This window comes from Amblyomma maculatum, chromosome 10 (genome assembly GCF_055883805.1).
Source record: "Amblyomma maculatum isolate TAMU_Amacu chromosome 10, ASM5588380v1, whole genome shotgun sequence".
Lineage (NCBI taxonomy): Eukaryota > Metazoa > Arthropoda > Arachnida > Ixodida > Ixodidae > Amblyomma > Amblyomma maculatum.
This window is the reverse complement of record NC_139353.1, coordinates 155,259,381-155,403,559: the sequence shown is the minus strand read 5'-3', so window position 1 is coordinate 155,403,559 and position 144,179 is coordinate 155,259,381. Positions and strand designations below refer to the sequence as shown.

At 48.8% G+C, this 144,179-nt stretch overlaps 3 protein-coding genes across 3 annotated transcripts in view; all 3 read right to left on the bottom strand.

Annotated features, from left to right (window-relative positions):
• Positions 1-57, bottom strand: part of LOC146177753 (uncharacterized) — a 1,011-nt gene extending 954 nt beyond the window's left edge. The window contains exon 1 of the mRNA XM_084581176.1: positions 1-57. This exon is cut by the window's left edge and continues 954 nt beyond it. Within this exon, the coding sequence (XP_084437302.1) occupies positions 1-51 (51 nt within the window). The 5' untranslated portion in view covers positions 52-57.
• A 32,859-nt stretch (positions 58-32,916) lies between these two features.
• On the bottom strand, positions 32,917-64,869 carry LOC146177752 (kelch domain-containing protein 3-like). The gene is made up of 4 exons (XM_084581175.1): positions 64,440-64,869; positions 49,823-49,908; positions 36,665-36,743; positions 32,917-33,127 (listed from the first exon to the last, which is right to left on the bottom strand). The coding sequence occupies exons 1-4, from the start codon at positions 64,490-64,492 to the stop codon at positions 33,067-33,069; spliced, it is 279 nt and encodes a 92-aa protein (XP_084437301.1). The 5' UTR covers positions 64,493-64,869; the 3' UTR covers positions 32,917-33,066.
• A 37-nt stretch (positions 64,870-64,906) lies between these two features.
• LOC146177751 (kelch domain-containing protein 3-like) lies at positions 64,907-131,803 on the bottom strand. The gene is made up of 7 exons (XM_084581631.1): positions 131,656-131,803; positions 123,098-123,256; positions 121,253-121,440; positions 97,173-97,392; positions 67,484-67,570; positions 65,691-65,799; positions 64,907-64,928 (listed from the first exon to the last, which is right to left on the bottom strand). Exons 1-7 carry the CDS (start codon positions 131,801-131,803, stop codon positions 64,907-64,909), a joined length of 933 nt encoding a protein of 310 aa, XP_084437757.1.
• Between the last annotated feature and the right edge of the window lie 12,376 nt (positions 131,804-144,179).

The following is a 144,179-nucleotide window of genomic DNA, read 5'->3' as shown; positions in this document are numbered from 1 at the left end:
AATATTGCTCGTTTTTCTAGAGAAAAGGGCATACTTGTTACTAACCTGCATTGCGAAGGTAAGCGAGTTAGCGACGTGTGCAGTGGCACAGCCGCAGAGCCCACAGTGCACGGGGGGTGGATGTCGCTGTTTTATAGGCGATAATTTCCACGTTGTCGGTGACGATTGGGTTGCTGATGTTGGTCCTACGGTCCGGTTGTCGACAGGGGGCGTTTCGAGGTCCAGCCAGATGTCGGGGTGCAGGGGACAGGAAGCCATGTTGCCATTTTCACGTGATGACATGGCAGCAAGTGTGATGACCGGCGTGCCAACCATGAAGGTCGGCAAGAGAGCACAGGTGAAGATTCGGACGAGAGCCTGCATTGCGAAGGTAAGCGAGTTAGCGACGTGTGCAGTGGCACAGCCGCAGAGCCCACCGCAGAGCCCACCGCATTGCAGGGACAGTATGTCATTGCTCCGCAGAAAAGAGTATGTTGCTGAGTTAAGCAAATTACACAGTAGCAGCCAGTCATCAGTGTACCTTCTGTTGTGCTCCGTCGTGAACTTAGCTGCAGCAATGTACTCTTTTGCAAGCAGCAGCTGCGGTGCTGGTAAATGAGCACTTTCCAGCCTTTCTGCTATTCCTTCCTCTTTCAGATGTGCAATGTCTTGTTGGCTGGATTTTATTTGCTCCATATGCAATTTGTTCCACGTCAAAAAGCACGCTCGAGACCACAGTAGAGCGGCTTTTGCTCCGCGCAAATAACTAATTCTTTCTAGTTGGGCCGGCGGAACGCCTTTTTGCAAAACAGGCCGCCTTACTCTCTGAAGCGGTCTATATCTTTCGCCCTTGCCTTTTGCCGGTGTGAGGTTCTTTTCTTTGAATCTTCTGGCCACTTTGTTCTGTGGCTTATTCAGAGACAGCAATCTAAATAGACGACCAGACTGACCAAGCTAACAACGAATACTTTTATGTACAGACATGGACGGGACGAGAGATGAACGAGCAAGTGGGACGATGACAAAACACAAATTGTCAAAAAGTCACCAAGTTGTTGGATGGAGAAGCCGGTGCAGACGCTCCAGGTAGTCAGAGCTTTGAAGGGCCGGTGCAGTAGGGCCTCGGTAAGCCCAGCGGAAGGCTAGGCCACCGGACGGGGCCCAGTAGAGGCAAGAGGCCTCGGGTTGCCTTTCCACGGCCGATGCGTCAAGCCTCCCCGACGTGCCTGGGCTCAGCACGGCGCCGAACGCTCGTGCCAGTGAAGAGCTGGCGCTGTGGCACTCCCGGGTCCGACCACCGTTCCGAGTTTCGTGGACGACAGGAGAATAGGACAGGATACGGCCGGCAGGCCCCAGGTCTGGATCCCCGGGTCAGGCCTGGCAGAAGACGCACCGCTCCGAGCTCCTTGGACAGCCGATCGGCTCCGCTGCTCGCCTGTTCTCCCCTGCTCGTGCCTCGCGCTCCTCGAGCCAACCTTCACGTTTTTCTCTTCTTTCTCCAAACGTGGTTTTCTTCTTCGTCTTTGATCAAATTATCACATGTTCTTCACAAATATGCCCACACTTTGAGAAGCTTTTTTTTCGGGAAAAAATATCTTGGAGCCATGACACTGATGCACTCTTTCGGAGGACGACCGCACACCACAATACTGCTGCACCCATCACTGCACACCCCACAGAGTGGCAACACCATTGCTATTGTCTGCTGAGAGTCTGAGTCACTGGCGCACACAAAATAAAAAAACATTCGTACTAATACAAGTAACATTAACACTCAACACTTGTCAGAACAAAATAAACTCTTAGAAACATACTATGAACAGAACGACGACACCTCCAGAAGCTTTGTAAGAAATGTGCTCTAAGACGATATATCTCCAACGGCGTTGGAAGACAGCACAGAGATTAACATTGTCTCCCGTATCATTCTCGATTCGACAGTTCACTATTCTGTATCGAGTCTCGGTTCCCCAGTCCACTCTGGGACCAAGGTTCTACACTGAACGTTGACAACGGAGTTTTCGACTCGACGTTATCAAGAACTACGAAGGATGAAGTTTGTAGGGCATTCACTGGCTGTCACTCTTCGTAGCTTTTTGTGTTAATGGACATGCGTCCTAATGGAGCGTTCCTCAGGTTTCCTTTCGGGACAGTCCTCTGACACGCATCGCACGACCTTACAAACCGCTTAATGTCAGCTTGCACCCCTGGCCAGTAAAAGACATCAAGCACTCTTGCGGTAGTTTTTCTGACACCCTGGTGGCCGACAAGTGCACTCCCATGTGCCTGCACGAGGACCTGACGGCGCCAAACCTTCGGAACGACCGCTTGCTCAATTGTTTTTCCTGGACAAAGTTGATAGGTCCGGTACAAAATGCTGTCACTTAGATGGAAGGTGTAGGCCGTCTGCCCTTTTCCGTGGTAGGTTTTCTTAAGCTTGCGACGACACACGTCTAAGCTGGCGTCCTCTTCTTGTTTCTTGCAAAAAACAGACCGAGATAAGTGGAGTACGGTTTGAGTGGCAACCAAATCAGTCCCTGAAACATTCGCCGCCAGAACCTGGAAAGAAGCACTGGACCCATCATAACTGGCAGGTATGCTTCTCTGGCCCGTCAAGACTGTTGGAGCGTCGGCGATTGGGACGCTTGCACCCGAAACGTTGCCGATAATTACGTCATATAATGGCGTCGGCAGGCACCTAGCAATAGCTTTGCCTGTGAAGTACGGCGACTTGATAATAACCTCCGCCTCAGGCGCTTCGATGTCAGAACCATCCGCTAAACGTAAAGATGCTCGCTCACCGGTATATGCAGCCTCGGGCACCAAAGCCTGACGCACCACGATGCTATTAGAACCAGTGTCGCGCAGCACCGGCACTGCTTGTCCGAACACTTCTCCATGCTCCACTGGCATGTTGTTAATACTCTGAGATGGACTAAGAGCCGAATCGTCCCTTCGATCTTCTAGGCATGTTGTTCCCAGCTGACGACCAGGGCGGGAATCTCGAGGGGACGCGCAGCAAGCAGACGTCTCCCGGTCATTTGAATTTCCGTATCGACACAACTGGGTTTCATGCCCAGATTTGCGACATAATGTGCAATATGGGGGCTTCGGTTTTGTACGGAAATCCGCCGACCTATGTCCGGTGTCTTCACAGATGAAGCATCGAATTCTAGTCTTTGGGTTTGGAGCTGCGTCCTGCGGTTTCGCAGAATTCTGCTCAGCTGTATTTTTAAAAACCGCGAGGTTATTTTGTCGCTGAGCCTCAAGAAAGTGATCGGCAGCCTCAGCAATCTCGTCCACCGTTTTACAATCACGCTCTCGCAAGAAGAGAACTAAACGATTGTGACAGCTGTTTAAAAACTGCTCAGCCACTATCATGTCCCGAACCACTTCAAACGTGCGACCTTGTCCTCGCATCTCAACCCAGCGGTCAAAAAAACTCAACAGCCTTGTGGTGTACTGGGAAGCTGTCTCACCATCTTGCGGCTTGCTTCCACGAAACTTCTCTCTGTAGCCCTCAGCCGTGAACCGAAACCTCCGAAGTAAGGCAAGTTTCGCTACATCGTAATTGACTGAGTCCTCAGGAGAGAACCGTCCAAAGACTCTGAGAGCTTCTCCGCCGAGGCACAGACTCAAAGTCATGGCCCACTTCTCTTTCGGCCAGCCATGGCCAATGGCGACATGTTCAAAACGCTTCAAATACGCGTCCAAATCGTCCCTTTCCTCATTAAACAGTGGAATCAATCCATGAGGACTAATGGGGAAAGACGGAGCTGGTACGGTACCGTGCTCAGCGCTTCCAGCACTAGGGGCGCTTTCTCCCAATTCCGCAAGTCGTACTCGTAGCTGCAAATTCTGGTTTTCTTGCTCCAAGCGCTGCTTCGCTCTTTCATGTTCTGCAGCTTTCGCTTCGCGTTCGCCAGCTTTGTCTTCCCTTGCCTTTTGTAATTCTTTCTCAACCCATTCTCGCAACTCGATTCTGCAAACCTATACGTTCCCCTACCGCGAACAACTCTGGTGCACTGATTTTTCTCCAATCTCTAGCCGCGGGAAAATGCTGCTTTGCCGGTCTGGTCCTGCCGTGGACGCCAAAATTGTTAGGTTCTTTTCTTTGAATCTTCTGGCCACCTTGTTCTGTGGCATATTCAGAGACAGCAATCTAAATAGACGACCAGACTGACCAAGCTAACAACGAATACTTTTATGTACAGACATGGACGGGACGAGAGTAGAACGAGCAAGTGGGACGATGACAAAACACAAATTGTCAAAAAGTCACCAAGTTGTTGGATGGAGAAGCCAGTGCAGACGCTCCGGGTAGTAAGAGCTTTGAAGGGCCGGTGCAGTAGGGCCTCGGTAAGCCCAGCGGAAGGCTAGGCCACCGGACGGGGCCCAGTAGAGGCAAGAGGCCTCGGGTTGCCTTTCCACGGCCGATGCGTCAAGCCTCCCCGACGTGCCTGGGCTCAGCACGGCGCCGAACGCTCGGCCAGTGAAGAGCTGGCGGTGTGGCACTCCCGGGTCCGACTACCGTTCCGAGTTTTCGTGGATGACAGGAGAACAGGACAGGATACAGCCGGCAGGCCCCAGGTCTGGATCCCCGGGTAAGGCCTGGCAGAAGACGCACCGCTCCGAGCTCCTTGGACAGCCGATCGGCTCCGCTGCTCGCCTGTTCTCCCCTGCTCGTTCCTCGCGCTCCTCGAGCCAACCTTCACGTTTTTCTCTTCTTCTTTCTCCAAACTTGGTTTTCTTCGTCGTCTTTGATCAAATTATCACATGCTCTTCACAGCCGGTCAGCATATAGTTTCAAAGTATTGCTGAGACCGCTACATGAACGACGTACGCCGCCTGCTGGCAATATTAGCGGGCATTGTTATGGCTCAATTTTTTTCTGATTGTCTACATAGGCACATTCTGGCAGCACAGATGTAAAGCTCTAGATCTGGCCCGCAGCAGCAAACGTTCAAATTATCAGGTCTTACCGCGCTTTCCACTTCAGCGGTAGTCGAGGCAGACAGAATTGAACGGCGGCGCAACACGGAAACGGACACAGACAAGAAGGGGACACCACACCCTTCTTGTCTGTGTCCGTTTCCGTGTTGCGCCGCCGTTCAATTCCATCATGCACCAACTCGCCCCCCAGGCAGTTATTCCGAGGCAGACAGGTTCATACCAATTAATTTGCAGTCAACTGGCCTGTTCAAAATGTAGGCTTGAAGCGTCATGTCACATTTGACGTGCACAGACCTCTTGTTGAAAATGAGCAACTTCCGTTAATATCGGAAATGTACGCGTCACTGTTCAGAATGTTTTTAATGGCTGCAGCGTCGATTCGATGCACTACCCACGATGGTCTTGGTAGGCACATGTTTGATGTAGATCCGAAGAATTGATCAAATGCAGAACGATTCGGAGCTGCAATGTCACTACTAGAATATAAGAGAAATGCTCAACAACTCAAACAGGACACAGGAAGAAACACACACAACAGTTCACGAGCGCAAATTTTGCTCTCGTGAACTGTGTGTTCCTTCCTGTGTCCTGTTTAAGTTGTTGCGCATTTCTCTTATATACTATGCAGAACCAACTACCCCGACAACACGCTCTTCTGAATGTCACTACTGTTTTCATCTGCAAAACTCCAACTTTTGCACCCTATGCGATGAACTGTCGGCCCCAGAATTGCTGATGAAGTCCGGAGAACGCTTCGACTTTGCCACGGGTGCATCTATACGCTCGACCTTTTTTTCGGGGACGCTTGATTTTCTTCGTAAGGTGAGTCGGCGCTCCATCAAAAATTAAAAACACGGCATCTTTCGGCAGGTCGCCTCTCCTCTTTTCTGACATCTATTTCGGAGGGCGATTTCCTGAGAATGAAATGTAGAGCAAAATTCTTTTCACACGCATGGTCTGTCGGCTGCAGCACGCAGTTTTTTTGCGGTATGGCTTTTCGCCTTGTTTCCTGCCTGGCGTCGTCACTTGCATTGAAAAGCAATAACTTCTCAGCGCAGGACTTGTAGCCCGTCTCACAATACGGCACAAAGCACTTCCCCTGTCACCACTGCATCAGGGCAGGGTGAAAGCAAAGCATGAAACACCAGAACCAAATTAAGAAACGCGATTCACACAATAACCAGACGTAGAGGCAACCATGTGGATTGTTTCAAACGTGCTCGTACCGCATTGATGTACCTTTGGCGCCTCCTACTTATTGGTGGTGACGTTGAACCCAACCCTGGGCCCATGAATAAAGCACAAGAGGAAAAGTTGGACAGCGTTGCTCTTGCGGTCCAACGTATGGAAGCTAGCCATACTACCATCTTGGAATCGTTGAATAAGGTCCTTAACATTCACATCAGCCTTAAGAATGACTTGGATGCATTAACAAAGCGTGTGGTTGAATTGGAATCCAAAATCGAATTGGCACCATCTGCACAGTCCTCATCAGCCCCTAACCTAGAATTATCTGAATGCAAGACAAAATTGATGACAGAAAACCGATATAGGCGGTCAAATGTTCTTTTTCACGGAATCAAAGATACAGACGATGAAACGTGGGCTACTTCGGAGCAAATTATAGTTGAATTTTGTTCGGTTAAGCTTGGTGTGGTGCCAACTTCGATAGTGAGAGCACATGTAGTCTGTGTAGGCCACTCAGGCTGCCCGCGTAGTCTGCGTTTTAGAGCGCAGCTCTTTGGCGCTCGTTCCTAGGTTTCGCGTCGGCGTCGGCGTCGTCGTCGGCCTCGTAACCAGCGCCTCCCCACTTTCATCCCCCCAGTTCGAGCCGGCGCTTGGCAACCGAAGCCTCGCAGGAAGCGCGGAGCAGCCGGAGAACACAAGGAAAGGAGGGGGGGGGGGGGGGGGAGGGGTCGCCGGAGGAAGCGCTAGCAGCGACTGTCTGATGCCGCTGCCGCCGCTAGCGAGTCAAGAGAACGTGACCGCGTAGATAATAATAATAATTGGTTCACAGGAAGGGAAAGGCGCAGTATCTGTCACAAGAGTTTGTGGACACCTGAACCGCGCCGTAAGGGAAGGGAGGAAGGTGGGAGTTAAAGTGTAACGGGAGGAAGAGGAGCCGTAGTGGAGGGCTACGGAGTAATTTCGACCCATTGGGGATCTTTAACGTGCGCTGACATCGCGCAGCACACGGACGCCTCTTCGTTTTGCCTCCATCGAAAGGAGGAGGCCTCGCGTTCCTAGCGAGCGGACGCGTTTCACCTGGGCTCCGTGTTTTTTTCATTGAACTGCCAGATTTTTTGAGTCGCACCTTAATGAAAGTGCGTCGACCGGATGCATGAAGTTGTGTGGACCACCGGGAACTCGAATTCCGAGGTAGGGGACCGCTTTTGCCAAATTTAAAGGACTTTTGTGTGCCGAGAGGAGCGCCCGCAGCTGGGCCTAACGTCGACTCCGGCCTTGGCCGGAGGAGCGGTAGGCACAGCCCGAGCCTCGGTGAGGCCGCCAGCGGAACATCGATTCATCGGTGATTACGCAAGTGAGCATTGACCTAAGATAACTACAGCTATGCGAGTAGAGGTGGACGGCGTCGAAATTCCGCCGGACCAGTGCACAAGATCGCAAGGCTGGAAAACTGCCGGCGAGAGGGTCAGGCACAAAGGCATGGGCAAGTTAGGCCTAAATGCCGTACTTCAAACGAACCAAGATGGCGCCAAGGCCATGGCTGCCACTGGCAGCGATACACGTCACTCAAGGGCGAAACGTATAAACAAGGGCAAATTGTTGAAGGGCGCGCGCATGCCAGACTTGCCGCGCGGCGACATAAAGATCGTATTACGACCACGAGGCGGGCTCCACGTGAGCGACGTGACCCGCGTTGAACTAAGTCGTGCAATTGTGGCGGCGGCACAGATCCCCGGCAATGAAGCAAGTGAAGATGTCGTGTGCCCCAACCTCCAGCAGAATATCATTGTGGTGAGCACCTCCAAGAGAGAGAACGCCGACCTATACACTGCAGTCGGAAGGATCGACATACGCGGCACGGCACACGAAGTAAGTACCTACGAAACGGCCCCCCACGGCACGGTGAAGGGCGTCATAAGGGGCATCCCGCTCGAGGATACGGCCCAGGATATTCAGGACAATGTTGTGCACAAGCATAACCCAACGGCGCTACAGGCAAACCGGATCGGTAAGACCCGATCAGTCGTCATTGCTTTCGAAGGGCATAAAGTACCCAAATACGTGAGATACGGCAACCTGCTCATGGAGTGCACGTTACATAGAAAACAAATCGACGTATGCTATGCGTGCGGAAGAGTGGGCCACAGAATGGACGTGTGCCCGGATCCTTCGAACACGATCTGTCGAGGGTGCGGAATCTCCAACCCCGCCGAAGATCACGAATGTGTCCCGAACTGTGGCCTGTGCGGAGGCAAACACCTGACAGCGGACAAGGCCTGCAAAGCCCGCTTCAAGACACCCTACGTCGTCCGCCGGCGGCGCTGGGAACGGCGCCGAGCAGAGGAAGAAGACATCGAGAGAAGGAACCACGACAAGAGAGGTCCTGCAGGCGGACCCCACCGCAGCGCCTCCAAACAACGGGGCCGGTCACACACGCCGGGCCGCAACAGCAACAACAGTGGCTGTCAACAACAGTCGCCAGAGTCAACCGGACACCGAGGGATCGCCGAGAAAAAGGTGGGCCGGACCAACAGGTCTCCCGTCGCTCTAACCAGCGACACCGAATTCCCACCCCTCACCCCCTCCCAACCCCTTAACTCACAAGCGAATCCGCAAAAGGACAGTAGCGAAGTGATAGAGCTTAAGAGGATCATAGAGCGCCAAAACGCTCAGATCCAGGAACAGAACGCCCAAATACAGGCGCTTATGAATAAGATCGAAACGCTAGCGAGTAACGGCAGCTTGGCAAATTCAGGACCCCAAGACAACACGGCGACAAGCAACGCCGCAGGCTTGCGCAAGGTGCCGCGGAGGGCCCCCCCCTCGCCCCGCCAAGGGCGGACAGCTGGAGAGGCTGAGGCCATGCAACGTGCAGCAAATAACCTAGAGGCGATGGACGCCGAAGAGAGCCCCGCGAGCGGAGAGGAAACTGCGAACGCAGAGACCGCGACCACGGTAACGACACAGATCCCGCGAGAAGGAGAGCTTATGGCCATTTTGGCCGCAATTTCCCAAATTAACGAAAGGCTCAGCAAAATAGACGACCGACTTAAAGCTGTCGAGAGTCAGCCTCAGACGCCATCGGCGAAGCACAAACGTCAAGCGCTAAAAGTAGCCTCAACATCGGTGAGGAACCACTTCGCGTCCCTGAAAAAGGAGCGGGCCGAAAAAATAAAAACGCGATCGCGAAAAGGCGCAATCGACTCGAGACAGCCGGAAAGGATGATGCAGAAGCCAAGTAAGAAGCACAAGAAGACCGGGGGGGAAACCACCGTGATTTACCAATGGAACTGCCGTGGGATTCGCAACAAAGAAGCGGAACTAATGTTATACATTGACGGGCAAGACAACAAGCCTGATGTAATTGCTCTACAGGAGACGAACGGGAAACCAAGACTTCCGGGGTACGTCACTTACACGGACCCCACGGAGAACGGAACGGCGGTGCTCGTTCGCAGCAACGTGGCGGCAACTCAACATGTTACGGCGCAGGGCGGGTGCGAGCACACGCTGGTCGAAATTCATGCAAGAGAAATTGGCAGCGCGGGCAATTTATTTGTAATGAGCGCGTACTGTCGGCCGTCACAACGGCAGTACGAATTTGACCGCATCGTGAGTCAGGCGAAAGGGTTGGCGGGGACCAGGCCGCTCCTGATCCTCGGCGACTTTAACGCCCCTCACACAACATGGGGCTATAAGTTCCAGTCAAAAAGAGGAAAAGCATTGGCCAAAGCAATGGAGGATCACGAGATTGCCCTCCTGAACGAGCCTGACGTAACTACCAGAAGAGGCAACAGTGCCGCGAGGGACACTACGCCAGACCTTTCGTGGTTATCGGGAACGCTAGACGTCTCCTGGAGAAGCGAAGAAGTGGACCTGGGTTCTGACCACAGCGTGATCGGCATCACGATCCGAGGTTCCCGATATCGGGCTGTGTTGGGGACAGCGCGGATCACGGATTGGGACAAGATGAGAAAGTTCACCCAGGAACAAGAAGAGGCGTCTGAGGAAGAATCGGGACGAGCTGAAACACAACAGACCTACACCGAATGGTCGAGGGACCAGAAGAAGACCCTCCAAAAATTTACCCAAGAAATCGCAACGACTTCGCAGACACCGTACGTGGACGCCAGACTGACGCACATGTGGGCGGCCCGGCACTCGTTAACGCGGCGATGGAAACGTCAGCGGCACAACAGAAAACTGGCCAAGCGCATAGCAGCCTTGAACAAGCAGATCGTCGAGCACGCGGCCAAACTATGCAGGGAGAATTGGCTGAAGACCTGCGACGGCTTGCAGGGCAAGCTCTCGACGTGGAAGACGTGGTGCCTCTTGAGGCATCTGATCGACCCGCTGAGTAGCAAAACTGCGACCAATCGCAACCTTACCAAAGTATTGAACATGTACAAGGGAGACGGCCGCAGGCTCCTGGAAGACCTGAAGGCGAAGTACCTAAAGACAGAGAAGGGACAGTACCCGGAGCCAGAGAGATACGAAGGACCCGACAACGAAGACCTGGACCGGCCGTTTTCCATGACGGAATTGTGGACAGCGATAGATCAAAGTAACAAGAAAAGTGCACCTGGCAGGGATGCCATAACATACAAACTACTCAGTAACATGAGCAGTAAAGCGGCCCGCGGCCTCCTAGGGCACATCAACGAAGCCTGGGAGAGCTCGCGGTTGCCGAAGGAATGGAAGGACGCCGAGGTCTGCTTCATTCCAAAGCCCGGCAAAGCCCTCACGATAGACAACATGCGGCCCATCTCCCTCACGTCCTGCGCGGGGAAGGTGATGGAGCGTATGGTCCTTCGCCGGCTGCAGAAGCACCTCGAAGAAACAGATCAGATGCCGGAGACGATGTACGGCTTCAGGCAACATCTCAGCACCCAAGACGTGATGATCCAACTTCACGAACTGGCCGTCAAGCCGGCAACGAGGCACACGCCGCGCGGGATACTCGCCCTCGACCTGAAGGGAGCGTTTGATAACGTGTCCCACGCGAGCGTGTTGCGGAATCTGAATATGACCAGGTGTGGCCGAAAGACATTCGACTACATCAAAGAATTTCTGTCAAACCGAACAGCGACCATCAGAATAGGGGAGGAGAAGTCAGACCCTGTCGAGCTGGGTGATAGGGGCACCCCACAGGGATCGGTCTTGTCGCCCCTGCTCTTCAATCTGGCCCTCCTGCCCCTGCCCGGTCTACTCAAGCAAATCGAAGGCGTGGACCATGCGTTCTACGCCGACGATATTACGGTGTGGACAGCTCGAGCCGGTTCTGATGCCTGGATGGAGGAAGCCTTGCAGAAGGCGGCAACAACCGTGCACGAGTACGCAAAGTCATGCGGACTGAGCTGCGCTCCCCAGAAATCAGAGTTGCTTATTATCCAACCGGGAAAATCCAAGAAAGAGCTGCCGCCGAACGTGATCGTCACCATCGACGGAACGGCTATCAAGCCAACACAGCAGATTAGGATCCTCGGCCTACTACTTCAGGCCGACGGGAAGGCACACGCCGCCGTCACAAAGATCAAAACTACAACCGAACAGATACTCAGTATGATCAGAAGGGTATCTAATAGAAACCGAGGCCTCAAAGAGGACGATGTCATGCGCCTGATACGCGCATTCGTCGTGTCACGGGTTACCTACTCCGCCCCCTATCTCCAGCTGACGAAGGCGAATAGGGACACCCTAAACACGATGCTTCGTAAGGCAACGAAGCAAGCACTGGGCATTCCCATATACTAGTCCACACAAAGACTGCTGGACATGGGCGCCCACAACACGGTGGAGGAGCTCATTGAAGCCCACCTCTCTAATCAGAGAATCCGGCTCAGTCATACGAAACACGGACGAGCCGTCTTACGCAAGATAGGATGGCAGATTGAGCCAGTACCCCTCAAGGAAGCCCTTCCGGAAGACTGGAAGACGGCCATTCAGACCAAACCCCTTCCCCGGAACATGACGCCGGGCAAGGACGACGAGAGGCGCACCGCGCGGGCCAAAGCCATAGCCCGAAAGCTGGAAGAGAACCCCAGGGTCCTCTACGCGGACGCCTCGCTCCGAAAACACAGTGACCGTGCAGCAGTGGTGGTTACGTCAAAAGACAGGCTGATCGTCAGCGCGTCCATAAAGACAACAGACGCCGCAGTTGCAGAAGAAGCGGCCATGGCCCTCGCACTCGCACAGCCGAGCGTGGACACCGTGGTTACTGACTCAAAGACAGCCTACAGAAGCTTCCGCAGAGGGGTAATATCCTCCGCGGCCCGAGCCATTCTATCCAAGTGCAAGCCTCCGGGAAGAGCTATAGAGCTCGTGTGGGTCCCGGCTCACTCGCAGGTAGCAGGCAACATCATCGCAGACTACCATGCCCGAGAAATGTCAATCCGGGGCGAGAACGAGCCGGAAGAGCTACCGCATCCGGTTACCAGCTTTCGGGAAATTACAAGTATGTACCGAGAGGAAAGGTGCAGACTGCCAGAACCGCACCCCAAGCTCACCAGGCAACAACAGACGATCCTGCGCCGAGCGCAGGCGGGATCGCTTGCGCATCCCGTATTGATGAGCCGCATGTACCCTGCGGAACACGACATGCTCTGTCCTTTTTGTAAAAAAGAAAAGGGCACCCTGCCGCACGTTTTGGCAGAATGCAAACAACTCAAAACCCCCCCTCCTCCCCTTCCCGCCAACACCCCCAATCCCCAACCCCTTGAGCGATGGGAGACCTTGTTGTCCAGCCCCGCCCTATCGATCCAGCTCGCACTGACAGACAGGGGCCAGGAGCTGCTGGAAACATATGGGTCCCGCAACTAGGGAACCACCCCGTCTGGTGCAAGCATGCACCACCGAATTATTTCGGGCTTAATAAATGTTGATTCCTCCTCCTCCATCGAAACGCAGCCGCCGAGGTCGGGTTCGAACCCGGGTATTCCGGACAGTATTCGGGCGTCTTACCACTGTACCACCCCGGCGGGGCATGACCGCGTAGAAAAACTGATTTATTTTTTATAGGAAGGGAAAGGCGCGGTAACTGTCTCACTTGTTTTCTGTGGACACCGCAACCAAGCCGTAAGGGAAGGGAGGAAGGCGAGAGTGAAAGTGGAAAGAGAGAAAGAGGAGTCGTAGTGGAGGGCTACGGAGTAATTTCGACCACCTGGGGATCTTTAACGTGCGCTGACATCGCACAGCACACGGACGCCACTTCGTATCCCGTTCCTCTGCCCCGCCGGGGTGGTGCAGTGGTAAGACGCCCCACTACTGTGCCGGAGTTCCCGGGATCGAATCCCGGCCTCGGCGGCTGCGTTTCGATGGAGGCGAAACGAAGTGGCGTCCGTGTGCTGTGCGATGTCAGCGCACGTTAAAGATCCCCAGGTGGTCGAAATTACTCCGTAGCCCTCCACTACGGCCCCCCTTTCTCTCTATCCACTTTCACTCCCACCTTCATCCCTTCCCTTACGGCGCGGTTCAGGTGTCCACAGAGCAAGTGTGACAGATACTGCGCCTTTTCCTTCCTATGAACCAACCAACCATCCCGTTCCTCTCGCTCGTAACGCGTCCCACGGCTGTGACAACCTCGCGAGGCACTTGTATAGATCTCGTCTTTGAGAATCAAGCATTGGTGTATCAAGTCGAACATATATCAGTCTATTTCTCCGACCACAAAGCTTCCTTCCTGACTGTCAAGAACTGTTAGTGGAGTCTTTGTTAAAGGAATACGTGTGAAAAATAAAAAAAAAATTCTGTGATAGCGCATACATGTGTTGCTCGATTTCTTTGCCTCAATCTATCGAAAAGGTGAAACAGCTTATTTGCTGCGCTCAAATTTCGCATTAGGAAGTAACGTAATCGTCGGTAATTTTTTCGCCAATCCACAGAAGAGTGACGTTTTTGTTTTATCCCAGATAAAGCACCAGCTTCCCATTCTTCAGAAAGATCATCATGCAATACCAATAAAACCATTGCTTTTCTTTACACTAACATCAGAAGTGTTGTATCAAGGGTTTTTGAAATATCTTCGCTGATCGACTCATGCTCCGCATCACTAATAGTACTAACTGGAACATGGCTCACTGACTTAGTTCCCGATAACACCATTTTTGTCACCGAAACACGTTTTAGTATTTTTCGAAATGACAGACAAAATCATAGAGGAGGTGGTGTACTCTTGACGGTAAAAGACGATTTGTTGGCTGTACCTGTGATGATTAGCTCTTTTCTTGAATGTGTATGGGTTTCTTTAAAGTGCTTTTCAATTGATGTAATCATTGGTGCTAGCTACCGTCCCCTTAATATGACTGTTTGCTTTTCTGCTGAATTTAATCGAATCCTGTGTGAAATTTGTACGCGTTTCACTAACTCTACACTGCTCATATTTGGAGACTTCAACTTCCCTAGCATAAACTGGTTTACACAATCCGTCACAGCGAGTGAAACCGAAGCTCATATGTTTCTCCAATCATGTCTTGATTTTTCGCTGTCGCAACTTATCACCAATCCCACACGTCGCACATCGAGCACCGCAAACATTCTTGATTTATTACTAACAAATTAGCTCTGTTGTAACATCTGATTTGTTTAACAGTAGTTTTCTTTTCGTTAAAGGAACCGGTAATGCATCCTGTTATTACGTCGTGATCAGAAATGCCGTCTAAATGAATTATGTCTGAACAAATATCAGGATTATATGTTGAGACATAATTCATTTAGACGGCATTTCTGATCACGACGTAATAACAGGACGCATTACCGGTTCCTTTAACGAAAAGAAAACTACTGTTAAACAAATCAGATGCTACAACAGAGCTAATTATGAAAGAAATAACACTAAATTAGATTATTTCGCTGTCCAGTTCAAATACCAATATTTATTGCGCACTGTTGAGCAAAATTGGGATTTTTTCAAAACTACCCTTACTAACCTTATCGACAACTTTGTGCCTCTTACGTCAATTAGATGTAGCAGCAATACACCATGGTTTAATCACAAGCTGCGGCGTATGAATAACAAAAAAATTACCGACGATTACGTTACTTCCTAATGCGAAATTTGAGTTCAGCAAATAAGCTGTTTCACCTTTTCGATAGATTGAGGCAAAAAAGTCGAACAACACATGTATGCGCTAACACAGAATTTTTTTTTTTATTTTTCACACGTATTCCTTTAACAAAGACTCCAGACATCGCTAATCCGCCTTGAGAGCGAGCTGACGCGGTTCACCTCGGCTCCGTGTTTTTCGAATTGTGTATGTGGATTTTAGACCCGATATGGCCTGAACCCACTCGAAACGGTCAGTGAAGGTGTTCGGCACCTGTTTGCAACAATTTTATTTTCGGCTCGCTATTCAATTCGAAGCTTTCAAGGACTAGCGTTTCTGACGGGCTAAGCCTAATTGACGCCCTCAGGGCCCACCACGACCACGGCTGCTCCCGGGCCACAGCCGGGCGGCGCTGCCGCCACAGCGCATCCGGAAGATGTGACCTTCAAAATTTTACGCCCGGCGACCTTCACTCCGTGCCAACCACCGACTACGACCCCACAGTCAAGCCAAGTTACAAGGCGTTCCGATTATCCGCCATTACCGGCGGGTCACGAGCAGATGGATGCTGCGCCATACTACGTATCCAGCCAAACCCTGACTCCGACACCACAAACGCCACAGGTTACACCGACTACAACCCCACAGTCAAGCCAAGTTACGAGAAGTTGTGATTACCCGCTCTTACCGGCGGGGCATGAAAAGATGGACGCGGCGCCGTACTTCGCATCCAGCCGAACGGTGCCTCCGACGCCACAAACGCCACAAGCTACAGGGAGCGTTGATTACCCGCTATTGCCGACAGTGCACGAGGAAATGGATGCCGCAGCTGTGACTGTCTCTGCAATCCCTCCTGCTCAGGTTAAGACAACTACAGGATGCAGCATGACTTCAACCTATCGCAAGCGTCAAGTGTCCCCGCAACGTCTGCACACAGAACGGGTGAGTCGTCCTCATTTCACTGTTCTGATCAGGCCACTTAACAAAGTGCATGTCACAAACATCCCGAAACAGGCTATTACCAACGCAATAGAGCAAAGCGCTCCGTCTCAGTATTTTTCGGATATGGCCATTCTCCGCTTTGATTCTGCTGCTAACTGCATCCGCATAACTGTCAGGGACGCTGAGCATTTCAAGAAGCTGTGTACATTGACCCGTTTAATCGCGCGAACGCGGGATTCTGTCCAAGCGTTCGATGTGGACACGTCCCCACTGAAGCAGCCTGCGGTTGGCAGCACGCGAGGTGTGATCAGAATTAGAGAAGGCCTCACGATGGACTATATCATGGCACATCTGCGCTGCGAGACAGCTGAAATCACAGACATACGCATGCTCGGCAAGACAAATTTGCTACTTCTGACCTTCGCATCAGACGCATTACCTTCTCGGCTAGTATTCGACTACGAGATTACACGAATCCGTGAATACCGCCCGCGCCCAGTCGCATGTTATAACTGTCACCGCATCGGCCATGTAGCCAAATACTGCTCGTTTCCCGCCGTTTGTCGGGATTGCGGTAAGAACCCTCACCCTGAGGACCCCGGCTGCAAGCAGTTTCCTCATTGCGTAGCCTGCGGCGCTTCCACGCATATCGCCCTGAGTGCCCAGTGCCCGGCTCGAGCTTATGCAAAGCCTGTCGACAAATCGGCACCTAAGGAGTCGGATGATCCGAATACGCATCAGGTGACATCCTCACATACTGTCTCCAAACATGTATCATATGCTGAAAAGACCTCTTCTCCAGGTTTAGCCGAGGTCATTGAGAGCCTCAGAGCAGAAATATCTGAACTACGCCAGGAAAATCAGCGTCTCCGGGAGATGATAACTAAGGACAAGATAACAATGGACACCCGAACTCGTTCCCAGACTCCGCAACGCAGCCGCTCACAGAAGGGCCGCAAAAGCCGTTCGCCTACCCGCCGGCCGCAACCGGTCACAGCGTCTGATTCCGCCTATACCCACATGCTCGGGCTAATCCGACAGGAACGCGCCCAAGAGACACAGAAGCTGGAAGAAACTCTGCGAAAGGAAGTTAATGCAACTCTTACTGCTGCCCTCACTTCCATGCAGAGCCATCTGCAGACTATGTTTGAGGAGTTCCAACGTACCACACTCACAGACGATAGTAAGCGCCGTAAATCTGTGCCCCTTTCATGAGCAATATGGCTCATGGGATTCAATGGAACTGCAGAAGCTTCAATCAGAACGGTCCTACCCTTCGTACATTTGTGCCTCAGCGCCGTCCTCTTTTCATACTTCTTCAAGAAACGCGCGGTCCTTGTAAAATTCCTGGTTACTGCACTTACCAGACACCTACTATCCAACATAAAAACGGCCGTTCAGAGGGACAGGCGGCCGTCTTAATCCGAAACGATTGTCCTTCCACTCAGCTCTCGCTTCAATCCCTTTGCTCTTCCACTCGTGAGATTGTTGCAGTAAAAATCTTCCCCCCTGGCCAAAAACCTTTCGTCGTAGCATCGGCCTATTTCCGGCCAGGTAACGTCATGGCAGAACCCTGTTCCTGGCTCCCTGACCTTGAAAACGCAGCACACCCTTATCCTATTCTTATTGGCGGAGATTTCAACGCACATCACGCAGCCTGGAGCTCATCTCAGCCTAACCAACGTGGTAAACACCTATATGACGCCCTTGATCAAACTCTTCTTACCCTGTGCAACGAACCTAACGTGCCGACCCGTATCGGTCTCCATCCCTCTCAAGCAGACACTACACTGGACCTTACATTCTCATCACCGCGTCTTCTTCGGCGCTGGGAAGTCCTTTCTAATTCTTGGGGTAGTGATCACTTGCCCATCTTGCTCACTCTCAATCGTAAATGTCTTCGCGTTCGGACAACACGTTCGTTTTTCAACTGGGACAAGTTTCGTGCTAATACTACGACCCCCTTCTCGGATATTGACTCCTTTCTGTCTGTACTCCGAGATGCCCGCACTCAAGCTCTCGAATATATCCCCTGTGACGATTCCACAGTTGGCATGGATGCTCACCTGGCTAACCTTTGGCGTCGCGCAGATCACCTCACGCAACGTTTTCGGACACGCGGAAAACGTCACAAAGATCTCGTGCTTCTTCGACGACAATTCAAGCTTATCCGGGCATACCAGCTTCACCTGCAAAGTGAGGCTTGGCACTCTACATGCGACCGTCTTGGACAAGTACCGGGCCTATCACAACTTTGGCGCATCTTTCGTGGCCTAAATGGCAAGGCACGCGGGGCACCACCTCTCGCCGATCTCCTTCTCAATGGCAACCCGGCTGATGTTGAAGATGAAGTTATACGCACCTTTTTCCCACACGCCAGCCTAATGCCTACACCAGCAGTTTCCATTTTCCCAGCCGGAAACCCTGATCCAGACCTGGATCGCCCATTTTCAAAGGGAGAACTGCAAGCAGCCCTCGGAAGAGGCCGAGCTCGCGCCACACCCGGGCACGACCGAGTTAGTTGGCAGGAGCTTAGCAATCTCGACTCGGCAGCCCAGGATGCCCTTCTCGACATCATTAATTCTTACTGGGAGACCGGAACGGTACCGGATAACCTCAAGCTTTCTCTTATTCTTCCTATCCCTAAACCTGGCAAAAACCCTCGACTTCCTAGTAATTTGCGTCCAATTGCACTGACTTCACATCTCTGTAAACTCATCGAGCGCCTGCTGCATACCTGGATTAGTCACTACATTGAATACGTCAGTCCTGGATTTCATCCAGCTCAAGCCGGCTTCCGCCCTAACCTTGGAACGCATGACTGCCTTTGGCTTTTGCGAAGAGTTCTGAATAGAGCTCATCGTAAAACGCTACCTGACTATCTCCTGGCTGTCGATATACACAAAGCTTTTGACAATGTTCGCCATGAGGTTATCCTGGAGGAACTCGCCAAACGCTTTCCTAGTAATCGTGCCCAAATCTGGATCCGCAATTTTTTGACATCTAGACCCATTCAGCTACATGGCAAAGCTCCGGGATGGGTGCCCAAAACCTATTACTTGGATAGGGGTGTACCTCAGGGCTCCATTCTCGGACCCATATTGTTCAACTTGGCCATGACACGCGTCGCCGAGAATCTGGAAATCAGCACAAGCGCAAGATTCGCTATATATGCCGATGATATTACCGTCTGGACTGAGGCAGCGGATTACGTAGACAAATATTCTATTGAGACTGAACTTCAGGCGGCCCTTCTTTGTCTTGAAGATACACTAACCAAAATTGGCCTCGAACTCGCACCACATAAAACAGAATTGATTAGTATCGACGGAAAACATAAAACCAACCCCAGTATGCAGATCCATCTTCACATCGGAGGCAACACCATCACCTCCTCAAATGGGCAAATCCGCATTCTTGGCCTGCCCATATCAAGCTGCAACAGCCCCCAGAAATGGGTTCGTCAGTTACAACGCCTTTGGCCAGCACTGCTACATACTATTCGTCGCCTGTCCAACCGGCACGGCGGTGCGCGGCAGCATGCCTGCCGTGCGATGGCCAGAGCAGCGGCCGTCGGAAAAATCCTCTATGGTACACCGGTCCTCCAACTGTCGAAGGCTGACTTCGCTAAGGTCGAACGCCTTCATCGCGCTACACTACGCACTATTACCGGTCTACCTAAGCACACTCCTATAGCCGAACTTGAGCGTTTGGCCGCTCTTCCACCGCTCACTACCATCGTTACCGAGTCACAGACGCGTCATCGAATACGTCTAGAGAACACTGTCCAGGGGCGTCGCCTGCTGGCCTGGGATGAACAGCGTAACGACAAAACACCAGCCCTATATGCATCACTTCCCCCTTGGGAGATGCCAGTAGTCACACGCGTCCATCGCCGACCTATAAACCGCGATTTTGTCATTCCCCGGGAGCTCCTAGCTGCCCATCACCGACAAGAGCGAATCCCCGATACGACTGACATATACACCGACGCATCCATTACAAGCGAATTCGCATCTATGGCCTGGGTATGCGATGACAACCCTTCCCTTTCAGGCGCTTATGCCTGCCATCTACCTCAGGGTACCCCTCTTCACGCTGAACTCCTCGCGATTTGGGGAGCCTTGTCAGGAGTGCCTTGCACCGGAACTGGGTCACTACGTATTCTTACTGATTCCTTTGAAGCTTACAAGGAAATCGCTACTCCGGGTTCACAAGATGCAACAGCTACGGCTATACAGCGCCTCCTTAAACGCCACCAACTCGCGACCAGAACTGTCGCTATTCACTGGACCCCAGGTCACTCGGACGAATCAGGGGGCAATGCGGCGGCACACGCCGCGGCTGCCTTGGCAGGTGGGATGTCCACATTTACTTCCCCACCCCCCTTGCTTCATCCTTATTCGACCTTGGGCGGGCAACTCACCCCTTCTCTTGCCCTTATGCACTATACTCGGACCAGTCTTCGTAGCCTCAGTCAGCATCGCATGCAGGTGGCTACACCAGACCCACCTTTTACGAGAAGAACCCACCTCACCCGAAGTCAAGAAGTCTTTTTGAATAAGCTCATCGCCCATGCGGCTTACACGCCACGTATTATGGCCCGCTGGCGTCAGTATAAAGAGAAAATGATTACGTGCCCCCACTGTACGACTCTAACCTGCGGCGGCATATCTCATTTACTTTGGGAATGCCCTGCTTTTTCTACTGGACGCCCCGAGATCGAACCCTACCGCCTGAACTACCGTTCCCTTCTAGAAACTGATGCAAACACACAGATGATATTTGCCAAGTATGGCTCGCTTAGTGGCCTGGTTAGAGCAATGTGATTCGAGTGACGACCTAAATAAACAATGAAAATTATGTCTACTCCCCTTTATCCCCATCCATGGCCATGAGCCTTCCCATTCAATAAAGGACATTCAATCAATCAATCAAAGACTCCACTAACAGTTCTTGACAGTCAGGAAGGAAGCTTTGTGGTCGGAGAAATAGACTGATATATGTTCGACTTGGTACAACAATGCTTGATTCTCAAAGACGAGATCTATACAAGTGCCTCGCGAGGTTGTCACAGCCGTGGGACGCGTTACGAGCGAGAGGAACGGGATACGAAGAGGCGTCCGTGTGCTGTGCGATGTCAGCGCACGTTAAAGATCCCCAGGTGGTCGAAATTACTCCGTAGCCCTCCACTACGACTCCTCTTTCTCTCTTTCCACTTTCACTCTCGCCTTCCTCCCTTCCCTTACGGCCTGGTTGCGGTGTCCACAGAAAACAAGTGAGACAGTTACCGCGCCTTTCCCTTCCTATAAAAAATAAATCAGTTTTTCTACGCGGTCATGCCCCGCCGGGGTGGTACAGTGGTAAGACGCCCGACTACTGTCCGGAATACCCGGGTTTGAACCCGACCTCGGCGGCTACGTTTCGATGGAGGCGAAACGAAGAGGCGTCCGTGTGCTGTGCGATGTCAGCGCACGTTAAAGATCCCCAAGTGGTCGAAATTACTCCGTAGCCCTCCACTACGGCTCCTCTTTCTCTCTTTACACTTTAACTCCCACCTTCCTCCCTTCCCTTACGGCGCGGTTCAGGTGTCTACAAACTCGTGTGACAGATACTGCGCCTTTCCCTTCCTGTGAACCAATTATTATTATTATCTACGCGGTCACGTTGTCTTGACTCGCTAGCGGCGGCAGCGGCATCAGACAGTCGCTGCTAGCGCTTCCTCCGGCTACCCCTCCCCCCCCCCCCTTCCTTTCCTTGTGTTCTCCGGCTGCTCCGCGCTTCCTGCGAGGCTTCGGTTGCCAAGCGCCGGCTCGAACTGGGGGGATGAAAGTGGGGAGGCGCTGGTTACAAGGCCGACGACGACGCCGACGCCGACGCCGACGCCGATGCGAAACCCAGGAACGAGCGCCAAAGAGCTGCGCTCTAAAAAAGCGACTTTATCGGCAGGCCAAAAAAGATGGTAGTTTAGGCACGTGGGAAAGGTATAAGAAATGCGACAGAGGATACCAGTTAATATTAAAATCCACTCGACGTCAGTTTTTCAATCATGACTTGTCCTCTCTGGTAACCAACAACCCTCGTAAATTTTGGCGCATCATAAATCCTAGCTTTCACCCTGACATTTTGCTTTCCGACAGTAACGGCGTCATAATCAATGAATCCTATTGTGCTCAGGTTCTTAACGTTACCTTCTCATCAGTTTTTACCAACGAAGACATTAGCTCATCTCCTATCTTAACTACATTTCATGACATCTGCATGCCTGACATAGTTATTAACGAAGCAGGTATTTCAGTTTTATTAAACAATCTCAAAATTACAAGTAGCTCGGATCACCTTGGCTTTAACAATAAGATACTAAAAAATACATCCAGAAGCATCTCCGCTATCTTGTCCTGTTTATTCTCGCAGTCGTTATCGAACGGACTAATTCCTAATGACTGGCGTGTAGCAAAGGTAATACCTATATTCAAATAAGGTGATCGTTCCTCCCCACTTAACTATCGACCCATCTCGTTAACCAGCAATTTTTGCAAACCTCTAGAGCATATCATTCATAGCCAAGTCATTAACTACCTCGAAGATCATAACATTATTTTCAAATATCAGCACGGTTTTTGCACGGGTTTTTCATGTGACACTCAACTAGCTGGCTTTTTTAATGACTTACAATCATCACTTAACGCAGGCTTTCAGGTAGACGCAGTTTTTCTGGATCTTTCAAAAGCATTCAATCGGGTCCCTCATCACAGACTTTTACTAAACCTAGCACAGCTTAACATCCACCCTAATGTGCTCGCCTGGATTAAGGACTTTCTTTCTTCTAAATCACAGTATACCTCAGCTAATAATTCTAACTCTTCTTCGACTTATGTGACATCTGGTGTACCCCAAGGAAGCGTGCTTGGTCCTTTGCTTTTTCTAATCTGTATTAATGATTTACCTGCCTGTGTAACATCTAAAGTTCGTCTTTTCGCAGATGACTGCGTAATTTACCTTAACATTATTAATGACAGTGACCGCCAATTCCTACAATCGGACCTGAACGCAGTAAGATCATGGTGCTCATCCTGGTTAATGACTTTAAACGTTTCTGAAACTAAACTTATATCTTTCACCCGTCGTACCGCTCGCATTTCAACCACTTACATGCTCAATGACAATGCTGTTGAACTAACAAACACTTACAAATACCTTGGCGTGCACCTTCAGTTTGATCTAACATGGCATCACCATATCGACTTCACCCTAGCTGCTGCTAACCGTTCACTTGGTCTTCTTAAGCGTACTCTCAAACACGCTCCTATCCATGTTAAAAAACTTGCTTATATCACTCTAATACGCCCTAAAATTCAATATGCTGCGGCTTTTTGGGACCCTGATCAAACCTATGTTATCACCAACATCGAATCCTTGCAGAACCGTGCTGTGCGTTTTATTTTTTCAGACTACTCACCTTTCACTCACCCGACTTGTTATCCATAGTTGAGATAGGACAGCGGGGTATACGATGGTGTTGCAAACATGGGCTCTCGATAAAAGGCTATTAGTCGTGCCCTCTACGTCTGAAGTCTTCTCTCCGCCGCTTCTGTTTTTGGCATCCACCAGTGCTCAGTCCAAGGTTAAGAAGGAGGAGGAAAAAACTTTATTTAAATAAAAAATGTAAACACTTCCAGGAGGACCTCTTGGTCCAGGAGCCCTCTGGTTGTTCTTTCTAGCTTAGCCCGCTCGACCAGCTGCAACTGATCTGTAGGTTGCGTAGCTAGAAGGGCAGCCTCCCAGGAGGAGGGGGTGGGGTGTTTGACGGGAGGAACGCGGATGGGATGTGGGCATTCCCATAAGTAATGGTAGAGGGTGGGTGGGGTGGCGTTGCATTTGGTGCAGTATGGTGGGAAATTCATGGGGTAAAAGATGTGAGCGAACTGAGGAGATGGGAACTAATGTGTCTGGAGTTGTCGCCTGTATACGTGCTGTCGATGTGAGAAAGCGTGTGATGTGGTGGCGGGTACGTGGCACGGCAACGACGATAGTAGTGAAGAATTGTAGTGTAGTCAAGACGTTCGATGGTGGTGTATATTGAAGGTTTGGGGGGGGGGAGGGGATATCGGGAGGGGTAGGTAGAGAAGATAATATTTTAGCAGGAGATATTTGTATGCTGTTTGATAATCTGAGCATATCGTGGTGTGCTAAGTCTGCAACTGACTGATGTGTGCAATAGCGAGTGTAATGGCCAAGCATTCGGCCCTGGCGATGCTAGTGCATTGGATGGAGGCGGCATTGAACGTTGAGCGGCGAATTTTCGTGAACACAATAGTGCAGATGTGAGGAATGTCCGGATTGTGTGAATCATCCGTGTAGATGATGTCCTGGTGTGTAGAGTACTGCTTTGAAAAATATGAGGCACGGGGGCCAAGATTAACCCCAATGTACCGATCAACTGTGTGGTTCCAATGAATCTCGAAGAAGTGGACAGGATTCCTGGGCCAGTCCCCTAGCCAAACTCCTTTAGCTTTTTAAGGTTTAATTTAGCCCCAGAAAAGCGACAGAAACAGCGGGCGAGGCGCATCACTTCTCCAACGTGGTATGCGGCGGTGCAGATAAAAGCGACGTACACGAAGTTCTTCCGCGCCTAGCGTTCTGCCTCAAACAAATGTGAAAGCGAGGATCAAACAGCATAGTGGCTCTAGATATAGTGCAAAAAGGAAGGGTGACATGGGGCAGCCCTGCCGAACTAATCTCTCTGTGTTAATGGGCAAGCCGGGCTCTTCGTTGAGGAGGATGAATGTTTTGGTCTCAGTATAGCAAATGTCTAGCCACTGCAGCAAGTTGTCACCAATCTCACAGTAACGAAGGAAGTCTAGGAGAAAATCTCGGTTCACCTGATCGAAAGCTCTCCTGAAATTGAGCAAGTGGACCATTTGCGAGGTTCGCCGCCTCTGTTAATAGAGCGGCCCATGAAACCGCAGGTTTGATGACCCCCCCCCCCCCCCCCCCCACCTATATCTTTGAGCGCCACCTCAAGACGGGGTCGAGGATTCCGGCATGTATCTTCTAATCGGCGGACATCAGGTTAATAGGTCGGAAATCCGCAAACATCAAGTATGGATTCAAAATCGAACTTCTTGGGTATAAAAATACGACTGTTCCCGCGCATTGAGGCGCGAGGAGCTTTCGATTGCAGATGTCGTCGAAGAATGCCGCCAGGATGGGACTTAGTTCGCCGCTGAAGGCTTGATAAATTCTGAGCTGGTGCCGTTAGGTCCAGGAGATTGAAATTTTTGTCGTGCATCACCACTCATCCGGGCTAATCAGGGCGTTAATTACGTCCCGTACGTCCGGAAGAACTTTCGGGAGGTGGTCTGTAATTTCTGTCGGCATGGTGTCTTGTTTGCCTTGACATTTGAAAACGTCCAAGTAGTAATTATAAAAGGCTCCAGAAAGCTCTTCGTGCCCATTAGCGATGCTACCATAACCTTCCATTCGCTTATCCTCACCAATGGATCTCCGTGCAGTTTTTAAGTCCTGCGCTACATTTACACCGATTCCGCCTTTACTTTTTTTCTCCCCTTTTCCGACCTCTCCCTGAAAAATTGTACCTTTGTTGAACTGCGTCTTATCTCGGGGTCCCTTATTTCCAATCCCAATCACCCCTTTAACCTGCCGGTATTATCTTTTTTCCACCCTTATGGCCAATATTCTCCTGCACTTTGCAGGATAGGACCCAGTTCACCGCTACGATACTCCCCAGCACTTCCATCATTTCGCCTCCAAACGCTGATCTTTTCTTAATATTTCCGACCCCTTTTCCTACATTCACATTGTCTACTCTTGAGGGTATTTTATTCTCTGGTTCTGCCGGATTTATCTACACAAACCAATAAGCACTAACACGAATTTGAGATCCTTTGGATGACATTCTATCTATTAACCACCTGCAGTTTATTTTTTTAAAAAAATGTGGTTTGTTTTGAAAAAAAAAAAAAAGATGGGCTATTCAGTCCCAGGCGTGGCTTAGTTGGTTACACCGCTCGGCAGGCGATTCATGGATCCGAGGGATGGAGACTCGATTCCAGTAGAGACATTTTTATTTTATGAGGAGACCGTAGCTACGCCTCTTCACGTGCACGACGTATCTACGGCCACCCGAGGGCTCGCTTTGGCTGTCGGATTGTTGCTTTCGAAACAAAACAAGGCAAAACATCTGGCGGGAGAGAGCGGCAGCGGCGCGGAACCGACTGCGGCGCCGTTCAGCGGAGCTCGGCTGAAACGGTTGCTAGGTGGCGGCTGTTCAAGGCCATTCGTGCCCACCGGCCACCGACTGCGCGACGAGGCGAAACCTGGCATAACGATGCTTTCGTAACAAAAATATATTCCTAATGATTATGCTCTAATGGCGAACCTAATGGTGAATTCCAATCGCAGGGCTTGAGCCCTTCCAGAGCATTGTTTTCTACTCCGTTCGGAGCAATTGTTTTCCAAACGCAGATGGGGAGCAATCGTCGAGCCAAGCTCACTCCGTGGAGCAGTCAAAAGTGTTCCGCCGAAATCGGCGCTACCAGCCGCAAGTTTGCGTGACGTAGTACTTCAGCGGCGCTCTCCATTTCCGCTCGCTTGTCGCTTCGGCCGCGCAGGCTCCGCCCTCTGTGCTTTTTAGCAGACGATCGGTACTTGCCACCGCTTTCGATGCAAATTCCCGCCGCGAACTAATGCTTTCTCTTGGGGACAGCGGTTTGGAGAGCAGCCTCATTTAAAAGGGCGACAGCGAAACCGTCTTTACGCGCTTCGGTTTCGTAAATTCCAAGCCATTCAATTACTGCTATGTTTGGGTGGTTGAAAACGGCGCACAGCGACTGTTTTAGTCGAAAAACTGCCGAGGAACTCATACCGCTGCGCCCACGTTTGACTGTGTGACCATGAATGAAATTATCGTGTAGATTGTTGAAGTCAACATCTCAAAAACCAGTGGGAGCATAGATACGTTACAGGTTTGAAAATAGATGGTACGGCCCATAGTACACGAAGCGCAGACAAGGGCAAGAAATGCCGGGTTTTTCCTCTGTCAGTTCACGACCGCCACCTACTTGCTCCGGCCGAAGCACGAGTGTTCGAAAAGCAGATTCGAAACGCATGCTCAGCTGGATTTCGGCGCTGTGTCACTAAGTGCGCTGGCCGCCCTGGTTCTGTGATTGGAATACGCCATAAAGCTTCCAAATTCCGGATCTTCAATTCATGGAAGCGCTGCCGCAACTAACTATTACCTGAGCTTCGAGTCAGCCCATGGCGTTGTTGCAGCCTTTTCTCGACCGCGACTCGAGCAGCGCTAGTCGCAGCGCAGCTGGCTATTTGAAATATCGTTAATTTGCTGCGGAGTTTTTTTTCTGCTGTGGCACGCGGAGACAGCCGGCCGAATCTGTCATGCTCACGTATTCTAATTTGAATGCGGCATGCGAGGAAAGTATGCTAGCGGAGGCGGTTGCCTTCTTTGTGTGCCGCAAACGCGGCGGCGTTTGGCACGGCTGGGCGACATGTGGGTAGCACTGCCTATTAAATGAAGTGATACCCACAGCTTTTCTGACTGACCCAGATGTGAAGTAGGATAATGCAGCTAACTCGGTACAGCTTGTGCTCACTTGCTGTAATTGCTGGGTAATTTTAAAAATTTAAGGATGGGTGAAATTCATTGCATTTTGAAGTCTGCATTCGATATTATAAACTTCTGCATAACATGTTTATTTGAGATCAATCTGGAATTGTTTTTGTTTTTGAGGTTACTTAGGCGACCAGTGCTGACATAAGTTGAAGTTACACTCGCGCCAATGCGTTTCTGTCTCACACTGAGTGCAGCAAGTGTGCCTGAGAACCATGAACAATAAAAATATTCAAGACTGCACATTTTGTTTCACATTTCAAATTGCAAATGTCTGTTTTACTTCATTGTAATTTACAATAAAAACTGTTATGCGATGGGCATTTGAGGCGCACAATCAATACGGCGTTCATGATCAAAGCGATTTTCGCTGTTTCAGCCCCTAGGCAGGTGTAATGCGGTACTTTTAGATCAGCCCTGGACTGATACTCGGGTCGTAGAAGATTTTTCTTGTGAGCTTAGAGCAAGAAACGACGAGGAAGACATCGATTATGTCTAAATTATTACTAATATCTGCTTTGGAGGCAGTGGTCCAGGTCGCAAGATTTTATTCTCGCTAAATAAAGATCTACTGAAAAACTTAAAAATTTGCTCAACTGCGCATGCTTCTAGAACGCTGGCAATTTATGCTGCAAGAGGGAATGCTACATCCTCCTGGCTTTCTGTGTCATCGAAAATGAACCACACAGTTCTGCCCTATTACTAAGCCTGATACCCTACCAGCGCGCTGCACTCTAGGTAGCGATGCCTCTCCTTCCTGTAAACATCACTCTTCGAAATTATTGCCTGCTTGTCTGCCTATCGGCGTTATCCTTCGTACATATCTATTCTTCTATTCCTCACATTAACACTCTCGCATACGCCTGCAGAAGCGGCACTGATTACAGGATTCCACGGAATTAGAGCTTGAGCTTAAATCTTCTTCCACGAAGCCACATGCCTGTCGGAATTCGGAACGAGTGAAGTTATTGCGAAGTATATTTCAGAGAGCAAATCATCAACAAAATTTAGCCAGCGTAGACACAAACAACGGACGCATCGCCTGCACTATTTGAAACAGGAGCTGCGAACGAAATTGGCGTTGTTCCTACACGAACTGACCATAGAAATGCAGTCGGTCTTATTTGTAGTTCAGAAGTAAAACAAAAGGCTTCAAACAAACTTTCACTTATCTTACTAAGCGTTTTGCACTGTCACACTCGACAGCTGATTTAGGACGCAACTGTTGCTGATGAAATTAACGTGTCGTGCTAAGATGTTATCTAGAAAAGTGGTTGTCTTTTTGGTTTCTAGAAGGAAGAGCCGTAACACCGCACTGTGCTCCAGCCATCCACATACTGCCCGAAGCAGCTCATACGAAGCGTGCACTTAATGCGCACACTACCTGGCAAGGAGCACCCGAGATATACATATAGACATCAAGCATGCCTGCTCGATGAACACACAGAGACTCATTACTGCTGTGTTGTGGTGCGCGCACTGCTGTGCGGCGGCCACAGAAATGGGTCGTAACGGCAAAGGATGATTTCAGAATGTAGCCATTGCACCCCAGTCACGGCACGCCTAGCTTCGCGAACGTCTGTTGTGCACCTGTCTTTTCTTCTCTCAGAAGCAGCCGACGTGCATATGATCCTGCGCGGAAGGCCCTACCACGGCGATGAAGGCGATGAGCAATTTTCCTGCCATACGTGCGTCTCAGTGTTGCTGATGGAGTTAGTCGCTGGTCACCGCCAATGTTAGGCAGTTTAGACGGAGCTTAAATGCCTTATGAAAAAGATAGTGCATTGGGCGCGGAAATAGAGGAAGTGATACGGGGCGACTTGAGCGCAAAAATATGCTCTCGTAGATAAGAAGCTCTCACTATCCGCGATTGTTACCTCAGACAACGCATGACTTTCGGGGACCTGTCGCGCTGAGGGTGGATAATAGCCACGCGACGTGAACCTCGACGAATAGTGTCTCTTGGCGACCTCTTTGTTTAAGTACCTGCTCGGTTTGCCCTGTCTGCATTGTCGCGCCCTTTATGCGTTAAACAACAAAGAGGCAGGGTAGGACAAAACCATGTTCACGAACCTTAAGAGCCTGGAGTCCTGCAAGCAAATTCATTTGGTTCAGTAGATCTATTGCATCTAATATACTTGCCAAACTTTACCAGGATAACCCTGCTCGTGCTGCGGTACATTAAGTCAACATGCTCGCTGATATGAACGTGCCTGCCTGTTGCACTTCCTCGCACTTCCCACGTCGTAAAAAAGCTGAGGAAGGCCAAACGCAAGGACGTCAGAATGCTGTGAACTGTCAGTGAAGGTTAAATACCCCTGTCGAAATTATTCCGGAGACCTGCAATAGCACAGCTCGCTCTGTTCCCTCTACTGCTTGCTTCTTCGCACTAACGCCGTCACCCGCATTCATCTATGCGATCTTGTAGTAATGAGCTTTCGAAAAAAGTGCATTTATTGCCCAGGCATTCTTGCGAAAAGTGCATAGACGTCGCATGTACACTGGCCCCTAAAATATAAAAACTTAAAATGCCCAAGGTGTTAATCAGTTTACTGTTCTTTTTTTTTAAAAAAAAAGGACAAAGCGCTAAAGACACATTCACAAGAAAGAAGACACGTACAAGCGCTCACTGACAACTGATCTTTTATTGAAGGAAAACACAATATATAGGCACACCATGGCGGCGCTAATCAGAGGCAGCAAACGTCAGAAGGTGAAAGGACCATAAGAGCGATAAAAGACAACAGGCATAAAAGTGATAAAAACAGCTATGATGGATGGTTCTGAAACAACAAACTGATCTATGATCTATGGGTAAGTATGGCGTTTCCCGACTACTTTTGCAGTGCTTCGCCAATAACGCTTAATGAGGTTACCACAAGCGGTGCAATTCAGCGGGTAATCAGAAGCAGTTGCTTTCTTTTCCAGAGCGGCTAACGATTCACTGATGACCGACTAGTCGGCTCCAGTGCCTACTAAGCTGTAACCGTGCGACTATCGACTGCAACTTCGAGGTCAGGTGTTCGTGTCCTCGCATTGTATGTTGGCTTTGGCGTTCGATCTCGGCTTCTTCATATACCGAATTTGTGGCTGGGGCACCCCATTGTGATTTCGGTAAGCGGCGGTTACGCTTTAAAGTATGTGCCCACGATCGTCAAGGGACTCCGCATAACGAGAGATGATGTAATAGCAGCATTATCGTCTGTTGTTGACGGTGCCAATGAAGCTTGCTTGTTCGCTTTGAAGTAACCTCCCCTCCGAAGGCTGGTCCCTTTAATTTCCGCGCCAGGGAATAGGCAATCTTCACCTCTCATAGTTCTGGTCTGGAGAAGCAAATCGAGCGTCGTACGGCGATGGGTAGCAAGACAGACGGCATTATTTCTCCGGCAGGAAGTAGTCAATTTCTTGTGTTGTTCGCCAGGACTGGGGTGTGGGGCGTAGATGGAGAAACCGCGCAGGTCACTCCGTCTGTACGGGCAGTGACGAAGTATATGACCAGCTGCACCACCGTGGAAGTACGGTGGGTTGTTATTCGAAGTCATCCAGGCATCGCATTTTTAGGACTTATGGGTCGTTCGTAGGCTTGGTGGGTGGGGACCAAGGTACGGCGTTCGGGAACAGGATGGAGATGACGAGGGCTCTGTCTCATTTTGTGAAGGCGAGCTACGCGGCGCAGTTGTGTTGACCACGGCAGGTGGTTCTTCAGGAGCGACCATCGGTTACGAAGTTGCACGAATAGCCTACTACAATTCTTCAGTGAGCGACAGTGAGCGTTGCTACATGGGGCTGTTGGATGATGGCAGCAGCCAGTGAAGCTCTTCCCGGAAGACTTTGCGCATAATTTTCCGTAAGTCATATGTGGTAGTCGTCGCTTCTAGCGGAGCCATGCTGATTTGTAATAGGTGGTTGTACTGTCGAGTCCAGGCGTCGAGGGTCCGTTGAATAGAAAATGCTTCTTTTGTCAATTATTTTCCGGTTTCGGGGCGTGCGCCTCACGAGAAAAGCAAACAAAAAACTTGATTCCTCAATCAGGAAATTAAATTTCTCATTTTTTAATATTGTAGTCAGCTAGGCAAACTAAGTGCTTTATTTATTCAGCACAATTTAAGATGGACTATTTGGGAGGTATATCTTGGTCTTGGAGAGTATTTTCGCTCTATTTTGTTACAACGCTTGTAAACAGCTTAACAGTTCTTTTTTGAAGCCTTCTCAAATCGTAAAAAGAAGACTCATGATTTTAATACCAAGTACGGGCTACTCACCAGTGCAAAGAAGACGTTCTGCAGCTTCAGTGCATCGTCCCAGTGGTTAAATGCTCTGGATCTTTTAGCGCGATGCTGTTGAAAATTGAGGACTTTCGGGGCTTCCTGAATCACAACGGGAACAAGCACTGCGGACGGAGCTATTATCAATGCAGGCTGCTGCATCTGGTTTCAGGTGGCGTTTGGTAGTAGCCAGTGTTCGGGTTGGAGCACCTGAGTTGGTGGCCGGCCTATAGTGGTCCGTGGAAAGGTCTACCGGGGCGGCACTGCCCGAAACATGGTCTGCCCTTCTACTGGATGTGACGTGATAGTGACAATACCGTAGTGGACAAACAAAGTGACTAACGTTGCAACGAAAAAAACAATATTGGGCTGACTTGCGGCAGCAAACGAACTAAGCCAGCCGGCGGTGGCGATAACAGCAAGCGCGCTCAGCGGTCGTCCACCTGTGAAATCATGTTGCATATGCGGTTGTGCTTAGTTTAAAGTCGGCGCGAGAAACATCTCGGTAAACGTAACGATGGTGGAAAAGTCTGGAATAGCCCAGGATCTGTTGTGATTGCTTGCAATTCTTCCAGACTACTATCTGCGTGTCTCGCTCAACAGAGAAAGTGGTCAAGGGCAGATTCGTGACTCCTTCCTTCCGTTCCTTGAGCTGCAATCACAGGCCACATGCCGGTGGCTGTTGAACAACCAAAAAAAATTGATGTAAGCTTCGTAGCAATATCGCTCCAATTCTCTGCGACGCTGTGAAACACCGCGGTGAAAATTTGCCGCTTTGTAGCTGAGCTTTTGAGATTAAACTTTCGGGATTGCAGATTGTCACCAAACTGTGTGCGCCTCATGCCACCAAGGACAAGAAGCCCATTGATTTGATTTCAAGCAATTTTATTTAGCTGCAGGATATCGCACTTCTCCTCTTATCGGTCAACCCTTGCATTGGGTAGCTACACTGAAATTTCACTTGCTTATTGACCGAAAAACATCTAGCAATAAAATTGCAGGTTGAAGGAATACCACCAAGGTTGCGTTTTAACTTTAATACCGCAATTCAAGATCGGAGCCTCGAGCTTGATGTAGCATTCTTGGCGGTCATGGAGCTTATCTGCCACCTGCGAAAGAACACAGCAGACTGTGTGAGTGACGCTGAACTCGAGGCACAAGAGTGTGCAGAGATTGTGGCTGCTCTGGCGTTTGCATTCTTTTATTAGCACCTTCGAGGCCGTTATTGTGCAACAAATTATATAATTTCATTTTCCAAACATATGGAATGAATAATAGCTAACGTGCAGACAAATCAATTGAAGATAATGGTATTGTACAGGGACATGTATGGATCGCCGCATAGCAAACGATGCCGGCTTTGTCACGTGTGCAGTTGGCAATCGTTCCAGTTGTGTACAATTATGTACATAAACAAACGAGCAACGCATGGGACACACTGAGGTTTCTCCTGGTACTATTGAGTGAGGCAGATACCAGCGGAAATAATATACAGGGAGAAGCTTAGTTTCCAATGCAGAGATGAACAAAACCCGCAGCACTATAGGTGAAGGTGATGGGACCTTCTAAGAATTATTAGGCAATGATAATGCATGTGTGTTATATCATTCTTTTCGTTGTTTCCTTCATAGATCGTATATGTGTTGATAGTTTTTATATGTTTGACAAATAGTACTTGAATATTTAGGTCCTTGGGCAGGGTTAAAATTCATTCAAGAATTACATATTCCATGAACATGCATAATACTAGCAACCAAGAGCCATGCCTAGATGGTCTCTCGTTGTGAAGGCATGGCAAAAAACTAGTAGAAAGACACTTTACACAGAAATGGCGGACAAGCTGCACGCGATGAACAAATTATTTAGAAATACAGCCTTTCCTATCGTTTCAAAGCATATATTACCTTCACGCATTTGCGAGCTCTAGAATGGTCTTCGTACTGTTCTTTCTTTGTTAACGTCAATTAAAAACACAGGATATGCCAGAGGTCTTTTTGTTCCTCTAACTAAAAAAAGTCGACTTTTACATTTTGCAACTATACGCTAGAGCACCTCCTTCGTTTTGGAAAGGTCTAGTGTACTTGCGTACGAGCATCTTTAAATTATTGATCAAAATTGTTTTTAGGTCAAATCGGGTGCAAAAGTAAGACTTTTCAAAAGTGTTCCCTGCAGGAGAAACGCATTTAATTAAAGAGATATTTTTCATTTAGACTACGAACCTACAACCAAAGGCCTTAAGCTATTCGGATTTTATACCCCAAAAGTATTTGGGTGGCTATTTCATAACAGCAAGAGAGGGTAGAAAATGTGCTTATTTTAGTTTTAGTCAACCGCGAAAAAGTCTTGACATATACGTGTTTCTAATCAGAGTAAAAATAAAGAAACGCTACACAAGGTAACCTAGTCCCGAGCTATAGTTGCAGCCTGCGTCTATTCATGAGATTTGTATAAAGTTTCTAAGTGGTGACTCAATTAGCACATCTCTGCAGCTACTCCTTCAAACCCATTTAAAGTCTTTTCACAATATAAACTGTTATGCTGCACATTGCTGGGCCAAATTAATTCACTGTTGAGGTGGAATTCTTCTTCAGTACGATTTTCATTAATTTATTCATTTCAATTTACTTTGTCTTTTCCTGCTATCCCACGTTCCATCTATCCCTCCTTTCTCGTATAAGCGGCGAGGGAGTTCTCCTTTCAGCATTTACACTTTACGGCAGTCGCAGCTTCGCGTTCTGATCACTACGTGGAAGCTGGCTTTTTTACTTCACGAGGAGCTTCTAATGGCAGCCAATCACCTGTCTCTGTATACACAGCATGCAAGCGTGAGGCCTAGGAAGGCTGTGGTGGAGTGAGAGTCTTGAATAACCATGTGAGAGGGAGCAACTTCTACGCAGCACTGGTGGCAGCTTTTAAAAAAGGAATTTTCTATCATAAACTTAGAAGCAGAGAATTTTGAAAATCTATTTAGATGCATTTACTTCGGAATACTTAGGCATATATTTAACGACTGCAACGTATTCGAAGAAAAACAAATATTATGAGTCTTAATAGTTATTTAAAAGCCATTTATGCGCATCATATGCCGATGCTGTAGAAGCTACACCCATCAAGCAGAACAGAAGTGGCGTCCGTGTGCTGTGCGATGTCAGCGCACGTTAAAGATCCCCAGGTGGTCGAAATTACTCCGTAGCCCTCCACTACGGCCCCCCTTTCTCTCTATCCACTTTCACTCCCACCTTCATCCCTTCCCTTACGGCGCGGTTCAGGTGTCCACAGAGCAAGTGTGACAGATACTGCGCCTTTCCCTTCCTATGAACCAACCAACCAACCAACCAACCAACCTCTCTGAGCATGCGTGACTTGTATGAGCGTTTACATGGGCGCACGGTGACGAGGATACCTCTCTGATGACTAGTTTATTCATGCCTCCCATACCTTTAGAAGGTGATTTCACGATGCCTATGAGATCGTACATTTCTCTTAGCACAGACAGAAAGCAGGGACTTTGTTCTGTTAGTTAACCGAAAAAGAAAATGTGCTTTGATACACTTACAGCGTTAAACTTCCCAAAGCGACTCAAACTATGTGACACCGTAGTTAAGGGCATCGGAAATTGCGGCCACCCTGAGTTCTTTAACGTCCACTGACATCGCACGATAGATAGATTCCTTGCTTTTTAACTCCACCAAAAAGCGGCCTCAGCGGCAATAATTTAAACCGACGTACTTTTGCTCAGCTCTCATGCGCCCTATTGATCCAGCTCTGCAGTGTGTCATGAGGTCGCCAGGAAATACCTTTTTCTTAAAGTGGCAATTGAAAACGTGAAGAGAGTTGGACAAGTTCGTTGCTTGTAACTTCCAGAAACAGCGGGAGAACTAGACTGTACCTATATAGGAGCTCAAGAAAACACGCTCGCCGGCATTCCTATTTGAAGTATAGTAAATACAGGCCGCTTACGTCGACTCGCCTTTGGCTATATGCAGTATAAGAAAGCATAGTAAGAACCACATAAACCTGCATTTTTTACAGAGTCCGCGTCTATTCACTGAAGGCCGAACCGGCGTTCTAAGACGCGGCCAGGTGTTCAGAGACACTGCAATGGCTGTCGCTGCATGGCATGAGTTTTCGAGCTCAAGCAAAACAATTATTAAAAATAAAAGAAAATTTGTTATAAACCTCTTGGACAGCCAATTTTGTTTTAACACTGCAGTCACAAAATGACAAAAACAAAATAAAAACATGATTGAATGCGCATAGAATATCCCACTTTACACAACCTAATTACAGGACGCAGCAAAGAAGCAAAGCCCATAATCGAGTTGTGCGCCCTCTGGGTGTGGAATTTCCTCTTGCCTATTTCGCCTTGCGGTTATTTTTGATACAAACTCTCATACTTAACCAACTCGACAAGTGTCCTGCTGTAACAAGAACTGTAAGGTGGCGTGCTACTGTATTCACAAGACTGCGCTTCATTTTTATGGTTCTTGAACTTGCCTTGCGAATCAATCGTGCCAATCATTCGTGAAAGCTCCGGTTCCACTAAGGACTCATGCGCCTTATAGTGGTGCGCCTTCAGCAAAGTTTGAACAACATCCGCCACTGAGTTACTAGGGGTATTTCACTAGTGTGGGAAGATTACTTGCCTGTTTTCCTCCGGGAGACCGCTGACGTCCATTCCGCAGTCTATAATCACCAGCTGACAGAGTGTCTTTAGGGATGGTGCTGAAATATATTCCAACATGCACATTAAGAATTACACCAGCGTCCAGAGGAGAAGTAATGCATCTATGCAGGACATTCTGGGCCGCAGTTTTTGTGACATGAACAATACCTTTGTGACAATCACAATTTTCGAAGAGGAAAGTAAAAAAACGACATTGCGAGAGCAAGTTGATGGGCTGAGCATAAACTTAGGATCAACATGAAAGGGTGCAGTCAGTTCGAGGTCATTATAAGGGTTATTTTAGATTCAGAATGAGCATAAAAATAAATTTTGGTTTGAATTCTTATATTTGTTTTGTTTAATCAACGAAGGCCACCCGCGATTATATTCAGGAAAGTATTATATTGCCATGCTCAAATCAGTGCTGCCTTCTATCCCCTATCTGTTTGAAACATTTTTATAGCAAATATTGGCTATTGAGAAATCCATGTATCATTCACTAAATAATCAAACGTAATTTTCTTTTCTTTTTTGGTTTGCAGACATTTTGTTCCAATACATAGAACACTAGCGAAAGGGTTCGGACGCCCGACATAGCAGATAGTGTGGATATCTAGCCGATTTCTTCCAATGCTTTATTTATTTATTTATTCAGTATACCTGCACCACCTGGGAGGCATTATAGTAGGGGGTATAGATACATGGGGTGGCACGAGGAAACAATAAAAAGCAATAATGCAAAAACAAACCGACACAGCATACAGTATTTTTGAAAATTAACAAAACTAACTGTCCATAATAACACATCTAAAGTGCACAAAATAACGAATTCAGGAATTAATAAAGCAACGTTAAATGAATAAAATTCTGAATAAAATACTCAATGTTGGATGCAGCCATTACATCACTAGGGAGCTGATTCCAATCGTTAATCGTGCAAGGGAAAAATGAATACTTAAACACATTAGTACGAAACTGATAGGCTCTGATTTTATTAATGGGTTCTCTTCTAGATGACAAGTAATGTGGCTGCTTAGCAAACATTGTCTTATCAATACCAGTTTTATTTTGTTGTATATTGTGCAGAACCTTTAGCCTTAGAATTTTTCTGTGTGAAGAGAGAGTTTTCCAGCCCAAGCAATCCCGTAGATCAGACCCTCTGACAGTGTAACAATAATTTCCGGTTACGAAGCGTGCTGCCTGTTTCTGCACCCGTTCTATTTCATCTAATAAGTTTTTTGTGTACGGATCCCATGTTACGTATACATATTCTAAAAGAGGTCTAACAAGTTACCTTACAGTGAAGGAGGAGAATGCTTTGTAACTTTGTGATACATTTAGGTAAGCCGAGAATATAGTTGATTCGGAAAAGCCATGGTGTATGATTGACAGATAATATTTAAGAGCGTGCCTTAGTGAGCTGTTTTGGCACGCATAATTTTCAGTAGCTTGGACAACATAAAAGATGCGAAGAAGCAGAAGTCGACGCGGTTTAGCTAGTCTGCAAAATATTCTATCATCAACACAGGGCGTCCAATCTTTGCACCTAGAATAGCGAAACCTCGGCGTAGTGGCAATAACGTAGCTCACCACATGCTGTATGTCGTCGGAAGCAATATAATCCATTCATCCTTTTATCACAAACCCCCGCCTTCACGGTCAACAGAGGCGCGAGATCCCCTTTAATGGTTACCCGCAGTACCTCTACGAAGTTTGAGGACACAGTTAAATTTAGGCCAGTCAACCCGCGAAGTACGTGTCGGTGTGTGATTGAGGAATAAGTTCAAGAAAGTCATTTGTTTACAGACAATTAGATATTTATAGATAGACGCCCAAATTACACTCATAATATTCGAACACAAAAAACGCCACGGCACAATAGTGATAAATACGACTCAGTAAATGACAAGCGGAAAAAACTATAATAAACAAACACGGCGTAAACGAAGACTATAAAAATAACAAAGCAAGTATTCCAGATACAGTAAGTAGGTGCGAGTGTTACACAGAAAACGCAGTGTAAAATGCTAAGCCAGATGAAAGGTTTAAGCAAATGCGAAACCAATATTCTATTAATCGACATTCTGCGCCAAAAAGGAATTCTCACGGCTTTCTTGTTTGATGAGGCGTCGTAGTCGTAGTGTTTATCGGTAGCAGCCGCCGTACAAGATGATGAGAAAGGATGAGTTGGTCGCGGGCTTGGTGAAAAACAAAAGACACTTTCCCGGAGCGAGCGGCCGCGAGAGTGGCCCGGAAGACGTCATCTCCGCAGAGAACACTGACACGGCCGTGCTGCTGTCTGCCTTTTGTATCCTCTCGGCTCGTTGCACTGTGGCCCACCCTCAAGGACGAGCGCTGGCCGGTCGCTGCCCTGGAGAATCATGTCGAAGCGTGGTCATAGGAGTGGGGAGATCCCGTAACTTCCGCTCTATATGTGAGGCAGCTTGAGACACCACCTCCCCCCCCCCACCCCCCACCCCTGAAGAATATTGTCTCAGAATATTGTAGACATCCGCAAGAGCCGAATCTTGGTTAACGACGTTATTTCGTCCCGCAGAAGACTGCAGTGAATTGGGTCCGTCCGATGCACTGAAGATCGATTTCCCCTCACTACGGTTCATGACGCGCACCATATGCGCACTGATCACAAAAAGCACAGTACCACAACTCTAGTTCGGCAGTCATGTCCTAAGCACATGTCACCAGTCACTGATCATCGATAACAATCAGGCAAGTACAGATATACAGATCATGTACGATTTCATTACGCCAATCAAAACACAATGCAACTAGGCAATAGTGCAAGGTGAACAATTATTCCAGCCGGCTTATGTTATTTGCTCCCAAGTTCTCGATGCATTTAATATATTTGACGCAAAAGTTGTATTTCTGAAGCTTAAAACCCCAGCGGAGGACGCGGCTGTTCGCAAATTTTGTTTCTTTTATACATTTCAAAGGCTGGGCGTTTATTTGAATGATAAGCCTTCTTCCGTGAAGGGAGACTCGAAATTTCTCCATTCTCCAAACGAGTATGAAAGCTTCTTTCTCAATGGTTTAATAGGCTACCTCTAGTGGGAGAAACTTGCGCCTTGCATAGGAAACTGGATGTAGGATTTCGTCATGCGACTGACGCAGAACGGCCCCAATACCCTTAACAGTAGCATTCGTTCGCAGGACGAATTTTCTCTCAAAATTGGGATGTTTCTGAATTGGTGGTGCCTAAGCCAGTTTTTAACGCAAGTTCTTGAAAGCCCGTTCTTGCACGGAGACCCAGCTCACGACAAAAGGCTGACCTTTCCGTGTTAGATCAGACAGACGGCAGGTCATATCAGCATACTTCGGAATAAAATCTGTGTAGTAGCCAGTGAGTTCCAAGAAGGATCGCACCTGCTTCTTTGTCGTCGGACGCGAAGACTCTTGTATCTTCTATAGGGCAGTGTGTGGGGCGACAACTCTCCTGATACACTTTTGTAGCCCAGTAACCCGATGGTTCCCATTCCAATCTCGCATTTAAGTGGTTTGATGGTGAGACAAGCTGCTTCAACTCAGACAAAGACCTCGTACAATGTTTGGCGATGATGTTCCCATGCCGCACTTGCAATGAGTACACCGTCGAAGTAATACGCCACGTCGAGAATATACGCGTAAAAATTGCCGCCGCAGTCTTAATACCGAAGGGCATATATCGGAACTGAAAGCGCCCAGTGCCAATCATGAAAGCAGTCATCGCCATTGAATCGGGTGACAACGGTACCTGCCAATATCCCTTAGATAAATCCAGCTTGGAAAGGAATTTCTTGCGGCCTATCGAGGCGATAAGGTCATCCGCACGTGATAAGGGTTCGACGTCCTGTGCGATAGCTTCGTTTAGCTTCCGCAAGGCAATCAATACACAGCCGATGCGTCCCGTCAGGCTTGCGTACAGTGATCACAGGGGAGTTTTAGGGCGATTCCGAAGGCTGAATATTATCCAGTTGAATCAAGTCGTACACCTCTGATGCAATTACCAGCCTTAAAGCGCACAACAGAGAATATTGCTTTAATTTATCGGCCTGTCGCTCTGTAACTTCAGTTTGCACTCGATGAGTGTGGTCTTTCCCGGAAGGTCCGAAAAAAAAAAAAAAACCTTCGTACTGTTGCAAAAGTTTATTTGCTTCGTTTTGTTCTACGCCGGTCGGTCTCTCAGAAAGGTATATGCTCATAGCAGAGGCGATAAATCGCCATTTATGAACCGGCAACGGCACCAATCTTTTCATTCTTTCTTTCCTTCTTTCCCTCACCCCTCTGGCTATATAATACCCCTTGATCCGAAAATAAACCGGCGTTCTTTGGCCTGGCTACGCTGTCTGATGCATCACCTGGGAGCGGCGTTCCCATTGACCATGCTTTCACGACAGTGGCGTTCCCATTGACCGCGCTTCCACAACAGTATACATCCTCGATAGACTGTGTCTTGAAGGATTTAAGAAGCTCTATCTCTCCAGCGTCTGTGTCTTCTTCTGCCCAATTACTCAACCGACGGGTGCCACGATGGTGTCGTCTTTCCTTTGCTGCTACTTTTTTAGCATGTCAATATGGAATATTTTTGTGGCATTGCCCAAATCGACTAAATATCTGACATCACCCCTGCGGCTCATGACCGAAATGACCCTTTTCATTGCATTAGCAGCTTATTGCGCTCTGTGAAAAGGAGAATAAGAACCTTCTCTCCCGGTTTAGGTCAGCGTTTGCGGCTTTTGATCTCGTAATAGCGGCTGTAACGCTCTCCTGCGCGCTCTAGCTCATCGTGTGCAAGTCTACAGGTATTCTTCACTCTGTCCCGTAGAGTAAGGACATACTCATACTTCGTTCGCAACTCGTCTGGGTCGGTTGCATTAGTCCAAAAATTTCTAAGTGCAGCAAGAGGCCCACGCACATTTCACCCATATAAGAGTTCGAATGGGGAAAAGCCGAGGCTTCCTTGGGGTACTTCCCTGTATGCAAACAGTACTGCAGCCAGGTAGTCACCCCAATCGTCGGTCTCTCCTGGCACATGCGCTTAAGAATTTGTTTAGGAGTGCCGTTACACCGTCCGACTAGGCCGTTCACTCCCGGGTGGTCAGGAGAGGTATGCAGCTGTTTTAGTGATAACAGACGGCTAACCTCTTTCATTACTTCGGACGTAAAATTAGTGCCCCTGTCACTGAGGACCTCTCTGGGCACTCCTACACGAGAAAACATTTCGACAAGAACTTCGGATACTTTTCGGTCTTGATGCAAGGAAGCGCGGCTGCATCAGGGTACCGAGTGGCATAGTCCACCATGGTTAGGATGTAACAATTGCCTTGGGCGGACTTCGGGTTCAGTGGCCCAACAATGTAGATTTCCACCCTCTGAAACGGGTTCTTTATGACGGGAACTCAGATCAAAGGCACTGGAGTGCTGTAAGCCTTCGGAGTTGTGCGCTGGCATAGATCGCAAGAGGCACCGAACCGCTTAGCGTCAGCCTGCATGGCGGGCCAGAAGAATCCTATCTGCAACTTCAGTAGAGTTTTCTTCGTGCCTTCCTGGCCTCCAATCAAACCATCATGTACAGCTTGACAATAGTTGATCTGTCCATTTGGGCCACAACAACTTCAGTCTACACCCCGCCAGACTCGGCGACGTATTTCCTTTGAACGGCGCCGTTAGCGATGAAAAACTGGTGACTACTTTCCCTTGTTTGCTTGTGGCCGGTCCACGCGATAGAAGCGTGAGCGTAAGGTGGCGTCAATCCCTTGCTCTTGAACCAACTCTTCGCGGCAGACTCTAGGAACGCATTGCAGGACTTTAAGCTTTTTTAGCGATTTATCCTTGCATGTTTGCTCTGTAGTCACTACCGGGCAAGCTTCAGTGGTATCCGAAATGGGTGCGGTGCTCTCGGTGTCCGGCGCTAACTCTCCAACTTTTACTTCAGTGGACTTCGTAGTCTCACTTTCTTTTGTCTTGTGCCAGATTGGATCAGGGTCGTCTGCTGGCATAGCACCTTCCACATTTCCCAGTGCCAAATCATATACGGTATTCTGCATGCACGTAGCGAAGCATTAGGACCGAGCGTTCCAGCAAGTAAACTGTGGGCTTCGTGTCGGTGATATTTTCCTTCCGTACCAAGTCCTTCATTACCACCACCGTGTTGCAGCCTATGTCTCTCAGGACTCGAACTGTTCGGCACTCTATCATGCCAGCCACGACAGGTAGGCACTCCCTGACTACGCATTCCATTCTGGTTATACAGGTATTGATGACGGTGATCTTCCCTTGGTCTTTCTGTTCTAGATGTGAGTTCTCAATGCGTATTGCAGCCGACACCCGATTTTTCTCTGATTTGAGGGCCTATTTGCCCGGCATCTCTAGCTCGGATGGCCTGGCTTGCTACAATTTGGGCATTTTTCAGAGAGGGCGACCCGGCAATTGTCCGGGCGGTGTCCTGTGCGCGCCCAAATAAAACAGTTCTTTTCGCGTCCGGTGACTGCGGCACGGTTTCCTTTCTCTTGGGATTCTTGGAGATTGCTTTTCCAGCCTTATCCTCCGGTGTACTTCGCTTTCCGACGTTTGACCAGCCGTAGGCCTCCACATACTTTTCTCCCTTGTTACACTTTCCGCAAAAGAGGAGTCCTTTTCTTTAAAGAACATTTGCAGCAGAGTGGCGCAGTTAGACAGGAACTGTTCCCTTAGAATCAAGTTAAACAGATTTGCGTAATCTTTATTCGTGTCCGACAGCTCTATCCATCTGTCTAAGGCGCGTCACGAACGATGAACACGTTTACTCGTTCCGGGGACTAGCAAACGTGAATTTTTCTCTCAATCCTTCCTCTGTCATACGGAAGCGAGTCATATGTGCTTGCCGGAGCTTATTGTAGTCCAAGCACTGAACGCTCCACTGCCTAAATACCGACTTATTGACAACAACACTCCCACTTCGAGTTTTTGAACAATTCACTCTCGCCCTACCATCTGCTGTGCTGACCATCCTGGTTAGCTCAGTTGGTAGAGCGACTGCCCCGGAACGGAGGTAGTCCCTAATTCAATTCCCGGACCAAGACGAATTTTCCTTCAACTACGAGGTTTCTGAGAAAACTGTATAGCTTTCCTTTGTAGCCATGCAGCGGCGTTTGGGTGGATGTCACTGAGTAATTACTCCCCTATTAAACAGAGACTAAGGACTCTAGCCCACTGGTCGCGAGCCAACCCTGGCTTTCAGTGACGCGCTCGAAATGCATGAGGTAAGCGTCAAGGTAGTCCCTGCCCTCATTAAAAACCAGCATCTGCTTGTGCGGGCTTATGCGTTCGGGCCGAGAAACTTCACCCTCCCCGTTTCTGACCATGCCTCTACTGTGCTGCTAGCGTCAGTTGCTGGACTATTCTATAGGTCTCGTCGGAGCATCAGCAATTCCTTTTCATTCTCCATATCCGCCATCCGTTACACGTTTTCTTTCTCCGTCTCCGCCATCCGGAGCTTAGGCTGTTCGTGTGCCTTCTTAGACTCTAGTTCTGCCTTCTCTTTCCGCCGCGCAAGTTTCTCTTTGCGTTCTTCTCTGCAGCGAGCTCGTTCCTGGTCTACTCATATGAGCTGCTTTTGACCCTCAAACCCAAACGTTCGGCCATACTCAACAAGTCGTTCTATCTCTGCTTCGGTCATCCTAGGTGGGAAGCGCTATTCAGTGTTAGGACACAATACTAAAAAAAAAAATCGCACCTACTCCTATCTCCCTCATCAAGACGTTGTTCACTAATCCTGTTCTCGGACGTCAATTATGTCACAAACGTCCCATTTTAGGGTCAACGGAGGCACGGGACCCTCTTTATGATTACCCGCTGTAGCTCTGTGAAGTTTAAGGACACAGTTAAAGTAAAACCGTCAACCCGTGATATACGGTGTCGGTGTGTGATTGAGGAATACGTTCAAGAAAGTCGCTTTCTTTACAGACATGTGGATATTTGTGAATAGTAGTACAAATTACACTGCAGAATAATCGGTTACAAAAAACTCCATGAAACGATAGTGATAAATACGACTCGGTAAATTACAAGCAAAAAACCCAATAATGAACAAACACGGCGGTAAAAGACTATAAAGATAACAAATAAAGCATTCCAGATACAGTAACTAGGTACGAGCGTTACACAGAAAACACAGCGCAAAATACTAAGCCAGATCAAGGCTTAAACAAAGGAGAAAACAATATTGTTACGCAGTGACAGCAAGACGATGGCACACCTTGGCTAAAGGATGAACGATGATTTTTAATGACTGGCATATAGCGCGAGGGCACCACTCGCGCCACTGCCGATCTTCTTCGCAACACTTTCCGAGGCCACCGAACGATCGTCCCGATCGCTTCGTTGAAGGCGGTGATGACGTGACGGTGAGAATATTCAAGAAACGATAAAAGAGAATGATGTGCTTGCATCATATTGAGGATTACTATGATGATGTTTGGGCGATCCGCTTACCCTGCGCCTCTTCAGCCACCCGCCACCAAAGCATCCATGGGACCGATGGCTCGAGGCTGCATCGGGTGGGTGGGCGCGACGGGGATTGCGTGTTCGTGTATTTCGGTTCTTCGGGTGCATCGGGTGTTTGCTCTCATCTGGCCTCTGGTTAGTTTGGGTGCGCCTTGTCTTCAGATCCGGGCTGGGAGCTGGGCGGCGGTGTTGCGGCTGGTCATGCCTCGATAGGAAGGGCTGGGGCGAAGCTTCGCGGCAATATTTCAGGGTTCTCTGTCGATGGCCCCAGCGTACGGGTGGCGTCAATGCTCCAATGTGAGGATGGGGATGACGTACGGTGCATCTCCACCAAAATGTTGCGTGGTGACAAGCAAGAAGACGGCACATCATGGCGACAGAATGATGATTTTTAATGGCTGGCCTAGCGCGAGGGCTCCTCTCGCGCCACTGCCGATCTTCTTCGCAGCAATATTCAATTTACCAACAGTCTGTGGCAAAAAGGAATTCTTACGGCTTTCTTGTTCGCTGAGGCGTCGTAGCCGCAGAGTTGATCGGCAGCGGCCGCAGTACAAGATGAGAAGAAACGGTGTGTTGATCGCGGGCTCATCAAAAACCAAAAAAACGTCTCAGCGCGAGCGGCCGCAAGAGTGGCCTGGAAGAATGCATCTCCCCAGAGTCTCGCGGACGCAAACCAGACGTTATCGCCCTCGAAGAAACGAACTGCACACCAACACTCACAGGATATTCAACATTCACGCCACAAATATTGGATCCCTACGAAACACCACGCGTAGCCATTTTGGTTAACAATCATATGACCGCGATTGATTACTCAATGACACAACACTCACACATTTCACACGTTTTGCTCGAGCTCCTGCCTAGAGAAAGAGGCCATGGCAGTGTATTTGTGTTGAATGTGTACAGTCCTCCCAAAAAGGGCAAGAGGGACGTATTTGAAGAGCTCTTTCATGACGCCCTCAAGATTGTGAAGCCACGTGAGAACTCTTTACTAATTATGGGTGATTTCAACGCGTCCCATCCTTCGTGGGGCTACAAAACCGAAACTCCCAAGGGCCGTAAGTTGGCCCTAGCTATTGCCCGCACCCAACTGACTCTTGACTGAAACCGACCATCCCACCCGTATGGGCAACAGCGTGAACCGGGACACTAGCCCGGACCTGACACTAGTTCGCACGCAACATCCGTGCACGTGGACCAACCTAGAAGAGTCTCTGGGCAGTCACCATTTTATCCTTGAGACGGCGATGCAAGTGCGAGTGGGCCGCGTGTCTGGTCGTCAGCTGCGCCTCACGGACTAGGACGCCTTCCGAAAACAAAGACTTGCTTTGAAAAAAGGCGAGCGACTCCCTTTGGCTGAATGGGTGAGACAGCTTCAGATGGATTTAAAGAACGCCACCTCCGTAGTGAAGGCCACAGAAAAGGCACCTAAGATCGACCCGCACCTCCTCCATCTGTGGGAAGCTCGAAAAGGACTTGTCCGAAGATGGCGGAAGCAGCGACACAATCGCAAGCTACGGAAACGTATAGCAGAAATTACAATTGCGACAGAGCGCTATGCGGAAGAGCTCACGAGTTCCAACTGGCACAGGCTCTGCACAAGGCTGCAGGGAACACTCGGAACGGCCAAAACGTGGTCACTCCTCCGAGGCCTTGTCGACCCATCGAAAACCAGAGAGGAAACCTCTAAAGCGGTTGCCAAACTCCTCCATAAGGAAGCGAAAGATAGCACTGCACTGCTGCATGGCCTGGAGGCGCGCTATATACTGACGGGTCCCAGACCGCAATATAGAGACTACCCTCATCAAAATGAGTATTCACCCCTGGACGAGAACATCACGGAATTAGAGGTTCGTGCAGTACTCGCGAGCCTGAGAAGGAGCACTGCCCCTGGGGCGGACGGTATTACATATAAGATGCTCCAGAACCTTGACGACGAATCAATAACTGCCTCGACCAGTTATTATATGACGTATGGAAGACCGGTACACTCCTGCAAGAATGGCGTCATACTGAAATAAATTTAATTCCGAAACCAGGCAAGCAGCTCGCCCTTCAGAATCTTCGAACCATATCCTTGATGTCGTGTGTTGGGAAACTGATGGAGCATGTAGTGCTCCGGTGGCTGCACCCACACTTGGAAACCAACATCTTCTTCCTTGAAACAATGTTCGGGTTCCGGCCGCATCTCTCTACTCAGGATGTTCATCTTCAGCTTAAAGAGGAAGTGATCGATCATCCCTTTAGGACCCAGGCCCGTGCTGTCCTGGCGTTAGACCTGAAGGGGGCCTTTGACAACGTGTCTCACGATGCCATCTTGGAGGGACTAGCGAGTTCACATTGTGGTCAACGAACTTATGATTACGTTAGGGCTTTCCTCGTGGATCGAACTGCTACCCTGGGTATCGGAGACGTACGCTCTGAACCGATACGTCTCACTGGTCGAGGCACCCCACAGGGTTCGGTGTTGTCGCCCACATTGTTCAACGTGGCGATGGCAGGACTTCCTCCGCTGCTGTCAAGAATTCCTGATCTGCATCATGCGCTCTATGCTGACGACATCCCGTTATGGATCACCAAAGGCTCTGACGGCCACATCCAAGACAGCCTTCAAGAAGCGGTTGAGATGACACAGCAGTACGTAACTGAGCGCTGGCTTACATGCGCGGCTGGGAAATCAGAACTGCTTGTGATTCGTGCACGAGCGAGGACCCAAGTAGTCGACCGGGAAATTGACTTGCATCTCGAAGGAATTCCCATCCCTAGAGTAGATCGACTAAGGGTACTGGGCCTGTATCTGCAGAGCGATGGCAGAGCGACCTACACTATACAGCTGCTGAAGAAGCAATTCGCGCAGGTGGCGCACTTGATCTGCCGTATTTCCAACAGACGTGGGGGGCTCAAGGAAAGGGATACCATGCGAATCGTCTAGGCGCTATTAATCAGCCGTATGACGTTTCACGCCCCTTATCACAAGTTCAATCGAACTGAACTCAATCATCTGAACATCTTTCTACGATCGGCAGTAAAGACAGCCCTCGGACTTCCCCCGTACACCTCGACGCATCGCCTGCTTCAGCTTGCCTCCACAACACCGCAGAAGAGCTGATAGAAGCCCAAAGGAATGGCCAACTCACGCGCCTTCGAGACACTAGAGTGGGCCGGACTGTTCTCCGTAGACTAAACTACCCGGAGCCGACAACACCGCTGCAACAGAGGTACCATGCCATCTCGCCCAGACTGGCAGCTAAGATCAGGGTCGCGCCAGTCCCAAAGAATATGGACCCCGCACTCCACACTGGTCGTAGGACCGCTAGAGTCACGTCACTCCTGCGCCAGTACAGAGGTGTCCAAACTGTTTTATATGTCGACGCGGCGAGATATCCATCGGGCACAGACGCTATGGCACTAGCTGTTACGGACGCCAAGGCTCAATTAAGATTACGGGCTCCGTTCGTGGCAGGAACTCGAGCACGACGGCTGAGGAGACTGCCATAGCGGTAGCACTCACCTTCATACACCACATGGACACATGTTACAAACATCCCACCAGTCCGACATACACAATAATCACAGATTCACAAGCTGCGTGTCGCACCTTCCCGAAGAATACATTATCTTTCGAGGCTTCACGCGTGCTCTCACCCATGATACCTTTCCCATTGTTAAAACTGTTTGGACTCCTGGTCAATCCTCTCTTCCTGGCAACGAGAGTGCGCACGCGCTCGCCCGAGCAGCAACCTTCCGGGCGCTGTCGACGGAATCGGAGGGGGAAGTAGACACAGAGGGCGCCAGCACAGTTCCACAGTCTCACACCCACATTACACTATATTACCGTACACAAAGAACTCTGCCACCGCCGCACCCAACACTCACCAAGGCCGAAGCTGTCGCATGGCGACAACTGCAGACTCGCACGTATACAAATTTGTACCACAAACATTTGTTCTTCCCCAACCGCTACCCAGATAAATGTCCCACCTGCCAACAACACCGACCTACACTATACCATTCTGTTTGGGCCTGCCCAAAGCCACCCGGCGGCATTCCACCTGTATCTCACCCCACCCTCTCATCTTGGGAAGATGCCTTGTCCCGCACGGAGCTGGCCGAACAACGCCGGCTAATCGAGCGGGCCGAAAGGATTGCCGTGGCCCATGGGCTTATGGACTGATTTGTATTCTTTCTGAGACCGTTTTATTCGCAACAACCCGCAAGACCAGCGACAGCTGTTCTGGCGGGCCTGCAGGATTGAGGCCGCACATGGAGCCCGCGACTGAGGGCTCCACTCAGGAAGAAAAGGAAGGAAGTTTATATAATAAATGTTTTTCCTCCTCCTCCTCCTCCCCAGAGCGCGCTGCAGCGGGCGTGCTGCGGTCTGCCTTTTTATACTCTCGGCTTCCCATCGTCGAGTACGCGCTCTGACCGGTCGCTGCCCCGGAGAGTCATGTAGAAGCTTGCTCGGAGGAGCGAGGAGATCCCGTAACTCCGTAATATGTGAAGATTTTGACACCTTTACAAAGCTTTGAAGTTTGTTAGTTCTCTCTCCACCGAGCACCTCTCGTCTTGTATTTCGGAGCTATTCTCGCAATCTGCCCATAAACATTTGTCACACTAATTTAATAAAATGGTCATCGACCACGAAGCTCACCGAAATCTAGGACATGCAGGTCCGGGTGATCTTCGAGGGAGCCGCTGTCACTGGCATCTTGAACTCCATCCTTGTTAACCTTCTCGCTGCAACAGTAGAGGATCGGTCGGGTTATTAAAGAACATTGCATATACATGACGCAACAGCACCTGTGCAATTACTTAACCGTTTCATTTGCACGAAACCCTACAAAAAGTACATTTTATTGAACAAGCAAATTGTGGAGTATCCAAAAGGTCAGCCTTTAAATGTGTGACGCAATGGCGGCAATGGATCCCCTCTACAACTCTCTTGGCGGTTCAACTCACGTGTACGTGGAGGCTCTTCTCGCTTAATCCCCAATCTCAAATTAGTGCCTCTATATCTCAGGCATTGTTGTTAGGATACTGACCTATAGCTAGCACGTTACCCACATTTCAATTCTAGGCGACCACGCTTAAAGCAAGCATTTTTAGAGTTCCTTCGTAGCATAGATGCATCGCGCCTTACTCGGCATTCGAGAGCCCTTAAAGACAATCCCACCTCAAATAGGCATCTTGCCTTGATAAGGCCTCCCAGCTTTGTGACACCACCTGGTCTCGTTAAACTACACAAGCCATCGAAGAATAAATGCTCGGCCTATACAGACTGGCAACTATTACCGTTCAAGGTGATGCCCTTGATTTATTTTTTATTGCCTTTATTCTAACGTGTTAAAAATTGAGGACCACTTAAGTTATGATTCAAAAGCTCTAAACTCATTGCATCCACCCAAGCGCAGCCATACGGCTACAAAGGAAAGCTATACAGCTTTCTCAGAAACTTCGTAGTTAAAGAAACATTTGTCCTGATCCGGGAATCGAACCCGGCACCACCGCCTTTCCAGGGCAGCGGCTCTACCGACTGAGCTAGCCAGGACGGTCAGCAGATTAGATGGTAGGGCGAGAGCGAATTGATCTATAACTCGAAGTGGGAAAGGTGTTGGTCAAATATTTATGGGAATCCCCCAAAGGGGAGTAGATTTATAAAAAGGGAGTAATTACTCATTGCATCCACCAAAGTGCAGCCATACGGCTACAAAGGAAAGCTATATAGCTTTCTCAGAAACTTCGTCGTAAAGAAAAATTCGTCCTGATCCGGGAATCGAACTCGGTACCACCGCCTGTCTCCCTTATTATCAATCTACTCCACCTTGGGGGATTCCCCCAAATATTTGACCAAAAGCTCTAAACTTTGCCATTTTGTGTCCCCTCGTGACCATCTTTGTTAGGGTCCTTTCACTCTACTGGCTTAATTAGTATTTATTCAATTTCTTCCTACCGTGCACATTTCAGTTAACAAACAGTAATGCGCAAAATTGAAAGTTGGGCTAGTTGAAAGCTGTTCATGATGGATAAGAGGGCGCAGACGGAATGGGGACACAGAGAAGAATGCAACAGGACAAGCGCCAAGACTAAAATTACGCGCCAAAATACTGACAAGGCTTGAAGCAGCCAGTTCCCAGTTGTCTTGTGGTATTCTTCTCTCTGTCCACGTTCCGTCTGCGCCCTCTCATCCATCATGACAAGTATTAGGCAACTGCATTATGCGCCAGAGCAGCCAATTTTAAACGTTCTTTACTCAAGCCGAGTGACAGTGCTTGTATGATCTAGCTATAGCGTCTAGACACAGGATGGAAAGGCGTGTTGTTCAATTTCCCTTTACTATATCAACACTTGCAAACACGGCAGTGTCATTTGCTCAGGTATCGTCACACAATCGGATGACAAATCACTGCCCAATCATGTCTGTTGGCAACTACACCTGCCAGAACCATGCTCATCCATCGGTCCTCGGCTGGTCATCTCAAAAGGTGGTCGCGTATTCCTATATCCACATTTGTTCCGCATCGGCAGGTAGGTAATTTAGCGACCGAAAGCTGCATATTAGTAGTCAGGGAGGTCATAGGTGTGGCAAAGTAGTTACTTTATGATAATATTGTTACGAGGTTTATTTAGCGAGACCTTAGGATGCGCTTGAGATTAGCACACCAGAGCGGGCAAAACCAGCTTCCTCTTCTTCTGCTTACCCCGCCAAGCCTCCTCTTCTTCCAATACAGGACAGCGGGGAGTGCGTGACACTGCCCCCTTCGTAGGCGATGCCCACCGGGCCGATTCAAGGTTCGTCACGTTGATAGAAGGGCTTCATGCGGGCCACGTGAACTACTTGAGTCTTCTGAGAACGACGACCTTGGGTGGACAGGCGAGAGACGACAAAGTTGACTGCGCTGAGGCGTTCCAGTACAACGAAAGGACCAGTATAGTGGTGCAACAGTTTCTGGCACAAGCCGCGCTTACGCAGTGGCATCCAAAGCCACACCAAATCACCTGGGGTATAATTAACATCTTGATGACGCTTGTCGTAGCGTTGCTTGTAGCGTTCCTGGGAGGCAGGTGTGCGAAGTCTAGATAGTCGACGAGCTTCTTCAGCCAAAGAGAGAGTATGCGCGAGTGAACTTTCAGCAGGGAGTGAGAAAGGTAAAAACGTGTCCAGATTAGTTCGTGGAGGTCGCGCGTAAAGAAGGAAAAACGGACTGCAGCCGGTCGTTTCGTGCCTAGCAGTGTTAAAGGCGTAGGTTATAAACGGAAGGACTTCATCCCAGTTTTTGTGGCGGGAGTCGACATACATCGCGAGCATATTGCTAAGCGTACGATTGGTGCATTCGTTCAGACCGTTTGTTTGTGGGTGGTAAGGAGTTGAATGGCGAAAATGGGATGGGCAGAGGCGAAGAAGTTCCTCTACAACTTCTGCCGTAAACTGTCGGCCACGTTCGCTTATTAACACACGAGGAGGCCCATGTCGAAGAAAGATAGACCGAATGAGGAACGCCGAGACATCAGAAGCAGTGGCTGACGGTATGACAGCAGTTTCACAGTATCGTGTAAGGTAATCTACGCAAGCGATGACCCAGCGGTTTCCGTTGGAGGATCGTGGAAATTGTCCTAGAAGGTCAATTCCCGCCTGTTCGAATGGGGTTCGTGGTGGCGTTATAGGCTGAAGATGGCCTGGCGGAGAGCAGGTTGGGTGCTTGAAACGCTGGCACTGGAGGCAGCTAGCCACATAACGTTTAGTAGTTTGACGCATCTACGGCCAATAAAAACGTTCCTTAGTTCTGTGCAATGTCCTGGCGAAACCCAAGTGTCCAGCTGTGGCATCGTCGTGCATTACACGAAGAACCTGACACCTAACACTTGTAGGAACTACCAGAAGAAACCGCGCACCTACTGTCGAATAGTTCTTCCTGTATAGTAGAGCGTCACGAATGCAGAATGAGGGCGGAGGGTTCCGGGAACTTGCTGAATCAAAACGCGGTGCCAACTCCTTGTCGTTCCGCTGTGCAATCTTGAATTCACCAACATCGGAGAAGCTTGGAGAGATGGCAGCTATATATTCGTCTAATATCTCATTGTCGCAATCAGTAGTTACAAGCGGCAACCGTGACAGGCAGTCAGCATCGCCGTGCTTACGACCACTCTTAAAAGACAGTAAAAGTGAATTCTTGCAGGCGCAAAGCCCACCGCACAAGGCATCCATAGGGGTCACGAAGGTTTACAAGCCAACATGAGGAATGATGGTCCGTCACAATTTTAAATGCACATCCATAAAGATATGACCTAAACCATTGCACACCGAAAACAACAGCAAAGCATTCCTGTTCAGTTACTGTGTAATTACGCTCAGCCTTGCTCAAAGAACGGCTTGCATATGCAACGACATGTTCCTTGAAATTGTGGCGCTCTATGAGCACAGCACCAACTCCAACTGCGCTGGCGTCAGTATGAAGTTCTGTTGGAGCTGATGGCCAGAAGTGGCGTAGTACAGGCCCAGATATCAAAATAAATTTTAACTGGCGAAAGGCGGATGCACAATCGGCAGTCCACTTGAAAGGTACATCTTTTTGCAGAAGACAAGTAAGGGGATATGCTAGGTCAGCAAACTTCGGAACAAAACGTCGGAAATAGGAGCAAAGTCCCAAAAAACTCCTCAGCAGTTTTAACGATTTCGGCGGTTTAACACAAGTGACAGCTTCGATCTTATTCGGATCAGGCCTGATTCCATCCTTGTCAAGGATTTGGCCAAGTACCACAGTCTGGTGTTCTCCAAAACGACATTTCTTGGAATTGAGTACCAGACCAGCTTCCTCAATACACTCCAAGATAATCTCTAATCGACTGTTGTGTTCACGAAAAGTAGTCCCGAATATCACTCCGTCATCCAAATAACACATACAAATGTGCCACAAGTCCGCGAAAAACTGTATTCATGAATCTGTCGAACGTGGCTGGAGCGTTACATAATCCAAGCGGCATCACAAAATTCATACAGCCCATCTGGGGTGATGAATGCCGTCTTTTCTTTATCTTCCGGGTGCATGGGGATTTGCCAATAGCCTGATAGCAGGTCAACTGAGGAAAAATAGGAGGCAGAATGTAAACAATCCATGTCGTCATCAACACGTGGCAGTGGATACACGTCCTTCTTGGAAACAGTATTAAGCCGCCGATAATCAACGCAAAAGCGCCATATGTCGTCTTTTTTTTACTAGTATCACAGAGGCAGTCCACGGACGAGACGATTCCTGAATGACGCCCTTATGCAGCATATCACGAACTTGTTCTTCGATTGTTTGTCGCTCTGATCGGGATACACGATAAGGCTTCTGACGGATTGGATCAGCAGTCCCAGTATTGATTCGGTGCTGAGTACGGGAAATAGGAATCCGTGGTGGTGAATCCCGAAAGATATCGAAAGTCGCAGTATGTTTCGACAGAACTTCTAATAGACTGTAACGGTTACTTGTTGGCAGGGACTTGTTAATCATGGCAGGACATTTTTTCTTATTGACTTCTGAGCATGCGGTAGGCTGGGAATTGTCTGTGTGGAGCACTACCACTGATTTTAAAGCATCTTCGTCAAAGTCGGCAAGAACAGCAGCTTGGGCATGTTGGTTATGCATCTTGAGGATAACAGCGCGGAACACAGGACGGGAGCACAAGATTAGACGACACAACGAGCGCTGCGTGCAGCGCTATTTGTGTCGTCCTCTAATCTTGTGCTCCCGTCCTGTGTTCCGCGCTGTTATCCTCAAAAAGTCGGCAAGTTTTGGACCACGTGGCAATACAACAGGTTCGTTAGAGCAGTTAGTCGTCCACAAAGAATGGCCATTCATGACTGAGATGACGCAGCGGGGAATAAGAATACTTTTCTTCGCGCAGTTGAGGGTGAGTAGTTCAACCACAGCATCGAGCTCACCAGTGGCACAGCTTGAACTAACAACTTGTATAAACTCTGCTGGCATTGCTGGAATAACTATGTCGTCCGAAACCGAAAGCGAGCTGCGACTGGTCCGCGAATTTTCGCACAAAGCAGATTCAATTCGATGGCTCACAGAAATGTCTCCGTTGCGAAAGTCGAGAGTGGCCCCACATTGTTCCAGAAAATCGAGTCCAAGAATTACGTCATGCGTTAATCGAGCAAGTACTGCGAATTCAGTTCGAAATGTGTTGCCGGCGATAACAAGATTCACGGAACAGACTCCAGTTGGGTTAAGCGGTTCGCCACCAACACCACTCAATGTCGCCGCAGTATCCCAACCAAACATAATTTTACGGCCAAGGCAGTTTTTAAAAGCGAGGCTTATAATAGAAATTGTTGCACCTGTGTCCAACAACGCCATAGTACGTGCACCATCTACAAACACTTCAATTCGGTTCTTTAACATCGAAACGGGCAGAGGCATAGGTAAGCTAGAGTCATTTGCGACCTCACCTCCATCAGCCAAACTCACTAGTTTCTCGGAGGTAACGACCGTCGTCGGGAAAAAGGGGAGCGTCGTAGGCGCTTAGATGGTGGTGTCAGGTTAGAGTCCGGGGATTCGTTTTGGTTCAGCGCCACTCTGCGTTCTCGTCGGCTAGCTGTTGTTCTGTACTCATTCCTGCCAGGTGTTCTTCTGTATGAATCATCATTGTCTGCAGGAATACTTGCACGGGAGTTCACCCACTGTCGGCGATACTGCTGGTACGGACGGCGATTGGGGCGGAAACGCGAAATGTGGCCGATCATTCCACAGGCATAGCACACTGGCGGCTCACGTTCATTCGATGAATAAGGCTCATCGTCGCTTGGATTAAACGCATTGTGTTCTGGATGTAGTCGACGAGGAGGTCGTGAGTGCTCGCTGTTGTAGGCGTTTATGGGTAGAGGTTGCATGTTTGGGCGATGAGTTACAGAGCATCGGATGTCCGAAGGAGTTGTAACAGAGGGATCATAACCGGTAGAAGATGGGCCGAAGAGGTACCCCTGTAGACGTCTCTGACGTGGCCCCCAACATCTTGATGCCTCCGAAGCTCCTCGCGGACGATCTGTCGAATCGTATCTGCCATGCTCGTCGCTTCAGACACATCCACACTGGCGACAGTTGTGACATTAGGCAACCGCCCAAACTTCGGAACGATACGGCGTCGCTTCAAACCTTCAAACGTGCGGTAGTGTCGTGTTACATCAGCGGTAGTATTCAAATCCTCCTTGCAGATGAGAAAGTTGTACACATCTTGCGCTATTCCTTTGAGGAGGTGGCCCACTTTGTCTTCTTCTGTCATTCGAACATCAACTATTCTGCATAGCTTGAGGACATCTTCTATATAAGTTGTGCAGGTCTCCCCCGGTACTTGCGCTCGCTGAGCCAGAGTATGTTCAGCGCTCTTTTTTCGAGCATCGGCATCGCCGAATCTCGCTCTCATTTCTTCCATGAAGCGATCCTAGGTGATAAGGGATGCTTCATGATTGTCAAACCATGTTATTGCAGTTTATTCAAGAAAGAATACCGCATTCGCCAGCTTGGTATTCGCATCCCAGCGGTTGTATTTGCTCACCCGATTATAGTGGGTGAGCCAATCATCCACGTCTTCCCCAGGCTTGTCATAAAAGTGTCGGGATTCCCGATCAGGCTGTGGGGTAGTTGGTTGTGCTGCTGGCATGGGCGGCGTTGAAACACGTGTTTGCGCCATCTCCGTCCGAAGGGGGGGTAGCCCAGCAATTCTGCTTCGGCGGTGTAGGAGAGGTTTCGTGGTGATCGTTAGCCCTCAAACTCCACCCCACTTGTTACGAGGTTTATTTAGCCAGACCTTAGGATGCGCTAGAGATTAGCACACCAGAGCGGGCAGAACCAGCTTCCTCTTCTTCTTCTGCTTATCCCGCCAAGCCTCCTCTTCTTCCAATACAGGACCGCGGGAAGTGCGTGACAATATGTCGCTTTAAGTATGTTTTCGCAAGGCAAAACATGGTACAATTATTGCGCTGTGCCCTTTTGGCAGGTAGGAGTAAACTTACGCGCCATAATACTGGACAAGACTTGAAGCAGCCAGTTCCCATTTTCGAAGCATTTAATCACACTGGCATGCAATCGATCCCACTTTTTTGGCTATGGCACTGAAACTATATGTTGTGGCGAGACAAGTAAACAAGACAAGTAAAAGAAGTGGCAAGACAAGTAAAAGAAGCGATGCAAAACAAAGCCCTTCGGTTTATTTTTTCGCAGTACTCGCGGCATGTCTCGGCAACCGCGCTGCGCAACAGAGCAGACGTCCAAACTTTGAACAGCCGGCGACGCATTGCTTCTTTAAAATTTTTTTATCTTCTCTATCATGACTGTATTAATATCAACAAACAAGAATACTTAAAACCACCATACAAACATTCAGCTAGAACAAACCATGACAGGACGATTAGGCCATTTATCACCCGCTGTAACACGTTTAAACATTCCTTCTTTCCGTCCATCATAGAAGTCTGGAATAATCTGCCACTCGACATTGTCTCCTCCACATCTGCAAATGAATTCATCACCAAGGTGGAAATATTTATTGCCCAGCAAACTGCAACAATGTGAGCAGAGGCATTTATGCGGATTGCCCTAGCAAATCACGGAGTGCTTTGAGTGTATATCATGTGCATATATTGTCGGTACTAAAATGTTCCTTGTTGTCCAATGTTCCTTGTTATTCCTTTGTTGTTGTTTTTTTTTGTCTTATAGGATATATTGTACACTGTCTGTGAAATTGTGACTTTTTTTTGCCCACTCCTGTATGAGCCTGTCAAAAGGCTTACAGTATAAATAAATAATAAAATAATAATAATAAAAAAATAAAGAATTACGGCCGATTTGCATACTTCATCAAATGCGATGTAGATGAGTAGCACTGCTTAGGCACGGAGGTAAGCACGAGTGTCTTCACGACGCGGCGAGCGGCTCGGAACCGAGGTCCAGGGAGCACCGCGAGTGCACGTCTAGTGTTCGAGACAGCTGAGGAGTGACTAAGGCGAGAGGAGAGATGCCGAAGTTGACAACGCGCGAGCAACACATGACTTCCCAGTGAGGGCCGCCATGTCCGCAACTGGCACGACCCTCTCTCCCTCTCTCACTGGGTGCATCTATGCGACCACTCCGCCTTCTCACGTGATTCGGGCGTTGCCACTTCCCCTTCTTCCTTTTTAAGTTCAAGGAAAGACGGATGGACAGAGAGAGAGAGAGAGCAGGTTGTGTTGCAGCTGTGCGTCCGCTCCGCCTCCGCCATGCTGAGCCGCGCAACGCGCGCGTCACTTTTTTCGAGCGCCGCTCTTCAGCGCCCATTCCTGGGTTTCGCGTCGGCGTCGGTCTCGTGACCAGCTCCGCCCCATTTCAGCCTCCCAGCTTAGCCTCCTTTTCCTGCGTGGCGCCGACCGCGCATGTTATCTGATTGGTGGTGGTGGTGGTGGTGACTATGGTTTATTTTTGGGGAGGGGGTACTGGTCACGTCTTATGTTGGCCATCTTTGTGGCATCACTCTTGGTGACCAGGGGGAAGGGGAAGTTGGGTTTAGGGGAATGTTGGGGAGGGGAAGGTTGCTGACGCCGCCTATGTCGCCGCCATTTCCGCACGAAGCACTATGGGCCCATGCAGGCCTACAGAACAGAGCTGAGGCCAGACTCCTCCAGATAAATCAGGAGGAGCCGGTGAGCAGAAAGTTGGTTCCGAGATGGGAAGAGCAATTGCCCTTCGGTATCAGCAGGGAGACCAAGATTCCGATAGCCATTCAGAAGTTTCTGGCGATGGCCAGCGGAGGCTGGACACACGAGGAGCAAGTGTCCCAGTGTGCCAGTATTGCCGCAAGAGGGACAGGCTGGGCTGGGAGCTCGGCCACAGGCATACATGCGGGACGGAGTCCACGTGCAGCCTATTCGAAGTCGTAGGAGGAGGGATTTGTCCTTCCGTGAAAGTTTGTCAGAGAGCCGTTGGAGATGTTCACCAGCGGCAATACGACGGTCAGGATGGAAAGACCTTATCGACCTTCTCAAGAGGGGTCTTGAAAAGTCAAAAGGTGTGACAGCCTCAGTGACTGGGGCACCGTTGTCATGCGCCGCTTTGGTCACGGCATCCGCCTCTTCATTGCCCTGGACTCCAGTATGTCCTGGAACCCAATGTAGGGCCAGTTGATACCCCGAGTCCTGAAGGGCTAGGAGACGGGCTCGGAGAATGTTCACCGAGAGGTTGGTGCCGTGGTAGATAGTCAGGAGCTGCAGAGCAGATCTGGAGTCGCACAGAACATTCACAGGTCCAGGAGGGACACTGGAAGCGATGAACTGTGCGGCTAGGTGTAGACCGGCCAGCTCAGCAGCTGTTGAACTGGCAGGGAATGACAGGCGGCAGGACCTAGACTGGTCTAGCTGCGGTGCTGTCATAGCAGCAGCTGCTTGGAAGGTAGCGGGTCGAACCGAGCCATCCGTAAAGAGGAGTGTAGATTCTCTACACTCCTCAAGGAGGGCTGCAGTTGTCTGCTGGAAGGCAGCTACAGGGGTGTGACGTTTGGTGTGACCATCCGTATCCAAAAAGACAGGAATTGGGGGTCGATTGGGTGGAGGGGGTAGGACTGAGAAACCTGGGACAGGACCGATGATTTCTCTGTACACTGTATACAGCTTACCCATACAAGAATGGGATTTGCTGTGCAGCCGTGCTAGGAGTGAGGCACCATCTGGAGCATGGCTGAGACGATCAATGTGGGTCAGTCCCCTCTGGGCGAGGAGAAGATCCAGAGGGTAGATACCAGCTTCCGCAAGGGTAGTGGGAATCTGTGAGGATTGAGGGACTCCGAGGAATCTTCTAATCCAATGCCTTCGAATCGTGTCGAGACGAATGACTCGAGTCGACCGAAGGGAAACGAAGGGAAGGGCATATAGGATGACCGAAGTCGCCGCTGCCTCGAAGAGCTTGATTGCCCAAGTGGAGGAGCAACCATTGCCATTAGCAAGGAGACGCTGGACTGCTCTTCCCACACGATCGAGATGGGGAATGAGGGCTTTGTCAGCTGGGATCCAGGTGAGACGGTCGTCAATTGTGAGACCTAGGTATCTCACCTGGCGTTTCCATGGAAGAGGGGTTCCTTCGATATGCAAAGTTGCAAGACGGCGGGAACTCCGTGCTCCTCTGGGATGGTAGACGAGGGCCTCAGACTTAGTAGCCGAGAGGGTCAATCCTTTAGATGATAGGAAGTACTGGACGCCGTCCAGTGCCTGTTGCATAGCCTTCCTAGCGGAGACAATACGTCTCTTTGGAGCTCGGATCCAGAGGGCTATGTCATCTGCATAGATGGAGCAGGAAACTTTGTGGATTCTGATCTGCTGAACGAACTTCGGCAGGCCAGCTAGGACGAGGTTGAACAGCCAAGGACTGAGGACTGATCCTTGGGGAACCCCAGATGTAACAGGACGAGGAGAGCTAAGTGTTTGCCCAACTCGAACTTGGAAGGTGCGATTGGAGAGGAACGCCGAGACAAAGCTACGCAGTTTCCCAGTCACTCCAAGGGCATCCAGAGCCTGCTCAATGATGGTATGGGGCAGGTTGTCAAAAGCGGACTGGACATCCAGAAGAACCAGGAAGACAACGTCGCCCGCATATTTGGCTTCCTCAAGGGTGGAGACAACATCCGCTATAGAGTCTGCAGTACAGCGGTGCTTCCGAAATCCTGTCTGCATCTCTGGAAGGAAGTTGGTTGCTCTGGCGATCCATGTGAGTCGTTCCAGGGCAATGAACTCCATGGTCTTGCAGGCTGCAGATGTAAGAGATACAGGACGGTAGGAGGATAGTTGTTTAGCCGGCTTACGGGGCTTAAGGATGGGAACAACGATGGCATTTCTCCAGTTGTCCGGTAGTATGCTGCTGTCCCATGTGTCGTTGAAGACTGCGAGGAGGCGCTTCTTCTCCGGGGCATCCAGATTACGGAGCATCTGGAGTGTAAGTCCGTCAGCGCCAGGAGCTGATTTCTTCTTCGAGCGATTGAGGGCACGTTGAAGCTCATGAGGGGCAATGGGTTCATTGCAGAGGGCAGAGATGGTCTGTGCCAAAGCTGCTGGTGGTGAAGGGGTAGCCCGAAGGGGCGAAGGGGGATTCGCCACTGGAAGTCCAGCGGATGGGGGGGGCGTGGCTGACTTGGAAAGGAAGTCGGCAAGTTGCTCTGCCAAGTCTTGAAAGGAAATGCCTCTTGCGATGGCTGCTCCCAGGACAGGTTGTCGATTGGAGGCAACCTGCAAAAGGGATTTGAGGATGCGCCAGGCAGCAGAGGACTGTCTGGCTGACTGTATGGACCGGCAAATGCTGGCCCAGCTTTCCCGGGAACGACGATTGGCCTGACGACGGCAGCAAGCATCAATCCTGCGGAAGGCCTTCCAATGTTCGGGATGGTGGGTGCGCTCGGCCACTCGCTCAGCCCTTCGTCTGGAGGCCCTAAGTCCGAGTAGACGTAGGTCCGGGACTGGTGCATGTAGTGGTACTGCGCAGGTGATTGTGGAGTTCTTGGCACAACGTCCAAGAAAATCCAGGAAGTCACCTGCAAGTGGGATGTCTTTCACTCGTTCTCTGAACTCGGCCCATTTGGTAATGGGGTAAAGCTTTTCCCTCCTCCTACCCCTCACAGAGGGGTTAAGGAAGATGGGAAAATGATCCGAGCCCAAAGAGTCAGGTGCTCTGGCCCACGAATAGTGGCAGGCATCAGAGATGAGAGCCAGGTCGATGAAAGAAGATCGTCCTGGCCGAATGAAGGTTGGGGAGGTAGGCTGTAGGAAACGAAGGCCAGCCGCATTGATGGCGTCCAAGAGCTTTTTGCCTCGGGTGGTGCCGGACTGGTTGCCCCATGCCCTGTGGTGGGAGTTGAAATCCCCGCAGATAAGGACATCCTTACCTAGACGGGAATGAAGGGCAATGAGGCAGGAGGGGTCCCAAGGAACTCCTGGAGGGACATATACTGAAGCAACTGTAGTGTCCGTGTCACCCATACGGACGCGCACGGCACAGATCTCCAGTTGTCCTAGGTCAGGTTGGGCAACATCCATCAGTGTGTGGGGTATGTCACTCCTCACATAGATGGCTGTGCGGGGCCTGTGTTGTGGATGCGAAGGATCCAGGCAGGGGGCATCATTGCAGTCCTGGTTGGAGCAGCATGAGCGGCCAGAGTACCCGGTGAATCCTGGTAGTCGGAGGTTCTCCGCTGGGACTCGGGTCTCCTGTAAAGCAAAGACATCAAATTCCAGAGATTTCTGGAGGATTAGATCTTTGAGGTCCGCGTGTCGTACTCGCAGGGAGTTGGTATTCCACTGCAAGACACGCGGTCTCCTGGGAACAGGGTTGCGCCTGTTCCTACGTCTGGCCATGATGGCGAGTGGTAGGGCTCTCAGTAATGAGAGCAGCAGCTTCTCCCAATCGGCGAGCGCCAGAGTTGGGTGGGAGCTGGGTCATGAGCGCTTGGACAGCAAGTCGTAGCGCTTCGGTTACCGAAGTGAGTGTGGCTTGGATATCCACCGCCACAGGTTGCTGAGGGGGCTCCCTAGCTGGTACGCTGGGGTGCTTGGGACTCCGTGACTGGAGGGCCTTTGAGTAGGATTCGAACTGGGTAGACCCAGACCCAGTGGGCTGAAGAGGGCGGAGCTCGTTGAGCACTTGCCGCCGATCTTCAGGTGTTGTTGTCTTGCGGAGAGCCGTGGTTAGCTGCTGTTGGTGTCGCCACTTGGGACACGAGGGATCAGCAGCCCGGTGCCGACCTCCGCAATGAAAACACTTGGGAGTGCTAGAAGTGCACTTCCGAGTGTGGTGTGATCCGCCGCAGATGGAGCAGCGATCAGGCCTGGTGCAAGCGGCGGAGACATGATTAAAGGCTCCGCAGCGGGTGCACTGGAGGGGACGAGCTTTCAGTGGTCGAACAGCAAACTTCATCCCATTGATGTAGACATGGTTAGGTGGAGGGGCAGCGAAGCGGACGGAGACAGGGTGGCCTCGACGACGGACGCCGAGTATCTCAACATCAGCCTCAATGCCCTCGGCAATGTCCTGTTCCCGGACCTCGCGATCGACGCCGAAGATAGTGCCCACATGGAAGTCCATGCGGGAAGCCTCGAACGAGCGAACGGGAATATCGAGGAGGGATTTGAGGGTCAGGAGGTGATCGCGGGCTTCTTGGGATGACACATCAGCAGCCACGATGTTTCGTTTCCGGTTGAGCCGGACCTCAATGACCCCTGGCTGGCCATACAGATAGGCACTCATGTGTTCCTTGATGGTTGCCCTCAAAGAAGTGTTCTTCTCTCGAGGGGTGAACAGCACCGTGGCCACACGAGTCACCTTGGGGCGGTTGATTCGGCGTGTGACCGTAGTCCAACCACCGTTATCCCGATCGCGATCAGGAGCCGGATGGTTGGAGCGGGAAGGCTGTTGTGCCGTGGTGGAGTTAGCCTGGTCCTGAGTTAAATCAGAGGAGGTAAACCAGGGAACCTCAGGAGGCGAACCGGAGGATGGTAGGGCAGCGGTCTTGTCAGAATCTTGATGTTCAAGATCCTCGCCTAAGGCTGCAAAGGAGTTATGCAGAGTTACTTCACCTTGGGAAGTGAGCTCTTGCGAGGGTCCGGAGGAACGAGGCTTGCGGAGGCGGCTCGCAGTTGCGAGTACCTCGTCCAGTGCCTTGAGCTGGGAGGCAAGGTCTTCTTTTCCAGCTGGAAAGGAAGTAGATGAAGTGTTGCTCTCACCAGATATGACAGCCTCGAGTGCCTGGAGAGACGCCTCTGGCTGTCCGGTAGGGAGCAAAACGGAAGGTGGTCGGCACGAGTCGGACGACTCGGCTGTCGCAGCAGCATCGTCGGTGACTTTGCGCTGTTGGCGCTTGGCCTTTCCTTTGCGCTGAGGCTTGGGAGGTGGGTTGTCGGCAGGATCCTTCAGGAATTGCGCCGCTCTCAACCGGGTCAGAGGGGGGGATGGGCTGCGGCTACCGGTCGGAGATGAAGAGACCTGGGGCGGTGGAGGCCCTGAGGTAGGAGGGGGGACAAGGTTGCGACGGGACTCCTCAATGGAGGGGGTTGTCAGCAACCGAAGACTGTCGTAAAAGTCTTCAAGTTGTCCCCGGACATGGCACTCGATGTCGGCACGAAAGGATGCCGGATCTCTGCCGAGGCTGCGAGTACGGCGGCGGACCGGTTGGGGACCGCCGCGGCGAGCGGCATGTTGCTCCATAGCAACAAAAACCTGAAAAAACTACAAGCGAAAAAAGCGGCCGAAACCGCAAATTAGTGCGCTTAAGCTCACCTTGAAAGCGACGGTAGGACGAAGAGTTGGTCCCAGCTGGAAGGCGGGACCATGCAGCCGGAAGCCCGGCACAACCCCGAAGGGGCTGGCGGCAGCGATGCGCTCCCTCAGTGGACCACGGTGAAAATCCGAGTGGTGGAATTCTCGGTAATTAATCCAGGTGAAAATCCACAGAGGGAGCACACAGGGGCCCCGCGGCACTCACACAGCACACGCGCAACGCGCCACAAGCACAGGGGAGGCTTCCGAGGCAGCGCGGCGCTGAGGAGCACGGCCGGGGAGCTAGCGGCGCGATGAGCGCGCGCGTACTCGTCGGAGCGAGCCGCGCACGCGTCCGAACGCGCCGAGAGCTGGAGGCGAAATGCGGCGACCACGGGAGCGCACGAAATCGAAGGGAGCGAGCGACGGAGGTCCGCTCTCGCTGAAGGTTCCGAGGGGACTGCGCGCGCTCCCCCGTTCGCCGCTGCTTATACCCTCTCCCCTCTCATCCTGCGTGGCGGCAAAGGTGCTCTCAGGTTGTCGAGTCGCCGGCTCGCTATCAGCGGATCACGGTGCGCGCATCCCAAGCCCCAACGCAGTCACGTTCTCTTCACTCGCTAGCGGCGTCAGCGGCATCAGTCAGACGCTACTGTCTGTTCGTCGCGCAACTTCCCCGTGGGCCCACGCGCTGCGTCCCGCAACTTCCCGATAACTTAACTGCTTTCTTCATTTCTCCGACCACAAAGCTTCTTTCATGACAGCCAAGAACTTTTAGTGGAGTGTTTCTTAAAGGAATACGTGTGAAAAATTTTAAAAAGTTGTCTGTAAATGTACATACGTGTCTGTATCGAACTCTTTGCCTCAGTCTGTCGAAAAGGTGAAACAGCTAGTGAGCTGCGCCCAAATTTCGCATTAGGAAGTAACATATAATCGTCGGCAATTTATTTCTCCACTTCAAGATCCCGAAGAGAGATAGAGTGAGTGGCTTCAGACAGACATCGGCGAAATCCGTGATTGCGGCTAAGAGTGCTACGCGCTAAAAGACGTAAACCGGGGCACGTGACTTTCATGTGCCTTTGTGGCACTTTTCTTCGGAACAGCATGTGTTCTGAGCTCAGCAACATCATTTTGAGAAACAAATAGCCTTTTCGTATCCTCACGAGGATGGCGATGGTAGAAACCAGCTTGTCGGCTAGGTGAATTGTAGCAGAACATGTGGCACAGATTTTACTCATCCGAAACTGTTTGCACCGGCGTAACCTGACTACGTACCTTGTGCCGCCGAAGAGAAACAATCGATCACCGACCATACAGCAGCACTGGCCGCGGCGAGGGCAGGGTCCCTTGCGTAGCAGCTTCACCTTGCTCCACTGGGAGCGATCTGGAGTATAGTGAGTGTACGCCAGTAATGCACTGACAAGTCTGTGTGCATACATAAGATAATGTATCTAAAGGCACAGGTATGTAAAGAAATATGGTACACTATAGGATGCGTTGAGTCAAGTTTTTAATTTATCAAACCGTAATATATTAGTATCCACTCCCTATTTTCACTAAGCTAAGAATTTGTTAAAACGTTTTTTATGTGCAGCTTTCTAGAGAACCGCTGAGTAAGCGCAGGTTCAGAGCGAAATTTAACGTTATTTCATTGTCAACTTTATGTCGCATCGAATTGTATAGAATTGGGTTCGAAGAAATAATATAAAAGTGGGCGGAAAGGGCAATTACCAGCAAAAGCCAAAACTGATAACTGCTGGTAATAAACTTCCTTATTCAAGGGAATGTTAGGATAGCGCTGTTGGCTCCGTACGCCACAGATTTTGCGGGCCCTCGTTTGCTCATTCTGTCCTCATCGTTATGCACTTTCTACTTCAAAGTCATAACATTCCATAACTATTGTGCCTGTCTAATTACGATATATGCTATTTAGCTTAATGTCGAAAGACAGTACAAAATGCCCATGACGAGACGGCAAAGGTACATACCTTTACCCAGCTTGAAATCGTGCTTCCACTACCGAGGAGGAGCTGCGTAGCTGGCGTGGATTGCAGAAGTCCCGCATTCAAAACATATGCCACACAAACGCTCTTTCCAGCCAGATTCATTTAGTTTATAAATTTATATCCAATAAAGTAGTTTGGGTGGAGTCACGATTTACTAAGCACAGTGTATATCATTCTCTTTTCTTTTTTCACTTCCATGGCTCCAGGACTGGCGCAAGATCTCTTTATCCAATCAGGATGTTCCTATACGCCGACGAACGGGCGCCGCTTAAACTTCTCTTAAACAACAGGCTTAAAGCTGTCGTGTGTTATATAGCACGACTTCGGAAGGCAACCAACGCCTCTGTTGGCGAAGCATTTTCCTCACAACACACAGATCCTAAAATATCGGTAAATGTCTACTATATGCAAATTTGATGAAAACTTGTGCTGATTCATTTTATCCTCTAACTAGCGAAGCAATATGACGACATAATTTTGGAAAAGTAGCCTATATTGTTCTTTAGAAATTATTACACACGGCCTGACATGTGTGTTCGTTCATTCACACAGTCAGCTGTTCGTACAATCGAAAAGTACAACTATTCTGCTTACTTGCTCCCTAAAGAACCATAATTTGATACCAAAGTTCTACCAAGTAATTCTTTGGTATTTTGCCCCGCAGGTTAACGTGTCCTCTTTGGTGAAAATGTCTGCCTATTGTTAGTTTGGAAACGGACAAGCATTAAAATGCAATGCCATACACCTGAGCCCATATTACGGGTTGGCGTCGTTTTCATAAGTGTCGCTTCCGCCATTCTCGCCCTCACCTAATTGGTAGCAACGCCGATGTATTCAAGAATCAGGTGACTCGAAGAGGGGGTGAAAACCACACTTCCCGAAATGACACAAACTCGCTATACTGGCTTTGCTAAAACTCCTTGTCCAAGATATTCTACTGCGTTGTTGCGATAAAAACTGTGGTTATTAAGATTGGAGTTCAAATCTTCGGAATGTTCACCCCAAGCAAACGCGATAATTATAAACTGCCAACATAACAGTGACCGGATAGCAAACACGTACCGGGGTTATACTTGCACACGTCTCCGAAGAAGTTCGCCAGGAGACCATTGTAGCCCCCGAAAACGAACATCTCGCCATTGTGAACAACTGCAATCAAAAGTGCCGTAAATATTGCGACGCATTGGCTGCACGTTTATTATATTAACTGCGATTCAAAATATCCGGCTACTGGAGGCTATGCAATCAGGTCGGTTGAGGCTGTATGCGCACTCTATAGCATGTGCACAAATTCAGTCTGAAGTACCATCGCAGGGTTGTCAATATCACAAGTTATTGACCAACTCCGAGTGCGCTCAACGTATATGTTTGGTTTAAATTTCAGACACTTATTCAGGATAAGGATCGTAATATTCCTTTTTTTAATTATAAACTCCTTTTTGTATATTTTATAGAACAGTTCTTTAATACGGGCAAGAATCCCACACACTATGCTGAACACGTACGTTAGGCCTTCCCTTCTCACTGCACTCAGCAAAGGGGGCTTGTCTCAAAAGCGACAATTTACACAGAGTCTCTAAAACAAGAAATCTTTATGAAATCAAGTGGCTTATTATGGTGCGAATAAATTATATTGGTACTCCCTCCCCTCTCATCAACTGGCCTACTTGGCACGATGCGAAAAAATATACACAAACGCATACCGCCACCGTTCGTTCGGTAAGGTCGCCAGATGACCACTACATTTAAAAAGATTACTTGCCAACACCGTCTGTGATAGGACGTGCTCTATCTTTCATTTCTAATCACACTATTAAGGTGAAAGCCTTCCTTTAATGGCTCATACTGTCGCCCGTTCGTGAGAAGTGTTACAGTTCTTTGTGAGATTCGGCGGGATATCGCGAAGTTGGGACATCATGACCTGGTAACATCATTTGTGTTGTCTATCATGAGCGATAAAGTTAAAAATAAACAAATAAATCCTCCATTTTTGGGATCGCCAGCTTAGCGCTTTAACCGACTATGCCACGCCCCAGATCGCCAAACACGCCACACTAATTCACCTTGTCCACCATGAGGTTGATAGCGGCATTCCACGAGTGACAGATACCGCGTATTTCCTTTCCTGTAAACGAATTATAGAAAGCCTGTGAACTGAATGCACTCAATGCAATCCTTGTTGTGTTCGACAAGGGGTGCATGATGCACCGTTACGACTGGTCATGACGTCACCAGGCGATTCCCTCCTTCTCTACGTACCACCTGCTAGAAATGGGAATGCATAATAATTAACGGAACTTGCTGAAGCTGTGAGAGCCGCCCAACATGAGAGATTAAGTAGAAGTACGGGTCGAACCATCTTAGAATGGGTGGGTCGAAAAATAGATAGAGGCACAGCCTACAAGGTTGCCCTACCACCACAACGTCGCGAGAACATCATCGTCTCTCTTCTCTCCCGCAACATGCACCCAGAATACCCCAAACAGGGAAGGGAAAAAGTGAGCAGAAGCGCTGGTTAAAAAAGCAAAACAAAATCACAGTAAAAGAGGTCCCCTACGTAGCCGCTGCAAGCGGCCAATCGGGGGCGCCGTCGCCGCGGTACTCGATGGTAGTGGCGCACCAGTCGTCTCCGCCATTATCCGGGGCAGAAACATAGACTCGGCTGAAGAGGTCGCAATAGCGCTCGCTTGCATCGGAACGAAGGCTAGATTGATCTTTAGCGACAGTAAAACTGCTATCTTGAATACCGCAAAAGACAAGGTCTCGCAAGACGCTGCCCACATGCTGTCAGCTGCAACTTAAATCGATCGAAACATCCCCCTAATTAGGGCCCCGCACAAGCGGCCGTCTGCGGCAACGAGGCGCCCCATGATTTATACCTAGTTATCTACTTCCGTGTCAATGCGGAGCCGCCTGACTGCCAGGAGATGGACGAACGTTTGCTAACCTATAAAGAAATCGTCGAAGATTATAGATTATGAAGATGTCTAACGCCGCCACCAGATGCTAGCTTAAATAAGAAAGAGGCATATCCTGGCGGCGGTTGGAAGCCGGAAACTTTCTAAACACTGTCTGATGGTTTTACATCCAGAACGATGACAGAAAAATGATACATATAAAGCCTGCGAAGTGAGGGGGATCCTCGGAAAATATACTTTGAGAATTCCCTAAGTCTCCGGGCACTAGGAATAACATTAAAAGTAAAGAAGCCTGGGAGACCCTCCTGCGAAGCGACATCCCCGCTGGATGAATGGATAGAATATAGGAGCGTCCCCTTTGAAACGGGGTGATAGCAGTTACTATCATGCTCATTTTCCCCTATATCTAAATATTGTTTTAGATTGGTTAACTATACCGTCATTCTATTTAATAATTTTTTGTTTCTAAATTACTAGCATCATGTCACTTTTCTTGTTTTAAGCCACCAATCGTCCAATTGTTTTTTCCTAGCTTCCACCGCAGGTTCAATCACCCGGCCAGTAATATCTGTAAGCCCCAGAGCTTCAGGAAGAGTGACTGTACCTTCATCGACTTCCGGAGGGATGCCATTATATTCTAGTAGACTATTGTTACGTATATTATTATTATTATTTAACAATACTGCCGCTCTCAATCGAGAGCCTAGCAGACGGGCAAAACACATGTTATGTTACAAGCATACAATATAAAAGAAATGAAAGAATTCTAAACAGTTCCAATAAATGCGGACAACACAGTATACAATTTTTTGGAAAAACAACCGAACAATACTCGAAATAGTATGGCAGCATTTAATAAAAAACATACAAAAAAAAAAAATAAAAAGATAACAATAGTCGGTGTACCCCATATTAATCCTACGAATTGTTAGTAACGTGTAAAGGCAACCGGAAATAAAAGTAAGAAGCATTAATGGTCTCTTGTAATTAACTCTAGTTGGGTTACGAACTGCGACAATGAATTTGTGTTTTTTTAGAGATGAGCTTAGCTGATTCCATTCTCTTATCGCGCGAGGAAAGAAAGAGTACCTGAATGCGTCGTTAGAAAAAGAGTATCCGTTAGCGCATGCTCGTGGTGGTGCCATGTTATTCTAGACAGTGAATGCGATATGTACGTAGTTGTATCAATTTTGTACTGGCCGTGTAGTAGTTGATAAAGAAATTTTAGTCGGGCTTGTTTTGCTCCAGTCGATAATGTGTTTAAATCTGAACGAGCTAAGAGAAGGGGGGGTGAGTCTGTACGCCTGTATATACCAGTGAAGAGGACGACGATGGACTACAAAGTGGGAGACGACGAAACTGAAGCAACTGTTAGTGCTTGCCTGAACACTTACGTCTCTTATCACCTGCTCTGGTTTCCTGTGCTAGCCTTCTGCCACGTATCATCTTGGTGGAGGTGAATCAAGATTCCCGTACGCACCGATTAACCCATTTACGGTGCGAAAATATGGATTTGCGCAGCGGCTGTCACCTACCTGGGATCACAACGGCATCACAAACAGCCACGAGGGCTTCCGAAGCAACCCCTACCACCGCGGGAACATCGCCTCAGCCAGTTGTACCCACGAAAATCTTTATTGGCGGCGACCACCCAGACGTTGACGACTGGCTAGATGAGTATGACCGCTGCAGCCGGAACAACCACTGAGACGGAAACATCATGCTCGCTAATATCATCTTCTATTTGGCGGAAACAGCTCGAACATGGTTCTAAAACCACGAACACGAGCTCTTTACCTGGGCCATCTGCAAGCAAACGCTTCAGGACTTGTTCGGGAAGCCTATTGGGTGGGCTCTGCCTTCAAAAACGGAACTTTCTTTTCTTGTTTAATCCCTCACGGAGTCCCACCTCGCCTATATTCAGGACGTGCTTGCGTTGTGTCGCAAAGTAGGCAGCTCCATGCCGGAAAGTGACAAGGTGGGGCATATCCTCAAGGGCATCGCGGATGATGCGTTCCACATCCTATTCTGTATGGATTGCTCTACCATCACCTCAGCGCTTCAAATCTGCCGAAATTTTGAGCACGCTAAACAAAGCCGTCTCGTACATCGCTTTGAGCATCTTCCGAACACGGCGGCTACATCATCCTGCGATGACCTGGCCCCTTTGCATCTCACGACCGTGACTCGGATCATCCGGAGAGAATTTGAGGCCCTAACTCCTGCACCACTCCTGTCTCCGCTGCCCGACACTGTGTCTATGACACAGGCCGCTGTCCACCAGTAGCTTGCGAAAGTCGGCCTCTCCTCCAGCCCCGTGCCACCCCCGCCACCATCGCACCCTGTTCCTTTAGTGGCTGCTGCAACCATCAGCCCAGCCTCCCCATGTCGCTACCTTGGTCACAATCCTGCAGAGAGGCGCACCTAAGACGATAGGCTAATCTTTCATTTGCTGTCGAGCCGGTCACACATCGCGGTATTTCCGTAGCCGTACTTTCCCCACCTCTCGTTCTTATTACAACGCTGACCGTCGGTATGAATATGGACCTCGACGTTTTGCTGCCCAACCAGAGGAGCCCCGCCCCGCTTATGATGGACCTAGACGCTTTCGTTCTCAACCAGATGAGCCTCGCACCGAAACCTCCCCAACTGCTCGTCGCTCTAGCTGATCTCCATCTCCCCAGGCTCGTCGATCCCGTTCACCGGTACCTCGTCACAGCTCCTCCCCGCCATACGCCGGCACCTACTCGGGAAACTAGAGAATGCAGCGCCCCGAAGTGACGCTGCATTACCGACCCGGACTGCCACATCGGTACTGACCCCCGCCCCAAGACGTAATCTCATTGATATTCGTGAGGATGGATTGCCAATTACTGCACTTATTGACACTGGCGCCCACATTTCGGTCCTCAGTTCCTCGCTCAGCCGATGCCTCAAGAAAGTCCTCACACTCGCCACCTCAGCTACCGTTCGCATTGCGGATGGCAGTATGTGTACTGCATTGCGGTACGGCATTGCGGTATGTGTACTGCACGCATTAGCATTGCCGGCGTCCCTGTGTTATTTACAGTCCTTACCAGTTGCCCTCAAGACGTCATATTAGGCCTCGACTTTTTAACTGCATACTCCGCTCGCATTGGCTGTTCTTCTGGACTGCTTCATCTAGACCTGCCCTTTCGTCCCGATGAACAAGTTCATGCAACTTCAACGCACCGCCTTCGCTTCGCTGCATTTACTCGTCTGTCGTCTGAAGCCGCTGTGTATGTGGTGCTCAAGTCGCCTTTCCCATCCATTCCTGCTGGCGACTACATTGTTTTCCCCTTAACCGATGTGACACTGCAGCGTAGCATAGCCCTTCCTCACAATATCGTGCACGTAGCGAAAAACCACACATCTTCCAGTCCTGAACTCCGGCTTTTTTGCACAAGTTCTTCCTGAGGGCATTTCTCTCGCCGAACTGACCCCGTTGTCTGACTTTAATGTGTGTGCACTTTTACCTGACTCGAGTATCGACACGGCCTTCACCGTCCCCGCCTACGGGGGCCCGCATATCAGGTATGGTAGCTCCTGATTTGTGTTTTAATCGTGCTCGAGCACTTACGAGCCTTCTGACCTCGTACAGTGGCATTTGCGATTTTGGTAACCGCCCCTTGGGACAAACGGCACTGTTTAGTCATCGTATCGATACCGGAGACGCCAGCCCAATTCACAGAAGACCTTACCGAGTCGCCATTTCATAACATCGCGTCATACAAGATGAAGTGGACAAGATGTTAGCAAGAAGTATTGTAGAGCCCTCGAGCCAACCCTGGGAGCCACCTGCCGTGCTTGTTAAAAGGAGGACAATACCTGGAGGTTCTGCGTTGATTACCGACACCTCAACAAAGCTACAAAGAATAAAGACGTTTACCTACTTCCCAGGATAGATGATGCCCTGGACTGCTTGCACGGTTATTTCTCTTCGATTGATCTTCGTTCGGGTTACTGGCAGATCGCGGTCGACGAACGGGAATGGTTTATTGTTTCTGTGTATTTACCTCACACTGCACATGTGTCATCTCAATTGTTAAATTTCTTTTTGTAGCTGCGTGTTCTAAGGTACCCTGATCTAGCTTCAAAACACAGGGCACTGCCTCTTGAGTTATCAAAGAAAGCTTCTTTCCGATTTGCCTTTTCCACTTTCGGTATAATTCCACACTCCGTTTCTTTTCCATAGAATTTACCCAATTTTACCTTCTGTGTTTTTCACCTGTTGCTTAACGCTGTTTATTTCTTCCTCCTTGTGACCAGTATACTTACCGGTTAGTTTCCTTGTTTTTTTCCTCCATTTTTAGTCAACGCTTTCTAGGTATAGGTATATATTTAAATACTTTAGCTACCCATCTGTTACTGTCCAATTTCCTCATGCGTTCCTCATAATATTGTTACGCCCTTAGCGTCGCGACGGAGACGTTCTAGTCGGTTCAGTACGCTAGGTACACGCGGCTAGCGGGAACGACACAAGTGCCACAAGACAAAGGTCGAACGGGCGCGCACACTTCTTTTTCCTCTTTCTTCTTTCTTCCTCCGTGCTCTGTTTGAGAACAAGTCCGTAACACTTCCCCCGTCGCAGGCGAAGCCCTCCGGGCGAGTCAATCGTCAGCACGAGGATGGCAGGGTTTCAGACGCGCGCCGTTGGCAAGCTCAGTTCGTGAAGAACGTCGGCCACTTTTGGTAAGGCGCGCAATCCGATAGGTGAGGTCACTAATTGCCTCGAGGATAACATAGGGACCGATATAGTGCGCGAGCAGTTTCTGATTTAAGCCACGCTTCCTTAGTGGACGCCAAAGCCAGACCATATCTCCAGGGAGGTAGGTGACGTGGCGATGGTGGTCGTCGTAGCGGGATTTCGAGCGCTTTTGTGAGGCGAGAGTTCTCAAGCGGGCTATCCGGCGGGCTTCTTCAGCCCGGCACAGGATCTCAGCAATCTCAGGTTCGCCGTCTGTGGAGAACGGGAGGATGGTGTCGAGGATGTGTCGAGGAGACCGGGCATAGAGGAGAAAGAATGGACTGTAACTTGTTGTTTCCTGTTGGGCGGTGTTGTATGGGTATGTCATAAATGGTAGCACAGTGTCCCAGTCCTTGTGGTCGGCGGCGACGTACATTGAAAGCATGTTGGTGAGTGTCCGGTTGGTTCGCTCGGTCAGCCCATTTGTTTGCGGATGATACGGGGTAGAATGTCGGAAATGCGTTTGGCACAAACGAAGGAGTTCTTCGACAACATCAGCGGTGAACTGACGCCCTCGGTCGCTGATCAACACTCGGGGAGGCCCATGGCGCAGTATAATAAAGTGCAGCAGGAAGAGGGAGACTTGGTGTGCAGTAGCCGATGGAAGGGCTGCCGTCTCACAGTAACGAGTGTGGTAATCAGTGCAGATGACGATCCAGCGGTTGCAAGAATGCGACTTGGGAAAGGGTTCCAAGAGGTCTACCCCGACTTTCTCAAAAGGGGATCTTGGAGGCGTCACCGGATGAAGAAGACCAGGAAGAGTGCCGGCGGGGCGTTTGTGACTCGCACACTGAGCATAGCTAGCCACATACTTCTCAGTGGTTTCACGCATCCGGGGCCAGTAGAAACGTTCTTGGATGCGATAGAGCGTCCGCGCAGATCCCAGGTGTCCCGAAGTGGGGTCGTCGTGCATAACGTGCAAAACAGAGGAGCGTAGGCCGACGGGCACCACCAGAAGGTAGCGGAGGCCAGTGGGAGAACTCTGCGCTTACCGTACTTCGAAAGATGCCCAGCCCATATCTCCCTGTACCACCTCATTTGTGGTTTTGCCGTCGGCACCCGGTCGTCCGACGGCTCTCTGATTTATTTTTCATGTCTCACTGTACCTCTGATTTTAGGCAAAAAACCGCATTTCTGAAAGTAAGCCCATACACCATATTTCATTTCCAAGTATACCCTTAAAACCTGATACCTGTTATATTTCCACAATGCCCTATGCTTCATCATCACGGTATTTCTTCACCCTTCTGTCTTGAGTAATTGCTAATGCTTTTCAATGTATGCCAATCCTTCATTTACTCATACCCCAAGATATTTATATTCTGCCACTCGGGTACTTCATGGCCTTGTATTTTGAGACCCTGATCAGCTGAGCCGTTGCAAATCATGAGACCCGACTTAACTGCGCCAAAACTGAAGCCTAAAGCGTCCCCTACGTCTTTTCAATGCTTAACTAGAGTTTGCAAGTCTTCATGGATATCTGCTAATGTATATTCGCCAGTCTTTAGTCGTGGAGGTTCCAACCCCCGTTCCTCAGGCCTGCGTGCCAGGAGCGGGGAGTAGCTGGCCTCCTAAATCGGTGGAAAATAAAGTTTTAATCATCCAATAAATCATGCATAAATGAAGCTCCCTCTGGGCGTCCGATCCACGCGTATGCGGCGCCTTTCATTTCGAGCCGCACCACACAGCAAACAGAAGCAGACCCAGATGTCTATGAGGCAGGCATCAACGGCGTTTAAAATTGATTTACAGGAAACAAAAGGCGCAGTGTCTGCCACGATTCTCCGCGGATATACGTACCGCGCCGTAAAGTAAAAGAGAAAGATGGGAGAGAATGGGAAAGGGAGATTGAGGTGCTGTAGTGGAGGGCTACGATTCATTGCGCTATAATGGCTTTTTCCTCATCGCACTTAGTGGTCCAAAGTGCCCTCTAGAATTTTGTTTCAAAAAGCTTGGCGCTAAAGTGTGCTATGTGGGATGCCCTGTGCTCCACCATGGTTTAGCTAAATGTACCCGACGGCATTCGATAAACGCAGACAGCACAAACAAATATACAGTTAATATTACAATGCCGACATAAAACACAATACGGTGTATCTTCAGGTGTTCCTCAAAGGTCTGCGCTGGGGCCCATATTTTTATCATCCTCATATTCATCAGAAGCAGCAGCGGCAGCCTGACTATACCCACTGCATGGCGAAGGCATCTCCATATTCCTCATATAAAACCTAACCTCATCTGCCCATCTAATTTTCTGCCGCCCCCCGCTACGCTTTCCTTCTCCTGGAATCCATTTTGTTACCCTGAGCGACCATCGGCTATCCTCTCTTCACACTACATGTCCTGCCCATAGGGATGTAAAACTGCCGGAAATTTTGGTTAGAAAAAAAAGAAAAAAGATTTCTCCCCTGAAACATTGGAAACATTGGAAAAATATCAATTATTTCTATTAATCAAGGAGTATAGCTGCATTAAAACATCATAAAGTCTCCATTTTTAGCACAGTGCTGCTCGTGAAAATTTCGCGCCGCTTTTAGACTGTTATAAAAAGACAAATGACACCTTTGTTGGTTCTAGAAGATTGTGTATTGCAGCCTCCACTACCGCGTAAGAAAAGAAGTGGTCAAATTTAGTCTGTATGCACGCCTGGCGCAGGCATAGGCCCACGGGATGTAGATACAGAAGGTGTGTTCATTCATTCCAACATGCAGCTTAAAATGTCTAGTTTCATGAGCGGCGCCGGATATGAGAGGAGCAACAATTCGTAGTAGTGCGTGCAGGCGACGTTTTGAGTTCCCATGCCTCCGTTTCTTCATCGCGTTCTTTTTTCGTCTCATATATATTTCACTTGTAATTTGTTTTTTCTGGCAAAATCTTATGCGGAGTTCAATATATATCTCAATTTTTCTCTGTAATCATGTGGCGGTAAGATCTGGCCATGTTGCTGTGTTTTCGCCTTCCTGGTACTAGTCTTATCTTCCTATATTTTCATTCGAATCTCCTTTTTTATAATCCTGTGAGTTATCTTGTACTGTTCGAGGTTTATCTCATTTTTCCTTACATCAAAAACGGAATCATATCTACATGCAACATTTCTGTATGTTCATTATGTATTCTTATATAGGCTTACTCTTGCTAGTCCTTTTATTTTTCTCGCGCAAATGTTAACATGTAGTTCAAAGTTTGCCACATTTATCTCCAAATAAGTCATGTGTATAAATACGCATGAGACAATTCTATCTTTTTAGCTTTACTCTAGTCCTTTATTATAAACGGCTCCTTTCTTCCTTTATCAAATCTGGGTAGTTTACCGTTTACCGTATTTCTCGTTAGTAAAATAAGCAATCTCACAAAAAATGCTCTTTTGCATGTGTTCCTAGTTTATTGTTGAATACAATACACGCACGTGAACTGCCAGTTCTGTTCATTTTCTTATAATGTTTGGTAGCCAGGTTAACATTCATCGCATTTTTAATCAGATCATTGACATACCATGGCGCTCTAGTACTGGCGATGTATTTGTCCTCGCTTCCTCCTAGACTGCTCTAATCTGTTCATGTTGAGTTTCAGACCTTTTTTCTTCCAATTAATTTGTGTGCATTCAAATTGTATCATGTTATTTGAAAAGGGTTGGAACACCAAGTTTTAAGGATTTATAAGGCTGTTATGGGTTTTCTCTGTACATGAGGTCACTCACAGCCAAAATCTGAACACAACAAACCTTTCACATATATCTTAATTTAGCTCAAAAAAATCCTTAAATGCTCTTGCGCCCGATCGAGACGATCGTTAACGCCATTTAACTTAACGACATATAAAGCTCATAAGTGTATCAGTGAATACTGGTGACGTCATATCACAGTAACGTGACGTACTATCAATGGCGCAACGGCGCGCTATAACTGCCAGCTGGTGCATTGGTAGACGATGGCATGATCGTCAGGTGCTTCCGCCGCTATATGGGCATAGGCGCGAGAACTAACTCTTCATAGCAATGAGGTTACAACCTGACTAGATTTTCTTTCAATTTTATTGGAAATATGAATAAGCATATCAAGACCAGATTTCACAACCTCGCGTTTCGACACTCAGTAAAAGGTGGAACAACAAAAAAATTGCAGCATTTCGGCACCTGAAATTGTTTTAGTAACATTTATCACGGAACGTTCTGCAGTAAGTCTAATTTATGCAACGAAACATAAATAACAGCAAATAACTTATATTCCTTCCACGGCCTTTCTTGTGCTCTTTCCTACTTAGAAGCAGCCCTCTATCATTTCATTTAGAATAACTTTTCATGGTACTTTATGGGAGCCATAATCTATGGTTTCTTTTTTTCAGTTTTTTATACCTCCGGAAAAAAATAAGAAAAAAGTGTTTTTCAAAAATTTCATGTTTTATTTCCGAGCCTTCTCATGCCCATTATTTATTTCCACTAGAATGTCAGTAAATTGAATTATTTATCTGACCCACTCTGCACACTTCCTATCTCTTCATTTTACCCCTGCCCTTTTTCGTTCCATAGCCCCCTGCGTTGTCCTCAACTTAAGTAGAACCCTCTTGGTTAGCCTCCACGTTTCAGCCCCATAGGTGATCACAGGTAAGATTCAACTGTCGTGTACTTTCCTCTTGAGCGATACCGGTAAGCTGCTAGTCATAATCTGCGAGTGCTTGCCAAATGCGCTCCATCCCAATCTTATTGTTTTTCTTAATTCCTTTTCATGGTCCGGATCTGCGGTTACGACATGTCTAAATAGACATATTCGCCTACTACTTCCAGTGCTTCGCTACCTAGCGTAGACTGCTGTTCCTTCCCTAGGCTATTCAACATTACCTAGTCTTCTGCATGTTGATTTTCAAGACTACCTATTTACTTTTCTTGTCTGGGTCATCAATCATTCTTTGCAATTCATTCCCTGAGCAAGGCAATGTCATCAGCAAATCGCAGATTACTGAAATATTCTCCATCTACCCTTATCCCTAGCTGCTCTCATTCCAAGTCTCTGAATACTTCCTCTAAGCAAGCTATGAATAGTACTGGGGAGATTGTGTCTCCTTGCCTAACACGTTTCTTTATCGGAATTTTATTACTTTGTTTAATTATTGCTGTGTAGCGACTATATGTATATATATATATATATATATATATATATATATATATATATATATATATATATATATATATATATATATATATATATATATATATATATATATATATATATATATATATATATATATATATATATATATATATATGGCCGCGTGCTTCGGAGCGTGAAGGCAAGGAAGAAGAGGCTGAAGGGAAGAAGAGGAAACAGAAGCAGCAGTCGTGTCTACTGATGTGCCTTGAGGACACGCAGTGGCTTAGACTGCAAATAAACACCCCCATTACGTACTGAGTACGTAACAGGTGTGGTGGAGGTGCTGGGTATAGATCAACACGGATCCCCTTTGTCTTCGACGAAGCCACCGATCCGCTGGTTTGCCACCCCTACCATCTAACATGACTCAAGACAGCGATGCTGATCGAACAACACCTGCGGTGAGCAGCTGGCAGCACTACCGCGAGGCGCGCACATTTGGTGGAAAATCTGAGGAGGACGTTGACTAGAGACTAACCAACTACAAGTGGGTGTGCCGGTACAATCATAGGAATTCAATCGTGAAACTAGCGAACGTAGTGTTCTTATTGGAAGGCACCGCCCTAGTTTGGTTTAATAATCATGAAGACTCACTCACCAGCTCAAATTTTTTCACAGAAGTGATAAAGGAGTGCTTTGGCGAAGGATCCGCGAGGAAGAAACGCGCAGAGCAAACGTTGATGCAGCGAGTCCAGGTACCTGGCGAGACTTGCACCAAATATATTGAGGACATTTTTAAATTGCGCAAGATTGTGAACCTTCGAATGTCCGATGAAGATAATGTAGGGCACTTGCTCAGAGGTATCGCTGTAGATGTCTCAACATTTGTATCACTAAAGATAATTTGAACTCTACATCTGACTTCATCAGGTACTGCCGCACTTTCGAAACCTTGAAGTTGCACCGCATCACGCCTAAATTTGGGCGACTGGTCAACGTCACATCTGTTGCGAGCGTTGATGTCAGTGCTCCGAAGTCCATGGCTGATCTGATAACCCGGATCGTGCGGGTAGAATTGATGCGTGACAAAGATTCTGCGTGCCGGGATGAACACCAGTATGATGGTTGCGCGCTGCAAGCAGAACCCGCGACACTATCAACTTCCTGGACTCCGGCTTTAAATCCATCACGCTTTGACGAGAGCAGACAGTACAACTATTTAAGCACTTCTCAGCCATGGATGGGCCGAAGAAGCACCTACAGACGCGAGGTGGTTCGTCAGCAACGCCGGCCCGATTACTACCGCCAACCAGAACGAGTTTCCACCGACTTTTACTCTGACCGGTGGCACCAGCATTCTCTGTGTTATAGCTGTGTTACAGTTTTAGCCGCATAGGTAAGTACAGGTAAAATGCAACTGTTGTATACTTTCCTCTTGAGCGAAACCGGTAAGCTTCCTTTCCTTGGAATACAGTTCTTTACCCTTAACGACCATCGATTGTCTTATCTATATACTACATGTCCTGCCCATGCCCATTTCTTCTTGATTTCCACTAGAGTGTCAGTGACGTAAGTTACTTCTCTGACCCAATCTGTACGTTTCCTATCTCTTAACGTTATCCCTACCATTTTTCTTTGCATAGCCCTATGCGTTGTCCTCAACTTAAGTAGAACCCTCTTTTTTAGCCTCCACGTTTCAGCCGTTTCACTGAGGGCTTATCAAAGTAGCGCACAAACAAGTGTGCGCGCGACTATTACATGTATTTGTTTATTCGGCATACCTATATCGCCTCGACTGTTATATTGTTGGGGGCAAATAAACAGGGGTCAAAGTAGCAAACATCAGTAAATACAACAGCATGGAAGCATTAAAACTCTGGAATAAAGACAGTCTATTGTAACGTCTTGAAAGATATCAACACACACTGTAAATTTCCTAACAATGAGAAAACTGACAAGTGCACACAATAGCACGAATATGGAAACCAATAAAACAACATTCAATGAACAAGATTCCGAATTATGTTTTCAATGTGAGACGCAGACATAACTTCACCAGGGCGATCACTCCAATCATTAGCGGCACGAGGAAAAAATTTATAAACGCATTTGTACAGAATTGATAAGCTCTATAGCTTCATTACAGTGATGTATCCTAGATTAGGCGTAATTAGGCCGCCAATAAAAAACGTTTTCTCAATATCACTTTTATTTTAATTTTCTCTGGGCGAAGATTTCTCTCCGCGGATGACAGTTTTCCTACCTAATCCTTGTCATATACCAGATCCTCTAAAGGTTGACTAATTTCATTTTCCATCTCGCCCCGCCTTGGTGGCGCAGTGGTTAGGGTCCTCGAATGCTGTGCCTAAGGAAACGGGTCGAATTCCAGCTGCAGCGGCCGCTTTTCGATGAAGGCGAAAAGCAAGGCACCCCTGTATGTGCGATGTCAGTGCGCGTTAAAGAACCCCAGGTGGTTGAAATTTCCGGAGCCCTCCACTACGGCGTCTCTCATATCCTGAGCAGCTTTCGGACGTTAAGCCATCTACAACCAAACTACAACGAAATTTTCAACTTTCTTGCAAATTTTAATGTGCCTATCCCCACTCCAAGGCAATTAGTGCACACATGGCTGGCTGGTTTTTCGTCGCCCTTGTACTCTATATATTGTTCGAAAAGGTATCACCGCTGTCAAGTCTGTATCCCTGATGCTACATAAAACTCAAAAACGTGCTACAAAAAGCACGCAGCTGTTGCCTCTATAAAATATCGGCCAGCTATTTCACTTCGGATCGCTTAAAATACTGTCATATCATTTCGGTTTTAATTTGTCATACATTTGATAATCAAGTTGGTGGATACTTTACGATATGGTTCCGAACGGACGAAATATGGGGCTCCAAAGAAAAAAGAACGCCAAACCAATTGCAGACGTTTCTTTGCCAATGTTTGTTGTAGTCTCTCAATGCCAAATATCCGGTGAATGAAAGTGCGGTGTTAAAAGCGCCATCGGGTGTACTTTTCACACAAAGCTTAAGCACGTAACTTTAAAATAAAGAAATGGTTCCCATTATGAAACCAATGATGCTTTAAATGAAAGCAGAACTTGACATGACTGCTAAAAATGGGACGCAATCTGCTGTGAGTAGCAACAGTGAGGAAAAGCTTGCAAACGGCCAAAGTAAACTTCGAGAGAATATTAAAGCAACAGCATAGTCTCATTGGTTGGTTGGCCGCGAGAACTTCAGAAGGCTGTGAGCGGCTCCTACAGGCTGGCACTATTCGCATTTTTCGCATTGAAATATACCTCAGTGCGGCGGTGGTGGAGCGGTAGAACATCCGCCTCGCATGCAAGAGGACCGTGGTTCAAATCCCGGTGCCGCGCAATTGTCCACCGGATTAAAAAAATAATCCGCGTGTCGATGGAATTGAATAAACAGGTTTGGGATGCGACCTGATGCAAGTGAACACCTCCGGCAATGCACTCCCTCACCAGAACAGGAGTTGGCCACCCTAGTGCAGTTATTGGCCGCAACCTCTCATGATAAGCTCCATAAAACCCCGGCCCTCAGTCACCAGCGGCTGCGGGACAACTGACCACGGCGGCGGTCAGACCTGTGACGCAGCAGGGGGTGCTAAGAACTTCTGCCTCCGCTGGACTGGCCGCCATTGGAAACTGACCCTGGCAACGTTTAACGTTAGAACCCTAACTAGTGAAGCTAGTTTACAGTGCTGTTAGAGGAACTCAATTCAGTCGTGTCCGGCTCTTCCTGACCCTATGCACCATGTCACGCCACGCTTTCCGGTCTCTCACTATCTTCCTAACATCACAAAACTTCATCTGCAGTGCCTCGAGGATGCCATCTAACCATCGCGTTCACTGTCTACCCCTTCTCCTGCGACCCTCAACCTTTCCCAACATCAAATCTTTCTCCAGCGACTCCTCTCTTCTCATCAGATGACCAAAGTAGCTCAGCTTTCACTTTAGAATTTGACCCTCCAATGAGCAGTCAGCATTTATGGTCGACAATATCGACTGATTTGATCTTCTGGCAGTCCAAAGAACTCTCAAGAGTCTCCGCCAGCACCACAAGTCAAACGCGTCAATTCTTCGGCGGTCAGCCTACTTCACAGTCCAACTCTCGCATATATACATCACAACTGGAAATACCATAGCACGAGTTATACGGATCTTGGTTGGCCGACTAATGTCTCTGCTCTTTACTAGGCGGTCAAGGCTAACCATTGCTCTCTTTCCAGGAAGCAGGCGTCTCCTAATTTCATGGCTGCAGTCTCCTCCCGAGGTAATCTTGGAGCTCAAGAAGAGAAAATCTGTCACAGCTTCCACTTCTTGTCTATTGATGCTCCAGGCCTTGATAGGGCAGGACGCCATGATCTTTGTCTTTTTAACGTTCAGTTTAAGCCCGAACTATTCACTCTCTTCTTGTACGCGCATCAGAAGTCTCCTGAGTTCCACTTCACTTTCTGCCATTAAAGTGGTATCACCCGCATATCTAAGGTTGTTGATACGTTTTCCAGCAATCTTCACTCCAGCTGAAGACTCGTCCACATCGGCCTTCCTCATGATGCACTCTGCATATAGGTTAAATAGGCAAGGCGACAGTATGCAGCCTTGCCTCACTCCTTTTTCAATCGGAAACCAATCAGTAAGACCATGCCCAGTTCTGACTGTGGCCTCTTATCCTTCATACAGGTTCCTGAGGAGACAGTTGAGGTGAATTGGAACCCCCATCTCTTGGAGAGCTTGCCACAATCTGCTGTTTTCTACGCAGTCAAACGCTATATCATAATCAATAAAGCAGAAGTAGATGGGTTTCTGGAACTCTCTTGCTTTTTCCATGATCCAGCGAAGGTTGGCAATTTGGTCTCTAGTTCCTCTGCCCTTGCGAAACCCAGCTTGCACGTCCGGAAGCTCCCGGTCCACATACTGCTGCAGCCTTCCTTGGAGGATTTTCAACATCACCTTGCTAGCATGCGAAATAAGCGCGATCGTGCGGTAGTTGGAACAACCTTTGGCACTGCCTTTCTTTGGAATGTGGATGTAAACTGACCTCCTCCAACCCTGTGGCCACTGCAGGGTTGTCCAAATCTTCTCACATAATGTATGCAGAATGTTACCAGCGTCATGGTAGGTTTTGAAGCAACTCAGCTGGAATGTCATCAATTCCGCTAGCTTTGTTCTTAGCAAGGCTGGCTAAGGCCCATTCAACTTCACTCTTCAGGATGCCCGGCTCGAGATCAGTAATCACAACCGTCTTATCTTGGGTTTGCACATTCGGGTCCTTCTTGTACAGTTCTGTGTATTCCTGCCCCATCTTCTTTATCTCTGAGGCTTCAGTGAGGTCCTTGCCTCGTTTGTCCTTTATCACGCCCAGCATAGCACAGAAGCTCCCTTTGATATCTTTGATTGTCTTATACAGAGCTGTAGTGTTCCTTAATTGGCTGTTGTCTGCTTGGCACTGTATGTTCAAGAAGGCATTCTTATGTCTCCTTGATATTTTCAGAAAATCCGCTTTGAGTACCTTGTATCTTTCTCAGCCTCTTCAGATAACCAGTTTGCTTTCTTGCATTTCTTTTGCTTTGGAACTACCTTAGTAGCAACTTCATGTATTATATCACGAACATCAGTCCACATCTCTTCGGGCTCTCTGTCTTCTAGATCTAATTCTTGAAATCGATTCCTCACTTCCACAGCATATTCTAATGGAATTTGATCCAGATCATACCTGAAAGGCCTTCTAGTTTTCTGCGTTTTCCTCAATCGAAGCTTAATTTTGGCAACAAGAAGCTGAAGATCGGTGCCACAATCGGCCCCAGGCCTTGTTTTTACAATTGTATAGCGCCTCTCCATCTCTACCGGCAAAGAATATAATCGATCTGATTCCTGTACAGACCGTCCGGTGAATTCCCTGTGTACAGGCGCCTCTTGTGCTGTTGGAAAGGAGTATTCGCTATGGTCAGATTGTTTTCTTGACAAAACTCTACTAGCCTCTGCCCAGCTTCATTTGGCTCGCCAAGACCGAACTTGCCTATAATTCCGGATATTTGTTCACTCCCTACCTTAGCATTCCAGTCTCCTGTGAGAAAAACGACGTTTGATAATGGGGTGCGGTCTAAAAGGCATTGTAGGTCCGCATAAAATCAACGTCAGCTTCTTCAGCAGTAGTGGTCGGTGCATAGACTTGTATAACTGTTATGTTGAAAGGGTGACCTTGGATCCAAAGTGAAATCATTCGGTCGGTTTTGGGGTTGTACCCTAGCACTGCTTTGCCCATTCTTTTTTTTTTTTATTTGTTCCTTTCTATTACAGAAAGCCGGAGCGAAAGCTAAAGGCTACAGAGCCTGACAAAGGCTTCCGCTCCGGATGACGTTCAGCGTGCAGTTTGAAAAACGTATACAAAACATACAAAAGAGCACTTCGAATCATAAACACAACGCGCAAATACAGAAATTTGATTGCATGAAACTGAGTCACTCCAAATACCTATGGATAGGAAAAAAAGAAATACAAAAGATTGGCATTTTATTGCGGATTGCTATGTAATAAACCAACTGCAATTAATGAAACAGATGAAACATACCGCTGTAGACGATATCAATAAAACCGTTTGTTGAACTTAGTGATACAGTATAGAACACTTGCGACATAATAAAGAAAAGCACATGTAACCTCTGATACAAAAAAACACAAAACAAAAAATTAAACTATGCAATTGCGATGTCATGCTTGAGTAATAGGGCTTTAAGAAACTTTTTGGTGACAGGTTTGTTAAAGTTTACGAGCGTATCTACACGATTCAACAGAAACGGTATCTGGTAGTCTGTATGTTGCCGGCCGTAGTTTGTTCTTGTGACAGGTGTCCTTCTGAGTACTCGGCGCAAAGAATACTGTGAACTTGGGTTTGAATCAGAAGCTTTATATAACTTATTATTGTTAATGTACTGTATGAGCTTGTAGTAGTAGACCTGGTTTGCTTTGATTATTAAATGTTGTGAAAAAAGCGGATGCGTTGGGAGAAGATGGGGCTTGCCATAAAAGTTTTCAAATATTCTCAGTATTTTCTTCTGCAATAAAATTAAATTCTTATAATTAAATTCTTCTGTTTACTATGAGGGCGACACCATTCCTTCTCTTGGATTCGTGCCCACAATAAAAGACATAATGGTCGCCGCAGTTAAATTCTCCCATTCCGGTCCACATGAGCTCCAAGAGGGTATGAAATATTATGTCATAGGACTTAGTGAGGCTAGGAGGCCGAATGAGGCATATACTGTGCTGAAGGATGGTCATGTACAGTGTTATCGAGGCTTACCAGAGAGGCGACAACTAGGAGTAGGTTTCCTTGGCAATAAGTATATAGCAGGTAAGATAGATTATATAGTATTAATGACAGGGTGGCAGTCATCGTAAATAGCTTAATAAACGGTATAAACTTAAGGTTGTAAAAGCCTATGCACCTACATGTAATTATGGTGACCAGGCAGTTGAAAGCTTCTACGAAGATGTAGAATCGGCAATGCGAAAAGTAAAGACGCAGTATACTGTACTAATGGGGGACTTCAATGCCAAGGTAGGGAAAAAGCAGGCAGGAGAGCAGTCAGTAGGTGACTATGACATTGGTTCTAGGAATAGCAGGGGGGAGTTACTAGTTGAGTTTGCAGTGCTCAATAACTTAAGAATTATGAATACCTTCTTCAGCAATCGGAAGAACCGGAAATGGACATGGAAAAGTCCTAACGGGGAGACTAAAATGAAATTGACTTAATAATGTGTTCAACCCCTGCCATTATGCAAGACGTAGAGGTAATCGGGAAAGTTCGATGCAGTGACCACAGGATGGTGAGGTCCCGAATTAGCCTAAATCTGAAGAAGGAACGCAACAGATTAGTAAGAAAGAAACCCATCAACGAATTAGCGGTGAGGGGGAGGGCAGAAGAGTTCAGGATCTCGCTACAGAATAGGTGTTCAGCTCTAACCGAGGATGGCGACATTACCCTAGAAGCAATGAACAATATTTTCAGATATCATTATTGAGTGTGCGGTAGAAGTAGGCGGTAGGATAGTTAGAGAAGATACCGGTAAGGAGACGAAAGACTTGATTAAGAAACGCCAGAGTATGAAAGCTTCCAATCCAACAGACCAGATCGAATTGGCCGAGATATCGAAGCTAATCAATAAGCGCAAGGTGGCTGATATGAGGAAGTATAACAAGGGAGAGAATTGAGCATGCTGTAAAGAACGGGGGAAGTGTTAAAGCGGTAAGGAAGAAATTGGACATAGGCAAAAACCGGATGTATGCGATAAGAGACAAGGCGGGCAGCGTCATCACGAATATGGACAAGATAGTCAAAGTAGCCGAGGAGTTCTATACAGATCTCTACAGTAGCCAAAGTAGCAGGACCGTAATGAGATAGGCGGCAGGGAAAAACAGTCAGACGTTCCACCAGTGACGAAGGACCAGGTCAAGAAAGCGTTAGAAAAACTATGAAAAGGGGGAAATCAGCTGGAGAGGATCAGATAACTACCGATTTGCTGAAAGACGGGGGGGGGGGGGGGGATTTGTGCTAGAAAATCTGGCCACCCTGTATACGCAGTGCCTGGTGTCGTCGACGGTACCGGAACCATGGAAGAATGCAAGCATTATCCTCATTCATAAGAAAGGGGACTCTAAGGACCTTAAAAATTACAGACCAATCAGCTTACTGTCTGCTACTTATGATGTATTTAGTAAGGTAACCGCCAACAGAATCAGGAAAACCTTAGACTGCAATCAAGCAAAGGATCAAGCAGATTTTCGGAAACGGTACTCTACTATCGATTATATCCATACCATCAATCAGATGATAGAAAAATGCTCGGAATATAACCAGCCCTTATACAAAGCTTTCATTGATTACGAAAAAGCATTTGACTCAGTTGAAACATCGGCGGTGATGCAGGCATTGCGAAATCAAGGGGTAGACGAGCCGTACGTCAAAGTGCTGGAAGATATATAAAGTGGCTGCACAGCAACCATAGTTCTGCATAAAGAAAGTAACAAAATTCCCATAAAGAAAAGTGTTAGGCAAGGAGACACAATCTCCCCAGTACTATTCACAGCTTGCTTAGAGGAAGTATTCAGAGACTTGGAATGGGAGCAGTTAGGGATAAGGGTAGACGCAGAATACCTCAGTAATCTGCAATTTGCTGATGACATTGCCTTGCTAAGCAACTCCGGGGATAAACTGCAAATAATGATTGATGACCTAGACAAGAAAAGTAGAAAGGTAGGCTTGAAAATTAATATGCAGAAGACTAAGGTAATGTTCAACAGCCTCGGGAAGGAACAGTAGTTTACATTAGGTAGCGAAGTACTGGAAGTAGTAGGCGAATATGTCTACCTGGGACAGATAGTAACCGCAGATCCAGACCATGAAAAGAAAATAACAAGAAGAATAAGGTTGGGATGGAGCGCATTTGGCAAGCACTCTATGACTAGCAGCTTACCGGTATCGCTCAAGAGGAAAGTATACAACAGTTGCATCTTACCTGTACTCACCTATGGGGCTGAAACGTGGAGGCTAACCAAGAGAGTTCTACTTAAGTTGAGGACAACCCAGAGGGCTATGGAACGAAAAATGGTAGGGGCAACATTAAGAGATAGGAAGCGTGCAGAGTGGGTCAGAGAAATAACTCAAGTTACCGACATTCTAGTGGAAATTAAGAAGAAATGGGCATGGGCAGGACATGTAGTGCGAAGAGAGGATAACCGACGGTCGCTTATGGTAACAAACTGAATTTCAAGGGAAGGAAAGCGTAGCAGGGAGCGGCAGAACGTTAGGTGGGCGGATGAGGTTAAGAAGTTCGCAGGGGTCAAGTGAGCACAGAACCGGGTTAAGTGGAGAAATATGGGAGCGCCTCGAGCACCTCGCAGAGCGAAAGTGCAGCATTCGCGCGCAGTGGGTGCCCGGCCACTGCGGCATACACGGCAATGAGCAAGCCGATGAACTCGCCACCGCCGCACGTCAACTCCCTCCCAGCGACGAACGTCTCGCTTTGGAGGCCGTGCGCGCGGTAATCTATGACCACCTCCGTCAGCAACACCCGGACCCACGCATCGCGCGAGGAGAGCGCATCCCTGCTGTCGGCGCGCGCTCATTGTCGCGCCTACAGCGTGCAATGCTCATCCGAGTGCGCGTCGGCTGCGTGTGGCCCGGGATAAGACGGGTGCGCCATGGACTATCGTCGAGCGACGTGATTGCGGTGCAGTGGAGACATTGGAGCACATGCTGCTTCGCTGTACCGCAGAGCCATGTCGCGAGATGCTCGCGGCTTATAGGGCGCTCGGAATCATCCCGGACAGCATCGAGGCGCTTCTGTGGCCGCGAGGCAGTGCGCGCACCCGTGACAGGACAATGGTGAGCCTCTGTGCGTTCATCGAGCGGGCGGGCTTGAAGCCTCGCTTGCTCTTCGCCAGGTAGTGCGTGCGTGACCTGAACGATCCGTGTGTGCTACCTTGGAGGTATGCTGCCGGGCGCCCCACCCCGGCAGCTGATGCATTGTGTCGCGCGCGCGATCTGTCTGCGACAGGACGCTACGTGCGCGCGACTATGTATATACATCAATGGTATTACATATATATGTGTATATATTTTGTAAACAATTGCAGGGGCCGCTCGCACGCAGGCATTTGTGGACAGTGCTCGGACACTTGCGCGCGAGCGATGCGAACTCGTTGACCGTCTTTACTTTGTAAATAATGTACAAAGCTCCCCCTGTCCTTTCTTCCTATCGCTCCCCTCTCTACTTCCCCTCGTTATCTTCTCCCTATCCCCTTTTCCTTCCCGCCGGCCGCAGCTCAAGTGCTTCAGTTTTTTAGATAGCAGTTGCCGCGGCCGGCAATACTCTTTTACTTCTTTTTGTTTATTTAAAAAAAAAAATAATAAATCAATCTCTACACCACCACCAAATATGGGAGAGGCCTTCGCCCTGCAGTGGGTATAGTCAGGCTGATGATGACGACCTCTCTTTGAAACTATTGATGCCAGTGAATTTGAGTCATGAAAATAACATTGAAAGCATTTTGAAGCAGTATGTACTCCAACTTATTACCAACAATGCCGTCCCTCCTGTGCCAGTGGTTACGCCGAAAATGAATAAATTAGTTTAGTAATATTGCCACGTGCCTAGCGCCGCGCGACTGCCGTGCATGGGGACGAAGCGGTTCTTGTCTCGAGAGGCGTGCTGATGCTGGACTCTGTATTATCGGAACTAGAAGCCGAGCTTATTCTCGGGTCCTCGTCTACGTGTACCTTCACGGCTCACTGGGGCTTGAGTCGTAACAATATGACGGCAGCGCCATTCAGTGGCGATTCACTGGAAAGCAATTCGTCAAGAGCAGTCAGCGATAATGTGCTGTGCTCAGATCCATGACAGGACTACCAATCACAACGAGAGTTGATATAGTTCCTTTGGAAAAGAGCAGCACATGCTCCACAGAACCGCTTGGGGTTCATCGTCCTCTCTGGATCTGTGCTCTATACGGGTTTAGGGCAGTTAATAAGGATGTGTTATTACGATGTGTTATTACGGTTGCATCAAAAAAAAAAAAAAACATTTGGAGAGCAGCGTCAGACGAGGTCATACGTGTTTTCAAGAAGGGAGCTTCAACGATGCTGTTATGCTTCAGCTCTGAAGACTGTTGGCGTCCGTTAATAAACATGTTGAGACCTTTTTGAAAAGTAGCAAGCATGTTTAATTTCAGCCACTCGATGTGTAGCGTCAGAACCCTGTAAATCAATGACAGTTTTCCCTACGCGACAGAGGTTTCCCGCTCAAGGGGCGGTCTATATGTCTCACGTTAATAAATCTAAATTATTTCAAGATTTGTCAGCGCAAAGCAGAACATGTAAGCCCTAAATATTAGCATTGGCATATTAACAACACAGCCAAATAAACAAAGTTTGGAGTGGATAGCAACAATAACAACCATTTACTAGAAACACTATTGTACCGAATTTGTGCTGTTCATGTATGGTTAGTTTTTTGTTCACCAGGTGTCCCACCTTTAGGGTGAAAACGCCAGCACATCACCCGGGGGCCACTGTATCCGACATGGAAGTGCATCGAAATGTAATGTCAAGCGAAAAGGAGGAGCATCCTAGCTGCAGCTTCTCTTACTTCAATTTGCTTTTAATGCTTGGCTGCACAGGATGCAACCACCATCCGTTGAGCGGGGCAGTGCGCTGGCGTGTTTATCCTAAGGGTGAGCGACCTGCTACATAATCGTGCGGTCCTCGTGTGTTCTGCATTAGCTTCTTATGCTATATTATTGGGCTAATTTTCGATCTGTCTTTACCTTGCACACAGGGGATGCAAACAGTTAGTAAAAAGGAAAGAAAATATATTCTCTTTGTTCTATTTTAACTAGATTCAATTTCATTTCGTTGATGTTTTGGGGTTTTGCTTCTCCGGTTCCCTTCTACATTCGTGTCTAACTACAGCATCACACAATCGTTAGAAATGTAAAGAGGAAGTTCCAATCAGGCGGACAGATTGCCGAGAAAGAGGAAGTGCCTTTTGCGGACAAGCTGTCTACAAGCTGAGCCACCCCCGCTCCGGTCTTACTCGCTACCAGTGCCCACTACCAGTGCCTGGATCCCCGCTTAACACTTGGTGGAGGTCGCGGGATTTCTCTTCTACTTTCTCGCCCTGGAGCTCCGCAGCCGCCGAATTCCAACCGCAATGACTGACTCCAGCACCAACACCACCGGCCCCGCTACCTCGGCCTCTTCGGCTCTTCAATTCCATGCTCCGGGGTGCTTCGACAGCGGGACCCGCCGTTCTTCAGCGTAACCGACGATCAGGACGTGGAGGACTGGCTTTCGTCGTATGAGCGTGTAAGCACCCACAATAAGTGGGATGACGTCTTGAAACTTAACAACGTTATCTTCTACCTTACACGAGTGGCAAAGTTGTGCTTCACCAATCACGAGGCTGACATTCCAACTTGGGCCTCGTTCAAATCTCGCTTTTTGGATGTCTTCGGTCGCCCTGCGGTCCGCAAGCTTTGCGCCGAACACCGTTTGCGCGAGCGGATCCAGCAGACAGGAGAAACCTTTACCAGCTACATCGAAGACGTTTTAGATTTGTGTCATCGTGTAAACGCATCAATGACTGAAGCCGAGAATATTCGCCGCATCATGATGCGCATCCACGAAGGCGTATTTAACAATCTGATGGCAAAAGAGCCCCGTACTGTAAGCGAGGTTGTCACGATGTGTCAAAGCTACGACGACTTTCGTCGGCAACACATCGTCCCTCGACAACCTGAAGCCACGATCGCTGCTATGTCTGACGCCCCTGTCAGCTCCACACTAATTCAAGAAATTAAAGACTTCGTACGGGAAGAAGTTGCACGGCAATTATCGCTAATTCCTAACGTTCCGCATTCCAGTTCACACCTGGCTCCGACCATACGACAGGTTATTCAGGAACAAGTTGCCGACGCACTTCCGCCCCCTCGACAACCAAGTATTCATGCCGCTCCACTGACAGCTCCGCTCATTCATGCCGACGCTGTCCCGACGCCCGCACACACTCCACTGTCGTATGCTGAGGTTGCCGCAAGACCACCACCTCCTACGCCTTTTCCACCATACGGTTCACCTCAGCTGGCATTTTTCACCCAGCGCCGTGCGCCACCTATTCTACGCCCTTGGCGCACATCTGACAACCGGCCCATTTGCTTTGCATGTGGTCTCACTGGCCATGTTGCACGCCTGTGCCGCCGTCACCCGGCCCCGTACGCTTTCGATCAGAGCCCGGTCAACTACGCGCAGCCGCCGTCCCATCTCCGTGCGTCCCCTCAGTCCTCGTCGAACTTTGATCACTTCTCGAATGACAACCGCTCAACCTCTCCGCGCCGTCGCTCTCCGTCGCCGATGTGTCGCCGTTCTACCTCGCCAATGCCGGAAAACCACTAGACGCAGTTCCGCAGGCAAGAACTGCGCTTCCGTCGACCAGTGAAAGTCCTGCTTCGCCACCGAACAATTTAATTGAACTTACCATTGAAAATATTTGTACTCTTGCGCTTGTGGATGCTGGTGCTGCTGTGTCGGTTATTGATGTTAGACTGTGCCGCTTGTTACGAAAGGTTGTTCTGCCATATTCTGGGGTTGCATTGCGCACCGCCACTGCTCAGCACCTCGCACCGCTCGGTACCTGCACGGCTCGAGTCACCATTCAGGACGTTCTCTATGTCATCAGTTTTATCGTTCTCCGTGACTGCTCCCATGACATTATTTTAGGGTGGGACTTGTTGTGTCGCAATCGCGCCGTAATTAATTGCGCTCGTGCCGAGGTAGAGCTTTCTCCGCTGAGCACCGCACCGACCGCCGTTAACGTTCTTGGGGAAGCCAAATGCCACGTTGCGGATGCTACTGATATCCCGCCTTTATCTGCCGCTATTGTGCCTATAAACTGTCCCTCTCTTCAAGACTGTACAGTGCTCTTCACCCCATCTTCCCTCTTCGTCTCGCGACGCTGTCTTCCCCTGCCCTGCACCGTCCTTAGTGTACAAAGCGGACGCACCGAACTAGCCATTCCTAACGATTCGTTCTATCCACTCACGTTGCAACCTGGTGAGTGCGTTGGGCATGCTGAGCCTGTTCGGTCAGAAAATTTTGTGACCGTCCCACCGGTTTTCTCCACCTGTGCCGACACAATATCCCACAACGTCAGTGCCCTCAGCCCACCTCGTTCCTCGTCTCCTTCACCGCCTCTGGCTACCTTCGACAAAGCCATCAACAGTGCTCTCGATACAGATCAACGCGCCAAGCTCCTCGACTTAATGAACCGATTCCGAGCTTCCTTTGACATCCAGCAGCTATCCTTGGGTCGTACATCAACTGTTTCTCACCACATCTATACTGGTACGCACGCCCTATTACGCCAACGCCCTTATCGTGTATCAGCCTCAGAGCGCCGCATTATTGATGAGCAAGTCGACGAGATGCTCAGTAGGGGTGTAATTCAGCCTTCCAGTAGCCCTTGGGCGTCCCCGGTCGTTTTAGTCAAGAAGAAAGACGGGTCTATTCGGTTCTGTGTGGACTACCGACGCCTTAATGCGATCACACGAAAGGCCGTCTATCCGCTACCACGCATAGACGACGCGCTGGACCCTTTGAATGGAGCGGAATTTTTCTCTTCAATCGATTTACGTTCTGGCTACTGGCAAGTTCCGATGGCTGAGGACGATCGCCCCAAGACAGCTTTTTTCACCCCCGACGGGCTCTATGAGTCCAACGTTATGCCATTTAGCCTGTGTAATGCGCCCGCCACATTTGAACGCATGATGAACAATATTCGCCGCGGTTTGAAGTGGCACACATGTTTCTGCTAATTGGATGATATTGTTGTATTTTCATCCGACTTCGCGACACACCTAACTCGCCTTGAAACTGTCTTGCAATGCCTTAGCAACGCCGGTCTACAGCTCAATCTGAAAAAGTGCCATTTCGCCGCTCGCCAACTCACTATTTTAGGGCATTTAGTGTCCAAAGATGGCATCCTTCCAGATCCATCTAAACTTCGCGCTGTCGCTGAGTTCCCGAAGCCAACCTCTATCAAGCAATTAATTACGCAGCTTTATAGGCTTATGCTCCTATTTTAGGCGTTTCGTTCGGAACTTTGCGACCATCATTGCCCCTCTGACGCGACTTCTCAGCGCTCACAAAGATCTTTCTGGCTGGTCGCCGGCTTGCGATGCTGCTTTTAAGAAATTGCGCACGATACTTACCTCACCCCCCGTATTGCGCCATTTTGACCCGGCTGCTCCTACTGAAGTGCACACCGATGCCAGCGACGTCGGCCTCGGCGCTGTTCTTGCCCAACGAAAACCCGGTGTTGATGAATACGTTGTGGCGTACGCAAGTCGAACTTTGACCAAGGCCGAGACCAACTACTCGGTGACAGAAAAGGAATGCTTGGCCATTTTTTGGGCGCTTCAGAAATTTCGGCCATACTTGTACGGGCGCCCATTCGATGTTGTTACAGACCACCACGCTTTGTGTTGGTTGTCTTCACTAAAAGACCCCACCGGCCGTCTCGCCCGCTGGTCGCTTAGACTGCAAGAGTATGCTATCCGAGTTATCCATCGTACAGGGCGCAAGCATTCCGACGCAGACGCTTTATCTCGCTCGCCGGTGCCGCCTGACGCTCCGTTGTCACCTGCCTCAAGCATCGTCCTGTCTTCCCTGTCCATCGACGACATGCCATCAGAACAGCGCAAGGATCCGTGGCTAACATCACTAATCGATCTTCTTACGAACTCGTCACTTTCACTGGCTCCTCGCGCCCTTCGTCGTCAAGCACAGCATTTCGCCCTTCGTGACCGTCTCCTCTATCTACGCAGTTATATGCCAGATGGCCGTAAGTGGCTGCTCGTCGTACCTCGCCACCTCCGTAGTGATATATGCGCATCTTGCCATAATGATCCGCAGTGTGGTCATTTGCGTGTATTTAAGACTTATGAACGGTTGCGACAGCGGTTTTACTGGCGCGGTATGTACACCTTCGTCAACAAATATGTGCGTTCAGGCATCGACTGCCAGCGTCGCAAGCCTTCTCCTCTCCATCAGCCGGCTCCGCTACAGCATCTTCCGTGCCCGTACCGACCATTCGATCGTGTTGGCATCGACTTGTGTGGACCCCTGCCATATACACTCGCAGGGAATTGTTGGATCATCGTGGCCGTCGATCACCTTACTCGCTATGCGGAGACAGCAGCACTTCAGGATGCCACCGGACCCAACATCGCGTCCTTTCTTCTTCATCATTTCATTCTGCGGCACGGGGCCCCTCGTGAACTTCTAAGTGATCGAGGAAAGTCTTTCCTATCCGAGGTTGTCGAAGCGCTCCTACGCGAATGTCAGACCATCCACCGGACAGCCAGCGCGTACCACCCTCAAACCAATGGCCTTACAGAGCGCTTCAACCGCACACTGGGTGACATGATGTCCAAGTACATCGCCTCCGACCACTCCGATTGGGACAAGATTCTCCCATTTGTAACCTATGCCTATAACACCGCCGTTCAAGCAACTACCGGATTCTGACCATTTTTTCTGCTGTACGGGCGTGAATCTTCGTCTCCACTCGACACCATCCTCCCCTACCGTCCTGATATGTCAGAGTACACATCACTTTCAGCAGCTACCAGGCACGCTGAAGAATGTCGCAAGCTGGCTCGCTCGCTAACTTCGGACGAGCAAGCCCAGGAGAAAGCGCACGACAGCAGCGACGCTGTGCATCAATTCTCTCCCGGTGCTAACGTATGGCTCTGGGTCCCATCGACACCACCAGGTCTTACCAGCAAATTTACTGCCAAATACCACGGACCATATCTAGTGCTCCAACAGACGTCTCCCGTCAATTACCTTGTTGAACCGCTAGCCGCTTCCACCGACCTTCGTCGCCGTGGGCGTGAGATTGTTCACGTGGACCGTTTGAAACCCTATTAAGATCCCGCTATCCTTTCGTCTCCTTGAGTCGCCAGGATGGCAACTCTTTTCTTCGGGGAAAATATTGTAAAGAGGAAGTTCCAATCAGGCGGACAGATCGCCGAGGAAAAGGAAGTGCTTTTTGCGGACAAGCTGTCTACAAGCTGAGCCACCCCCGCTCCGGTCTTACTCGCTACCAGTGCCCACTACCAGTGCCTGGATCCCCGCTTAACAGAAAATAGGATTAGCCAAGTTACTACTCAGTGCGATTGCATCCTGACTGATGTGTTTAGCCAATGGCTGAGGTCCTTGATTGATCACATTCTAGGTGCTGCCGAAGTGATGTAGAGTATGTGAACCGAATACTGGCTGCACGTCTCTCCCGCGGATTTCCCCAGGTGGCTTTTTACATATAAAACCTGAATTGCTTTATTTGGGTGGAAAGGGCTGCCAGTTTACTCGTGCACACCTGTGCCACTTACAGGAGGAGTGACTGCACCTGGCCAACGGCGTGCAACCATTCGTGACTGGGTGCATCCATGTCCCATTCGTAGTGTCCAGGATGGCCAATCGGTCACTGTATGTCACGTCATCGGGAGGCGGAGCGGCAGGCGCATCCGACGCTCGCCGTCCACCCCACACGTAAATCCGTGGGCCGATGACGACGGCTGAGTGGAAGGCTCGCCACTCGGGAGAGGCACCCTGTGCAGAAGAGAGACAGAGATCGTCGATACCATCATATCCGTCTCATCAATGCCGACAAAAATTGTTTACTTTTAAGCAAAAGAGCGACTGCGGGACTACGTTACTGAATAGGAATCAAAACTTTACGCAGAACACTTGTTATCTATCAGATATGCTTTAGAGGGCCAAGCAATCATGAATCGTGCATATGTCTCTTCAGATAACATTAAACCAGCAGATAAGGCTATAGCAGTCCCTCGATTGTATTTAACTAATTGTCTCGCACTAGCGGTAAATTCTATTCGGCGCCTTGGTCCCAGATCTGTTGGTGCATTAAATCTCGCACCACAATTCTATGGTATTTGCAACTCTAATGAAAGACAGGGGGCGCTGCGAAGTCTGGCCACACTATGCAATATAGCGGCAGTTTTGAAGTCTGTGCTCAACTCATCCCTTTAAAATGTATTTCTCTTCCTTGCTTTTAATGAAATATGGGGTGTTTTGTGAAGACTGGTCGCGTTTGTGACGGTTCACGCTTCATTCTGACATGCTGCAAGTGCACGAGAGGATCAGACAGAGGTTCAGGCACCGGCGTCGCTGGAGATTCTCAAGAAATAGGGATCAGCTGATGAACTTGTTTATAAAATCTATCTTGAAGAAACGCGACATGTTTCTGCGTTGCCGATGCTTCTGAGAAGCAGAAGCACGTTGCTACTGCACTGTGTTTACATATTGTTACAAGCGAGGTTTCAGTTGACGCAAGACGAGCGTCGAAGACCCAGCTGTGTCTACTTGCAAGTATCAGCACGAGCCGCTTCTTCGTCGACCTCATCTCCTCTTGTCTCCATTTCTGGGGGAATCAGCTGAAGCCCGCTGGGCGACATAAAGATTGTCGCGTGATCGATACGACTTTAAACGAACGACGTGCACGAATTCACTTTTTGCAGAGCGACGGCCGCTTTTGGTGAGGCGAGCGATGCGATAATTGAGCCCGCTAAGTTGTTGAAGAGCGACAAATGGTCCATCGTAGTGGCACAGCAGCTTTAGTGACAGACCCCGCTTCCTGGTAGGTCGCCACAGCAAGACAAAATCTCCAGGCTGGTAAATAACGTTACGATGGTGGCCATCGTACCGTGCTTTCGAGCGATCCTGGGACGCTAAGATGCGAAGGCGGGCAAGCCGGCGGGCTTCTTCGGCAAAGCAGATTGTCTCGGCTACCGACTGAAAACGGGAGAATGGCTTCCAAGGTATGTCGTGGGTGGCGAGCATAAAGCAGAAAGAATGGACTAAAGCCGGTGGTCTCATGGCGGGCGGTGTTGACAGCGCAGGTAATGAACGGTAGTAAACTGTCCCCGTTTTTATTATCGGCGTCGGCGTAAATGGACAGCATGTTATTTATCGTACGGTTGGTGCGTTCAGTTAAACCGTTGGTTTGCGGATGATAAGGCGATGAATGGCAAAGATGAAAGCCACATAAACGGAGTATCTCTTCCATGACGTCGGCCGTAAATTGGCGACCACGGAGTTTTAGCTGAGCGTTTTTACGGTCAGCGGGACGCAGCGGCCGAGTGGATACACCAGCGGAGAGGCGCGCGAGAAAAAAGTTTTAGCCGGGCGGATCGCCAATCTTCTCGTGCGAAGTAGCGTCGCTTGCTCTGCTGCCCCACCTCTCGGTCACAATTCGAGTTAGAATGAAAAGAATCCCAATTACGCCTGCTAATAATGCGCTGCAACTGTTTAGTAAAGGTAGATTCTGTGTTTTTAGTTAATTATTTGGTATATTTTGTGTTTTGGATGTACCAAAGAGCAGTCTGTTAAACAGAATATGTTCGCCAGTGGTAGTCAAGTCATGCTGAAACGAAAGTCAGCTGTTTTCTCGCACATTCGCGAATTGGCGGCTGCTACTGCTGTTTGAATCATGCCGAATAGCATACTACAGGACCAGCTGCTGCTGTCGCAACTGACCTGGACCGAAATTGAAGATGTGCAGTGCCTGGAGGTATTTGGCGGACACGACGTGAGTCACTCTCAGTGCGTGGACTTTTGAACATTGATACGATAGACGATGGTGTCTTTAGGACGTATTTTCGTTTCGAGAAGGAGCATATACGCAGACTTCAGTGGGCCATGTGCATACCCGATAAGGTCGTAACTGCGCAAAGGGTTGCGGTTGCCGGAGATGAAGCCCTCTGCATTACCCTTCGACGGCTGGCGTATCCGAACCGGCTGTGTGGTCTTGAAGATCTTTTCGGGCGGCACAGTTCAACGATATTGTCACGTAGTGGTGACGAGGTCGACGACAAAAATGAAGGGTCGATGATTGCACTAAAGGAACTCTTTATTTGGGCTGACTTGCGCCCGCAAATGAACTACGCAACTCGGCGGCGGCGATAGAAACAAACGTGCTCGTCGATCGTCGAACAAAGAATGCTCGTCACACTCGTCAACGCTCAATTTAAAGGCTGCACAGAACAATTTAGATAACGTCGCAAACAGCTACCAGCACGGGCTGGAACATTGTGGAAAGACACCCGAGTGGCCGGAACCTTCGAGACAGATCTCGGTGAATCTTGCGCTGCAACAAAACTGATAAAGGTGTGACTCGCGACACGTAGCTTTAACAAACAAAGATTACGGAACTGATACGCGGTCCAGAACCAGAGTGATAAGCCTGTATGCCGGCGCCTGTTAAAAAACAACAAATACCTTTTGAAGGTTTCGCGGCATTACTCCCCTCTTAAAAAACATCGCCTCGACGTTCCAAAACAAAGAAACACAAGCATAAACACTGCAAAGTTTAAACACTACAGATTCTTTAACTCTTTAACGCGCGTAATATGGCTTCAGTCGTACAACATGTACAATTTCTGGGCGTGCGCGTCGCCGTTGTGATGCTGACGTTCCGTCGGGAATGACTTCATAGTCCAGTGGTCCGACGCGGCGAAGGATGTTCTATGGCCCAAATTATCGACGCAACAACTTTTCACTTAATCCGCGACGGCGAATTGGTGTCCAAACCCACACTTGGTCTCCTGGATTGTACTCTGCGTGGCGTCGTCGTAAATTGTATCGTCGGCTGTCGGTGCGCTGTTGGTCTTTAAAACGCAGCCGTGTGAGTCGTCGGGCTCCCTCTGCACGCTGCAGGTAGGTCCTGCTGATCTGATCGGCGGCGTCTTGCGTCGTTGGCACTCACGACACGTCTTCACGTCTTCCTCTGCACGCTGCAGGTAGGCGGCGACGTCAAGGTTGTCTTCGCTGGTTACGTGCGGCAGCATTGCGTCGAGCGTCGTCGTGGGCTCCCTGCCGTACACAAGCTTAAACGGGGTCGCTCTGGTCGTCTCCTGGACTGCCGTGTTATACGCGAAGACCACGTACGGCAAGATGGCGTCCCAGGTCTTGTGTTCAGCGTCGACCTACATAGCGATCATGTCCGCGATCGTTTTGTTCAGGCGCTCCGTAAGGCCATTGGTCTGGGGATGGTACGCAGTTCGTCGATAGCTTGTGTGACTGTATTCCAGGATGGCTTGCGTCAACTCAGCCGTAAACGCCGTTCCCCTGTCCGTGATGAGCACTTTTGGGGCGCCGTGTCACAAGAGAATTTGTTCGACAAAAAATTTGGCGACTTCTGCCGCGGTACCATTTGGTAGTGCTCTTGCTTCGGCGTAACGGGTAAGGTAGTCAGTGGCCGCGATGATCCACTTGTTACCCATAGACGAAGATGGAAAAGGGCCAAGGAGATCCATCCCAATTTGTTGAAAGGGCAGAATTGGGGGCGGAATGGGGTTTAGTAGTCCTGCTGGTAGATCGGCGCGTCTTGCGTCGTTGGCACTCACGACACGTCTTCACGTAGTGGGCAAATTTGGCAGGCAGTCGCGGCCAGTAATACTTCTCCTGGATTCGACGCAACGTGTGCGCAAATCCGAGGTGGCCTGCTGTGGGCTCATCGTGCAACGCCTGCAGAATTTCTTGCCGAAGGGTTTTAGGCACACCGAGAAGCTGTGCGGTCTAGTTGGGTGCGAAGTTCTTCTTCACGAAGAGGCCATTGCTTACCGTGAAGGATGATAAATGTCGCCTGAACATACCAGGAGGGGAAGCGGTCTTTCCTTCCAAGTAATCCGCTAGCGCTTTCAGCTCAGGGTCTGATCGCTGTTGTTCTGCGAAACGGCTGGCGCTTACCAGTCCCAAAAAGGCGTCGTCGTCATCGTCCTTCGGGGGAGCATCGACGGGAGCGCAGGATAGGCAGTATGCGTCGGAATGCTTCCGGCCCGACTTATAGACTACAGTCATGTCAAATTCTTGAAGTCGTAGGCTCCATCTGGCAAGGCGGCCGGAAGGATCTTTCAAATTAGCCAGCCAGCAGAGCGCGTGATGGTCGCTTACCCCCTTGAATGGTCGGCCGTATAGGTATGGACGAAACTTAGAAGTGGCCCAGATGATTGCAAGGCCCTCCTTCTCGGTCGTCGAGTAATTGACTTCGGCTTTTGTGAAGGACCTGCTAGCGTAGGCAATTACTTTCTCCTGTCCGGCACTTTTCTGGACGAGAACGGCTCCTAGGCCCACACTGCTCGCGTCGGTGTGAATTTCGGTATCGGCGTTTTCATCAAAGTGGCCAAGTACAGGAGGCCATTGCAGGCAGCGCTTAAGTTCGTTGAAGGCTTCTCCTTGCGGCGCTTCCCATTTAAAAGGTACGTCAGCCTTTGTAAGCTGCGTCAACGGTTCGGCGATCCGCGAAAAGTTTCTGACAAATCGTCGATAATAAGCGCACAGCCCAAGAAATCGGCACACAGCTTTATTGTTGGCAGACGGTGGGAATTGTGCGATTGCAGCGGTTTTCTCCGGGTCTGGGCGAATACCGTCCTTGCTAACGATGTGACCTAGGAACCGGAGTTCTTCGTAGGCGAAGTGACACTTCTCTGCATTTAGCGTTAGTACCGATGACTTGATGGCTTCCAGCACTGTCTGTAGTCGTTTTAGGTGGTCTTCAAAGTTTGACGAGAAGACAACAACGTCGTCCAAACATACCAAACAAATTTGCCACTTCAAGCCTGCCAGGACTGTGTCCATTACTCGTTGAAACGTGGCTGGTGCGGAGCAGAGGCCAAATGGCATCACCTTGAACTCATAAAGGCCGTCCGGTGTGATGAATGCGGTTTTCTCGCGATCTCTTTCGTCGACCTCAATTTGCCAATATCCGCTCTTCAGGTCCATCGATGAGAAGTACCTTGCATTGCAGAGCCGGTCGAGAGTGTCGTCGATGCGGGGAAGCGGGTAGACATCCTTCTTCGTTATGCTATTCAAGCGGCGGTAATCAACGCACAAGCGAAGTGTGCTGTCTTTCTTCTTGACCAAACGACTGGTGCCGCCCAGGGGCTGTTCGATGGCTGGATTACGTCATCACGCAGCATTTCCTCAACTTGATCGCGAATGGCCTGCCGTTCTCGCGGCGATACACGATAAGGGCTTTGGCGCAGAGGTCGGTCGAGTTCGTCCGTTATAATGCGGTGCTTGGCCAGTGGTGTTTTTCGTACCTTCGATGATGACGAGAAGCACTCCATGTAGTTTCGAAGAAGACTGCGAATCTGGTTGTTAATGCTGTGGGTCAATACTGGGTTGATGTCAAATGTGGGCTGACAGAATTGGTCCTGTGCGTCTTCCAGTGGTTGGTCGTGGAGGGCGAATACGTCTTTGAGGTCCGCTAATTCGTCGAGAAAAGCAATCATCGTGCCCTTTTTGAGATGCCGGTATTCTTCGGTGAAGTTTCTTACCAGAACGTGAGCTTGACCTCTCCGGAATTTCGTGATGCCTCTTGCGATGCCAACACCTCGTTCTAAGAGCAATTGGATATTTCCTTCGATGATGCCTTCAGCGGTTTCGATGTTTGCGCTACCCACACAGACTGCGATGCTTGATCGGGGCGGGACGGTCAATTCTTCATCGAGGACGTTTAGAGCGATGTGTTGCATCGACGTCGTGGTAGCAGGAATGGCTTTGTCTGCAGAGAGCTTGATGAGCTTGGATCGCAGGTCGATGATAGCCCTATGTTTATTTCGGAAGTCCATGCCTAAAATCACGTCGCGGGAGCACTGCTGCAAGACCACAAAGCTGGTGGGGTAAGTACGCCCATTTACGGTTATTCTTGCAGTGCATCCTCCCGATGGAATAAGCAGGTTGCCACCTGCGGTGGGAATCAGCGGGCCATCCCAAGCGGTTGTAACTTTCCTGAAATGGGAGGCTAACGGCCCACTGACGACTGAATAGTCAGCTCCGGTGTCTACAAGGGCAGTGACTCTGCGGCCGTCGACATCAACTTCAAGGTCACATGTTCGCATCCTCGCATTGCGCGTGGGCCTTGGTGTCCGATCTCGGCTCCGTCGTTTCTTCAGGTCATGGCCGGAGCATACCGTTGTTACTTCGCTGACTAAAAGCACTTGCTGCTGGGCTAGTTGGTTTTGGTTCATATTTAAAATAGTTTAGGGCGCGAAAAACAGACAGACACAAAGGTAAGTGACAGGACGAAGCGCAAATTCCCAACTGATTGTATTGCTTGCATGCAATAAAATCAGTTGGGAGTTGGTGCTTCGTCCTGTCACTTACCTTTGTGTCTGTGTTTTTTGCGCCTTAAACTGTTTTAAATATTACTTCGCTGAGCGGCGGTGTCGGCTTGCACTCTGGTCGTGTTGTCGTCGATGTCGTCGTGTGGAGCGGCAATGAAATAGCGGCGTCGTCGTTAGTGGTCGTCGGCAGCGGAGAATCTTCGTCGTTTCGCCGTTGAGCAACCTCACCTCCTTTAGTTTCCCCTGCGCGAGCTTGGGGACCTTCCGCGCATACTCTCATAATAGGTACTGCCTGGCGACACAAAGCGGGCCCTGTACAGCGATGGAGACCTGAGCCGACGGCTTGGTGGCGCAATCTCACCGCTACGCATATAGCTGTCGATTTCTTGCGGTCGTTCACCTGGGCGTGGTCGTGGAGCGTCGACTGCAAATCCGCGGAGACCGATTCGTCGGTACGGGCAGTGCCGCAGAATGGTGCCGGCCTCACCGCAGGGGAAGAATAATGGCCGGTTGTTCGCTGTCCTCCATGCGTCGCACTTCCTGGGGCTTGTTGGTCGTTGGTAGGCTTGGCGGGCGGGAGCCAAGGGGCGGTTTTCAGGAACAGGCCGGTAGCGGCGAGGGCTCGGAAAGTCATCACGTCGGGGCGGAGGGCGACGTAATGCACCAGCGTAGTTCATCGCTGTTGCCTCTTGTGCTGGAAAAGTCGCAGCCGTCGCTTCAGGAACGCCCAGCGCCTGCTGGACTTCTTCACGGACGACGTCCGCGAGTGTCGCCACCTGGGGTTGTTGCGATCATGGCTGCATTCGGCGGAGATCCTTTCGCACGATCTCCCGGATGAGGTCACGAAGGTTCTCTCCGCTTGTATATGCGCTGGGGTAGTGGCTTGAGTAGTCCGGTTGAAGTGGTCGCTCAAAGTGGCATATCCGGGTGGCCAACGTCTTCTCGATAGTAGACACCTCCGTTTCAAATTCCGCCATGGTTTTTGGCGGATTTCGGACAAGACTTGCAAAAAGCGATTCTTTGACGCCTTGCATTAAAAATTTGAGTCTCTTACCTTCAGTCATGTTAAGGTCGGCGCGGCGAAAGAGGCGCTTCATCTCTTCAACGTACGCCAGGACAGGCTTGTTAGGAAGTTGAAGTCTTGACTGAAGGAGGGCCTGGGCTCTTTCCTTTCGGACGACGCTTGAAAAGGCAGTCAAAAAAGCTTCCTTGAAAATGTCCCAATCCTTCATAGCTGCCTCATGATTTTCGAACCAAACTCGGCCATGTCCTTGATGAACAAAGTAGACCTGCCTAAGTTTCGCAGCGTCGTTCCAGCCGTTGAATTCTGCCACACGGTCGAAAAGGTCCGTCCAGTCTCCAGCATCTTCATCCGGTCGTCCATGGAAGCAGAGGGGCTCACGGGGTTGGACGAAAACAACCGGTGCTGTAGGCTGGGCCATTGTCAGCGTCGATGCCTTCCGAGATCGGATGGTGTCAGGCAGCAGGCCGTGTTCGGGTTGTAGGACTTGAAGTCGGCGGCTGACTCGGTGACCTGTAGGCTGGTCTTCCAGGTCGACAGGAACACGGCTTGGGTCTTCGCTTGAAGGATCAAAGGCAGCACCTCCACCAGATGTCACGTAGTGGTGACGAGGTCGACGACGCAAATCAAGGGTCGATGATTGCACTAAAGAAACTTTATTTGGGCTGACTTGCTCCCGCAAAAGAACTAAGCAACTCGGCGGCGGCGATAGAAACAAACGTGCTCGTCGATCGTCGAACAAAGAATGCTCGTCACACTCGTCAACACTCAAAATAAAGGCTGCACAGAACAATCTAGATAACGTCGCAAACAGCTACTAGCACGGGCTGGAACATTGTGGAAAGACACCCGAGTGGCCGAAACCTTCGAGACAGACCTCGGTGCATCTTGCGCTACAACAAAACTGATAAAGGTGTGACTCGCGACACCAAGCATTAACAAACAAAGATTACTGAACCGATAAGCGGTCCAGAATCAGAGTGATAAGCCTGTACGCCGGCGGCTGTTAAAAAAAAAACAACAAATACTGTTTTGAAGGTTACGCGGCAATATAATCACGAAGTTCTGCGCCCCATCGACGAGCGGTTTCTCACTTGCTCGACGATGTAAATAACAATTCTTGACGTGAAGCAGGAATTAAAGATGGGCCACCTGGTTGGGAAAAGTCAAACAAGAAGGAGTGTCGCCCTAGAATGGCCAGCAGTGCACGGCGCTCCTTCGTTGAGAGCGAGGGGTCAATCATACGAAGCCATCGCGATTCATCTTGGATATCAGTCACTGCTTTGTCTATGGTGTCGGTAATCAAGTCAACAGATATTGGCGGGTAATTACTGCAGGATGCAAGTTTCAATCATGTGGAAAGAATGACAGGTTCCGTAGAGCAATTCCCTGCCCAGAGTGCAGTGCGGCTTTTGGCAACAGGCACCATGCCATGAGGAATCAAGACATTTTTCTTGATGCAGGTGAGGTGCACCGGTTTTAAACTCGCTTCAAACATGTCGAGGGTTGGGTCGAGGCAAGAAGCCTGTACACATACAGCCGACGATGGAGGCACAACAGTATCTTCAAAAACACAAAACGCACTCACATCACTACATGAGCCTTTTATCAGACCAGGGGTAACACATTTGCCGACGCTAAGCTTGCCAGTTTGGCAGTCGAAATTTGCGCCCCACATCTTCAAAAAGTCGAGCCCAAGGATTACGTCGTGCGTTTATCGGGCGAGCGCTGCCATTTCCGCACGGAACACTATACCACCCAAAGAAACTTTAACACTGCGCACTCCAACAGCAAGCAATGGTTCGCCACTCACACCACAAGCCTGAACACTTTATCCCGCTTAAATAACACTGCTTCCGAGGCGACGCTTAAATGAAGCACTCATTACGGATATGGTGGCCCCGGTATCAACTAAAGCCTTCACAGGAACATCATCACCTAAAACGTGGAATTTTTTCGGTAACATCAGCACAGGCGGGGGTATCTTGTAAAAGCGAACGTCCAGTAACCTCACCTCCATCGGTTGCGCCGACTAGTTTTCCGGCGGTGGTGAGCGGCGCCGGGACGATGGAGAATGGGCGCGCGGGAAGCTGGAGGTGGTATCATGCTTCTGTTCAATGCCGGTGAAATATACCGTAAAGGTGCTTGCCATCGGTCGCCGAAATCAGGAGGTTAACGCGAACGACGAGAGGTGCCAGGATTGTAACCCTGCTGCTTAGGGTAGTTCGTGCATTCGTAGCCGTAACGCAATGCTTGACGGCGAGAACTTGATCTTGAGAGGTGGCCAGGTTTGCCGCAGCGATAGCACACAGGAGGTCTGCGAAAAGGTGGCGCAGGTAAGTAGTCGCCACTGAGAGCGTCGCGTCGACTGTTGTCATACCGGTTATGTGTCGGCTGGTAGTGGTGGGTCCGTTGCCTTGGGGGTGTTACCGTTATGTTGCTCTGCCAATGCTGCTGCGGTCCCTGGTATTCACTGAAGCCCGCTGAATTCAGAAGTCCGCTTCTTTAAAGGCGGTTGTAGGAGACACGGCGGATGCGACAATGGCAGCACTGAGGCGCCCCATGCTAGTTCTAGCGACCGGTTCACTTCATCGAGACCGATCTGACGGATCGTGGAGGCCAGATCGCCAGACGATGTTACGTCAGCAGCGTCAACAGCAGCAACCGACGTAACGCCAGCCAGACGTCCGACATTGGGTGTTATCCGATGCGTTTTCAGCGTCTTGAATGAGAGACAGTGCTGGATCACGCCAGCCACTGAATCAAGGCTGGATTTGCCGATAAGGAAATTATATCTACGGCAAACCCTTTAAGCAGATGGCCAACTTTGTCCTCTTCAATCATGCGAGCATCTACAAGCTTACACAGCTTCAAGACTTCCTAGATGTATTTGGTGCACGTTTCTCCAGGAAGCTGAGCTCTTTGAGAGAGCGCTTGTTCAGCTCGCTTCTTCCCGTCAGAATCTCCGAAGAACGTTTTTATTTTTTTTTCCACAAGCGGCCCTAGGTGGTGAAAGTGTCCTCGTGATTGTCATGCCACGTTAGGGCTGTGCCGTTAAGCGCGAAGACTACGTTAGTTAGCTGGGTGGAAGAGTCCCACTTATTGTAACGACTCACCCACTGGTAGTGAGTGAGCCAATCATCCACGTCTTTGCTGGATGAGCCCGTGAACGAACGCGGCTCCCGGTGATACTGCTAGGCACGAACCTCGGAGCGTCGGTGTTAAAACATCGTAGGCTCAGATGGCGGAAGCCAGCAAGACGGCGACTTCAGCGCGGTTCAAGCTGGGAATCCGTCTTCGGGGTTTCTAGTGACCGTGTACCCAGCGCCTCTCACCAAGATGTTACAAGCGAGGTTTCGGTTGACGCAAGACGAGTGTTGAAGACCCAGCTGTGTCCACTTGCGAGTCCCAGCACGAGCCGCTTCTTCGTCGACCTCATCTTCTCTTGTCTCCATTTCTGGGCGTCACAATAATAATAGAGATAAGGACCTCATCGATTTCGCAATTATTCAGCGTGAATGGAAATGTGCCACGCTGATCGCATGAGCCTCCGGACATCGAGCATGTTGCCGCTGTTTGATAGCGATCAGCGGTATAACGTTTTTTTCAGCCTGCGGTATGTTTTCGTTTCTAAGAATAATATGAAGCTATTCGTGGCGAGAAGGGTCATCACGATTATTTTAAACGAATGTGGTTTTTGATCAGATTGTCTGTGTGACATGCACATGTGCATTCGCTTTCTCGACAGTGCGAGCGTGGTAAGTGATGCCTCCGAAAAGCCTGTGTACTTCGTCGCCTCTTTCGTGTGTGTATTTACATCTACGCTATCGGATACTATAAACTCGTTCTCTAGTGAGACCCTCGTGAATTTTCGCTCCCGCAGGCAGTCTGTCATAGAGAAGGTTGTAAGTATAAATTCCGCATTGTGTCGTATTCACAGCTGCTCAACCCGCTTAGCTTGTGTCTACGTTTCGACGAAGTACTTCCAATCCAGTTACAGGGTTAACAAAAAACGTGCGGAGAAAATTGCTGAAAGGGCAGACAGAAAAATAAACCACAATACCGTGCTCTCGCTTTGGCCTGCATGGTTCGGTACGCTCAATTTCGTCCGGCTCCTTTGATGCATCAGCAAAGCGATTCAAGAACAGTAGTGACAGTAAACTTTTTATAGCTCTTTTGAATCCCCTACTGTGCTCTAGCTCTACTCAGTAGTTATCAGTTGTTGCAAGGCACACGCCCTGGATGTTATGTGTCTTTCTTATTTGGACCATAACATGTGTCGCATGGTATCTCACCCATTACTTTACCACTAGCCTGGTTTCAGGTTAAGGCAGCATGGCACCGCTGGTGTAGAATGGGTGGCAAGAGAGTTTTATTTATTTTTTTTTTGCACCAGCTTCTGAATTTGGAACTTTTCTGGTTACATGATATATATAACCTTTTCTCTGTAGGATACAAGTACTACTAGGAAGATATTTCAGGAGAGGAAAAGTTCTGCTTGAGGAAGAATATACTTCCACGCATTTTCGATGCTAATAACTCGAGCATGGTTTATGAGGAGCCACTAGCCCTTCCTTTAATGTGTTAGACCTTTTTACTAGACTGTGGAACCGCATATGATCGTTATTTTTATTGTGTTGCTTTAAACATGTTTCTTAAGATGTTACATATCTTTGACAAAGGAATTGAGTACTTTTTCTCCAATTTCAGTTGGTAAATCCTTTGCGAAGTTGTTCTCTTTGTACGCAGTTTACAGAGGCCTTCTGGACAATATTTTTATGTTTATACAATTTCTATGAACCATATATAGTGCTCGTTTAGGATACTGTTAATATTTTTAATTGTTAAGATCGTGTTTCTTAACAATGCAGTTGAAAAGACCTGCAATCCACATCAATGTACTTCGCTGAAGCTCCCAAGGCTAAAGAGCTTCAGAAGAAAGCTGCGAGAGGACCGGTTGATGCATGTCTGCGGAACATGCGGTGCAGAGGACGACCTGAAAACAGTCCAGACAATGACACTGAACATTCTCTTAAGTGGCTTAGATATCAAAAGGATTGCATTACTGCAATTATCGCGCATACCACCTTTACCAGGCAACAACGCTTGCTTCTCAGCCACTTCGTGTATGCCACATAACACCCCAAAATATGAGAACATCTTATACTTCGAGGAAAGCGGTGTTCTTTATCTTTTAAAAGTTTATAGCTTGGAGGTAGCATGGAGCTTATTAAATGACTAAGAAATAAACTTTGATGCTTTGTCAATTTCTAGAACTATGCAACTGCAGTCTGTGTAAACACATTTCATGCAAAATTCTTATCGGACATTTATCTATCGCTTAATCGAATTTTAAAACTAAACTTGTCTGTACTCTGGCCACGATTGCTTGAATTTCAAAAGAAAAAATTTGTATTATACACTGAGTTGAGATATTGAAGATAAGTATCACGTCACTTCTGCTTCCTACCTCTGGGTGCTTTGTAACCATGAAGCTAGTAAATTCATATATGGAGCAATTAAATGGTAGGTGGTGGCACAACTCGCCTGAACGCCATCTAATATAGTGCGCTTTGCCTTTTCCAGTAATCATTATTGTATATTATGAATCTATGCTAAAATGGCACTGGATTCTAGGCACCTAATGACTTACTTGTAAACGTATACTAAGTAAACATTATCACAGTTCTTTCCCAAAGGATGTCGGACGTTCTTAGTCGACACTGGGAGGAGGTAAAAAGATTTATTCGGGCAACAGATCCTCAGGAATGTAGTTCAGAAACTGTTATACTTGTTATACTGCCAAACAAGACTCCCTGGAGCTCAGTATTCCATTTATTTATGATTAATAAGGTTGAACGTTGGGCGAGTTGAATCTTGTTCATATTGAAGGTATCGCGAAAAAACTAGGACTAAGGAGTGGAAGGACACAGCACGAGTGCTTTGCTCATGCGGTGTCTTTCTGCTCCTTGGTCCTCGTTTTTTGCACTACCTTCAATATTATCTATGATTGTAAATACTTCATAACGTTTTACATAAAAGCCCCACTCCACATAAAGCTTAAATCTGTAGGACATAAAATTACCATTTTTCAGTTCAACATTTTCTAGTACCTCACGTACCCCACACATTGTAGCTTATGGTCTTAAGCTTGGTTTCTTAACTTAAAAATGATTTGTGAGGACGAGCAGTCTTTATTCGTCTTTATACAAGCCCATCAGTTATTTGCAACCTCTTCTGCATTACTTATATTGTTCAGATAATTAGCGCAATTCTTTCAAACCTTCTGCTCTAGGCTTTGTTAAGCCCAGCAAAGATTCGCTTGATCGACTTTCTTACAATGTAGTTCGTCCACTAGACATTTCTTTGTGCTTGGATTTTCACGAGTGTTGCATAGCTACTACTGATGGAGATTGGTGTTTTGTTGTAAAACAATACTTTGGTGAGTGCAATAATATTTTTCCAGTTAATATGTATGTTATTGTTGTGCAGTAATGATTCTGTAGAACTGCACTCGCATACACATGCATGCCTCCAGTACTCGCCTATGCAACTTTCTCTATTATCTGCAAAGCACACCCCCTCCCACTAATTTTTGGAAGACGTTCAGCCACCCATGCCACTGAATGGACTAACACGGGTGCCATAACAGCACATTGTAACAAGGGTGTCTTTGTAACAATACAATTGAGTTGCATGGTAAATGGGGATTCTCCTTAGCTTCTCTGATGAGGCGACAGAGTGTCTGAGGAAGCCGTTGAAACATCATTCTGACATAGTACAAAGCCTGGGAACCATAATCTCCCGTCCTCTCCTGTCCGAGCCCCCAATCACCTTCGGCATAGCGGCTTTGCAGCCCTTCTATGTTTTTCTTGGCTGAATACAATTGTAGCGACTCGCGTGGCATGTGTCCGGCACGTGCCGAAGAGAAGGAAGCAGCGCCGGTACGAGAGCTTTCGCCTCGGTACGAGAGACTTTCACCTCGGCCGGACGCTGCGCTCTTCAGCTTCTCCTAAAATAAATGTGGCCGCGGTCTCCCCTGCTTGGCGATCTCTACATTTGTGGTGACCCGGAGAACCGTGCCTTCACCCCGGTGGCGTCCTAGAATGGCATATTGGCAAGGCCTGGCTTTCGACCCACCGCTTCTGATGTTCCGACCTGCAGGTGTCGGCGGGTGGTTCGCTCAACTGGAGGCTGCGATGTACCAGAACAGCATCACCATCAAGCAGTTCAAGCACGCAGTCGTCTCCGAAATCTTACCACCTGACATCCTCTGCCGGCGCTATGCGCGCAACATCTCTGGTTCATGTCACAGAGCCTACGGCCACTCATTTTGCATTTGTTGTACGCCTCCCGCTTTTCCAAGCCCTTGCCAGGCAACAACAACATGTCATCTTATGCCTACCGCAAGTGGCCCGTGCGTACGTACATCACAGCCCACAGCAGCTGTTTTCATCACGGTTAATTTTGCCCTATGTTCATACTTCACCAGCCAAAAGACGAGACACAGCAAAGAGGAGGACAGGACAAGGCTGGACCAACTTGCCCAGTCGTCAACCTTGTTGTAATTTTGCCCTCTCGCGCCGCAAGCTTAGGATGATACATAGCTCTTCGTCACGTTCCCTCCCCAAAACTGACTCGCCGCAGTGCTTTGCAGCATCCATTCGGCCAGTTCATTGTGAGCCCAAAGCCTGCCTTCAGCGCCGTCGCATGCACCACCGACACCCTGGTAAACTTACCCCAACTAGCCCGCCCCGTTCAAAATCAGTCTTTGTCAGCCGACCTTCGAAGCAGGCGGAAGCGACTCAGCGTACCAAGCTTCTATGAGAGAGACAGCCTGCTCAATTGCATTAGATCTTGGACACGCGCGCAGCGTCGTAACTTTTCCCGTCAACTTCAGTTCTGACAAGCAGAGGATTCAAGGTGCTGCCGCACGCTCCTCAACAGTCCCGCTTCCGTTACCACTACATTTTAGTCAGTCGCGACCTCTTGAACAGCCATTGATTAAACCTTCTTGCCCCTTGAACTACGACTTGGACACGAACTTAACATGTACTTATGGGTATAGCCTTCTGGATAGTTTTTTTTAGAGCGGTGCCTTTTGCTTTGACCGCGAGTTTCTTTTTCTTTTTTTTTCGACCAATCGTCTAGGGGAGGAGCCCTGTAGCGACTTGCGTGGCATGCGTCCAGCACGTGCCGAAGAGAAGGAAGCAGCGCCGGCACGGGAGCTTAAGAACGCTGGAGTCTTTCACCTCGGCCGGACGCTGCCATCGTCACCTCTTCAGCTTCTCCTAAAATAAATGTGGCCGCGGTCGCCCCTGCCTGGCGATCTCTACACAATCATGAATGGCAGTCGACTAATAAGCTCTCATTAGTGACAGGTGCGATTTCTCGTTCCCGCACTTTTCTTTATTCTAAAATAAAACTTCGGATATATAAGGCATTATTCGTCTCGCGTATGAGTCGTTGTTCCTTAGTTTGGCTCACAACTACTAAACAAAGAAAATGAATCTCCTTCTAAAGGAGATTCAGGAGATACTTCATATAGCTAATCTTAGTTACTTAGCCCATACTCAACACGTTCTCCCGACATATAATAAGGATTCAAAATATGTATAATACAGAAAAGTGACTGATACCATTTTCTCGCATGGATTATAGGCTGAAGACATTATAATATACTCTTCCGTTAATTTTAAATAAATTCAAAGACGTAAATCAGTCCCCTAAAGGATCACTGCGTCGGTGTTTTGTAAATATGTAAACCGATGTAATTATCTAACCGATGTAATTAAAATTATGTAAAAATGTACCCTTCTGCGGGACCGACGACGTTGATATGCAGGGCTGGTTGGCCCTCTACGAGCCAGTCAGCAAACAGAACCGCTGGGATGCAACGCTTGTGCTGGCGAATGTCATAATTTATTTGACCGGAACTGTGCGCGTCTGGTTTGATACGCACGGAGATGAACTGACATCTTGGGACGTCTGCAAACAGAGGCTATATGGCCTCTTCGGAAAACTTATTGGACGCCGCCTTGCTGCCAAGAAAGACCTCGCACTCCCAATCCTCGCCAGAATCATATTGTTACGGGGGAAATGAGTTTAATATTTACAGAATATTGGGGGAATGCATGTCTCAAGCACAGTCTTAACAAAGCTTGTCCGCGAACACGTCCCCCCGTAGACGACCCCAAACAGGCAGGAACTGCCAACTTGGGTCTCTCGTTTCACATTGGCGCGAGTCTACGCCCCACCACTTCGTTCTCCTTTTTCACAAGCACAACCGTCCACTTTTTCCTTCTCTTGCACATGCGCAACACGACGCGGCGCAGCGTAATTCACGTAACAGTTTCCCCCGGTACAGATGAAGCTCGTCCTCGAGCGAGTCAAGCAGATTGGGAATAGCAGCGTTTCAGTCGTGCCACATGAGCCAGTTGAGTCGTCCGCGAGCATCAATTTGTCGACGTTGCTTTAGCGATAACGTAAGTTACTTCACTTAAGTGACACAATAACGAAGGGTCCGGCGTATTGCCACAAAAACTTCTGATACAGTCCGCGGCGTCGCAATGGCGTCCAAAGCCAAACCAAATCTCCGGGCTTATAAGTTACTGCAGCATGAGCCGCATCTTGCCGAACCTTCGTGCGGTCTTGGGAGGCGATAGTTCGTAAACGAGCAAGACGACGCGCTTCTTCAGCAAGACAAAATGTCGCGACACGGATGCGTCATCGTGCACCGAGAATGGAAGAATGGTGTCCAGGAAGGTTGATGGTGAGCGCGCATAAAGAAGGAAAAAAGGAGAATATCCGGTCATTTCATGCTTAGCTGTGTTATAAGCGTGAGTTACAAATGGCAAGATGGCGTCCCAGTTCTTGTGATTTTATGTTACGCACATTGACATCATGTTAATGAGAGTTCGGTTTAGGCGCTCGGTAAGGCCATTTGTCTCAGGGTGATAGGGAATAGAATGACGGTATTCGGAGCCACAGAGCCGTAAAAGTGCTTCCACAATATCTGCAGTGAACTGCCGACCGTGATCACTGATGATCACTCGGGGGGCGCCGTAGCGAAGTACGATTTGGTGTAACAAAAAGTTCGACACATCGGTTGCTTTGGCAGAAACGAGTGCAGACGTCACCACATACCGGGTCAAATAGTCAATAGCTACGTTAATCCAGCGACGCCCGTCAGACGATTTGGAGAAAGGAGCAATTAGATCAATCCCAATTTTCTCTAAAGGCGACCTAGGGGGCTTGCAGGTTGAAGAAGGCCAGCAGGTGGCGTGATGCTTCGTTTGAGACGTTGGCAAGGGATACAACGTGCTATATAGCGCTTCGTTGCCGTGTACATCCTTGGCCAATAAAATCGTTGTCGGACCCTCGCGAGAGTGCGCGCAAAACCAAGATGACCGGAAGGGTTGTCGTCATGCATCGCATGTAGGACAGCATTGCAGGGAGAAGCCGGGACAACAAGCAGAAAACGGGCACCATTAGTTGAGCAGTTCTTTTTGAGGAGTAGACCACCTTGAATAATAAAAGGTGTATATGCTGAATTGCGCGCCTTATCAAACAACGAAGTAAGTGCATGGTCTTGACTTTGCTCTTGCCGGAACTTTACGAGGTCTGGTAATGTTTCGCTCACAGGCGCCAGGCAGTAGTCCAGATCATCTTCACCGACTGCCGTGCATGGAAGAGGAAACCGGTACAAACAGTCAGCATCGGCGTGGCGGCGACCACTCTAATAGGACACAGAAAAGGCATGTTCCTGTAGACGTAATGCCCAGCAAGCTAATAGACCGGAGGGATCGCGCAGGCCAACAAGCCAACACAGGGAGTGATGGTCGGTAATTACGTTGAAGTGACGGCCGTACAAATATGGGCATAACTTGGCAAAAGCGAAGATGACGGCGAGACATTCCATTTCTGTCAGTGTGTAGCTGCGTTCTGCTTTCCTTAAAGTGCGGCTTGCATATGCGATGACACGCTGGGCACCGTTCTGGAGCTGGATGAAAACCGCAACAACGCCCACGCCGCTCGCATCGGTGTAAGCCTCGATGGTAGCAGCCGGATCGAAATGGCTTAAAACAGGACCAGATGTGAGCAGAAACTTCAGCTGTCGGAGCGATGACTCGCATCCCAAGAACCAAACAAACGGGCATCTTTTTGCAGGAGGGAAGTGAGCGGATGGGCAGTTTGGGCGAATCCTTGAATGAAACGGCGGAATAATAAACATAGCCCCTGAAAGCTCCTCAAATGCTTCACGTTTTGAGGTTTTGCAAAGTCTCGCACAGCAGCAATCTCTTGGGGGTCGGGCCGAATACCTTCCTGATCCGCTAAAAATCCAAGCACCAAGGTCTTCCGTTCACCGAAGTGACACGTTTTAGAGTTCAAAATTAGTCCGGCGTTTCGGATACAGTCCAGCACAAGACTAAGTCGCTGATTGTGCTCCCGAAATGTTCTTTCATAGATGATGACGTCATCTAGGTAGCACATGCATACCTCCCATTTTAAATCACGCAGAATTGTGTCCATAAACCTTTCGAATGTCGCTGGTGCATTGCAAAGTCCAAATGGCATCACGTTAAATTCATAACGTCCGTCAGATGTCACAAAAGCTATCTTTTCTTGGTCTGATGGATGCATCGGGATCTGCCAATAGCCAGACCGAAGATCTACTGACGAGAAATAGGATGCAGATTGAAGACAATCTAAGGCATCGTCAATGCGTGGAAGAGGATAAACGTCCTTTTTTGTAACTGCGTTTAACCGACGATAAATAGTCCACACAAAATCTCCACGAGTTGTCCTTCTTCACCAAGATGACAGGGGCTCTCCAAGGCCTGGAAGACTCCCGTATGACATTATTAATGTAAACAGCGCGAACACGAAGACAAAGGACAAGATAAAAGAAAGCCACAGTACAAGCGCTGACTCACAACTATGCCTAAGCCCTTTACTCCAAGGCCCAGAAAACAAAAAACATGAAGAAGACGAAACAGACACGTGAAACAACCCCTGGGCTCACCTGCTGCACATAAATTCACTTAAATAAGACACCTCTTTGCTTGAAAGAGCAAGAGAAGTCTTGCTGACACACTTATTGTCCGTTGAAATAAAATATGATTCCACTATCGCTCTCGTCATCTTCTCTTTGTGGCGATACAAAATCCTAACCTTGTCAAACTTAGGAGCGCACTTCTTCTCCTTCTTCATTATTTCACATGAATGGCAATGTGATACCAGAAACGTTTTGTCCTTTCCACTTTCCAAGTTGTTCCGGTGTTCCTGTAGTCTCTTATTAATACATCGTCTTGTTTGTCCTATATAACTGGCTCCACAAGAGAGTGGAAGCCGGTACACAGCACCTGTCTTGCATCCAAAAATGGGTCTCTATGCTTCACCCCACATTCTTGCTTCTTCGCTTCTCTTTCCCTTTGAATAGCCGGGCAGATCCTCTTCATCTTGAGCGGGGCGGTCAATTCGACGTCAACACCATGCCTCTTGCCTACATTTTTGAGGCCATGCGAAATTCTGTGCACATACGGTACCACTGCAACCTTCCTCTTCCTCTCACCCATGCTGGGCAAGGATTTCAGTCTGTGCGTTCTTTTAAGGCTCTTCAGTACCCGGCAACTGGCCTCAATAATAACCGACTCCCGATAACCGGCCTTTGCAATTCTTATCACTTGTCTTTCAAAACGCTTGCCCATGCCATGGTAACAAGATTTCTTCAACGCATTTAATAAGCATGTGTTATTCATCCCATTCTTCACTTATTTGGAATGCCCCGAATTGGAGCTTAGCAACGGCTTCATCGATCTCGGGTTGTATTCCCAACAAACATGATAATCACCGAATTGAATCAATAGACCTAAATACTGTAACCGATCGTCCACTAGTTCTTCAACAGTATATTCCAGCCCGGATCCACACTCAGTAAAAACATCCATAATGTTCTTCATTCGTTGATTGAATCCTTCACGGTCTGTGAATACTAAAACGTCGTCAACATACCTGAAGGTGGAATAATGTAAGCCCTCCAAGTTATCCTTATTCCACCTTCAGGTATGTTGACGACTTTTTAGTATTCACAGACCGTGAAGGATTCAATCAACGAAAGAAGGACATTATGGATGTTTTTACTGAATGTGGATCCGGGCTGGAATATACTGTTGAAGAGCCAGTGGACGATCGGTTACAGTATTTAGATCTATTGATTCAATTCGGTGATGATCATGTTTGTTGGGAATACAACCCGAGATCGATGAAGCCGTTGCTAAGCTTCAATTTGGGGCATTCCAAATTAGTGACGAATGGGATGATTAACACATGCTTAATTAAAGAGTTGAAGAAATCTTGTTACCACGGCATGGGCAAGAGTTTTGAAAGACAAGTGACAAGAATTGCAAAAGCCGGTTATCGGGAGTCGGTTATTATTCAGGCCAGTTGCCGGGTGCTGGAGAGCCTTAAATGAACGCACAGACTGGAATCCTTGCCCAGCATGGGTGAGAGGAAGAGGAAGGTTGCAGTGGTACCGTATGTGCACAGAATTTCGCATGGCCTCAAAAATGTAGGCAAGAGGTGTAGTGTTGACGTCGCATTGACCTCCCCGCTCAAGATGAAGAGGATCTGCCCGGCTATTCCAAGCGAAAGAGAAGCGAAGAAGCAAGAATGTGGCGTGAAACATAGAAACCCATATGTTGGATGCAAGACAGGTGTTGTGTACAGGCTTCCACTCTCTTGTGGAGCCAGTTATATAGGACAAACAGGACGATGTATTAATAAGAGACTACAGGAACACCGGAACAACTTGGAAAGTGGAAAGGACAAAGCGTTTCTGGTATCACTTTGCCATTCATGTGAAATAATGAAGAAGGGGGAGAAGAAGTCCACTCCTAAGTTTGACAAGGTTAGGATTTTGTATCGCCACAAAGAGAAGATGACGAGAGAGATAGTGGAATCATATTTTATTTCAACGGACAATAAGTGTGTCAGCAAGACTTCTCTTGCTCTTTCAAGCAAAGAGGTGTATTATTTAAGTGATTTTTTGTGCAGCAGGCGAGCCCTAGTGGTTGTTTCACTTGACTGTTTTGTTTTCTTTATGATTGTTTTTTCTAGTGCTACAATAAAGTGCTACAATAATGTAGCTCACGAGAAAAGTTATATTTCTGCGTGCTTGCTTTAAAAGGCACATGGGAAGCTATTTACTAAACTTATGAAACGTACACTGGCAATACGTACCCCATCGACTTTCTCAGGAGCACAAATATGTTCAGCTGGCTTTATTAGAACCGATAATGAAACGTTTGCGCGTTGACAAAAAAAAAGACAAGACAGGAAAAACAATGACGAGCGCTAACTCACAACTGAAGTTTATTCAAGACGAAAGCCCAAATAAATAGGAAGGAAAAAGAAAACCCAAACAAAGCTTTTTATTCTTCTTCGATCGCTTTGTTTGGTTTTTGTTGTTCCTTCCTATTTATTTTGTATTTCGTCTTGAATGAACTTCAGTTCGCTTATCATTGGTTTTCTTATATTTGTGTCAATGCGCAAACCTTTCAGTATGCATGTCAACCGAATATATGGCCAATCAAAGACGGTGCTTCTCCACATCCCTTCAGATCACCCTTCGCCGGCGCTAAACAAAACAAGACTAAAACAAGTCGCGACGGCGTTCCACCTGGCTCCGTCCGGCCCGTGTAGCCTAAGAGCGTCCAATGAGCGTGCTCGTCCAGCAGCCCCACTGACGACGGTAGGGAGGTTTGCGCGCGGGTATGTCTCCTCAATCGGTTGCAAGCGGTCGCCAGGAGCACTTTTGAAAGCTATTTGTAAATTATTGGCTCCATACAAGACGTTAAAACTTGACTCTAATGCTCACAACGACCACCTGTTTCAATTTCTTGCATTAGAATTTTACCGCATGTAGATTTTCAGGGGCCTTTAAGTGCCAGGATAAACACCACGCAGATGTTAAGTTGGTGAAAAATACCAGGTTGATTCTAAATTACCCTGCACTATAACCTAGTGAAACGAAGTCGACCTAAAGCAAAAATAGAGATTGTTTCGAAAACTATCGTAATGATTTTGCTAATTAAGCCAAAAATAAAATTGTACTTCAGGAGCTCCACTTGTCGACCAGCATTGTGCCCGCCGTATCACTTAGTAGCATTTTGCCGCCTACTTTTATGCCCCGCCGCGGTGGTACAGTAGTTAGGATGCCCGACGACAGCATACCGCAGTATCCTTGTTTGAACCCATCCCCGGGCGTCTGCGTTTCAATGGAGACGAAACAGAGAGGCGCCTGTGCTATGCCATGTCAATGCACGTTTACTACTAAATTTCGCACATGGGCGAGTTCATGCTTCTGCTTTTTGCATACTGACCTCGCCCACTGCCAACCCACCCCGCCACGTGGAGCTTATCTGGGTGCCTGCGCAATCGGGGAACCCTGGCAACGAGGCCGCCAACAGCTTAGCCCGGCGTCTAATACGCCGGGCACGGGCGGTCCCCACGTCGGAGTTCTCCCGGGAGCGCATGCACACGTTCAAAGCGATGACTGAGGCCTACCGGGTCGAGAAAAAGATCTACCCCCCACCTCACTCCTCCCTCAGCAATCACCACCAAACACTATGGCACCTCCTCCAGACGCGAACCCTCCCATCCCCTTACATTAGGTCTCGTTACCACCCCACTCTCACCGACCCCTCCTGCACCCTTTGCAACCACCCACTGCCACCCTCGCCCACATTCTATTGCAATGCCCGGCGGATCCTCCCCCGCGGGGTCTGGAGCACTTCACCACCTGTGAGGAATGGGAGACCCTGCTACGCTCTGAGGACCCGGTCCTGCAAAAGACCGCCACAGACCGAGCTGCCGACGTCATGAACCGTAGGATCATGAACGTTTGAGTGTAGTGGGGCCGTGCGGGGGCACAGGGGCCTGCGCGCCCCGAACTCCTCTGTTAAAATAAAAGTTTTTTACTACTACTACTACTCCAATACCGCACTTCTCCCTCTTTCCGCTTTCAATCCCATCTTTCTCCCGCCTGTTTTGCGCGGGTCGTGTGTCCACAGAGAAAGAGGGACGGATACTGTGTCTTTCATTTTTTTGCAAACCATTTATTATGTCTATTTTCATCATATCCTTGGTTATGTCACGCTCTGTGTACATACGCCGAACAAATGCATTCTTCAGGATTGTCTCTGTCGAAAAACTATTGACATGTGTTTGCTTCTTATTTAACAGTACTACACGTACACATCCAGTTTATTACAATTAAGAAACAAAGATATCCTGTACGCACCATCGTGATCAGTAGGTGCCAGTGCATCGTGTCCAGGTCAAAAACGTACACTTCCTGGGAGACGCGCTCGTCGTCATCCTCCATACCTCCGAACACGTACATACGGCTGCCCACAACACTAGCTGAGTGGCCCTCGCGTGGCGCTGGGGTGGCACCCGTGGTACGAGGACGGAACCACGTCATGGATGCTGTGCATGCGTGAGATAAAGGATATGAGTTTCACCAAGAAGTTGTGACCAAAAATGCATTCCAACATCCCAGAATACATTGATCTGCATTTCATACTTTTGGTGTTTAAATGAAACTGGTTTCTTACACGACATCGAATGACAAGTTTCATTAAATCATCTCGTTATTTAGCTGCTAATATCCCCACTTGAGTCTAGTATAATATACGCTGGAGCAGCTAATTCTGCCCTAGTGTTTTGCTTTCTTGATATGGCCCACTTGAGAACATTCACGTCAAAAATATAGAAGGAAATATAACGACCGATTGATTTTCTGCATATTCCCTATATGTAACCAATTTGTTCGTATTCCTCATCAGCCGGAGGTAGCGACCCGTCTTTTCTGTTGTCGAGATAAGACCGCATAATAGGGCGGTGACTAGGCTCGTCACTTACGCACAGAAATGACAGTGATTTTTCACTTACGCCTGATACTCAGTTGCCACTCGCCTCACGTTACCGCGAGAAAACAGCGGCAGTTTCTTCGGTGGCTGCCTTAATTCTATCTGCGCAACATGGGCCATAATTGTTTAAAAAAACCTAATCTCCGGCTGTCTTCTAGACGATGTAAAAAATGACGCCATCAATTACAGGTTGTTGTTGAGGGGTCAAGTGGATGCAGCTCGAACAGGACCGGCTTAATTGGAGAAATATGGGAGAGGCCTTCACCCTGCAGTGGGTATAGTCAGGCTGAGGCTGATGATGAAGATGATGATGATAATTGATCTTTCTGGGATAGCTTTTAACCACCAGGTGAGCAGTTGCTTAGCTTGACTAGGTATAAATTATGTAAGGTGTTCATTTCTGAAGACAAATGTACGAAACGTGTTTATATAGTTCCGGGAAGAAAGTGTACCGCGATGAGGGTATTTCGCTGTCTCTGACTAGGAGCCGGATCTTGCACTAAAGGCTGACCGTGAAGTAGGTGCAAATACTTATCGTTGCAACAAATGGTTCTGCACTGCATAATGAGTGTGTACTTTTCATGCCTACTACGTCAGCTAAGTACAATAACAACCCCTGTGCCACCTGAAATTAAAGCTGCGATACTGCACCACTCAAATGCTACGCACCACCATCCTCCTGCCACGAGCCACGAGATTATATTTTGCCAAACTTTGAGCCACCGCCAGCAATGAAATGGCACTAGTGATCGCCTGCTGCTCTGGGGATATCCTGTATGCAAGTATTATTGTTGAATTATTCGTAATGTAATTTTAAAATTGCTCCTGCAGCCCTTGTTGTAAACATACAATAAATGCAATTACGTTCAATTGCATTTTGTGCGTCATAAACTGCAATAATACGTGACTAATTTGTGGACTTCGTATATTTTTTGGATAGTTTTGCCAGCAAAACACCTGTACCTCTCATACACTGAAACTACCTAAATATTGCAGTTGCACCTCCAACTATAGCTGACATTTACATACAAAGGCGAAGGCTTCGCCTGGGGCACCGCTGCGACCCTTTCGGTATAATTTGCTCTTTGAACGGACCAGCCAGCTACCTTTAAGGCCTCTCTAATGGTTCAGAGAAATTGCAAACATCGAAGCACTGACAAGAAACCACATGTCGCAGCTATCTTCATATTACGGGCACTGAAGCAGCGCTTTACCTGTGTCGAAGCGATAGAGGATGTTGCAGGCTCCGTCCTCGTTCCGTCCTCCCCACAGGTATGCATACTCGCCGTATGGCACCACGGTGTGTCCAGACCGTTGAGAGGGAACGCTCGCAAGGTTGGTTTGCACGGGAATCTGAGTCCACCGGAGGGAGGCTGCATGGGAAGATCAATGTCTTCCGCTAATGTCGAGATGTATTCCACTGCTTCTCTCTTTCAGAAGAAGCCTATCTCACTGATGGCGGTACTATCTGCCCAAATGTGAAGTGTTTAAATTAGTGCGTCCATTTATGACAACTTATCGAAGTGTATCGGAAATGACAAAGAAGAATGCCCTCATATTTAATTTTTACGCCTATGTGCAAATGAAGAACGGCACGAGAAGAGAAAATTCACGTTGATTTGGTTCCAGATTATGGGTCGAGTTTCTTAGCACAGAGCTTAAGCTTCGCCTTAAAAATGTACGCGAGAGCGTCTTAAACAAAGCGTTTTTATTTCTCAATGTTCTGGCATTATAAATTATAAACTCTTTCGGTTGGTATGATTTTTCGGGAGAAAGTGCGCATAATCTGTCGAGCTTTTCGGTAGTTACAATGAATGGCATCCCATTGGGCGTACACATGTCGTCGGTTCGAATTTATACTGCAATTAAGCGTAGCACCTAGCAAGTAGATGCTAAATGGGAACCGATATAAGTAACTACACCACAGAGAAAACTGCATAAAGAGCACGTACATCATATTTTGACACAATATCGCGTGCATATATTTGTCGACACGTTTTGTAACGATTGCTACACTAGGCCAGCCGCTTTGCTTCTTCGCCGTGATCCCACTTTCGTCGTGGCCACCGTGGTCCTACTGACCTTGAGCCGTTGCCTTGCAACCGCAAAAGCTGGGGGCGTCGCTGGGCCGGTCTCCTCATGGACGAAAAAAAAGCTCCACCTGGAATCGAAACTCCATCCATCGGATCCCCAGCCTAGCGCTTTACCAACTCCGTCACGCCCAAGATCATGAGCAGAGCACGGTAATTCTCCTCTAGCGTGAGGATAATAGTAGCACAGCTGGCGGCGCAGCAGTACTAATGACTAACTACACACTAACTAGTACTACTTAGTCATTAGTAATGACTAAGGTATTGCGTGCTCTCCGCAAAAATCCGAACTCTTCATATATAACCCAAAATCAATGAGCCTCAAGGCGACTTTAGCGTAGAAATTAAGGTCGACGGCAAAACCGTACCAGAAGTCCAACAAATCGGAATCCTCGGACTTTTTATTCAAGAGGACGGGTACAACCACGGAACGATAAAAAAACTCACTACCTACGCGACGCCAGTAACAGGGATATTTAGGAGGTTTGCATTCAAAGGCAGAGGCCTCAAAGAGAGAAGCCTCTCGAGACGGATGCAGGCGTACATAGACCCGCCGGGGTGGTGCAGTGGTTACGGCGCTCGACTACGGTTCCCAAAGACGCGGGATTGAATCCTGGCCTCGGCGGTAGCTTTTCGATGGAGGCAAAAAGCAAGGTGCCCATCTGCTGTGCGATCTCAGTGCACTTTAAAGAACCCCAGGTGGTCGAAATATTCTGAATCCTCCACTACGGCGCCTCTCATAGCCTGAGTTGCTTTGGGACGTTAAACCCCACAAACCAAACCAAACCAAACCAAGCATAATAAGCCGAATATGCTATGGTACACCATGCCTCAACATCAGGACCAATGAAAAAGATAAGATAGACGCACTCATCAGGCGTTGCGTGGAGAGGGTGCTGGGTCTGCCCATCTCCTCTTCTATGGAACTCCTGATAGAAATGGGAGTTCATAATAGCTGGACGGAACTTGCTGAAGGGGTGAGAATCGCCCAACATGAAATATTAAGTAGGTCGAGCACGGGTTGAACCATCTTAGAAAGGGTGGGTCGAAAAACAGATAGGTGCACAGCCGACAAGGTTGCCCTACCGCCACAATATCGTGAGAACATCATTGTCCGTCCTCTCCCCCGCAACGCGCACCCAGAATACCACAATGAGAGACGGGAGAAGATAGCAGAAGCACTGGTTAAAAGAGCAAAACAATTCAGAATAAAAGAAGTTGCCTACGTAGACGCTGCAAGCGGCCGCCCAGGGGCGGCAGGAACAGCCATCCTGGAAGGGTGGCAGTTCCTGGCCCTACGGGGCTGGGACGGTAGGTCAACGCCGCTTGCGGCGGGGGCTAGCCAGCCATCTGTTGTAGGCCATCATTGCCCCGCCAACGCTTCGGTGGTGGTGGACGACGGCTGTTGTTGCGGCGCGCGTCTTTCTCTCCCTCTTCTTTTTTCTTTCTTGTCTATTTTCTCTTCTGTCCGCACGAGGCAGCGGAGACGGCTCAGCTACAGAACCAGTAGTAGGTCGGTGCACTTTCTTCTCTTTCTTACTACAGCCGCAACCACAACAACAACAGCCACCCTTCACCACGTCCCTCCAATCACAATGAGGACGGAGAGGGGTGACGGTTGTGTCTCCAAACGATAGTTCATCTGACCGAAAGCTAAACGTCATTGGCATTGGCTGTCAATTCATATTCTTGTCCACCAGCAAACTCTTTCTTGATCCTGCCGCTTCGCACCTCATGACGAGTTTTGAAATGTTTAACTTTGCACCGCATACACGCTTCCTCTACAAACTCGTTTATTGAATATTTTCTACCCGGCACAACTGCATTGCAGAATTACCTACCCGGTTCTATAGTCGCTGAAGAAGAACCAATTCAGTCTATTAATTTACAGCACATTTCAATTACTGATTATTTTTCTGCGTTTCTCAGAGTGTGTTGTTTTTCTCTTTTTGTCTCTCCGTCTCTCTCAAAATTGTTACTGAGTCGTTGTGTTTTTATAGAGACACATTGTTTTAGTTTTGTTCGTTGTTGCAACATCAGGCGTGTAACTTGTATTTCTGCTTCATATTACTGACCATTGTTTATCTCACGGCTCCTCCTCCCCCCCTATGCAATGCCATAAACTAAGGGCTTTATGCCTTAATAAATAAATGATTACAAAATGGGAACTAACCTCACAGTTGGCATCCGTCTGCCTGCATGTCTAATGCTCAAAAACAGCTGTTTGTGGTCCTCCTTCTATTTGTTTTGAAAATACTGAACATCAAATTCGGAACACCCTGTGTGAAACATTATGCAATCTAATTCTTCGATCTCAGCGTCGTGCTAACAGGGGAGATGTACGCGCAAACGGTAACACAAAGGCGGTCGCTATCATGTGCCAGTGCAGAAAGTGTTATAGACGTTACCGCACTCACCAGTGCTCGCAAAACAGCCTTAACAAGATTCCTGTGGTGTTTTTCAGTTACAAACTGCCTTGAGCGCTGCCCTGCCTAGAATAAATAATCTGAAAACTGTGTGGCGCTTAATCATCCACATGGCTGAACGTGCTGCTTCATGTTTATCCTGCTCTCTCTTGTGGATACCGATCGTTATCGCAGAGTGTGGTTCGCTACAGTGTGCTATCAGGGCTTCAGGTCTCCAATAAAACCTGATCCGTCAAGTCCGGCCTTCGCGTTACCTTACACGTGGAGGAGGTGCGCCTTGATTTCTCCGCTTTTTCATCACCCGCATCCACCTGGATCTCCGTTCTGGCCGCCGTTTGACCCCGACCATCATTGTCATGATTAAAGAGGGCCAATCCGCGGTTCTGGCTTCTACCAACTCTACACCAGCTACCCTTGCCACTTGGACTGTCAGCAGCCGTCAGCGCGACCCGCAGATGTTCGCCGGTCTCCGCGGCGACGCTGATGACTGGCTCGACAGCTACGACCGGGTCAGTGCTTTCAACCGGTGGGACGATTCTCTTAAACTAATTATAGTGTCCTTTTATTTGACGGATATGTCCAAAACGTAGTTCCTAAACCATGAATCGACGATTCTGGACTGCGCTACCTTTGAACAAAAGTTACGCCAGACTTTCTGCGCTCCTACTGTTAACACGGAGTCCGCCAAGAAGCTAGAAGCCCGACTTCAGCGGTCCAATCTCACCTATACCTCTTATATAAAAGACGTTCTTGCACTTTCCCGGCGCATAAATCACACCATGACAGAGGCCGGGCGGGTTCGGCACGTCCTTAAAGGTATTGGGCCACTTGCCTTTAACGCCCTGGCAGTGCAGAACCCTGCACCCATCGACGCCATCATATCGACTGGCCAACGCATACTGTGCGAGTTTTTGTACTCGGCGAGTTTTTGTTGACGGTATCCGCTAGCATGTACAATTTGCCGTGATGTCATCGTGCGCTCACCTAATTATTTTAGGCTGGGATTTGCTGTCTGCCGCATCAGCCAGCATTTCGTGTCGTGACAGGGTCATTTACATGAACGAGAGCGATCCGTCTTCTGAACCTCCCGAGCCCCGTGATCGCCTGCTTGCCGCTACTGACTCAGTGTTGCCCCCTGGATGCGAACAACTTGTTGCGCTTAATTCTACTGACATTGATAATGGAGATGCGCTAATCGTGCCTTCTGATCGCCATCTAATCCGTGGAATCGCGTTACCACCAAGTCTCGTTCGGTTTGAGCATGGCACAGCGCTTGTCGCTGCTTCGAACACTTCCCCAGAGCCTATTGTGCTGACTAAAGGGACCTATTTCCCTTGTGCCCTGGACATTCACCCGGTGTCCCTCACCAACCTTAACGCCCCCTCTTCCTCACCAGCAGCTTCTTCCGATGCCTCTCTCTGTGTGCTCTTTGGCACCATCAATCATGACCTTCCTGCGACCCACTGCCAAGCTTTGCAGGAATTACTTCCAAAACACAAAGCCTCCTTTCATGTCACTTCTCCGACCTTGGGCCGACCTTCTTCTGTACAGCACTGCATTATTACAGAAGGTACTTTTACTGTTAGCCACCGCCCTTACCGTGTTTCCTTATCAGAACGTAAAATCATAGAAGTTAATGTGAATGATATGCTCCGACGAGATATTATTCGGACCTCAGCTAGCCCCTGGTCATCTCCGGTCGTCTTGGTCAAACAAAAAGATGGGTCCGTGCGCTTTTGCGTTGATTACCGCGCAATTAACCAAGTCACTCTCAAAGACGTTTACCCCATGCCACGAATCGACGACTTCCTCGACTGTCTTCAGGGCGCCGAATATTTCTTCACTTTGGGTTTGCGTTCCGGGTACTGGCAGATTCTGATGCACGAAGCCAACAAAGGAAAAACCGCATCCGCTACTCCCGATGGGCTTTAAGAATTCAATGTCATGCTTTTTGGTCTTTGTAATTCTCCCGCTACGTTTGAGCGCATAATTGACACTGTTCTTGAAGGACTTAAGTGGGAAACATGCTTGTGCTACCTGGACGACACAGTTATTTTCTTTGCGACATTTTCCTATCATTTATACTGCCTTGGTCAAGTATTAACGTGCTTGGCATCCGCCGGTCTCCAGCTGAACACAAAAAAGTGTAACTTTACCCAGAAAAAAATAAACATCCTGGGCCACCTCGTCAGCCGCGATGGCATTCGCCCCGACTCTGACAAGCTTGCTGCAGTTTTAAACTTTGCACGCCCTCAGCGGACTAACGATCTAAGCAATTTTCTTGGCCTATCTTCATACTTTCGCCGTTTCATTCGCGATTTTGCTACCATTGCAGCACCGCTCCATCACCTTCTTACTGGCCGTACTACTTTCAATTGGTCCGAAGAATGCAAAAATTATTTTCAAATTCTGAAGAATGTTCTCACTTCGGACCCCGTTCTCGCTCGCTTCAACGACACTGCTGCCTCCATTCTCCACACCGATACCAGCAGCCTCAGTATCGGCGCCGTACTTCTGCAACGTGATACCGCTTCTCGGGAAAAGGTAATTGCGTTTGCAGTCGAACTCTAACACCAGCGAATCGTTCAGAAATTCCGCCCTACCTCTACGGCCGCCATTTCACGACCGTTACCGATCACCATGCTCTGTGTTGGTTATCAACCCTCAACCATTTGACTGGATGCCTGGGCCGTTGGATTCTGCGTTTGCAGGAATACACCTTCGATGTCACACACAAATCGGGTCGCAAACATCGAGATGCCGATGCTCTTTCTCGTTGCCCGCTCCCAGAATCACCACCTAGTGCTTCTTCGCGCCTTCCTGCGTGCACCCTCGACGTCCCAATGTCGTTCAGAGCTGCAAACATCACCTGTGCTACGCCTGCCGCTGTTCCAGATAGCTACGCCATTATTTCACACCAGCGAGCAGATCCCTACTGCCGTTCCCTATTCGGCCTTCTTATTGATGCTTCTCACCCTCCTACCGCTAGGATGCGCAGGCGACTCCAAAAGTTCAAACTGGACAACGGCGTCCTCTCCCGTTATATTTACTGCTCTGAAGGCGCCCGTTGGGTCCCCGTTATCCCGAGAGCACTTCGCACCCGTATCCTGGAGGCTCTCCACGATCATGCTACAGCCGGTCACTTAGGTTTCCATACAACTGACCATCGCGTGAAAACCCGTTTCTTTTAGACAGGCCGCACCTCAAGCGTGGCAAAATACGTCGCCTCTTGTCTGCCATGCCAGCGCCTCAAACGGCCGACTTCTCCTCCTGCTGGCCTACTACAGCCGCTACCTTGCCCTGCTACCCATTTCGCCGTTTTTGGCATAGACTTCTACGGGCCACTTCCATTGTCCGCACAAGGTAATCTCTGGATCGTCACCGCCGTCGACCACCTAACACGCTACGCTGAGTCTGCTTCCCTGCCTAATGGCTCAGCACCCGAGGTCGCGACCTTCTTTTTGGAATCGCTTCTACTGCGCCGTGGGTCCACTCAAGTGCTTCTCAGCGACCATGGTCGGACATTTCTGTCGACGATTGTTGCCAAGATCTTGCGGCCTCAACCACACATAATTTGACCTCCAGCTATCACCCGCAAACCAATGGGTTGACTGAGCGGTTCCACCGCAAGCTTTCTGACATGTCTGTGTTCACCTAAAATACGGCTGTACAGCGGACCACAGGTTACACCCCGTTCTTCCTCGTTTACGGCCGTTCTCCCGGTGCCCTTCCTGATGTCTCTTTCCTTTCTACACATGCCAGTTCCTCATCCTCTCTTCTGACCAGTTCCTTTCCCGTGTGGCCAAAACTCGCCGGCTTGCTCGAATCAGCACGGAAGCTAGCCAGGAAGACCGCAAGTGCCGCTATGATGCAACCCACCGCTAAGTTTCGTTCGTCCCGGCAACGAGGTGTTACTTTGGACGCCATTACGCACTCCTGGCCTTTGTGACAAGTTACAGCACCGTTACATTGGTCCTTACACAGTTCTTGCAAAAACCTCTCCGGTCAACTATCGCGTCTCCCCTGTTTACTCTCCTCCGGACAGTCGTTACCGTGGCACTAAAGTTGTCCGCGTTTCACGCATGAAGCCTTTTATTCGGCGCAATCCTATGGACAAATTGCGGCTAGGCTGGCCGCTTTAACTGCGCGGGCGAAATAGCGTGAGCACTGTGTGGCGCTTCATCGTCCACACGGCTGAACGTGATGCTTCATCTTCATCCTGCTCTCTCTTGTAGATACCTATCGTCATCACGGAGTGTGGTTCGCTACAGTGCGCGACCAGGGCTTCAGGTCTCCAATAAAACCTAATCCGCCTAGTCCGACCATCGCGTTACCTTAGAATAAATAAAATATTTGTAGTCTTTGCACTTATGGTGCCTAGAAGAGCTATGCTGGCTAACCCTCTTCTATTGAACCGCAGTACCCGGATTCGAACCCCACCCCTCGGCTGCCGAGCTTCGATGCAGGCGGAATGCAGGGAGTCCCACGGGCTGTGCGATGTCAGTGCACGTGAAAAGTCTTGTTAGTTGATATTATCCCATAAACCTTCCTGGCTCCCTTTTTTCTCTCTCTCCTTTAATTCCCACCTTCCTCTCTCCTCCTAGATAGCGAAACGGAGAGCCCGTAGTTCAAGTTTGCGCAGAGGAAAGTGCACCGACTCCTCTATTCTTTCCTTTACTGTAAAGCTTCTCTTCAGGCACGTTTCATGTGTAAACCTAAAGTTCGACAGCTACCGGCCCTCTGCTTTCCTATAAACCAATATACATATACGTTTTACGGCGTTAAACTCCAGCGAATTTGATATGCGTACCAGCGAACGCAGTTTCACTCGACGACTAGCTTGCTGTCAGGTATACCACCTACTGCATGACAGATTTTTTTTACAATCGGACATATGTAACATTTCTCATGCATTTCCTGTCCAACGGCTATCCTCGAACAAGAAATTATTGTACAATCTATATGCTGTTGAGTTCTTATATTTCAATGTGTTGCTATAATTGTTTGCCACAAATTTGAAATTTTGTAAAACTTAAAAGCGCTTTGTAAAAATGACAATCGGTCTTTTAAGTTCGGCAGTTGAAATGTGATTTTGTTGCGCCGTTCACATGCCGTTTAGGACCAGAGCTGTTTATTATTGCCAGTTACGAAACTTTCCATAGATCCCATGTAAGAAAAAATGACGGTATTGGTGCCGCTTATTCAGGAAAATAGTATTGTAGCGAAAGTACGCTGAAAGTGAACGATGCCCCGTACCGGTGTTCAGAACGTGTACGTCCATGGGCCGTCGCGTCGACTGTACATCGTCTGCGCAGTAGCCACCAAACGAGTAGATACGATCGCTGATGGCAACCGCTGCGTGGTTAGTGCAGCAGGGGCCACCCTCGACGCGAGCCGTCCACATGCCTTCTTTTGTCAGAGGTGGGCCTCCTGTTCAGGAATGATGCGCATTAACAAGTATATGTTAGCGTATATTTTAAGGTGCAGCGGTGGCGTAGCGGTAGAACATCCGCCTCGCATGCAAGAGGACCGGGGTTCAAATCCCGGTGCCGTGCAATTCTCCACCGGATTAAAAAAAAATCCGCGTGTCGATGGAATTGCATAAACAGGTTTGGGGCGCGACCTGCTGCCGGTGAACACCTCCGGCAACGCACACCCTCACCAGAACAGGAGTTGGCCACCCTGGTGCAGTAATTGGCCGCAACCTCCTATGATAAGCTCCATAAAACTCCGGCCCCCAGTCACAAGCGCTGCGGAACAACTGACCACGGCGGCGGTCAGACCTGTGACGCAGCAGGGGGTGCTAAGAATACCTGGCTCCGCTGGACAGGCCGCAATTATAAACTGACCCTGGCAACGTTTAACGCTAGAACCCTAGCTAGTGAAACTAGTTTAGCAGTGCTGTTAGAGGAACTAGAGGGTATGAAATGGGATATCATAGGGCTTAGTGAGGCTAGGAGGCCGAATTAGGCATATACTGTACTGAAGGATGGCTATGTACTGTATTACCGTGGTTTACCAGAGAGACAACAACTAGGAGTAGGTTTCCTTGTCAATAAGTATATAGCGGGTAATATAGATGAATTCTATAGTATTAATAGGAGGGTGGAAGGCGTCGTTGAGAGGCTTAATAAGCGATATAAACTGAAGGCTGTACAGGCCTATGCACCTACATGTAGCTATGATGGCCAGGCAGTTGAAAGCTTCTACGAAGATGTAGAATCGGCAATGCGAAGAGTAAAGACGCAGTAAACTGTGCTAATGGGCGCCTTCAATGCCAAGGTAGGGAAAAAGCAGGCAGGAGACCAGGCAGTAGGTGACTATTGCATTGGCTCTAGGAATAGCAGAAGGGAGTTACTAGTTGAGCTTGCAGAGCGCAATAACTTAAGAATCATGAATACCTCCTTCAGCAAACGGAAGAACTGGAAATGGACATGGAAACGTCCTAACGGGGAGACTAAAAATGAAATTGACTTCACAATGTGTTCAACCCCCGCCATTATGCAAGATGTTGAGGTAATCGGGAAAGTGCGATGCAGTGATCACAGGATGGTGAGGTCCCGAATTAGCCTAAATCTGAAGAAGGAACGCAACAGATTAGTAAGAAAGAAACCCATCAAAGAATTAGCGGTGAGGGGGTGGGCAGAAGAATTCAGGATCTCGCTACAGAATAGATATTCAGCTCTAACCGAGGATTTCAGAGATATCATTACTGAATGTAGAAGTAGGCGGTAGGATAGCTAGAGAGGATACCGGTAAGCTGTATAAGGAGACGAAAGATTTGATTAAGAAACGCCAGAGTATGAAAGCTTCCAATCCAGCAGACCAGATTGAATTGGCCGAGATATCAAAACTAATCAATAAGCGCAAGGTGGCCGATATAAGGATTGAGCATGCTGCAAAGAACGGGGGAAGCCTTAAAACGGTATAGAAGAAATTGGGCACAGGCAAAAACCAGATGTATGCGATAAGAGACAAGGGCAACATCATCACGAATATAGACAAGATAGTCAAAGTAGCCGAGGAGTTCTATACAGATCTCTACAGTAGCCTAAGTAGACAGGACCGTAAGAAGATTGGCGGTAGGGAAAAACAGTCGAACGTTCCACCAGTTACTAAGGACGAGGTCAAGAAAGCATTAAAAACTATGAATAGGGGGAAATCTGCTGGAGAGGATCAGATAACTACAGATTTCCTGAAGGACGGGGTGGATATCGTGTTAGAAAAGCTGGCCACCCTGTATACGCAGTACTTGGTGTCATCGACGGTACCGGAACGATGGAAGAATGCAAACATTATCCTCATCCTTAAGAAAGGGGACTCTAAGGACCTTAAAAATTACAGACCAATCAGCTTACTGTCTGTTACGTACAAGGTATTTACTAAGATAATCGCTAATAGAATCAGGACAACCTTAGACTGCAATCAAGCAAAGGATCAAGCAGGTTTTCAGAAACGGTACTCTACTATCGATCATATCTGTACCATCAATATGGTGATAGAAAAATGCTCGGAATATAAACAGCCCTTAAACATAGCATTCATTGATTACGAAAAAGCATTTGACTCAGTTGAAACCTCGGAGGTGATCCAGGCATTGCGAAATTAGGGGGTAGGCTAGCCGTAGGTAAAAGTACTGGAAGATATATATAGTGACTGCACAGCAACCATAGTACTGCATAAAGAAAGTAACAAAATTTCCATAACGAAAGGTGTTAGGCAAGGAGACAGAATCTCCCCAGTACTATTCAATCTTGCTTAGAGGAAGTATTCAGAGACTTGGAATGGGAGCAGTTAGGGATAAGGGTAGATGGAGAATACCTCAGTAATCTGCGATTTGCTGATGACATTGCCTTGTTAAGCAACTCGGGAGATGAACTACAAATAATGATTGATGACCTAGACAGGAAAAGTAGAATGTTAGGCTTGAAAATCAATATGCAGAAGACTAAGGTAATGTTCAACAGCCTCGGAAAGCAACAGCAGTTTACATTAGGTTGCGAAGTACTGGAAGTAGTAGGCGAATATGTCTACTTAGGACAGGTAGTAACCGCAGATCCGGACCATGAAAAGGAAATAACAAGAAGAATAAGATTGGGATGGAGCGCATTTGGCAAGAACTCGTAGATTATGACTAGCAGCTTACCGGTATCGCTAAAGAGGAAAGTATATAACAGTTGCATCTTACCTGTGCTCACCTATGGGGCTGAAACGTGGAGGCTAACCAAGAAAGTTCTACTCGAGTTGAAGACAACCCAGAGGGCTATGGAACGAAAAATGGAAGGGGTAACATTAAGAGATGGGAAGCGTGCAGAGTGGGTCAGAGACATAACTCAGGTTGCCGACATTCTAGTGGAAATTAAGAAGAAGAAATGGGCATGGGCAGGACATGTAGTGCCAAGAGAGGATAACCGATGGTCGCTTAGGGTAACAAACTGGATTCCAAGGGAAGGAAAGCGTAGCAGGGGCGGCAGCAAGTTAGGTGGGCGGATGAGGTTAAGAAGTTCGCAGGGGTCAAGTGGATGCAGCTAGCACAGAACCGGGCTGAGTGGAGAAATATGGGAGAGGCCTTCGCCCTGCAGTGGGTATAGTCAGGCTGATGATGATGATGAACATGGAGAAATTTAATCTGGTATAGATAAGGCTTCAGACTTTGGTCAGACGCGTCATGCTAAATTTGTCCACATTTCCCGCCATTAAACAGGTTTGCTTCACTGGGTGGAGCTTAATTAAGTGCACGCGGCCTCCGTGTTGTGAGTGCACTTCAACTGAAAGTCGTGTTTGGAATGCGCGTCGAATATCTATTGAGCACTGCAATGTGAAATGCAAACCGAGCTCCTGGCTGCAAATCGAGAAACGAATTCAGAGAATCCTGTCCAGAATTTTATTATCGTGCTAAAGTGCGTTTACATGAAATCTCTGTGACTACGTGCCTGCTGCGCTGCAGTCTAAGCTTGTGCGTGTGGCGCCATCAGGGAGCCGCCGCATGATCTAGCGGAGATGAAACCTGCTTAAATCCGGTTATAGAGAGTGACAGCTCCTGACTCTGTGTCTCTGTTATAAGGCTCAGCTAGTGAATCGGATTACCCATTTTCGAAACCGCTTGATAAGCGAGAGTTATCAGCACAGCTAAGCTTAGGTTCGACTTGAATGTGAAGACAGATTTTGCACATAGTAGTTTACTCTATGTTTTCTGCTTTATTTATGCCACAGGGGGCACTTCTGACCAATGAAGTGCGATGACGCGAAAGCCCACATCGCGCGGTGGTCCCAAGCCTTCCCCGATGGCACCTAGCTTTTTCTCTGTTTTCACTCCCACCTTCGCGATGACGCGATAGCGTTAGTTACCAGCCAACATACAAAGCCCCGCTCTAACCGAGCCGTATGAACGTGCCTGCGTGGCCTGCGGATAAAGTGAATGCTAGGTCTTTGGCAGGCTGATTGCCATATCACCCTCCCATATGAAAGGAGAGCACAGAGTTGGCAGCTGCTGCCATACGTAATGTCAGGAAGCCCTAAACCAGTTAGGGCTCTGCTATGTCAGCTGCCAGCTACCGCCTCCCATTTAACGTGCGTCCATTTAACACGCGAAAGCACGGTAAACACCAAACACTACATGGTAACCGCATTTGAAGCCATCTGTCACGATGTGCCTGAAAAAAGGCACAAATCTCGATTCACTAGACCTGTGATCTCGAACGATCCATCAGACAGTGAGCAAACATGTCCGCCGATTTAATAGTAACGCTGGGGCAGTGGTACTGCCCGGAATTTAAACGGAATCAAGCAGCCATTAGCATGTACATCACACAAGCAAAAGAACCCCCGGCAATGATCCTGCTGCAAATACCACTTGCAACAGGGTTGAAGCGGATAAGTTGCGAAGCATACCAGCACGACCAATTCTCTGCCATACTAGCTCACAAATAATACACAGCCGTATTGCACGAGCAGATAATAGAGGACATATCACATTGCTACATCACCCTCCTGCCGCTACGGAGAGGTGCGGCAGGCATACATATATTAAATGTCTACAGCCCACCTAAAGATCGACACCCTAGGCTAGGCCATCTCGTTAAAAGGTTCTTGGCGCTGGCGGGCAAAGCTTCGTGCGTGATAGGAAGAAATTCAACGCCCCGCACTATTTGTGGGGATACCCGAAAGGAACATTCAAGGGTCGAAAACTGGCCGAAATAATTACCCAAGAGACACTCACGCTCCTAAGAGACCCTGCGTTCCCAACATGATTGGGCAACTGCTTCTCTCGAGATACCTGCCCAGAATTTGTGCTATTATAAAAACTCAGCTAATCCAAATTGGAGCAATAAGGACCAGCACGTGGGTAGCAACCACTATATCCTCGCCATCAGCCTGGCTACCGGCAGATGCATAAAGAAGATCGAAACTGCGCAACTCACGGACTAAGACAAATGGAGGGAATTCCGCCCTTCTTCGAGCAGTCCCATCGCCGACATAGACGACTGGACTCTGGACAGGAGGAACAGCTTAACTAAATTCACAAAAAAGGTCCAAACAACCGAAGACTGTCCAGCGGTCGACCCACATCTCCTACATCTGTGGGAGGCGCAGCGCTCTCTCACTAAGAGATGGAGAAAACAGCGACTTAATCCCAAGTTACGGCTCCGCATTGAGCAGATCAACACCCAAGCTGAACAGTACGCGTGTACCCTTGCCCGACAGAGCTGGAATTCACTCTGCGACAGTATGCAAGGCAATCTCGGAGTGTCTAAAACGTGGCACTTGTGATCGGATGAACAAGATAATTCACTCCACACCGGGCACCTACGAGGAAATACTAAATCAGTTGCAGGACATGTACTTATGCGTAAGCCCACACATACCCCATCTCGAGTATACTGGCCTAACCAACGAGGCCCTTGATGCCCCAGTCACGGAGGCAGAGGTCAGGGCCTAACTCGCTGCCATGAGGAAAACCACCGCTGCAGGGCCAGACAGGGTGACGGCCCAGCTACTGTACAACCTCCTCGACGACCAGATTACATCATTAGTCCAATATTTCTACAATAAGCACTGGGGTACAGGATAACTCCCATCATCCTAGAAAATGGCTGTCATACGTTACACAACAACCCAACAACCCTTGCGGTTAAACAACCTTCGCCCCATTTCCCTAACGTCATGCTTGGGAAAACTCTTTGAAAGGGTTATCACCACCCGGCTTGCCCGATACTTTGGAGGGCAACAACCTGCTGCCGCCAACGCATTTCGGATTCCGGCCGCATGTCTGTCAACGCAACGTTCTATTATGCATATACAAAGACCTTCTCGAGGAACCTCCAAAACCCCAAACCAGGGCCATTTTGGCAATTGCCTTAAAAGGCGCATGGTACAGCATCTTCCACTACAGCATTCTGCGCGGCCTAGCAGATGTCAACTGCGGTCCCAAGACCTACAACTACATCAAATATTTCCGTACATCGAGAAAGGTCATTCTCAATCTGGGATCCTTCCGATCTGAGACCATCACAGTTGGCCCGCAAGGAACCCAGCAGGGGCGGTCCTTTCACCCCTGCTATTCAACCTGGAAATGAAGGACCTACCATCCCAGCTTCAGAAAATCGAAGGCACACAACACGCCATCTACGCAGATCACAATACGATCTGGTGCCGCACTGGGAACAACGGAGATGTGGAACAACGCCTCCAGGCTGCATCCGATGTGGTCCACAAGTACAAAAAGCTAAGTCTACAATACACCCCAGAAACGTCGGAACTGCTCATACTCAAGAACGCGAGACAACCTCTAGTCCAAAATATCTCAATCAGCATCGATCGACACGCAATCCCAAGCCATCTGAAAGTAAAATCCTCTGCCAGTACATATCACAAGGCCACCGAAACACCACGACCGTCAAACACTCGGAACAACGAAGCAGATAACAAGGATGCTCAGCCGCATTTTCAACAAGCACCACGGTATAAAAGAAAGTGACGAAATTCGCCCTGTACAAGTTTTTGTTGTCTCACGAATAATGTACGCGATTGCCTACCTCCACCTTGCCTCGTCAGAAATCGCAAAGCTGGAGTCGCAAATACGGGCGGCCTATAAAATAGCACTGGGTCTGCCGAAGACCATATCAACATCACTCCTCATGTCTATCGGCATCCAGAAAACACTGCAAGAAATGTGGGATGCGCAAAGACCGTCACAGCTCAACCGCCTGGCCACCACTCGAACCGGCCAAACCCTTCTGAACAAGATACACCTCAAAAAACCATACACAGTGAGCCAAAGGACGGAACTTCCTCTATTCATCCGCAAGAACATCTATGTCGATGAAATACCCAGAAACGTGCATCCAAAATTTAATGCGGAGTGAAGAAACGCCAGAGCCGAAAGCCTTCGCAAGAAATGGGATCGCCACCCAGACGGATGCAGCCGGTCCTATCCAAGGGCGGCTCACCATCGCCATAACGAATCCCGAGGGCAAATTAATCAACTGCGCATCAATCCGCACGTGCAACCCCACTCACGCAGAAGAGGCAGCCATTGCACTAGCGCTAGCTACAAACCGAAACGCTTTTGTACTCACAGACTCCCAAAATTCTTGTAGGAATATTACCAGCGGACTAATCCATCAATCATGTCTGACACGATTAGCAAAACACCCTCCATATCAAGCCTCAATCATATGGTTTCCGGGACACACGGAATACACGTGAGGGAATGACGCCGCCCACCAGCACGCCCGAGCTCCCTTACACCAGAATCCCCCCATAGCCGACGAGGAAAAAGAGCATATTACACAGCCCATAATCACCTTTGCTGAACACCTTCAGGCATAGAGACAGGCAAGAGAGACGTACCCCGCACCTCACAAAACTCTAAACAAGGTGGAACAACACACCCTCCGCCGGCTACAGACACTCTCATTACACTATATATACTCCGCTAATGGTACCCCTCACTTTACACACCAGAGTGCCCACACCGTGGAGAAATAGCCATGGCTTTTCACAGGGTATGGTCATGCCACTGGCATTCCTTTATCGATAAGCTTCCTAATCCCAATTTTGAGCAGTAGGAAATAGGTACGGCTTTTCACACGGTATGGACATGCCACTGACATTCCTTTATCATTAAGCTTCCTAATCCCAATTTCGAGCAGTAGGAGACCATTCTGCACAGCGAGGACAGACCAACAATGAGGACTGGTTCGTAGAGCCCACGCGGCGGTGAAGGCCACTGGGCTGCCGGAATAGGCGGACCACCGACAACTCCTAGAATTCCCATGCACTCAATGAAGTTTTCAATCAGTCAATACCGCCTCCCACGACTACTTTTTTTCCCTCTTCTTTCTTCGCTCCTCGGACAGGCACCGGACAGGCACAGCGAAATGGCGAGCTGTGGCCAATGTAGCTCTCGCTAAAGAAGGACATCGCGTGGGTCTGCACCAACCAGCATGATAACAGCTTTGCTCATCTTCGGGCTGCACTCACACAGGCGCCAGGTCTGGCTTATTTTGATCCCGAAAAAGAATAGACTTTGTCAGTAGGCGTCGTTCTTCCACAAGACGCACAACATGTCGCCTAAACGTCCCGTTCGTTAACGGAAGCAGACTAGGCCTTAGGCAAATCGAGAAAGAGCCACTGGCAATTGTTCATTGTTGCAGGAAATTTTAATAACATATTTCTCAGTAGTCCAGAGTTATTGTCGAGTCTGATCACAGGCTTTCAGAATATACATTCATAAAGAACCTTTGTGAATTTCCTCTACGGTTACAACACAAGAGGCTCGTATTACAGACATTCCTCACCACGGTGACCTATAAACCAGGAAAGCGGTTGTTTCTAGTTGATGAGCTTACTCATTTTCCAATTTCCTTGGAAAACATTGTAGAATATTCCTTGATTTATAGAAAGGGAAAGGCGCGGTAACGTCTCACTTGTTTTCTGAGGACACCTCAACCGCGCCGTAAGGGAAGGGAGGAAGGTGGAAGCGAAAGTGGAAACAGAGAAACAGGGGCCGTAGTGGAGGGCTAGAAGTAATTTCGACCACCTAGGGATCTTTAATGGCCCTGCCGGGGTGCCACAGTGGTAAGACGCCCGTCTACTGTCCGGAATTCCCGGGTTCGAACCCGACCTCGGCGGTTGCGTTTCGATGGAGGCGAAACGAAGAGGCGTTGTTGAGGCTATACGAAGAAGGAAAAGAAAATGCACGGGCCTGCTACTGGCTCTGCAGCTGAGCCATCTCCGCTGCCTCGTGCAGACAGAAGAGAAAATAGAGAAGAAATGAAAGAGAGAAAGAAAGACGCGCATCATAACAACAGCCGTCGTCCACCACCGACGCGATGGCGGGTGCAAAGACGGCCTACAACAGATAAAAATTCGATGGCAGGCTGGCCCCCGCCGCAAGCGGCGGTGACCTACCTGTCCCAGCCCCATCAGGTTCCGTGTGCTGTGCTATGTCAGCGCCCGTGAAAGATCCCCAGGTGGTCGAAATTACTCCGTAGCCCTCCACTACGGCTCCTCTTTCTCTCTTTCCACTTTAACTTCCACCTTTCTCCCTCCCCTCACGGCGCGGTTCAGGTGTCCACAGAAAACGAGTGAGACAGTTACCGCGCCTTTCCCTTCCAGTGAACCAATTATTATTATTATTATTATTATTATTATTATCTTTAATGTGCGCTTACATCGCACAGCACACGGACGCCTCTTCATTTCGCCTCGATCGAAACGCAGCCGCCAAAACATTCTAGAAGGCTCTTTGGACAACTAAAATGCGATGAGGCGAAAGCCATTATAGCACGGTGGTTCGCAGCCCTCCACTAAGGCACCTCTATTTCCCTCTCTTCTTTCACTCCCACCTACCTCCCTTCCTTTACGACGTGGTAGATCTGCCCGCTGAGACTTGTGACAGATACGGCATCTTTTTTGTCCTGTAAATTACAATCAAACGCCGCTGATGCCTCCTGTGCTAACGCCTTCGAGGCGTTCGAGGAAAGGCGCCGCACGGACGCCTGGATCGTTGACGTCATGAGCAGTCGTGACGGTACATTACAGGCGAGTGAGATGTGGTGAAGGGTGGCAGTTCCTGGCCCTACGGGGCTGGGACGGTAGGTCAACGCCGCTTGCGGCGGGGGCTAGCCAGCCACTGATTTCTATCTGTTGTAGGCCGTCATTGCACCCGCCCCCTCTTCGGTGGTGGTGGACGACGGCTGTTGTTGCGGCGCGCGTCTTTTCCTCCCCCTTCTTTTCTTTCTTGTCTATTTTCTCTTCCGCATGAGGCAGCGGAGGTGGCTCAGCTACAGAGCCAGTAGCAGGCCCGTGCATTTTAACGCGATAGCGTTAAGGAGCTCGTGTCGCAGAAAAGCCGGTGTCGTCGGCGTCGGCGGCGTTGGCCGTGAGCGATAAATCCCGGCATGCACTTCATAAATAAAAAGCAACTTCCAAGATGGGCTGGGTGGGAATCGAACCAGTGTCTCCGGAGTGTGAGACGGAGACGCTACCACTCAGCCATGAGTTCGATGCTTGAAAGCGGTACAAAAGCGCTTCTAGTGAATGCGGTGTTGCCTTAGAAACGTGCCGTAGAACGTTATACTGCGGTGTATATCGGTAATTATGAGCATGCTACTTACAGAAGTCGCAGTTACACGAGTAGCGAAGTACGTTTCCGCTACATTTCTTCTGCGCTCTGCGCACATGCAAAGCCATCTTGCGGCGAACACAGAAGAACCCCTCCTCGCAATGTGCGGCGCTGCCCCGACACGTGGCGCGCCACTCGCCCTGACGTTTCGCCGTGCACCCTCACGGGTTGTAGAACCAAGCGTCTTTCCTTTTTTTAGATCACTATCTTCGTTTACCCGCTTCTCCCCTTCGGGGCCGCGCGGGTACCGGTGCGAGGATGCCCAGGAGGCACCAACTGACGAATTCAGAGGGGATGTCTATGCGGATGATGCTGATACGGGTGCTGTTCACACTACCGCAATCATAGCGTGACGACAGTGCTCTTGAAGACAACGAACGACATTCATCCAGGTGTGTCATGCCAGAAGAGCGATTTGAAGGAGTCCAAAATGACTTACACTACGATGAGTGAAAATGCCAGTTTGGTGTGTCTGTATATGTGTGCTGACTGACCGACATACTCAGTGCGTGTGAACGCTAAAGGAACACGGGAGCAAGAAACGTTGCAGTGTGCACAACACAGTGCGATAATGTAGATTGTGAGAAGCACTTGTTTGAACAAATAATTAGAAAAAAGTTGTACAGTGCACTTAGAAGTGTTGAGTATGAAAACTATGTCTTTGTGTGACTCAAGAGCATACCGAGCGAATGAGTGGGCTGTGCGAACGAGGTGCAATACGCTATCGCGTTCCACTCTTGAAGGGGAAGCTTAAGCATCCTCCAAATTTTCTTTTCTTTCTTCCTACAGCCACAACAACAACAACACAACATTGCGCCATGTGCCGTGAGCTAACGAAGAGGCGTCCGTGTCCTGTGCGATGTCAGCGTACGTTAAAGATCCCCAGGCGGTCGAAATTACTCCGTTGCCCTCCACTACGGCTCCTCTTTCTCTCTTTCCACTGTCACTCCCACCTTCCTCCCTTCCCTTACGGCGCGGTTCAGGTGTCCACAGAAAACAAGTGAGACAGTTACTGCACCTTTCCTTTCCTACAAATCAATAAAAGAAAACAACATTGCGCGCCCCTTGTCGAACACAACCAGCATTTCATTGAATGCATCAATGTTTACTATCAATGTTCCATAATTCGTTTACAGGAAAGGAAAAGTGCAGTATCTGTCACTCGCGGAATCCCGCCATAGAGAAACTCGCCTCGCCCTTTCCTTACGACGCGGTTCAGGTATCCACATAGCAAGTGTGACAGATACTGCTCCTTTCCCTTCCTGTGAACCACTTATTACTATTATTATTACTGCGTCTCAACTACGCAGGCGTCTGGTATTCTCACCGAATGCCAGGGGGCACAAACGAAAAAAAAAATTCTTTGAATTCAAGTGTACAACTTTCTCGTTAAATATTTACCTTATGATTTAAGGCCACTATTTTACATACATATTAATATGTAATTTACTAAGGCGAAAGCCTTAAAATAGCTCATGCGGCGGCTGCATGGCATTCCTTGGCGCGCGTTCAAGTGTGGGATTGCAGATAGCAGGAACGCTAGACAAGATGAGACTTCTCAGACTGTCGCATTTCACTACTTTATTCGCTAAAGTACCCGTAATTTTTTTTAAGAAACATGCAAGACTGCAAGTCGTGTGCTCTATCAGGTCGAAATGCGAGACTCCCCTGATGGGGCTGGGACAGGTAGGTCACAGCCGCTTGCGGTAGGGGCTAGCCTGCCACCGAATTTTTATCTGTTGTAGGCCGTCATTGCACCCGCCACCGTTTCGGTGCTGGACGAGGCTGTTGTTGCGGCGCGTGTCTTTCTCTCCCTCTTCCTTTTCTTCTGTCTCTATTTTCTCTTCTGTCCGCACGAGGCAGCGGAGGTGGCTCAGTTACAGAGCCAGTAGCAGGCCCGTGCATTTTCTTTTCCTTCTTTCTACAGCCACAACAACAACAACGGTATTGCTGTGGTGCACCAAACATTTCGCTTGCTGGACAACAGGTGAGACATGTTTGTCTGCTTGAAAACACCGACAAAAACACAAAGCAGAAGCTAGTGTTGTGTTTTTACATCATAGTTGGTTGTATCCATAATCGCAGTACGGCATTTGAAGCGCGGTGCCCATGCAGGTTTGATTGCAAAAGAGGATGTGATGAGGGGCCA

Bases quoted from the DNA above. Each gene is read 5' to 3' on its own strand.
- LOC146177752 (XM_084581175.1), bottom strand. From the start codon at position 64,492: ATGGTCCCGCCTTCCAGCTGGGACCAACTCTTCGTCCTACCGTCGCTT. The intron at 49,909-64,439 runs GTGAGCTTAAGC...CTACTGTTGCAG, and splicing joins GTCCTACCGTCGCTTTCAAG to CGAGAAGGTTAACAAGGATG. The intron at 33,128-36,664 runs GCAAGTAATCTT...GTTCTTTCGCAG, and splicing joins GGTCTCCCGGAGGAAAACAG to GTGGCAGATAAGCTCCATGA.
- LOC146177751 (XM_084581631.1), bottom strand. From the start codon at position 131,803: ATGTGGACGGCTCGCGTCGAGGGTGGCCCCTGCTGCACTAACCACGCA. The intron at 97,393-121,252 runs GTGCGTACAGGA...TCTTCTGCACAG, and splicing joins GGCACCTACTGATCACGATG to GGTGCCTCTCCCGAGTGGCG. The intron at 65,800-67,483 runs GTACGTGTTTGC...ACTATACTCCAG, and splicing joins CGTGTGCAAGTATAACCCCG to ATCGCTCCCAGTGGAGCAAG.